This window comes from Catharus ustulatus, chromosome Z (assembly GCF_009819885.2).
Source record: "Catharus ustulatus isolate bCatUst1 chromosome Z, bCatUst1.pri.v2, whole genome shotgun sequence".
NCBI classification, from domain to species: domain Eukaryota; kingdom Metazoa; phylum Chordata; class Aves; order Passeriformes; family Turdidae; genus Catharus; species Catharus ustulatus.
The window spans coordinates 4,582,748-4,726,926 of NC_046262.2; the positions used below are offsets into that span (position 1 = coordinate 4,582,748).

The 144,179-nt window shown below is 39.8% G+C and overlaps 1 protein-coding gene across 1 annotated transcript; it reads right to left on the reverse strand.

Annotated features, from left to right (window-relative positions):
• Nucleotides 1–37,020: 37,020 nt before the first annotated feature.
• PIK3C3 (phosphatidylinositol 3-kinase catalytic subunit type 3) lies at nucleotides 37,021–103,455 on the reverse strand. The gene is made up of 25 exons (XM_033085534.2): nucleotides 103,330–103,455; nucleotides 101,161–101,349; nucleotides 100,621–100,764; nucleotides 98,233–98,362; nucleotides 94,276–94,362; nucleotides 92,191–92,286; nucleotides 85,395–85,466; nucleotides 84,207–84,311; nucleotides 83,657–83,749; nucleotides 83,286–83,471; nucleotides 81,881–82,035; nucleotides 80,569–80,656; nucleotides 79,286–79,353; nucleotides 76,137–76,242; nucleotides 75,177–75,293; nucleotides 73,529–73,660; nucleotides 71,354–71,482; nucleotides 70,966–71,035; nucleotides 70,306–70,370; nucleotides 68,028–68,112; nucleotides 66,868–66,942; nucleotides 58,875–59,043; nucleotides 53,484–53,574; nucleotides 41,661–41,786; nucleotides 37,021–37,744 (listed from the first exon to the last, which is right to left on the reverse strand). Exons 1-25 carry the CDS (start codon nucleotides 103,395–103,397, stop codon nucleotides 37,730–37,732), a joined length of 2,661 nt encoding a protein of 886 aa, XP_032941425.1. The 5' UTR covers nucleotides 103,398–103,455; the 3' UTR covers nucleotides 37,021–37,729.
• Nucleotides 103,456–144,179: the final 40,724 nt, after the last annotated feature.

Genomic DNA, 144,179 nt, shown 5'->3' on the forward strand with positions numbered 1-144,179 from the left:
TGGGCTCTGTGCCAAGGTTTCTGAGCCCCCTGCCAGGGGCTCAATCCATCCAGGACAGCCAGAGGGATATCCTGGGTTCTGATTTATTTGGAATTTATTTGGAATAAAGCATTGGATTATCCCAGGAAGAAGAGCCTCCTTGGTCTTTTACTTTGTCCATGCTAAATCCTACCCATCTCTGACTTACAGCTAGCCAAGGCAAGTCAGAGTGTGCGGGAGGTTCATCCCTCTTCCATGTATAATCCCTTGCCTCATTTGACTGATCTGGATAATCGTATGAAGCTCCCTAGAACAATTAAGTAACGAGAAAATTGAAAAATGCATGAAAATACGAGTCCATACACTAAAGGAAATCCCGGGAGTAGCGAAGGCACCTTATGAGAAATACCAGACAGATGCCTAATAATCCTCTGGACTGGGACCCAAATGAGGAAGAAGAGAGGAGTATGAGGGAATATAGAACATTAATTGTAATGAGGATAAAGGAGGCAGACCCCAGGGCAAATAATGTCAAATTGGCATTTGATAGCTGTGGTTAGCCAGAAAAGACCGATCGGAAGACATCGCGTTGTACGAGGAAATAAAGCCCCACACTCTCCATGACGTCAGCCAATCATATGGCTTAAGGAAGTTACGTGAGCATTCCGCAGTTACTTAAGCCGGTGCTCAGTGGCAAATGAACACATTTCACCATCCACCCCGTGGGTGTCAGTGTGTGATTTCGCCCATCAGGCCTGTAAGGTTTTAGCTGATGTGTCCCATCCTAGGAACTGGGTCGCTACGCCTCCATCCGTAAGGCAACAAAGTGGTGCTGAAACCCGGGATCGCCCCCCCAGTGTATGGGCGAGGGAAGGTCGCCTCTCGACGTTCGGGCAAGGGAAGGTCATCTCCTGTTCCTCGGGTGAGGGAACGTCATCCACTGCCCCAAGGGCGTAGGCGGATAGCCCCCCGACGCACAAGCGTAGGCGGATAGCCCCTTGATACACGGGCGTGGCGATCGGGTGACGGGGTTCACGCCGGTTCAGGAGGGATGGTCGAAGCGGCAGGACCGACTTCGGCGGGGAGGACGCTCCCAGAGCCGTCAAGATGGAGGCGCTCGGCGAGGTACTAAGGGAACTATATAATCAATGGGGGATAAATATTAAAAGAAAAGATTTTGAGTGTGCGATTACAAGGTTAATGGAGTTGAGTGCAATAGATCATCCTGTGGACGTGCTGCACTCGGGATGCTGGGATAGATGCCTCAAAGCACTCGCGAAAGACGTAATACTTTCAGGATCAGGCAAATGTTTGAAAAGCTAAGGAAAGGTTATGCAGGCTCTGCAAAGGGCTTTATTAGAACAGGAGACTTGGAAAGCAGCTCAAAACTGTTTGAAGATTACACCAAAAGTAGGGGTGGCCGCTGCCACCCAGACCGCATTTGGCGATCGCACGGGGTCGAACCGCTCACAGCCCCAGTCCCCTATCTCAACCCCTAATCTAACCACTGATCGGTCGCCAGACAGCGAGAAAGTTTGTGAGCCTCAGGGCACTCTTAACAAGGCGGGCCCTGAAGAAGATTTAAAAAAGCCACCGCCCTATGCGCCACAAAATGGCGCTGACCAAGAGGGAGAGGGGTGGGACAAGGAGTCCGTTCCTGCCGCAGGCATGCGCAGTCGCGAACACCAGGGGGAGGGCGCGGCCAGCAAGAGGGAGGAGACCCCAAGGTCCAATCAGGGACCTCGTCCCAAAACATTCCCCTTGAAGGAGGAGAACTCCCCCAAAGAGGGGCGGAGAAGGGGAGAGGGAGAGAGAAGGCGGAGCTCGAGCAAAAGCCGCCGCTGGCCGGAAGCTCCTTACCATGCCACTTCCTCTGATTCGGACAGTGAGTACGGATGGGCTGGGCAGATACCGCGGAATCAGTGGTGGGAAAAACAAAAGAATAGGGAACGATACTTATCCAATACAGAGTCCGATTCCGATTCAGATAAGAATTGCGTGCCAGCCGCTCATATTAAACTTACCGGCTCGTTTACACCGCGCGTGAGCAAAAGGGGCCCACCAGAACCCATGCCACTGACAAACTGGGAAAAGGTCCAGGCAGCACTCGCCGATCTACCCGAAACAGCAGTGCAAATTTTCCCGGTTAGGAGAGTGGACAACAATTTATCGGTCTATTCCCCACTGAACCCTAAGGACGTGCAGGCTGTTGTCAAAGCCATTGCCGAGAAAGGTATCAATTCCGCCATGGTTTCCACTCTAATTGATGGCCTTTTCGGCAATGATAACATGCTCCCTTTTGATATTAAGCAAATGTGCCGCAAGATTTTTGACAGGGCAGGAATGATTGTATTTAAACAAGAGTGGCAGGACAATCTAGAAAAAATGCTTGCCCGAGTTAGCGGAGACCAACACCCACTGCGTCACTCCAGCCTGCCACGGTTGATGGGCCACAACCCACAAATGATTAGCCCCCAGGCACAAGCCCAAGGCCTGCGAGCCTCCGAAATCGCTGCCGCAACCCACACGGCCAGAGAAGCCATCCGCACCGCCTGCAGAATCGTAGCCAAGCCGGCCCCGTGGACTACCATCAGGCAAAGTGAGAGCGAACGCTTCACCGAGTTCATAGATCATCTCCAAGCAGCCATGGATGCCTCTGACCTGCCATCAGAAGCGAAGGGACAGTCCTAGAAGGATGCCTCCGGCAACAATGTAACCAGTCCACCAAGAGCTCTTACGCTCAGTGCCACTCGGTGCTAGTTTCGCGGCAATGATCAAACATGTTGCAAGAGAAGAGAACTTAGCCTCAGTCCAAGCCGCTGTCGGCGCCGCTCTGGCTCCGCTTCCAGCTGCGGTTAAAGCCGCCGTAGCTGAGGCCATGGCTGTCTGGAATTATCCCGGCCAAAGCCAACCACCGCCTACAGGTCCCTCACGTTTAAAACCAAGAGGACCTTGCTGGGCCTGCGGTAGAAAGGACCACATCGCCTGGGAGTGCTGAAGCCAGAGACAGGGAAATGGGTGGGGGAGGGGGCAGGCGGGCTGCAAGCAGCCTCCGCCCAGTTGGAATACTCAGCGGCCCAGCTATGTCAGCCCTACGTGGAGTGGGCAACTCCCAAACCAGTTGCCCCCCCGAGAAGCCACCAACTTCATGGCCCAGCACTTGCCCTCGCAGCAAGCATTCCCCCAACCAACGGTCCAACCAGAGCCCACCACGTTCATCCCCCTGAAAGACAGCTTGGAGAACGGAATCCCTGGGTGGCCCTGGCAGTGCAATGCAATGAACCACCAATAGTCTGGGGAACTTGTCGAGAATACAAATATAGCTCCAACAGATTTGCCTGGAGAAGCCCTGCAGACCGCTCTTGACATAGTAACATCGCCATCAAGGTACTTTTCCTAATTGACACCGCCTCAGATGTCACAGCCATCCCGCAGTCGCTTTGGCCCCCATGTTGGAGGTTGAAAGATGCCTCCGCTGTGAGTGGAGTAGGAGGAGCCTCCACCGCAAAAAAGAGGGCAGAACTGATATCAATCATCGTACACGATGGAGCAGATGCAGAAGTCCGAGTTTATGTGTATGTCCTTCCGGATGACCCGCTTGTTCGACCTCTGCTCGGGTGATACGCTCTAGCACAATTGAACGTCAGGGTGATAAATTTACCCTGAGGGCCACTGCTGCGTACCCACCAATCCCGATTCAACTGACCTGGAGGTCATCAGATCCTGTATACGTTGAGCAGTGGCCCATATCCGAGCCTCAAATGTCCATCCTCCTCCAACTGGTCCAACGAGAGCTAGAAAAGGGACACATCGCACCATCCATCTCCCCATGGAACACTCCTGTGTTTGTTATACCCAAGCGCAGCGGTGAAGGCTTTCGCTTGCTCCACGACTTGCGAGCAGTTAATAAGAAAATCCAGCCAATGGGTCCCGTACAGACAAGACTACCCAGCAACTCCTTTATCCCAGCAAATCAACCCTATGCGGTAATTGACATTAAAGACTGCTTCTTTTCGATACCCTGGCACAAACAAGATAAAGAACGGTTCACTTTCTCCATCGTGTTCCCCAACGGACAACAACCCAACCTCCGGTTCCAGTGGAAAGTCCTTCCCCAAGGAATGGTAAATTCTCCCACCATTTGCCAGGTGGTGGTGAGTCGAGCCTTAGCACCAATTCGATCAGCGAACCCCCAAGCCACCGTCATCCAATACATGGACGACATTTTAATAGTGGCTCCTCTACCAGCCAAGAGGACAGCCTTGTGACAGCAGTTTCTGAAGCTCTGAAAACCAACAGCTTCGAAATAGCAGAAGCGAAGATAAAAAGAGGCCCGTCAGTCACATTCTTGGGCGTGAAGGTCAACGGCTCCTACGTATCGCCTCCGGCAATCAAAATTCATCGCAACATCAAGACACTACACGATGCACAGCAAGTGGTAGGATCGCTATTGTGGCTGCGTAACATCGTCCTTGTTCCACCCGAAAGTATGTCCCCACTGTATGACCTCCTTAAAGGCAAACACCCATGGGAACAAAAAAACCATCTCAGACGAAGCCGCTTGCTCGTTCGACTACATCGAAAGGCAGTTGTCCACTGCAGTTCTCTCTAGGTAGAACCCACGCCTGCCACTGGATCTATATGTGCATTTCACAAAAGAAGGGGGAGTCGGAGTACTAGCACAAGGACCTCCTGATTCAGCCAGACCAGTGCCGTGGGTAGTCCTTGGAAGACTATCGCGAGCCTTTACCCCAGGAGTGGAATGCCTTGGAAACCTAATTATGAAGGGCAGAAAACTCGCCCTGAGCCGTATGGGTTTCAAACCGGCAAAAATATACTTACCCTTTTGGAAGCAGATCTCGTCATCGTCTGTGGCAGTCTCAGAGTACCTTGCCCTGGCTCTGTTTGGTTTTGCGGGAGAACTTTGTCACGCTGCGAAGCCCCCATGGACTCAACTGCTAACCACAGTGAACATCGATCTCCCACCAAAGGTCAGAAATCGACCCTTGCCAGGCCCAACCACATTCACCGATGCGTCCTTGACAACTTCCACTGCAGCCGTCATATGGCAGGAGCAAGATCAATGGCAGTGCTTCACAAAGAGGGACAAATCCTTATCAGTTCAACTACTAGAAGCCTCAGCAGTAGTGCTGGCATGCAACTTGTTTCCAACCGAACATCTTAACATGGTCACAGATTCCATGTTCGTCGCAAAGCTCTGCCAAGCAATGTCCAACTCAGGCGTCTCCAGCTCACCAGCTGCTATAGTGATCGAAGAGGCACTCTACTCCCGTCAAGGCACCGTGTCGGTGGTGCATGTCAACAGCCACGATCCAGTTAAAGGGTTCTATCAGATAGGTAATGATAAGGCTGACGCAGCAGCGAAAGGCATCTGGACTCTGCAAGAAGCATGTCAACTACATGAATCGCTTCATGTAGGGGCGAAGGCGCTCATCAAACAACGCAACATCCCTATATCGGACGCCAAGCACATAGTAGCCACCTGTCCTCACTGCCAAAAGTTACCTTTATGGTCAAGCGGCGTCAATCCCAGAGGCCTAAAGGCCTCAAGAGATCTGGCAGACGGATTTCACCTTATGTCAACTGCTAAAGCCTAGAGCATGGCTTGTCGTAACAGTCGACACCTTTAGCAGCATGATCGTTGCAAGGCAACCCACTAAAGCCAACTCCAAAGCCACCATTCAGCATTGGCTGACAGTTATGGCCTGGCTCAGGATCCCAAAGCAAATAAAAACAGACAGTGGGATGAACTTAATTTCCAAACCGGTCCAAGAATTCGTCACCAAATGGGGCATCACTTTGAAGCAAGGCATCACCTATAACAGTACAGGGCAAGCTATAGTTGAAAGGGCCAATCAAACTCTAAAGTCCAAAATAGAGAGTTTAGCCAGAGCAGAAGGGTTTGCCAATGCTATTCCCCCACCTGAGCAGCCACGCCTATTGGCGACCGCCCTGCTTGCGCTAAACCAGTTGCCCAGAGGAGACCAAAACCGAGCCCCTTCCCAAAAACACTGGGCTGTAGAAGCCACCAAAGAGGGACCACCGGTAACCATCAGGAACGAGCTAGGCAAATGGGAAACAGGCTGGAAACTGGTCCTAACATGTAGGGGGTACCCGGCAGTTAAAAAGGATGATATCATTAAGTGGTGCCCTCTGAAATCCATAAAACCCGCGCTGCCCAATAAAACTGATGAAACCTCTGAGTTTAACAGGCTTACCGCTGTGATCCATCTCCTCAGCTTCGCATTCCATCTTTGTGCCTCAGTGTTTTGCTGTTACTAAGCCTGCTTTCTGCCAGCCAAGCGAAGGTGGGTACCCATCCCTACCAGCCTTACATTTGGATGTTTCACAATTTCCTCACGGGTGGAATCATAGGACGCTCCAAGACCAATGCCCCCAGTTGGACAATACGCGTATGTGACATCTTTTCCGATGACCGAAGCAACACCGTTAGTGGTCTGTACCCGATCGGGCAAGGAACATATTGGTGCCCTAGCGTTAAGCCAGGAAAAAGTCACTGTACTTATCCAGGCTACTGGTTCTGCGGGTACTGGGGTTGCGAAACTATTTTGACCAGCAACCGATGGAAGCCACCTAAAAAAGATGACTTCCTAGAAGTCACCCACTGGGCAAGTGGCTGCGTGCCAACCAAATTCGATTACGGCCTCCGATGTGGAAATTGCACTCGCCTTACAGTCACCATTTTACAGCCCCAACACCCGAGCTGGACCTTAGGCAGAACAGGGTCGGTGTTTGAGTATCTAGGCTCGTCCTATACCAACCTAGCCACAGTCATACAAATTATCAGAGCCCCTCTGCCAGTAAAGCACACAATCATAGCACCCAATAAGGCCATAGCTCTAAGAACAAAAGTGGCAGCCACCACAGTAACATCTAACCCCATAGCAACCATTCCCACACCTAACAATAACTTACCACCATTTAACGTGACACCTGAAGCTCCTCCTCATGATTTATTTACTCGAGTGCTACAAGCTGCATTTGTGTCTCTAAAGACCTCACGTCCAAACCTTACCAAGTGCTGTTGGCTCTGCTACGACGCCAAACCGCTTTTTTATGAAGGTGTAGGTCTTACCACCCAATTCTGCTATTCAAAAGAAAGCAGTCCCAAATAATGCAGATGGGACACACGTCATAAAGGGATCACCTTAGAAATGGTGTCCAGTCAAGGAACTTGCATAGGTAATCCGCAGTTAATAAGCCAAAGCAAACAACTCTGTAACACCACAATCACCATCAACAAACAATATTTATGGGCTATTCCAACAGTCTCAGGCATATGGGCTTGTCATACCACGGGCATCACCCCCTGTGTTTCTATTAGCCATTTTGACACAACTAACGATTTCTGTGTCCAAGTTATTATCGTTCCCAGAATTCTGTACCACTCCGATGACGAGGTGTTCCTCAGCTTCCGAGAACAACCCTACCGGCAGAAGCGAGAAGTAATAACCTCCATCAGCCTCGCAGTGCTCCTGAGCCTAGGGGCAATGGGTACAGCGACGGGTGTTTCGGCGCTAGTGTCACAAAAGCAAAACCTGATGCAGTTGCAAAGGGCCATAGATGAAGATCTGCTCAAAATCACAGAGAACATCCAAAGGCTAGAAGAGTCCCTGTTTTCCCTATCAGAAATGGTGATGCAGAACAGGCGAGGCCTAGATCTTTTGCTAATGCAGCAAGGAGGCCTGTGCATTGCTTTAAACGAGGAATGCTGCACTTATGTAAGCCACTCAGGAGTAATCAGAAAATCGATGGCGGAACGTACAAGACAGGCTCCAGCGTTGCAGCCATGAACTCCAACAACAAAATTGGTTTGATTCCCTTTTTAGCCAACATCCCTGGATTTCCACCCTTATATCCACCCTAACAGGACCAGTTGTAGTTGTTATACTTGTGTTTGTGTTCGGTCCCTGCCTTCTTAACAAAATAGTCCAGTTCATTAAATTCTGTTTAAGCAGAATTGACGTTATGATTTTAGAACAAAGGCAGTTAGCCTGAAAGAATTCCAGCCATTTGCTTATCTTGTTAACTTAGTAAGTTGCATAACCGAGTTGTAGCTGTATTTAAACGTTTAAAAGGCTCAGTGCGTTATTACTAACATGTTTTACAAGTTGCCACTAACAAGAATTTAGCACAGCCACGAAGGCTTGACCATTCATGGAGAGGGGGGAAATGTGGTTAGCCAGAAAAGACTGATCGGAAGACATCGCGTTGTACGAGGAGATAGGGCCCCACCCTCTCCATGATGTCAGCCAATCATATGGCTTAAGGAAGTTACGTGAGCATTCCGCAGTTACTTAAGCCGGTGCTCACCGGTAAATAAATGCATTTTACCATCCACCCCATGGGTGTCAGTGTGTGATTTCGCCCATCAGGCCTGTAAGGTTTAGCTGACGTGTCCCGTCCTAGGAACTGGGTTGCTACGCCTCCATCCATGAGGCAACAGATAGCCAACAGGAAAAGGAAGAATCACCCAGTGCCTGGCTTGAGAGATTAAAAAGAAATTTCCAGCTCTCCTCAAGTGTAGATCCACAAAGTCTGGAAGGACAAGTTTTGGTAAAAATAAAATTCGTAACAAAGACCTGGGTTGATATCAGAAGAAAATTAGAAAAATTGATGATTGGCAGGATAAGGGGTTAAACGAGTTGTTGAGGAAAGCACAGAAAGTATATTTTAGATGAGAGGAGAAGACCAGGGCGAAAGCAAAAATTATGGTAGCTGTAGCCAGAGAAAGTGCAGGGTTTGGAAATGATAAATTGCTGAAAAAAATACACAAGCCAAACATCTCATCAATGTGGACAAAGTCCCCCTCACATTTGATATGCCGCTGACTCGAACTGTCGACAGAACCGGAACACCCACAGTACCAGTTCGCACCACAGGGAACAAAAAGGCATCATTTACTATAGTTCTTGGTGTTTCGTCAAATCGGCAGAAATTACCCACAATGGTAATTTTTAAAAGAAAAACGTTTCCTAAAGACAAATTTCCAGATGGACTATTTGTTGCAGTGAATCCAAAAGGCTGGATGGATGAACAGGTCATGAGAACTTGGCCAATGGAAATTTATGCTCCTAGAACGGATGGATTCTTTCATCCGTTGCTGGGACTGCTGATTTTCAATTCCATGCGTGCCCACAAAACTGAAAGCATGAAAGCCATGATGAAAAAGATTAACTCGGAGCTTGCTGTCATACCGGGTTGGTTTGACCCAAGAAATGCAACCTCTGGACATAAGCGTTATTCATTCCTTCAAGGCTAAACTGCGACTTCTGTGGGAAAACTGAATGGTGGAAGGAGAACACACCTTCACAAAGACTGAAAGGCAATGCCAGGCAAGTTATGCTACTCTGTGTCTGTGGATACTGGATGCCTGGCATAAAGTATCCCCCACAACTATCATCCGAGGGTTCGCGAGGGCCGACATCATTCCTGGACTGACCAGCGACGGCATCAAGAGTGTTGAAGCTGATAACTCTGAGGATAAAGCTGTTTAAAAAGAAAGCCATTTAAAAATAAAGCCATTAAAAATAAAGCTGTTTAAAAGTTTCATAGAAGTGAATGGTTTTTCGCTGTATTTTTTTAGTGTTTAGATTCTTTTAGTCTGTGTTTAAAGGCTACTCCGATAAGTTGCAAAGGTTTGGAAATTCAGCACGTGCCCGTAAACCCGTGCATTGGGGGTTGGGGGAGTTTTTTACTCTTTCCCTCGGTAGAGAAATTTTTTCACATTATCAAGAAACATGGCCAGATGACTCGTGTCCACGGTTGTTTTGCTGGACACGTTGGTATTGGCAAGGTTGTTGCTGGCTGTGGTGTTGCTGTTGCTGCTGCGGGCAGGAAGCGGTGGAGCAGGAGGGTGGGCGGTGCCATGCCCACTCTGCGGTGTGCACCGGCAGAGCTGGGTGTGCAGAGCTCAGCGGAGGGTCAACAGCCCGTGGCACATGGCTCTCCCCGCTCCCCTCTCCAGCGTCACAGGCGAGGGTGCAGTGTGGCTGACGTGCAGGCAATGCAGCACACTAGTGCTGGCAGTAAGGCTTGTGGTGCAGAACTTCCAAGACCAGACCACTGCTCCCAGCTCCCACTTCACCATTTGGCTTGGAGCTAGTTGGGTTGCCAAGAGCGGCCTACGGCGGCCCTGGCCTGGGCGGCACGGCAGCAGGGTGGTCGTGGGTTCTCCGTGGTGGCATCTGTTCAGCACTGCTGTGCCTGTGGAAGATAGCAGTACTCACTGCCTGTGTCTCATGGTGCCATGGCAAACGAGGCATTTGCTCCCTGAGATGCAATCTTCTCTGGTTTTGCCAAGTTCCCCAAGCTGTCCAACTGCAGCGACCTTACAAATGGGGCTTTTTTTCCCTTTGATTGTAAGTAACTGGTGCAGCTGTAATTAACGAGTTGGGAGCTGCACTTCCAACTTCCCCACCCTTACTTCTGGGACCGGGCCCGTGGAAACTGAGGGGGTGGCTTGGGAACCAAAAGACAAGGTGTCCCTAACAAGAGGGGAGGGACCTGACTTGGAAAGGGGCAAAAAGGGAGGCTCTGTGCCTGCAGCCATGCGGTCAGCACCATCTTGTGCAGCAGGAGCAAAGAAGGGAAAATTTGGAGAAGAAAACTTTTCCTGTGACTAGAGAGGGGGTGTAGGGACACGAAGAAGAGAACACAAAGGGGATGGTTTTGGCTGTGATTCGGCATTTCCTGAACATTCATCAGAAAACTGAACACCTACAGCAATCAAAATAAACAAGCACTAAAATTCCATCACTAGAAAGTCTTCATTCTGCAACTTTCTCACAGCCTCATTGAAAAAATCTTTGTTTAGAAAGGAGTCCTATGAAACATCAAGACAATGTTCAGACAACCTGTTGTAATAAGTTGATGTTTGGGCATGGAGTTTTAAGTTATTGACTAATATACTGAATTTATGTATAAATTGTTATATAATTGTTATGTGCTGTGGATGTGTGGCCACTGCGGGGGTTGATGAGGGTTCAGATGGTGGAGTGAGGGGAACTTTCTGGAGTTTGAACTGTGGTTGGAGGATGAGGTGGCCTATGGGATCAGAGTATTCTGGAATGATTGGTCAAGACTGCACCCCAATATGGGCCCAACCAGCAGCCAGAAAAAGGACCAATCAAAACTAGGATTTAGAAATGCACTAAGCAGGAAAGACCAGAGACTTTAAAACCCCCAAGTGCCCTCCTGGTTCTTCTCCTTCTATGGAACTTGGGATCTGGAGAAGCACCCTGTGCAGAGCACGGTTATTTGTCTGTCTGGGTTGTCAAATGGGGCCCAGGCTTATCCTGGGTTCCCACCTTTGGGTGTTTTTAATAAAACAAAGTGGACTTTCTCAGAAAGTCTGGACCTTGTTCCCTACTTCAGTTTATGGGGGCTTGTCTGGGAGATCCACACCCCGAGGTGGTCCCTGAGTAGGACAAGACCGGGAAGATGTGTCCAGCCTATTTTTTTTGGCTGCCTGGACTTGGACTATAGTCTTGAGACTGCAGAAGGGACTGCTGGATATGCCCGAGACCACTGGAAGTGCAGCAACCCAGACAGAGAGGAGCGGGGCTCACACCACACAGGTAGGCAGTGTAAGTGGGGTTAGAGTGCAAGAGGGTGCGGGACCCCTAGGGACTCCTGTAAGTGGGAGATGGGGAGTACTGCCCTTTCATCACCCTTACCTGATTAGGCTTCCATCCTCTAAATGGGGGGCAACGAAAACTACCTTTATGGGCTTCGGGCTGGGAACCTTTTTCTCGTGAGAAGATCCCTGGAGTAGTGAGGTTAGTACCTTACAGTTTGGCGAGCCTGGTAGGAAGGCCACTGGCTGTAAGAGGGCCCTCTCAGTGTCTAGATTGAGGGGGAGGTTTCGGCTGTTTTCACGGGCTCTGGGCTGGGAACCATTTTCTTGCAAGAAGGTCCCTGCGGTAGTGAGGTTAGTACCTTACAGCTTGGTGGCCCTCAGAGCAAAGATTATGACTTTTTAGTAGACACCGGAGCAGACAGAACAAGTGTCAAAGAAATACCGTAAGGGTGTAAATTGAGCAATTGTAAATGTAAAATAAAAGATGCTGAAGTAACTATTTGAAGTAACTATTATAGAAACTATTATAGAAAGGGTGCAAGCAAAAGGGAACTTTAGAGAAGGGTATGCAGACCTGTTGTACATGCCAGGGCTAGGTAGCACTTACAAGTGCAATTGAATATAGGTGTGGTGCCAGAAGGAGGGAGTATAGTGGCTAAAACAATGATGGTAAAAGAGGAAGATGAAAAACTTACAGATCGAGAGTGTGAGCAGAAGAAGGAGGCCATGGATTGTTGAACAGTCCTCCATAAAAATGAAACCTGATATACTACCAACAAGGGTCAGACAAAAACCCTATTTCTGCAGAGGGAAAACAAAGGTTAACACCAGTAATTAAAAGTTTAACTGAAGATAGAATTTTAGAACCATTTATGTCTCCACACAACAACCCAATATTGCCAATTAAAAAAAACAGATGGTATGTATAGACTAGTACAGGACTTGAGAGGAGTAAATAAATAAACAATCACTTGTTATCTGGTGGTTGCTTGTGGGAGTCATCACCAAAGAACATCTAATCCTCGTTGCTGACAGGCATCAATTTAAGTTGTGGTGATACCAAAGAAGAAAGTTCCAAGGGGTTATGGGATCGCCCATGTTAATGCCTTATGAATATTCTTGACCCTCCTTTCCCAGTTCTCATTATCACTCCCAGTTTCCAGAATGTTCCCCATTCCTTGTTTCCCCATTGCTCCCTACCTTCCCTAACCCCACCTCTGGACCACTTTCTCCTCTACCCATTGGACCCTGATCTTGACTCCACCTCCTTTGCTGCTTCCCCCTTTTATATACCCTAGACCTCCCTACATCTTGGTCCTTGGCCATATAGATCTGTGTTTGGATTTTTAGGCCTCATTTTTCACTGTTATTAAAGCTCTTTATGTTACTACTCGTGGCCATTGCACCTGCTCTACATTTATTTTTGCCACTCCTACCCAGGTAACAAAACCCCGAACCCTAAAAAGCATTGTCGGGGACCACCCTCAGCCCCCCTCAGTTGCCAACCCATATAATCTGGTGAGCAAAGCATCATCAAAGCATATATAGTTCAGTGTCATTGATTTGAAGGATGCTTTTTGGTCCTGCTACTACACTTGCAGGACGCACCCAGGCAACGAGTCCAATGTGTCTTTCTAAGGACCCTCATGAGAACCTCCAGCTTTGTCATACTGGAAACTGGACTGCAACAAAGCTGAACTCCTCCTCCTCTGCGTTGACCAGCGGGAGCAGTGGCAGTGTACACAACCCCTTGGGTTCCCCACTCAGAGCTCACTTTAAAAGGAGCTGGTCTCCTGGCCCATTTATTGCAGAGCAACTGCAGCTTCCCAGAGTCAGGGCACCACTGAGTGCAATGGTTGGTTACTATGGGTGAGTGCACCGGCAGGCTGGTTGAGCCGTAGCATTCATATTATTCTCTTATAGTTTAGAGAATCACATGTTTAGGGAGTAAGTTATGGGACAGGTATCTTGAAAAACTTAGAAACTAGACATTAAGAATATAACCTTTAAAGATACCTACCCTAGTAGAAGGATTATAAATTGACAGAATCTAGTTATATAATACACAGAACCAGCAAAATACGCATATCGAAATGTTTAAGTGAAATTTATATACATTAGAAAATATTTAAGAGCTAGCCAAAAGAAACTCATCCATCATAAATTTTGACAATAAATTCCATACAGACCAGAATGAAGGGACTACAGGTCAGGTAAGGGGACAAGTCATAGTAAGGGGACAGAGGAAAAGAGTTTAGAGTGAGGTAGACGATCCTTACTTCATCCCTTGAAGCCCTTCAACTCAATTTGAAGCCCACTGACCCAAAACTTGGGGGATATTGCACAGCCATAACGGGTATGCAGCTAATTTCAGTACTAAGCAGGGAGTAATAAATATGTATAGGCATTTTAGAACATGCATGATTTTTTTGAACTAAGGACAAAAAATTGCAGAAGGGCGCACATGCCTTTGGGAGAGATTCCCGCATGTTTGCCCAGCACTGAAATAAACATATCCTTTTGACTAAATCAGCTGAAAGGTGTTTTCCTTGCCTTTCGTTAATCACTGGTGTGGTGGGCAGCCAGGAAACACAGTGTCGGTGCAAGCGGCTTCAGATGCGTGCAGGCTGGCGGCGGCCGTGCTCGGGAAGCACGGCAGGGACAAACAGGCTGGGCTCGGCTGTGCTCCGGGCTGGACACGGGAATCACGGCAGGGACAAACAGGCTGTGCCGAGAATCACGACAGGAGTGGCCGGGTTGCTGCAGCAGTGCCCCCTCAGTCGGGCATGCAAGAGAGCGGTTGTCAGGATGACAAGCTGTTGTGCTATTTGGTGGGCACGGTGAAGCCGGGAAGCAGGACCACAGGGAGGAAAAGTGGGAGTGCGGGCAGAAAGGCCGGCAGGATCCTACTGGCGAACGCCCGCTCCCTCCAGAACCGCCCGTCGTGTTGTGGTTGGCTGGTTTTATGGCTGTGTGGGTTAAAACCCCTCCCAGACCCCCCCTGGCAGGCACTTTCGGCAAGCGTTTTTCTCCACAGTGTGACCCTGGAGGCTTTCTCTGCCTTGACTGCCGACAGAACTCTTCCTGGGGACAGGGCTGCAAGCCCATGTACAGTCCCTGTAAGAATACAACACATGTTGAAGCATAAATGAAAATCAGATTGGTTCCTCTCACGCTGGAACAGGCTTCCAAAGAGAATAGACACAGCACCAAGCCTGACGGAGTTCAAGAAGTATTTGGGTAATGCACTCAGGCACGTGGTGGAATGCTTGGGCTGGTCTGTGCAGCTTCAGAACCTGGACTCAAAAATCATGGTATAATTCCCTCTAAGGCAAAATACAGAATACTCCATATTCCACCACACCTAACATTTCAAATATACCCCAACTCAGCCAAGCACCTTCTGAATTTTCACTCCTGAATAACAACACACACAGTATTTGTAACAAGCTGTCTAAGACACATACTCATCCAGATATACTTCTGCTTGCCCAGAGATTACCTTCAAGCCCTAGGAAACTTTTGTCTAGCTCAGGGAGAGAATTCCTCCCAGAAGCCTTTGAGGCTGTTATGCTAAGTAGTCCCAGTTCTCTGCCCCGATTGGTTATTACTTGCTGCATTGTTTTGCATATTCCTAATCCCGGTTTGTGATTGGACCTTTACCCTCAGGCTCTCCCCCACACCTTGTATGTTGTGTCTACCCCATTTCTTGGTCTTTGGAGTTCAACACTGTATTGCATACTGTTTGTTTTGTTTTCAATTGAAGTGTTTCTTTTCCAGGCAACTCCAGCATTCCTGCTCCTTCCTTTTCACCACCCTCACTGTGCAGTCAGGGAACCTTAAAGGTTTGTCACAGCCACCCTCACTGTGACAACTATCAGGTAGAAGAATGGAAATTGTCACTTCAGGAGATTAAAAAAAACCCAACCAAAACATTGGTCCCAGAATTGGACTTTGCATGGATGCACGTGCCCACTGATTTCAGACACTTCTATGGGTTCTGTGCTGCATTTGCTCAGTCATTGGATTCTCCCAGATGTGAATCCAGGCTGTGTAATACTGAGGGTCCAAAACTCATTTGGATGATGGGGTACAAATCTCTAAATTTGAATGAGCCTGTGTCCAATCTCCACTTCCTTCTCAGAAACAGGATTTAAACTTTTAATACTGTCACACAAATTCCAGGGCTTCAGCACCCTGGGAGTGCTAGATGACACTGCAGTCTGTCACTGTTTGTATTGAGATGTATGTTTTTAAAGGCCAGGGAGCTTTTGAGATATTAATACAGCTGCAACCAATTTCACATCCCAAGGTCTGGGACTTCCCTTCACATATTCAGTAAAACACAGAGCACATGGAAACCTAAAACACCTACCAGCAGAGATTCATAGATCTCGAAGGGGAATTGATCATAGCTCTCTGCAGGCATGACCTTCTGTTTAACACAGGCCATAGGATTTCACCTATTGTGGTGGAGGGAATTATTCTTTCTTTATCCCTAACTGAACACTAGCACGCCCAATAACTTGCTGGTGGCCGAACTATAGCTTATCATTAAGTAAGACACCCAGTCTTGGTATAAATGTCCCATTGTGAATTTACCACCTTCTTGGCCAAGCTTACAAAGTGCTTAAACACCTTGACTGAATTAATTCTTTTCCATTTGAATTTATTTGACCTAACTTTCCTGCTATCCAATTTTATTATGCTTTAGTGCATTGAACTGAATACTCCTTAATATCATTTCCCTGGTTAAGATTGTTAAACAAACTATCACACATCAGACACTAGGGACCAAAATGGGCACTTTCACTGTAAAAAATCTGCTGTATCAACAGCCTGAAGTACTTCAATGGTTCTGCTCCATGGCAGGATAAATTAAACTGGGACTGCCACAGAGTTACCCTGTCCCACTTGCACCACCCCTGGTGTTCCTGAGCTCGCTGAGTAAATCAGTTCAGTGAGTTCAGCCATAAGAAATCCAATACTATAAAAGTGATGGATCATGATTTTGTTGGCTTGCTGCCTGAACTCTGCAGCCACAGGCCTTCCCCAGTGCTGGGACAGGGAAAGGCAGCTCTGACAGACAGAAATAGGATGTGAGGAATTCGAAGTTTTGGGGAACTACAGTAACTTTGCACCATCTTTGCAGAATGGTCACAAAACACATAGTAGCCAGGACCTTAAAGCTGATCTCAGGATCTGAAAATGCAATCCTGAACTTAATATACGGATTCCAAGAAAGCAAATCAAACCAAACCAACCCACACCTCCTTGCTCCAGCTAGCAGTTCCTGAATTAATCTTTACTGTTGGTCAGGGCATTCACCACCATGTATGGACTTCTGGTAACAAAAGAGCATGGGAGACAATTTATAGAGGTTAAAACCAAGATGGATGATCAATCCCAGAATGCATCTCTCAGACACTATATCCTGAATAAACACCAAGAAGTGTCTGAAGTGAACTAATGCAAGGCAGATTAATGAACTGACCTGAATAAAGGCAATCCATTTTTCATATTCTTCTAAAATATTATCTTTTCCCCCTTTCTAAATAAGCAACTGGAATGCTAAATCAGTTAAGTGCATCAATTTGATAAAAACTATGCAAATCTTTAAATATATAAAGGCACCATCTATAACATTGACAGTTCAGATAAAGGGTTTAGTTTTAGTTGAAAATAAAAGTTCCCAGTATGGAATGTAAATGCAAAGATTTGTTTTATTTATTTTTTTTAAAGTACTTTGTATTTTGTTCTCTGACAGTTACAAATTGCATGGGTAATTTATTGAAGTTTTCTTTTGCCACAAACACAGTCCTCCCTTCATGAAAAGGTTTGCTAATATTGTAGGAGGCTGGGTAGAAATGCAGAACTTGAGGGACAGGGGGAAGGAAGATAATAAACACAGAGAAATGACACAGATTAAAGTAAAACAAATAGCAGGCAGCAGTTCAAATTACAAAACGCTGGGGGTATTAAAAAGAAATCTATCATATGTGGCAGGAAAACGCATGCACTATACGGCATTCCTGTGCTTCCTTCCTAGCTTGGGGGTCACTAACGTCTTTCTTTCCCTTTGAAAGAGAATTGGCCATTACTGATGTGCCCAAACCCTTGCCTATCAAGAAAGGAAAGAGCACTGCACCCCTTTCCCTTTCCCTTTCCCTTTCCCTTCCCTTTTTCTTTTCTTCCCGTTTCCCCAGAGCCTACAGTGATGTTGAACAAAGCAAAACCACAAAAACTATGCAGTAAATAAGGTTTTGCTGTTTGTCTTAACCCAAATAATTTCACAGACCTTGTTTAAACTGCAGCTGTATCAACAGGGCTGAAGGTATGGCAAGGAACTTTATGTGCTGCAGAAAAAAAAAATGTAGGATATAATTACTCCCAGGGGAACCATTCAGACAAATGGTTTGCTGTGCCCATTCTGCCTGGGGAGAACAGATTTTAGGACAGATTCAGCTCAAGGAGATTGCATGGCAGTTAGGACCTTGCTCAGTGCCAAAGTGTTGTGTGGTGGGGTTTTATTTCCCTGAGTTAATGTACATAAATGGTCCTTTAAGACTGGAGTCTCTAATCTGATTTTGATGTTGCAGAATCTAAATGAGTATAAGAAAAAATTATACAAGCAATGCAGAAAACTGAAGAGTCACCTGAAGAGCCCAAGACAAGGTGCTGTGAAAATTATTGTGAATTAGATAAATGTTCAATTTACTACTGGAAACACTTTTGTGCCTCTCCCAACTACAAAATAGAAGGCAGACTAGAAATCCTAACCCCTTAAGTGCAGTCCTGTATAAAACAGCATAAAACTCACCTTTACAGGATCTTCTGTAAACTAAAAATATGGAGCCCAGAGCACTTCAGATGTCTGCAATCAAGCCAGCACTCTGATGAATGAGAAGCTGAATGTATTTCTTGATATTTAGGTATCAGAAATCACGTAGAAGGTCCAATTTATAAAAGACAGTGCCACCATATCTTCTACAGAACCTTTTTTCTTTTTTTTGCCCCAAGAAACCACTGTTTCTTGAAAACTTCATCTCCTTGCCTTTTGGGTATATTTTGTTATGAATTTTCTCCTTTAAAAAACATAAAGAACCATACAAAACCCAGTGCAATGAGGTCTAAACCACTTCATTAGCCTTTTCTAGGGCATTACAGAATAGATATTACTTAGAAACACAGAATCATTAAGGTTGGAAAGATCTCTAAGACTATCAAATCCAGCCATTAACCCACCACTGTCAGGTTCACCATGAAAACACTTCCCCAGATGCCACATCTAAACAATTTTTGAACATTTTCCAAGACACTGATTCCACCACTGCACCAGGACACCTTGTTCCAGTGCCTGACCACTGACCAAGTTGTTTTCCCTAATATACAATTTAAACCTTCCTTGTCTCAGCTTCATTTCTTTAGGGTTGACTCTCTGCTTCTAAGGTAAGACTAGGATTCAACACACGTTTCCATCAGTCTGCCAGAAAAAAGCTGAACATCAGAAAGGTGGCTTTATAAACTATCAGTCTTTATCTCACAGCCTACGGTTCTGAAAGTCAGTAATGCAGACAGATGGTGGCAAAACAAGCCAAACTCCATGGGAAACTCAGAACTGACACTGTTTTCACATCATTGTTAAGTTACATCAGAAAACAGAAGCAGTACAACAGCTTAATATGTGCAAAGCATTTGCTCAGTCTGCACAACAGCTCAAAGATTATTGTGAGTAACTCCAGAAACCAAACAAACTCTCCAGGCAGATGTTGCAACACTCTACAGCAATAGGAGCCTGACGCAGCAAAGCTTTTGGGTGGCTAAACTTATTTGATTAGAAGGAGATCCTACCCCTGGGTGGATGCAGCTCATTTTAAGATGAGACATCAGAGGTGGGAAGGGCCGTTGTTTTGTCCAGGTCTCCACATCCTCCAATGCAGGACAGGTCTATTCTCCAGCAGCAGCTCAGAGCAGCTGTCAGACTGCCTCCAGAATAGAGGGAATGTTAAATGGGCATGAAATGAGGGCTGTAGACACCTGCCTCTATCAGAAAAGCAGGACCTATATCCTGTCTGCTCAAGGAAGGTTTCAGATCAGTGCTGGGTCTGTAGTTGGACTTGATGATTTTAGAGGTGTTTTCCAACCTCAGTGATTCAACAATGGGGGTATTGTGGAGCACACACATCCCTGGAGCTCCCCAGTCCGTTCCTCCCCTCCGAGGCTGCACGCTGGGCTCTGATGGAAGGAAGCAAATGCAGCAGCTGAGCACCTGCTGAAGCAGCACCATCAGCAGCAGCAGCAGGAGTATCAGAGAGCCTGGGCAAGGAACAGCCCTCCCTACACATCACCAGGGGGTTTCCATCCTGGGGTTTCCATCCATCAGGGGGTTTCCATCAAATCCCACTGAGTGCCCTCAAAGCCCTGCACTGAGCCACGTGCTGTGCATTGATCTTCAGCACTACCCCCACTCCCTGCTGTACCAAACCCCTTAATTTAATTATTCTTTTTCTTTGTCTTGCCTCCCTCCCAAGCCTGCCTCCCCTGTCAAAGCCTCGTCCTGCCTCGGGTCTCTGATCCAATTTGTTCCTGAAGCGCACCTGGGTCCCGTGTGCCACGCTGCCACATCCTGCTCAATTGCCTCAATTAGCTCCCACTGTACACCTGGGTACAGCATTAACGTGGCATCTGTGCAGCTCAGGGAATGTCTGCTCCCTTATGGGGCTTTCCCATCACTTACAGGAGAGAAAGATTACTGTCCCTTAAGTCTATCACTGCCTTAGCCAGAGGGATCATCCTCTGCCTCCTTGTCTTACCTACAGCCACTCAAACTTGTCTGCAGATGTTGAAACCTGGGAAAAATGGGTTCTCTGCGAGGGAGGTGAAATCACAGACCATCGAGGCTGTAGAAAGAGTAATTTATTGGAAAGCTTGAAGCCCAAATCACAAAGCTACACAAGGCTGCTGTAACTGCTGTGCCTTGACTGAACTGAGCTCCTCAGGCTGCAGAGGAGGAGTTGAAAACCTTCATCAGGCTTATACTGCCCCAGCTACTTGTAATAAAATGTAAACAAGGATTATCTTGCAGGGGATAGGCCCAGACTTTATAATGACTATTTTCCATTTGATCCTATGAAAGTGCTGCCCAAATTTGCCCCATGGTCTTCAATGGGAGCCTGAAAGACAGTGGGAAAGGCATATTCAGAAGGTGAAACTGCAAAGTAGCAATAAAGTGTCTAAAAAAGTAGTTTGATCAATAGAGGTGATGAGAAGTGAGGGCTAGTGGTTTCTAACAAAGGTGATGATTTTGCTCCTGGATCCAAGGTGATAAAAGAGCATTTTTCAATAAAGTGCCATGTTAGGTTCAGAGATTTTTCAATCTTTTTTTTTTTCAAATATAAAATCCAAGTCCTAATATCCCTTATTCTGAGGATTGGTAGAGGAGAAATTAGCTAGCATAATTTTATTTGACAGTCATCAAAGCTAAGGAGAACATTTTCTGTGCTGGAAGGTTTATGTTATCACTTTTCATCCATCTGAGCTTCCTCACAGTATTACTGCTGAAGCTGCCAGCTGGTTTCAACTATCTCTGGTGGACTGAGGAGGTCACAAAGAGATTTTATGGATGCATGTTTCATGGAAATGAATCTTGAATCAAGAAAAGAGACCATATTAATTTCTTTGCTGATTAAAACAGCTGCAGAGTAGAACAAGAATAAAAATAGAAATACCAGAAATTTTTGTAATGCCCCTGGCTTTAGGAGACAAAAACCCAAAACTGAAACAAGAAATACTGTCACCATTTGAAAAATCAGCTGGGTGACCACCCTATAGCAGAACAGTCTCTTCCACTCTTCAAACTTCCAATGTTCAAAGAACCATTTGTTCCAATGCAGTATTTTGGGTGTCCAAGAGATGTCCCCTTGGATTTGATCCGTACCTAGAAGAAAGCAAAGCCAACACTGTTTTTCTTCTCCTTTGGTAACTGATTTGGATTTTGCTTCCCTTCACATGTGCACATCTCCTAGAAGACAGCTTCAGTTCACCTAATTGAAACTCCACAGCAATCTGCAGTAACTTTTCTGGTGTGCCTGAGGCAAATAAAAAACCTTTATGACTGTTAATGGCTATTAAACCCCTTGTTTCCAAGAGTTTTAATTCATTTCATTAAATGTTTCTTTGTCAGTTATTTATCCCACTAGATTATTTGACTATTAAAAAACTAGACATCAAAATGAATGAGTACCAAACTTCCAAACCACCCTCAGCTCACAACAAAATTTTCCAAAAGCGTTTCAACCCGTCACAGAAAGCCCTTAGAAGGCAGTGGGATCATGGAGTCAGAACTAGACTTATTCTGGAAGCTCATCTGTCTTTCCAAAATACAGAGATATTCCCCAAGGTTTGGGAAATATCTATAGTCTCTGTTTCCTTCCACAGTACTGTTCAGCAGTTATGTACATTCCTCAACATGTTTAACTTTTTTCACTCATATCACAGATTTTGGGAGCTCTAAGCAGTGCATAGAAATTAATTTATCTTCATTTAAGCATTAACAAGGCATATCTTCCTTTGAACTGGAAGTATTTTAACTACATTCATCATGTGTCTCAATTAAACTTTTTTCATCCAATTTCTTCATTCAGGAGAGCTCTGTACTTTTTGCTGCATTTCATGTTAATTAGAATGCTTTTACTGCACACAATCTCACAGTGTAACACAGAGGCAAGAATGAGCTGGGGGACAATAGAAAGAAAAGGCTGTCCTAAAGTGCTAGAGACAATCTCCTGTGGAAACCCACTGTGAGAAAGATCTGAAAGAGATATTCTGAGCCACAGCACAGGTGTCCTCTCCTCATCCTTTAGGAAGAAACAAAATTATAGAAGCCCTTTTTCTAAGGAGCCTGTGCTGAGCCAGTAAATCATTCCCCACGGAAGCAGCTCATCATTTTTCATGTCTCTCAGACCGTGTGATCTGCAGGCAGTAATTCTCTTTTGACTGGGGCCTTTTTTTACATACTGAGAGACCACAACACATGATTAAAGTGGAATCCCAAAATGAGCTCTACTGCCTTCAGGGGAAAACTATTTCTTCCAGAGCAGCCTCTCATGTCCTGCTGTGTCACCCTGGGCAGATATAATTTCCATATACTATAGTTAATTTCAGCTAATCAAACAGCTCCACCAGTTGAAAACATTATGCTGAAAACAAGCCTTGACAAAATATACATGAAAAATATATATCTGTAGTTTTGACTTCTTTTGGGAAAGGGAGAAAACCTCAATACCCTCAGTTTTATTTGTCAGCAATGACAGGGTTTGCTTTCACAGTGGGTCCCTCTGTGGAAAAGTGATAAAAGAGAACAAAATCACTGTGTGCTGACTTTTAGAAAAGTCTGTCCAAATCATCTGAGAGGCAACTGACTCACTGAAGTGTAGGCTTGTCTTGACTACTGTGGACTACAAGTGGTTTTATAAAGCTCTTTGTGTTCATAAATGCTATCTATAACCTCTTTTCTGCAAGGTGCAATGTGAGCTCACACACAGTGAATAATTAACAGCCAATGGGTTAATAATAGTGGATATAGAAGCAGTTTCCAAGAGGGATTTTTTCCTCCTTTTCTCACTTGACTTTTCACCATAGTATTTAAATAGTCAGAGACAGGAGGGATTATATCCTAGAGGTAATTAATATGAATCAGTCATCAAAACTAGCTGCTTTTATGAGCTCTAATGAATGAGGAGTCCCACTCCTGGGAGGATTATGCCACACAGAGAAGTTCTGGCCGTGTCCTTGCTCTAGTCCCTGGAGTATGGTGGGACTTTCATCATTGCAGAGATTTCTGAGGGAAATCACAGCCCATGGAAAAAGCAGTACTCAGGGAAATGATGTCAGCCTGGAGCCCAGGAAGGACACAGCCCTTGGCTCTCCTTCTTCTGGAGAATTTTCATCAGTAGCTGACAACTGTTGTAACGTGGCTGGTGAAACTCTGCGTGGTGTCTGGTTCTCCTGAAGGGCATTTTCTTTTGTATTTCTTCAGAGCAAACCCATCAGGCTGGGGCTGCCACAAACTGAGAGGCTCACCGGCTCTCAGAGCCCTGATTTAAGTGCTGGTGGTGTTTAAACCGAGCCAAACAGGCATAATATCATGGTCAACCTGAGGCACAAACCTTAAGGTCAAAGAGAGTGACTGAGAGATTTGTCAAAGTGATCTGACTCGGTGGAGTCAGCACCACAGACTCTCAAATTCTACTTAAAAGCTGTTTTTAACACTCAGGTTCCTCCTTTTAATTTTTTCTTCTTTAACTACGATCTCAGTGTTTAAATAAAGGCAATTTTTATCCCGCTTGCAGCACAGTTACACGTTTCTTTTGTGTAAAATGCTTTAAATGTTCTTTAATTATCATCACACACAATTGAAGAGTATTATCAAAGCAATCAAACTGCAGACAAAGGGACTTAGAACAGTTACAGCTGTGTTCAGCTCTTCAGATGAAGCTCACAACAGCTTCAAGACACAGCAGGCAGCAGGATCAGGTGCTGGCCACAGAAGTCAGAACTCACTCAGGGCAAATGGGGGGGAAAAAGAAAGTAAAGAAAGAAAACAAAACCAAACCCCCCAAACCTAAAGTTGGAATATTCTAAACAAATTTAGTGGAAGAAAGAGAGAAAACAATCCATGGGATTCTTGCTACCCAAACAAAACCAACAGCCTTCCTGGGTTACTAACCTGGAGTTGGAATAACAAAATCTCATTGATCTGGTCCACAATCACTGCTCCACAGGCAGTGCTTTAAAAACAAGATGTATTTCATCAGAGGCTCCCACTGACATCGGTTCAAAGGCAGCTTCAGCTGCTCTCATCTTCAAGAGAAAACTTGCTTGCCCAGACTTCAGTTAATCTCCACACTAATTTCTCAACATTTTCAACCTTGTTCAGAATCTTTGCACAAAATCCTGTCACATCCACTTACTCTTCTCTGTTTGAGCACACAGGTCTTCAGCCAAAAAGGAAGTATGAAAAATCATAGCCAAAAAGGAAGTATGAAAAATCATACCCAGACTTTTTCTTCCCTGCACTGCAAGGCAGTGGTGTAGCTGCTTATTAACTTGTTTATTTGACATAATCAAAGTTAAAGATAACCCAGGGTTCAATCTCCTCAATTTTAGTCTATTACAGTCTTCTGGCTTATGCAACTCAAATTCTTCCCTATTTTGCCTAAAAATTAATTATGATAAAAAATTTTTTCAGCATATGCTTCAGATTTTCTTAAAACTCTGAGATTTGCTTTTTGAAACAGGAAAATCTTCCTTCTCCTAAAGACACAGACTTTCTAATTCCATTTGACATCAAGTAATTTAAGTAATTTTATTTAAATTTTATCTATACTTTAGAAGTAGACCAAGCCTCTGAAAAGCATATTAAATATTCACTTATGCTTGAATAGTTTTCAGTATGGAATTTATATGTATTAAATATCAATTTTTTAAAAAGCCTTGGCATTCATCAAAAGCAGATATGAGAATGGAACTTTCTTGCTGAAAAAAACCTGACCTCTATGAAAATAATTTATTTCTCTTGTTAAGGCATATTTTCTTCTTCTAAGACAAACACTGATTTATCCTTTTTTTTTTTTTTTTGTCAGAGCATTTGCAGTGAAAATGGATTACAAAATGCACATGCATTGTACATCTAAACACAGACCAGCTATGCAAGGTCATGTCACGTCCTCAATTGTGACAAGTAACAAAAGTCAAAACAAGAGTGAGACTATGTTGGTATGAATATATGAATATTTTTCTATTTATTCTTTCAGTTTCCAATGACTTGTAGATTCAGAAAGCCCATGAATTGTGGCTAATACTGTATTTAACTGACCTTGATGAATGTTTCTTCCGTGCATTTATCTAATTGCTATTTAGCATCCACAAACACTATGATAAAGAACTCCATAGTTCAATTATGCACTGTGTAAAAAGCTCTTTTATTTGTTTCCAACCTTTGTCTTGTTAATTTCCTTTTGATACCATCTGTTCACTAAGGAAAATGCAGTAATTTCTTCTTTACTGATTTTTTTTTCCCCTTACAACTCAGGGTTTTCATAATAGCTTGTGATAAAAGGACCCTCTTGAGGCCACCTGGTCCAACTCTTTTGCTCAAACAGGGCCACTTGGAGCAGATGTCCAGTTGGGTTTTGTGCACATCCACTGATGGAGATTTCAACACTTCTCTGGGCAGCCTGTACCCAAATTTGACCACCTCCACACCTCTTCTGACCCTCCTCTCCATTCCTTCTCCATGGCTGTTTGTACACGTGGATAAGATACCCCTGTGCCTTCTCTAGCTGAGCAGCCCCAGCTCTCTCAGCCTCTCCTTACAGCAAAGTCCCTTCCTCAGCAAGTTTTTGTCTTTCTTGCAGTGGGTAGCCCAGAGATGGAGATGAACAAAAGTTTTAAAGAACTCTTTCACATCCTTCTTCATTCATCTCCTTCCTAGACTGAAGCTTCTTGGTCCACCTATTGGTTCTGTGTTAGGAGGCATTTTCCTCCCTTCCTTATTCTTTTTACTCATCTTCCTATTCTCTAGGCCCAGTCCATTTTGGATTCCATTTTGGAATGGGCCAGCCATAGCTTTTTTGGCATTCAGTGAGTGGATGCACCTGCAGCAGTATGAGGATGTTTTCTGTACATTCTCTAATTCTAACAAATCCGAATGTTCAAATGCTTTTTGACTCCTACTGAGCATGAAAAGATTTTTCCTTAAAATATTCTGGGTATTAGAACTCTGAAATCTCTTACTTGAATAAGCATTTTAACAGTTGGAGCTGCATCATGCCAGCTTTTCCTTATGGTGATGTGGTGCTCCGCTGAGCAGACTTCAAAACTTACAGAGTGCTTATAAGAAAGATGGGGACAGACTTTTTATTAGACCTCTAGCAATAGGAAAAGAGATAGTGCTTTTAGGCTAAAAGAAAGTCAATTTAGACTAGAAATTTTTTACAATGAGGGTGGTGAGGCCCTGGCACAGCTCAACCAGAGCAGCTGTGGCTGCCCCATCCTGGGAGTGTCCCAGGCCAGGCTGGGTGGGGCTCTGAGCAACCTGATCTGGGGAAGGTGTCCCTGCAGGGTGTGTGGAACTGAAAGGTCTGTAAACATGCATTTAAACCCAAATTATTCTATCATTCCATCGTTTTGTTACAGATCAGCCTCGTATAACTGTTGTTTTCAATCCAGCACATGGCTTTATCATGTGGAGTCAGTCACAGGAAGGCATTGCTCCTTTAACAATAACCTTTTTCAGGCTTAGCTTTTGGATGTCAATTTCCAGCTCTATCCTGTGTAATGCTAAGGTTTCTGAATATATTACCTGTTTTGTTCTCCACCAGAAGTCATTTGGCGCAGTGTAGAAATCTGACTAAATTTTTTTACTGTGTGCTTACTCTGTTTGGTTTAAAACCAATAGTTTACAGCTCTTCTCACTGTGAATTAGAAACCAAAACCTTAATTTCTGTTTCTGGTATTTTCAGGATGATCAAAATTAAACATTTTCTTCACAGGCTTTTATGCAGATATCCAGTGTCCCTTCTGATTTTACAGTTAATTTAACTATCAGGACCTAGCTATGTTATTTACAAATGTCATTTGGGCTTGGATTGATAGTTTCTTCCATAACTATTTATATTACAGGAATGCTCATTGATTCCAGACTTTTGGTAATAATCACTATGCAAATGTAATGATTTGATCCTTGCTCAGAAGGGCTTGCAGATTTAAAAGGTCAAGAGAAGACAACACAGATGGATGCAGCAGATGAAATAAGAACCACCTGGATGCCTGATACCTGATGCCAGATATACAGGATTTAAAGGAGACTGGCAAAACTCTTCATACATGTGAAATGGAAAACAGCTGGCATGATATCCATGGAGCACTGGGATGAAGTCTGTCCTTTCTTCTGCCAGCAGGAATTCTGTAATTATTTCAAATTCAAGTAAACATCATTTCTTCAATTATACAAATGAATATTAACAAGAAAAAAAAAATCTCTTTCTTATCCTCAGTCATGCTGGATTTTTTAGAATTAAACAAAATATGAAGGGAATAATAAATAAAATCCTCAAAAGACATTTGAAAACTGCAGTATGAGTAGAAATTTATGTTTAATTTCACATAATTAATGCAAATCTCTACCTTAGAAAAGCTAATAATTTATGCCTCGTCTGGCATCTTTCCACAGCCAGGAACTGAACACATTTGCTATTTTAAGTTTTACAAAACACCTGAAAACAGGTAAATAAGAGAGATCAGAGAAAGCACATCTGAAGCCTAGCTAAGTGGCAACTGGATGCTGTGGGAAGATTCAGAGCCCAAGCTGGGCATAAGAGAACAGCCACTTGATTTCCTGGAGCCATGTAATTATCTCCTCTGTGATTTAAGCTTGGTTGATGTGCCCAGTTATGTGAAATACACTTGACTCTCCTCCAGCTTCTGAGAAGATGGCATTTCTAGAACGTGGTGCAACATTATCCATTAATAAATTTAGGGAAAAGCAGTCTGTCTGCTTGGGACACCACCATCTCCTGTGGTTCTGGGGGAGACTGCTCATTATGGCTATCACAGAATCACAGAATGGTTTGGGTTGCAAGAAGCCTTAAAGACCATCTCTTTTCAACCCCCTGCCATGGACAGGGATATCCTTCACTAGCCCAGGTTGCTCCGAGCTCCATCCATGGGCATTTGAGCAGAGGAAAAGCATCACAGTGCTCAGTAATGGGGGTTATTTTCCTAATACTTCATTGTATGTGAAGGTCTCAATTTCTGGTGAAAATGGGCCCATGGAAACAAAGATCTTTCAGGCTCAAGGAAACAAAGGTAATAATCTGGATGAAAATATGATAGGATTAACCCTTTTCCTGAACATTCCTGTACCTATGACTCCTCTTAGAAAGCGTATGACTATAGAGTCAAAATAAATAAAGCCTAAACATGAGCTGGATGAACACCTAATCCACACCTCACAGTGAATTCCACTGCTCAAAGTTTGCATGTCCATGACTGTGACCTCCTCTTAGAGATGGAGATGACCCGTGCCTTGAACCTCTCTGCTGACAACTAGGAGAACTTGACTCTCTTAAAACTGTCCAAACCTCCCATGGCTGGGACATCCAGTTAGGAATACCCTCTGTTTGGCTCTAGCAAGGAACGTGCCAGTACTGGAAAGCAGAACTGTCACGTTAGAAATACCTGCATTAAGTTCCCAGAATGGCCACAGAAATCTACCCAGCAGTGTCAGTGAAATTTAGTAATTTCAGAATCAGCTTGTACTAAAGCAAGCACATGGGCCTTGATCCAGTTTGGCTGAAGTGAAGCACAGTGCCATTTGAAATGGCCTGAGGTAGCCAAGACTGCCGTGGCAGAGTGACAAAGACAACATGGAGAACATGGGTAATGCATGCTCCTGTAGAGCAATACCTAGAGTACAGGAGAAATAGTGGTTTAATTGAGGACCTACCTTGGACAAATCTCCTTTAGAATTCCTAATCTGTGATCCAAATAAAAAGCAAAGGCTGGTGATCTTTACCTGCTTGTCTGGCAAGGCAAATGGGAAGAAGAGATTCTTGAGCAGCTATTCAAGGGCAGGGAAGAACTGAACAGCTACTGAAACATACAGGATCAGAACATAAACACAGCTGGCAGCTTTAATCCAGTATAATTAAAATAGGGGTATTTGCCCCAAATCTGTGTCAATGTGGCAGCAACTGCAATGGCCCAATTCCTCCTTCATGCTCCTGCATTACAGTATTTTGTGAAAACAGATTTCAAGCATTAATCAGTGACTGCATCTTCAGAGAGAGTTTGCTCCAAGACTTACACTGCAGTCACAAAACTCAGGACAGCTGGTAACCTGACCACCACAGCTGTGCCTGCCTTTGCCCCAGTACCGAGACCAGGGCTGAAAAATGGCAATGGCTACAACAGAACCCAGTATGAGCAACAAAACAAGAATCTTTATTACTGAACAGAAGGCTCAACACTAAAACTATCGAGGAACATTAGTAGGTACATGACCAGGGATATAAACATGGACAACCAAATGATGAAATAGTGGAAAAGCATATGCTAAGCAAGTTTTTGGTATGCACACATAATAGAGATGTAAGATTGAGCTGTAGGCATCCGATTTATGCTCATTTCCAAGTTTTAAATGAGCTGTTCTTGCTCATGTACACATCTGAAACTATAAACAAGAAAATAATCCTTGGGACTCGTAATTCCTGTTGTTCTTGTACAGCCCCTTTTGTGTTCCATGTGGTGATAAACTAGAAAAAAAGTCATACAGCTTTTAGCTGTCCTTCTGGCTGTATCTCTTCATTGAATTAAATAACTTATCTGTTATGATATATTAAATCAGGTACACACTAAGCTGGACGACATGGATGCAGGAAACATGGACACTGATAAAAAGGCCTGACAATGTGTATTATGGCTATTGATTGCTTGAACTGAAAAACTGCTGTATTTCAATTCAGCTTTATTTGTGCATGTACAAAATTGTAGGATTAATTAATTATTGAGAGCACCAAAATATATTAATTTTCCCTATTTTTCTAGAGCTTTCTAAGACAGAAGGGTGGAGAGAACTGCCGGAACACTGTTTTGATAGGAACAGGGGGTTCCAGCAAATACATTTCTTCAGGCATCTTTGAGCTGGAATGGAACAAACAAAAGCCAGTGAACCAAGTCTGAACACAAAGCACAATCAAATCACACTGCTATTTGGCAAGTTATAATGGCACTTCCTAGCTCCATCTCAGATTAAAGCCCCAAGCTGTGGTACTTTTTGTGTGACACAAGTTAAAATTGGGTTCTGCACCACTGAGTTTACAGAGCTGGGAGGGAAATGGAAATTCAAGAAGGGGAAGATCTTCAGGGCCAATGGACAACATGCCATGATTGTAGCACAGAGTCTCTCAGTTTTCATTTCAAAAGTAGCATTTGTCAAATTAGAAGCAGAACAGGAGCTGAGACTTGTCATCTCCTCGTTTGCAGAGTAAGATGCCACATAGCACCTTGTTACTGCAACTTGGAAAAGATAAGTATAGTATGGCCCAATATCCTTCAAAACAGACCACCTACAGGTTTTACTAAATTCTGTGGATTAAAACATCTCTGAACTGCATAACCACATTTTTCCCATATTCAGGATTTCAACAAGTACAGGTCTTACAAGTTTCCATAGTCAGGTCTGTGCCATGTAGTTTGCTTTTAAGACAACATAATTCACTGTCTCAAGGTTTGCAGCTGTGCTTTTCCATGGAAAAGTAGAACCTGACCAGAGACCTCAGCAGAATCATTCATTTAAAGAAACAGCTTCCTGCCATACCAGATAAAATGTCATCTCTGAGGTTGGTGAATGACTCAGACAATGACCACTGCACCAACATCTCCCCTTCACTGCCCCAGGGTCAGAAAATTCAGCATCTCAGTCTGTCACTGCAGGATCGGGGAAATGATCTACATAGGAATGGCTCCCAGCAGAGACAGACAAAGGGAGAAAAAATCCAAGTTTATGCTGAAATGGGACCTGCTTACTTCAGGGAATAGACACTACTACTAGACCAGCTGTGCTTTCATCAGAAATCTCTCACTTGTATATCATTTAATGAAAATAGAGCATTAGAAAAATGACAGGACAGCTGAATGCACTGAGCAAGTACAACTGACACCGCAGATAAGGGGAAAAAAAAAAACCCACCAGTATATATTGGAAAAGAAAAAAGGTTCTGTCTCTGCCATGAGGACACAGGATGAGTTGCTACACCATCAGGTAGGCAAGAGATTCACAGCCATGTCTCTATACATGCCCCCAGACAGGGAACCATCTGAGCTTCAAAGGGAAGAACTTTGTGGATGGTTTGTTAAAAGCAGAAATTCCACCTAATTACTTCTCAGCTAGAAAACTGTTCACATATTTCTGTGCAAGAAAATAAACTTACTTAAAAAAATTTTTTTTGGCAACCTGAGGTTTTCGGACTGTAATCAGTGAGAGATGTTAAATTAAGTGAGAGAGGAAAAAACCTCTTTGGTTACAATTACCTGTATATTCTAAAGTCCAGTGAAAGAAGACACACTGAAAAAAGGACTGTATCTACGAAGTAGAGACAAAGCAGTTTGTTTGTCTTTTTGGGATGTGTATCTCTATGATTTATCTATTACATAATCCAATAAAGATCTAAACACAGAGCAAGACAAGGAAAGTGGAATTATCTGTCACTGTGAGGACTACAGACTGGACCAGAGTGAATTGCCTGACCATGGAAGAAAGGATTCCAGAGCTACCCAGAGTGCCCACACTGGTTCAGCCACATCTTCACATCACTTTTCCTACACTGCAGGGTATGAACACTGACCCTTGTAAACTGCCACCTTCTGATCCCTCACCACTGATGAAGAGGACACTTCTATCAAGGAAAGGAATTACAAACGCTTCTGTTAAATTTTGCACAGCTTCTAATTGCAGACTTGTTTTATTTGGAATTTAAGTACGTCCTTGGGGTATAGCTTAATTCCCTTTGGAAAGGACTGTCCTACATACAGCTGAAGTGATTAATGCCTGCGTGTCCATGGGCTGGGAATTCTTCTTCCCCAAGCAGTGTTCTTGCTGTTTCAGGTTTGAACCCTGTCAGGTGAAACACTTCACTGTTAATACTCAGGAAGATACTGGGATTGGGCATTTTTTTCTCCAAAATGAAATTTCTTTCCCCCTTGCAGGGTCCAATCTAAATGATGGAAGGACAGGAGGGCACCAATATCACACTTTGAGTAGCCTCACTATTACAAAGAATCATCACATCAGCTGAAGAGGTTACAAAAATCTATTTTAACACAATCCACCTGCAATCTGTTTCCAATGACTCCCTTAAGACTCCTTAAATGTAGGCGCTTCAGATCCTTCATAATAACCACAGTATTTTACCATCTGCTGATGATACCAGGTCTTGTGACTAAAACCTCTCCTGACTACAAAAGGCAGGCCATTTAGACTACCTCTCTTTCTGCTATCCCCTGTCTGCAAAGGGGTGTTAAGATTCCCATTCACTGTTCCTTCTTCCTTTTTCCTAAGTCATTATTCCTGTAAAGCCTTGCAAAAGCACTTTTTATTTTAAATTACACACAAGAACAACAAAACCAGGTTTCTAAGAACAGGGATGTTTCTTGCCAAAAGCATAGAGGCCTTTTGTGTTAAAAGCACAGGGGACATCCACATCATTCTCATTCCCCTACCCTGCTTTCCCCAGAAAGACTACTTTGGCAATTATTGCTTCTTTACCCCCAAAGAAAAGCCTGTGGCACTTTCTGCTTCTGATGCACTGGCAGTTGGAAAAAAAAAAAAAACAAACCAAACTAATGACAGTCTACAGTAGGGAATTATTTCATTTGCTTCTCCCACCTCAATCCCAAAGAACCACTACGGATTCTGTAAGGGGGAAAAAAAATAAATCTATATGAGACCAAGATAAATGCTGAAAGGCAAATTAAGCACCCACAAGGTAGTTTTATTGTACTTTTTATCTCTAGTTATATAAAACTGCTGGTCAGAATAAGTCCGTTGCAAAATTACTGTTTTATTTCTTTCACTGTGTAATGCTTCCTGGCCAGACTTAACAGGGTGGCTTTTGACAAGTTACTCTGTGTTCCTGGTTTCCTACCCACTCTGCACCATGCTCCCATAAATGTGATGGAGGTGACTGCCTCACTCCACGCAAGCTGTGAGTGTGTGTGTGTCTACTCCCTCCTTATGCACTCACACAAATACAAGTGCAGGGTAAAACTCCTGTCTGACATTCCTGTGGGGACCTTCACCTGACTGGGGTTCTACCTTTGAGTGTCTCGGTCTGAAAGACAGGTGTCTGCTAGAGAAGGCAGGACTTTTTTTTGGATTGCAGAATGTAAATCTTCTTATTTTGAATTATTATAGTTTTGAAATTAATGGGTTTTTAGTAAAAAATATGAAATAGGAATATCAGTTCTGTACTAGTATGAATAACAAAGTGAACAAAACCAACAACAACTATGGAATTAGTAACAAACAGAAGCAGGGACCCTGTGGCAGCCTTCTGAGATGGGAAAGGATGGAGGAGAGGCTTTGCTTCACAAACCCTGGGGCTGCCGGTCCCGATGCCCCTGCAGGACTCTGAGGAGCACCAAGCTGGAATGGCAGGAACGAGCAGAAATCCCGGGCTGGTGGAGGAGATGGATCAGAGAACCCCATGGCAGTGACTGAACTGCGGGAAGTGCCGGCAGGGCAGGGGGTGCAGGGCTGCAGAGCAGAGAAACCCAGAGTGGGGCTGGAGGAGCGGTGGGGCAGGGACAGGGACAGGGACAGGGACAGGGACAGCCTGGCTCCGGGCAGGGCAGGGATGGGGCCTCAGCGTGCCTGGGAACATGGGCAGCAGAGCCTCACCCCACCAGAGAGGAGAGGAGAAGGGGAAGGAGAAAGGAGAAAACGTCAGAAGAAAAAGAAGCCGAAGACTAAGAAGAAGCAGCAGCAGAGGGCTGGGATACAGCAAATTATTTTTTTCAAGCAAAACCAGCTCTGAGCATCCTTTTTGTGAAGCTGCAGAGCGAGAGGTAGCAGCTGCTCCCTGCCTTCTTTTTGCCTGGGTTTAGCCAACCCTTTGTTTTTTCAAGTACCCATGAGTATCAGCAGTCAGCATTTTCCAGCAACTCATGGGAAAAATTCTATAGGTAAGAAGGAACACAAGAAAAGAAACTTAACCCCCAACAGTGAAATACACAAAGGTTTCACCTTTAAGAATTGTATACTCCTAAAGACAGAATTTTATGTAGTTATTCAAGGGATTCAGAATTTATTAAAGACAAAATACACATAATACACTCATGGTATTATACAGTGGTATCACGCCATGGCAGATAACCTATTACATGTATTAACTCCAGTATGTCAAAGTTTTTGATAACATACCAAAAAAACCCCAAAAACCCTTCATTTAAAACAAAGTAACTTACTTCTCCTCAGCAACTCAGCTTGTTTGGTTTTTCTTCTTTTCAACTGTCTTACTTTAAATTAATGATGCCACATGAAGTGCTAACAGCCATCAGATTTTACAGGACAAAGTCAGAACTTTGTAAAAGATTATTAAAAACAAAATAAACCTATTGATGTTTTTCAATTTTCAACAATACTTGGTGTTTAGAAGATAAGGCCTAAAGCACAAACCTACTTACATTTAGTATGTTGTAGCAGCCTCAGTGCTGTCCTGTGCTTCGTTCTACAAGGGTTCCTAAGAGCTAAGAACAGAACATACACATCAGCATAAAAAAAAGCCACTAGCTGGAAGAGACATATCCACTTTGTCAGTCTCACTGTTGTACAAAATTCTCTAGAAAATACACTGAAAATATATGCAGAGTCACTCAACATTCAGAAACATAGACAAACATGCTGGTTGGACTATTTCCCACTGATTCAGCCAAGTTTTTCTGCTTTTGTGCCTGATTTTCTCCATTTAAAAAGTGGACAGTGAACTACACTGAAGTCTGGCTCTTCCTAAGCCTTACCTACTGTCAACATGTTCTACTTTGATTCACATGGTAACATTTATAACTTAAGAATGCTATTTTAATAGGCTGTTGCATACTCCAGCATATGAAAGGATTAATTCTAAAACACAAGACATGGTTAACAACTATGCATTAATTTTTAATGTATTTATAAAGGTTAATATTTAACAGTTTATAAACATCTCTGCAAAGCAGAATATGTTGTAGGAGTTGTAGGATGGATTTGATGATGTCTTTTGGGTTTTAATAAGGAGACAACCGTGGCCTGTCTGGTCAACTGGTACACAGTAGGTCATGCCCATATCCTTCATAATTAGATTTGAGCAGGAGGAACAGGAAGTTTCCTTCAAAAGAAATAGATCAAAAATCCTACAGTATACAGTTGAAAGGGCTGGGGGGTCAGAACTCAAGTCAAAGTGTGGCTGCTTCATAAAGATCAGAAATTGTCTGAGCACATAGGATGCACATTCAAAACATAAAGAATGAAAAATACTTTTTTTTTTTTTTCAGAATTCTCTATGTACATCTGAGAAATCCAGGCTCTCAGAATTACACCTGGAAGATACCACAAAGCAATGTATGTAGAATAAGTTAATGTGAAACAGAGGCAGTAGAGGAATATGTAAGTCTGACAGGAAAAAAACAACCATACCACAAGAAAATGATAATTGCTACAGTAATTTCACGATTATAAGGCGCACCTCCGGGAGTCAGCGAATTTCACAATTTTGTACATTATATAAGGCACACTTTTTTTTTGCAGCGAGGAGCTGCGCCGTGCGCAACAAAGTGACGAATTACTGGCAGGTGCTCAATTTGCAAACATTTTTCACAGACCGGTGTAGCCTTTAAACGCAGTCCTCCCAATGCCGCGGGCCCCGGCACTCCCGCCCACCCCCAGCACCGGCTGGCACGGCTCACGGCTCCCACCGCGCGTTCACGCCGCGTCCCGGCATCTCCCCAGCGGCTGCAGTGGGTCATGGTGCCCCCGCTTTCCCCCGCTTCTCCCTGACCGGCAGCCACGCTGCTTCTCCCTGCTTCTCCCCAGCTGCTGGCTGTGCCGCATCTCCCTGGTCAGCGGCCGGAGCACGTCCCGGCGTCCCCCTGCCTGGCAGCTGCAGCTCCCGTGGTTCCTGGCTCCCCCTGCGCAGCTGCAGCTCCTGCGGGTCCCAGTTCGGCTCGCAGCTCGCACTTCTGGGTTGGCAAATTTCCAAACTTTGTCCATATATAAGGCGCATCTGGACTACAAGGCGCACTTCCAGGTTCGGACCAAAATTTTAGTCAAAAGGGTGCGCCTTATAGTCGTGATATTATTGTACTTCTCCAAAGAAGAGCGAGCTAAAGATAAGAGAGGTATTACTGTGGCTCCTCAGCGGCGCTGTGTGTTCCCAGACAACATGAGCACTAAGCAGCTAGGGTAACAGTTCTTAAGTCACACATACAGGAGAAAAAAGGGACAAAAGCACAAAGCAAAATTGACTCACAAATACCAGTCAGATTCACATTCAATTCAGTTCCCTCTTACCTTTATAATTGAGAAGGACTTCTTCCAGACTTAAGATGCTATTTTAAAAAATATAGGAGTATTTTAGAGCATCCATTGAAGAGAGCCACACATTTATGAAGAGCTAATTACATTATTGATCATACAAACCAGATTCATTATGAACTCAACATGTGGCACAGAAGTAATTTCAGGAGTGGCCTTATTCCAGCATCAAGTAAACTGAGAAGTGAAAATCCTTGCAAAAAAATAGCAGTTACAAGCATAATCCTCTAGTGTGCCGTGTCTTAGCAGGTAAGATTAAAAAAGACCAAACAGAACACCTCAAGACTGCAACAACAAAGGTTTTTATTAGAGTGAAGAATATATAATCACTGTACAAAAAACATTTAAAGCGTGAAATACTGAACTGCTCTTTGTGCATTCCCATTGCTGAACCTGTTAGTGATCATTTAATTGGCTGCCTACAGCTGGGGTAACTTATCAACACTTTAAAAACACTTTGTAAGCAGACAAGAAATGATTGTCCATTCTAAATGATAACATTGCCCAAGGCAGGAAATAAAGGATCATGTGAATTACATTTAAAACTTACTCTAGGAACAAAGTGGATGGGGAGGGATGAGAGGGGATTGCCGTAGTTTTGTGAGGGGTTTTTCTGCACTAAGAAACTGTGGCCTCCCCTGCTTTAGCTTTGTATTTACTTATGTTTTTAAATAAGAAAATATATTAACACATACAAGGATTCATCATTAAATCCAACCTCTTCCAGTTATCTTTGGCTTGAGAGGAAGTTGCTTACTTCAACCTTTGAGGCTCCCAAGATGGTACAAACGATCATATTCCTTTAAAAAATGGTTGGTTTTAAACCTTTAATGAACAGACACTCAAAAAGCTTCTCCACCTTCTGAGTTCTCAGTTCTTCACGCTATTAAATCTGCAGCTTTTGCCTTCCAAAACTGTTTGGTAAAGTCCACAAGGGCTTGAGGAAGTCTCTGTTTTGAGCATTTTCTTGTTTCCACCATGAGCAGGCAAAAAGCTTATTTTCTCCAATACTAAAAGAAAAGAAAAAAACCACAAAGCACAGAGATTATTCAATCTGTTTACTCTCAAAGAACAAATGCTATGTACAAATTGAACTCTGTGTTTAAAAACATGGTAAAATGCCTAAGGCTAGATGATTTGCACAACTTTTTACGGGAAAAAGCAGCATGGAAGCCAATTCTATATGCCCCTTGACAAATTATTCCATCCAATACACACACAGTCCTGCTGGCGGACACGCTCTATCTTATTTTGGCATCCAGTAGGAAGAAAAACAGAAGTCCTGTGCTGAGGTGGCTGCATTCTGTGATGCAGAAGCACTGGGGCTACAGCCTGGATATATTCTAAATCCATGCAACTTCGCAGCTGACACTGAGTTTGCTCCTAAACAGATATCAGCCAAGCATTAATAAACTCCCAAAACTGTACAGTTACACTTTAGGTGAGACACCCCGCATCCCACAAGCTTTCACTTTTCTAATCACTGCTTACCATTTCAGCCCTGATCGCAACTGACTTGATTTGTAAATTTACAAGGGAAATAAAATGTGAAACTAGACACTTCAACTGTAGATTGTTTCCCTCCTCTGCAGAAATAAATAACACTGCTAAAATGAAAATTACTCTCCAGGGAGAAATGGCTATCCAGTCTTCATTAGTATCAACTAAAATTAGTATGCACCTTTTCCTCCTCTTGAGAGCTATTGCACAACACCATTAGCTTATTCTAAATGCTGAATTTATTTACTTTTGAGACAACTTTTTTTTTTATAACCATTAAGGAGACAGGCAATGCACAAAAAGGTCTGTGAAATATCTGATAAAATAACCGATTAGAGACACATTAGAAACTAAACTAAAGACGTCATAATACAGCTGTAAACTGAACACAATTTAGAATATTGTTATAAAAGAACAATACCGAGCTGATTCCAAAACACCCAGAGTACTTTATCCAAGAGCTTTACTTACTGCAGACTGACATATAGAATACTGAAATGCCATGGTTACTATAATAACCAACCTTGTTAAAAAGCTCTTAAGTGCTGCAGTAGACTGCACAGATTCCTCGCAGGCCTATTTTAGGGGTAGCAAAAGAATAAATATCTACTGATAAACAAAAAATGTGTTGAACAGCATTTTAAATGAAATATTGTGTGGCATTAGGACACATCTGTTGTTTACACTTGTGTCATAACACCTGTGTAATGCTGGGGTTTTTTTTTTTCAGACAACTTATAATACTATGAAGAACAAGGCCTGGCAATTCAATGCAGAATTATAGAAGAACAAATTGAAAGATTCAATTGGCCACTGAGTAAGATGACCCCTTTATGGCAAATTTATGACCCATTAATTGTTCATTTGTTTAACGATTTGCAGACTCCATGAAGACTACAGCAGCAAATTCTTAAGACTGCCTCAGACAAAAACATAGTAATTTTGACTGATGAAGTAATAAATAACACCAAAAAGCATCCTATTTCACCCATAATATAGAGAAAAGAGATTAATTACATTTACTTTTCTTTTTTTTTTAATACATTAATAGAGCACAGATTCTTAAGACTTGTCAACTGCTGATTAATCTGTGTCTATTCTTTTTGCATCCTCCTCACACTTAAAATCCAGTATCTTTGCAGGAAAAAACCTGCAAGCCTAAATTTTTTTGAGTATGAGTAAAGGCAGTAACTGGAACTCCAAAACTAACATCACATGGAGTCATGAGATGCTTTTAGCACTTACAAATCAAGATACTTTTTTTCATTTTAGGCACCAGATGCCCAAAGCAGAAAGGAAAGCTGGAAGCACACAGGTTGCACATTCTGCACCATGAAGATTGCACAGAGCCTCAGGAAAACATCTCCATGCTGAAATTCAGCATGGGCCAGCTGAAGAGGTAAAAACCCCAAAACAAGATAACTGTACCAGGCCCACATTAGTGGCTGTCACATCTACTTATTTGGTATCCAAAGTGTACTATACTATTGGGCTTGCACATTAACTCGCAAAAATATGAATGGAAGATGCAGGAAGATTCCAGTGCCTGCTGGAATGTGTATCAGTTTTTTGCTTAGAACACCATTCCTGGGAGCCAGAATCACAGAATGGTTTGGGTGGAAGGGACCTTAAAGATCAACAAATCCCAACCCTTCTGCCACAGGCAGGGACATCCTCCACTAGACAGCAGGCTCAGAGCCTCATCCCACAGAAAACTAGAGTAACATTGTTTAAATATTCTGAATAAATCTCTCCTGTGTTTTTAAAAGCAGGGTTAATAGCTGAAGAAAGATCAAGCAAAAGCAAGCCTGAATGGAAAAAGAAAAGGCCACCTGAATCAAACCTGTAAACTCTGACTTACTAATACACTTTCACAAATGCAGTAACAATTATCAGGGAGAGTGTGGCAGTCACCTAAGGCCAGTGAAATAAAAATACATGTCTTTAAAAAGGTGACTGTCAGTATGTGATGAAAGGAAAGGTCTGCACACATACTGGACAAATTTAAAACTTCAATCTTGAATATTTCTAATAGCTTTTTTTTTTTAATTTGAACCCTAAGGCAGATGCCAGGCATTTTTCACTTTGTCTTATGAGATTACCATCCTCTATCCGAAGTTCAAAGTAATCCATCGTGAATGACAACAAATTTTGCATCATTTCCATAAATTATATTTCCTTTTTTCACATCTCATAAAATATCACCTGTGTATTAAATACATACGTAGATGGAAATGACATTATTTCTTCTTGTCCTGCACTACAGTGCAATTCTTCAAAATAAAAACCAAGTTTAAAGAGAAGAACAGATGCATTTTAGCAAAATGGATAGCCATAACAATAGTTCTTCTCAGTTCACATCAGAATTTGACCAGCCTTTTGAAGAAAGAATCAATTAAAAACCAGGATAATGACTGGCTTTGCAGAGCAGCTTAATTTTTCCTCTTAATTCCATTTCTTGTCATGGTCTAATACTTAAGGTAAACAGTGTAATATCTTAAATCCCCAATAAACACAAACCAAATGTCAGATGGTTTTAAGGAAGAAAAAATAAAATTTGAAATTCAAAGCAGAAATGCTTTTGTGAAAATAGTTTTATTTAATATGGGAATCAAGTATTTTATTGTCTTACTGTGTATTACAGTAAGAGAGCACTGAGTAAGATTAGGTTACACATTTCATTCTTCATACAGTGTATATTGTAGTAAAAAAAAAATAACAGAGGCAATAATCTATTGCCAACCAAGATTATCAGCAAGCAGAGTGCTCTAAGATCTTCCTGAAGCCTCCTCTTCTCCAGTCTGAACAATCCCAGCTCTCTCAGACTGTTTCCCTAAGCAGAGGTGCTCCAGCCCTCTTGATAACTTTTGTAGCCCTCTGGACTGGCTCCAGCAGGTCCCTGTCCCTCCTGAGCTGGGACCCCAGCTCTGGGTGCAGTGCTCCAGGTGGGTCTCAGCAGAGCAGAGCAGAGCAGAGCGGAGCGGAGCAGAGCAGAGCAGAGCAGAGCAGAGCAGAGGGGCGGAATCCCCTCCCTGCCCTGCTGCCAACAGGGCTCTGGATGCAGCCCAGGACACATTTGGCTCTCTGGGCTGTGAGTGCCATGGCTGGGGCATGTCCAGCCTCTCACCCACAGCACAAGTCCTTGTCAGCATGGCTGCTCTTGGTCTGTTCATTCTCCAGCCTGGATGAGCATAAGAAGTTGCCCTGTCCCAGAACACCAGATTGCTAAGGCGCTTCAAAAAAATTTACAGGACCTCTCAACAAACTTGTTCTCCGTCCTTATAACTACAACTCAGTTTCATCACTGAATGATGATGAATGAACTAAAACATCACACAGTGAAGTTATGCCTTCAACCTACCACTCACAACCTCTCACCTTACTCAGCTATCACAGATACCAAAAACTGAGAAGAAAATACCTCACCTGTGCAAACTTGTGTATCTGCTCCACGACAGCTGCAAAGAGGGCATGGACACTTTCATCAATTAGACTCTGCATATAATGGACAGCTTCTTCATCAGACAGGTCCAAACGAAACTTGTCCTGCACCTGGAAGGGAAGTGGAAATGGCTAAAATTAGTTAGTTAAAAACATGCATTATTCTGTCAACACATACAGAAGCAGACACAGTAATTTTGGCTATACAGTGGAAATCTCTCTCTTACTTCTAAGCTACAGCAGATTTTTGGAAATGTACAGTGTTATTTAAAACACCTATTTCAAATCCTTTAATAAAAACCAGTGTTTAAATAAGCTAGAAACAGTCCCCTAATTCAAACTGGTAAAGCTCAAGGTCAAAAAGTCAAGAGAAGCACTTAGAAATGCAAGTTTAAGCATGACTGAAATGCTATGAGAAAAAGAGATAACATTCAACATTCACTAGAGAATGAAATGCCACTTGAGAAAAAACACAGAACTTTGCATATTAAATACAACTTTGGAATAGTCTGGATGAGTCTAATAATTTTAGAAAGGACATAACACTTTGTTACTCTAAGCATATTTTCAGGTAACGTTTGTCTTTCAGAAGCAGTAAGGCAGTTAAGCAAAGAACACAGAATGGGAGGAAAGTGTGAGCAAATCAACTCCATCAAACCTGACCTTTGTATGGTGAGTGAGAATTTCATTAACTTTGATTGTATCCACTGTCCATGAACAGTTGGTTGGAGACACTGCTACCCCTTATGTGTTTTTTTTTCTTTTGACAGCAACATTGTAGCAGTAACACATTCTGCTTAGTACTTGCAGCTTGTACATGAGTTAAAAGCTGAATGCACAGTAATTAAGAATACAATACCTGTATTTTCCTATTTCCATCTTGGCAATGCCAAGAACATTTATGAAGAGGCAGGAGATGCCTTTCTGTGACTTCCAACTAAGTCCAAGAAAATTGGTAAATTTCCCAACATACTGGAGCCCAGCCCTAACTCCACTGAACCTGGTTTTATGCTTTTCCCCCCTTGAAATCTCTTGTGGTAAGCCTAGATCCTAGCACTGCCTAAGCAATACTATGGCCATCATTTAAAGCACTAGTTACCTTACGAACCAGTGCTGGTAACAGTATGTAAATTGCCCAGCAAATTCACATTAGTTGTAGAAGATTTATTGCTGAGATGTAGTCACATGCTTTATTCTCATAAAGACAAATATCAAACAATTCAAACTCTTGTGGAGACCATCATATTCAAGTATTTCAGCCTCCTGTATAATGAACTAGGTAAAATAGTATCAATCTCTTTTACGCTATCTGTATGCAAAGTCAGAATGTTTCACATCCTAGGTAAATTGTTTCAATGATTAATTGCCCTGTTTAACAACTGTGACTTATTTGCTATCTGAATTTGTCCAATTTCCATCTCAAACACTTGAGCTCATTAAAACCTTTTATATTACTGAGCTGTCAATCAGAAATCTCTCTCATGTAGGCAAATACCAAATGATTTGTTTCTTAATCTTCTTGTGGCTGTGACTGTAAAAGTCAAGTCTTTCCTGAACATTTTCCATAAATGCACTATCTTTTAGTCATTGACAAAAATGTGAGCCAAGTTATTTCAACAATTTTCATAATAAAATTTATGAAATTTCATAATTTGTGAGGTGATACTACCTTCATGTCCTATTTTGTATGCTTTCTACACACCAAGGATACCACATACTCAACCACTCTCTTTAGGACAGCAAAAATGCTCCAGGATTTCACTTGAGTGTTAACTCATTTACTAGTTAAGTATAAATAACTCTGTGTTCCTTTCAAAGGCAACATATTCCAAAATAGTGCCCTTCAGCACTGTAATCAAAAGACTAAGTTAGCCAGCACAGTATAGAAAAATTATAGAATTATGGAATCCATTAGGTTGAAAAACCATAAACTTTCTCCATTCAAAATAACCATTATAATTGTGCTGTTGATATGTTGGAAGTAAGCATAAAATGAGTTTTTCCTCAACTTCCTCTCAGACGTTTGATCAATATGAAAGAATGGAATAAGCAGAAAAGTTCAAACTTGCATTGAAGTATGTTATCATTGAGAGATTCAGCAGACTACTCCAAGAAGTTCTTGTAATGAAGAACTTTCATCTTCGTAACAAACAGGATGAGAAGGAAGTTTATTAACTCCCACATCAGAAGTTTTAGACAGTAATGACGCACATGGTAGAATCCAAAGGAATTTAATGGACTACTCACATGCTTGCAATTATGCAAAAGCTTAAATACATCCTCAAATTACAGAGATTTCTTTAATATCTATTTTAGTGCTCACAGAAAAGGTAATGTTAATGAGAATTCAGCAAAATCACCAACTCCAGTTTCAAAAAAAAAAAAAAAAAAAAAAGAAAAAAACCAAAAACACTGTACCACTCTTTTACACAACTTTAGTAATCAAACACTTTAGCAATCTTCTAATTTGTCACAGAAGAATTTTCAGTTAGTTATATTAACATGCAGGTTCATTCTAGGGAATGAATGACTAATTAAACCCACTTCCCACAAAACAAACTGGGCACACTGATATATATGCAAAGAAATTCACCCATGGTTAGATCTTGCAATCAGTTTGCAATTAACAGAAGGATCAAATGATGCCCAGTATTAGATGTTTGCATGAAAGCTTTTCAGCCCTGCGTTAAAACTGATTGCTGAAATGTAGATGAGAAGAAAAAAGGCAAAATTACAAATTACCTCTTGAGCTGCAACAGCAGCAAGATTAATACACACTGATTTATAGTTCCTGTAGCAAAGCAACTGTAATTCTTATTTGAAATCTCCCGAGTTCCAGTGTGGGATGAGTTCTAAAAGCTGACAGTTTCTCAAAGATGACGTCAACAGAAGAGATTTTTGCATGGTGTTAAAAATAGAGGTGAATTTGGGGGGTAAAATTCTGATGGGATAAACAATTATTACACACTTATGAATGATGACCACCATGAAGGCATCAAAAAGACATTACACCTAAAGACTTAGTCAGAGCTCCCGTTTTGATGGTTAATAGTTCAGGATTTGTGAAAAAATAAGCTTCACTGATCTAGCTGAACTCTTGCTTTGTTTCCAGAGAAGGAAACATTTAAGCTCTGTTCAATATACAAATACTCTTTTGAAATATTAAATTTCAACAGCAGAACTTGAATGTTCCAAGGATGAAGAGGTTTAGTAAGAATAGTCTGTCAGATACTGACATTCAACTTGAAACTAAAGTCATCCACTTCCTATCCCCCTGAACAGAGACTAGTTTAGTATCAAAGTGTACATACAACAAGAGGATTGAAGAGTTGTATGAAACTGTTTGACTAGAAATTTTACTATACTTCAGTTAAATTTGAAGCACTCCGTAAGGCAGTTCTGTCAGTTACCCTGATACTACTTCTATTTTTCAAAAGACAAAAATTAAAAGGGGAAAAGAACATCACGGACAGTTTAGAAGAAAATATTTGGGAGTGAGGGTGAGGTGACAAGCATGTCAGTGTAATTTACTTGTGGCTTAACTGTTGATGATGAAAAAAGGTGATCATCACTTGCAGCAGAATCACACAGAAGATGGGAAGTTAGCAAGGTAACAAGTCAAAGAAGGGGAGAAATATTTTACAGGAGCAAAAAGGAAGAAATACCACTTAATGATTATAATACACCATGATTATCTCAAAAATCCAACTCAGAGGGGAAGAGCTCAACATCTACCAGAATAACAGGCAATGTTAACTGATGGTATACTCAGACTCCATTCTTTTCCTTGAGGTGTCTTCAAAGAGAACTAAAATGAGTAATGTTTGGAAAATGGCATCAAAGATGTTCTGAGAGGCTGATTTCACAGAAAACTCACAGTAAGCCCCACAGAGCTGTGTAAAGTAGAAAAAAAATGATGACAAAAGAAGAGATGAAATATTCAAGAAAACACTAATCATGTTATGAAGAATGGTAGCTGAAGATGTGAGAAAATGAATCTCCAAGTTCAAACTTCTGTCTTTAGCTATTTTGTATTTTTGGAAGTGTGACAGGCCTAGGATTGAGAAATCACATGAAAATACAGCTGAGAGTAGTACTACAGTGGGCAAGTGCACTTCCCTGCAGTTACAAGATTTTCACTTGGGCCTTTTGTTCCCGAAGCACAAGACTGCCCTCTCCCTTTCACCAAAGAGCAGATTTGTATGGACTTTTTTGAACTCAAATCAGACCTACTGTACAATATGGACCACAGCTATCATATTAAACTCTGGAATTTTTCATTAGCAAGATCTTTTCACTTGTAAAATGTTACCTGAAATTGATTAGGTACTTAATGCTCAACTTTGGAAATTCTGTGGAAGCTTTAAGGATCTTCAGGGCAGTCCCCAAATCCCATATTTCATGGACACTTGTAGCTCTGTTTTTTACAACTACTGATGGTAGTAATGCATTTTAAGATGATACAGAAGATGTACATATGAAAACTCTTTGTTAATCCTGTTTAGTTTTCAGACAAATTGCTCTTCAGACATTTCTGAAGACTGGTGGGTGCTTTAGTATTTATTCTCCCAGCAACATTGAGCAGCACTGCTTATGTTTTATACAATTTTATCACACTAGTATGGGATTGCTCATAGCAACTTCAGCTGCTTTAAAGACAAACTTCATTGTTCTTTTCCAGTGGCTCACAATATCATGGATATAAGCATTACTAAAATGAGGCAAAGATCAATTAACAGCAAAAAAAAAAAAAAAAAACAGTATTTGTTAATGATTATTTTTACTGCTTTGCCATGTATTTATTACAGCAGTTAGCATCCAATATTCATGGGGCAGAAATTGGCATTAAATGCTTGGCTTAATCCTTATCACATTTCATCTTTTTCAGTAAACACTTTCCTGCTATCCCTGTTACTTGCAGTCCAAACAACTCACACCACAAACTATTCAGATGCTGTATTTGCGTGAACAACTTTATTTGAGAGACTATTCTGACAATGGTCTTTGTTTCCAAGAGTTCAAACAAAGTGTGGTTTCTAAACAAGCCCTTTAAGGGCCTCTCATGTTTATTTATTTGTTTATTTATTTATTTATTTTTAGTAGTAAGACAACAAAGATGTAAGTGAACATCTCAAATTGAACTTCTGTGAGAATTGGGGGTTTAGTTACTATGGTACTCAAAGATGACACTGTTCCAGCTCAGAGTTTCATCACAGTGGCCAAAAACTTACAATCAACTAGAGACTGATATAAAGCAACAGGAGTGCAAGAGTGTTCTCACATTTGGTTCATATTTTGGTGTTTACTCCAACTTCTGAATTTTTTTTCAATATTTTGAAATTAATTAATATGCATGAAAAATCAACAGCCTAGAAACAAAAAGCTGGGTGCGCAGCTGCAGCATCATTACCCAAATGGACAGAGAGATGAACGTCTGCTGAAGCAAAATAAGCTTGCTTGGCGATGTGACACTTTTACAAAGCATAAGCCTCCCTGGAGCAGCAAGAAAATACTACTGAAACCAACAGACTCTAACCAAGCAAAAATGATTTTACTTCTCTGTTAATTTCCTGGTGGCATTAATAAAGCTCAGGAAAACTTCCTAGCACCACCTTTTAACAAATACTGCTATTCTTGGTCATATGAAAAGGGACAGATATCCACTGCCTAAAAAGACTTATCAAGCTCCAACTTAGAAAGTCCTTTCCATTTCACTAACTTGGGAACTCAACACCCTATTATCCATTGGCTGACTGGGGAGCACATGGGAGGGGGAAAGCAGTGAGAGGTTTCACTACAAGACAGATTAAAAAAACCTGGAAAAACTAGCTCAGGTTTAGCAACAAGGTAGCTCAGCAGCTTTCTGTACCTCCAGTCATATCTCTGCTTCAGCTTTTATACCTGTAGAATAAAAATAATTTTAATTTGACATATTTAATGTTAAAAGAAAGAAAAATGTGTCTGCTTTCTCTTTTTGCTAGTTTCCAAACAATTAGACTGATCCTTTTCTTATCATGAGGGGGTGAGCCCTGTCAGTGCTCAAACACCCTTGGAAATACAGAGTGTGCCCTCAGTATTACAGCCCACACACAGATCACTTTACTGTCTCCTGGACAGTCTGTTTGTATCCTTTTTTGTGTCTGTCCAATGGTGGTGCCAAAAATGAATGAGGCTACTTTCACAAACAGTAGTTAAGCTCCTGCTTATGGGAGCCAGGTATTTGTGCTGTCTGTGCTCACAATAACCTCGCCTACAATGCAGCATCTTTGCAGCACCTTCTTTAATCAATGGACATCTGAAACAGAGCTCAGTCAATTAGGACACTGTCCTTTAATGCCTGCTGAGTCCTTTGTCTGCCAATGAATCACCGGTCCCTGATGATTTCTCATTTAAAGGTCAAATCTGCTATGAAGGACAGATAGAAACCATCTGGCTTTCCTGTAGAAAAATAAAAAGCTTTTTTTGTTAGGAGGTGACAATGCTGAATCCATCAGCTACATTAGAAGAGTGATAGTGCACTTCTTCCTTACGCAAAACTGGCTACATAATTGACTCCAGATTTCAGTCATTACTACTTAGAATTTATAGTACTGGCTAATTTTACAAAGCCCAACAATTAGCAATTAGCACTGCAGCTGTGCTGGAAATGGAAAAGCAAGGAGCAATGGTAGGAAAAAAAAGTGAGTGTAGTGATAGCTTCATTGTATTATCAGTTATGCATTGACAAGTCAATGTAACGATTTCAGCCCAGTCTTTTTCCTGAAATCTGAGAAATGGAAAAGCATATGTGAAGGGTGCAAAATTTAAAGGCAATTATCTCAGAGGCCAGAGAAAGGGAGAAAAACTGAGGAGAATCCTCTGCTACTTTTCAATTTAATTCCATTTTCTGACATTTTTGAGCCAGGTTTTCAGAAAAGTCTAAATCAAAGAGTGGAAGTAGGAGATGGTGTCATGAACCGTGAGATGAAGCACACTATACTGATAGATTTCTTTATAAATAGTATGGAGAGGACAAAAGGAGATGGAAGGATCAAAAAGACACCTGATTTTAAGCTCTGCAGTTACTTTGTCTTGGTCAAAAACTGACAAGCTTTTTGCTATAAAACTAAACATCATGAATCTGAAATGGTTTCTCCAGGTCTGAGGATGGAAACAATTTTGTGCAGCTGGTAATCCCTGTTTTCCAGGTTTCCTATGGGGAAAGTAGTGATCAAAACTGGAGCGAGGGAAGTGAGTCAGTACAACAAGCTTTTCTGTCAACTGGAAACTACCAGCCTATTTTTTCCATAAATATTGGGTAAACTCACTGAGTGATATTGTGCATACCCACTGCAAGCAGACAGCTAGTTCAGAAACCAGTTTTTCATACACTCTTCAAGAAAAGTTGTGAAACTTCACACAGAGCTTTGTTTGCTTTCAGGTCAATGCTGACTCACTTAATTTCAGTCCAATTTTAGCTGTGAGAATGCATGGTTAAGGTCAGCACTGATTTAATTTCTGAAAACAAATGCTATGCAAAGCAAGTAAGAAGGTACTGCCAAATTCTGATGTGCTCTACATCTGTATCTTCAGGTAAAGCCACATGGAGCTTCTTTTCTTTTCATGCTAGCAGGAAAAAAATATTCCCATTACCATCTTTCTTCGGTCAGTTTGTGTAGTTTGCTCTCTTTTGAACAAGAAGATTGTGAAACTTCTTTCAGGGAGTGCTTCTTTCAGAGCACTAAGATGTGCTTAGACCATCCTGTGCCAAAAACCATGTCAAAGAAGTGCAATCTATACTTATTTTACAGAACGTTGTACATGACATAAGCTACTCTTCCAATTTTGCCTTCACTTGACCTGTGTTTCTCCCAAGAAATTTCACAACTTTTGGACAAAACAACACTAGGACAATATACCTTCTGTTAGATTTTAAGCTTGATTATACAGCTACATTCTGTCAGTGAGCTCCCTGGGATATTTCACTCTTTATTAGATGGCAGAGGATAATTTGGAAAAAAGCCTCCAAAGCAGTCTGTCTTTGTTCCTCAGGTCAGTAGTTACAGTCTTTAATAATATTTTCCACACTGAGATTTTTCTAAAAGCTCTAACTTAACAAATCAGTACTAAATTCTTAAAAAATAATCACAACTCAAATCATCCAAGTTTAGAAAAGGGGAACACAAAAATTATTTCTGAATGCAGTTTTTACACCTTACGGAAACCAGCAGGCAGACACTTCCTGCAAAGCACCTTCCCGCCCACTAGTGGCACAGGATGTCCCTTTGTGGGATTAGACTGGGAGTTCAGCTACTGCCTAACATTGGAATGCTCTCCCTTTGAGAAAGTAAAATTGTTGCCATTAAAGGAAAGTGGGTTTTTTTTAGCAACAACCTTTAGAATATTTCATGCCTACTTCATAACAGCAGCATAGTTACATCTAGTAAAAAGTTCAAGTATTAAAGATCTTTATGCCAAGCAAATTGTTTGACAAAACAATTCCAGTGTAATATTTCAAAGGCGTTAAGATACAAAATATAGATACTATATACACTACTGCAGCAAGCATTCCTTTGTTTTACAAAAAAGGAAATTACTCTCCTTGCAGTTTAATCATCAAACTAGTACTCTGAATAATCTCCAAATTGAGATCAAGGTAACCTATCTGTAAGCCCAGAGCCTGATTGGCTCCAAGCCCCTAATGCAAAAGAAGGGCTCTACAGAAAAGTGAGCATGAGTGCTGTCACTGCAGCACCAATGAGGAAAACGCTGGCTATGAACTTCACCTCTACTCTTCACCAGGACACCTTCTTAGATACAGAAACATTTGTAAATCTCCACCTTTGTCTTCTGTGAAAGTGATACCCTGTTTGAAATGGCTATTGACTTGTCTCACATATCAAAGGTAATTTAATTTTGCAGGTCAGTCCAAAATGGATCTTTACCTAATTTGAGTGTGTTGAAATATATATGGATTTTTTGTTAAAGCTTTAAGGAAAAAAAATAAAAATCAATTGAGATGCTGAAAGCATTTATTCAATTTTTCTACAAGAAGGTACAGTATTATCTCATTAAATGACTGAACCAACTTACCACTCACCCCAAGAGAGGCAAGGGATCTTGTTCCTTTTTTTTATTAGTTCTAACAAAGCTTATAACTGATTTCAGATGGGCTAACGGGTATTTAATACCCCAAATAAGTTTTCCAGCACTTTATTTAAAAAAAAATCCCAAACAACAACGACCTATCCACTGTTATAAAAAAGGTTAAGACGATTCTGATCCTAGCCCATTTAAAGCTATTTTCTGGCTTATCTTTTTAAAGTAAAATAGAAAAACTAAGAGAAAACAATTACTTTTACAGGAGTTTTGAACACTGTCATAAGTGTCCAGCAGATCATAATATCAACAACTGCTTTATGGAAGGCACATCTGCTTACCCACTCTTTAGAGATCCCAGCATGATGTATTACTTTTGCACAAATTTAAGGAGTATAATTAAAGGATAACTTTGAATTAAAAAGACCAAACTGCCAACAGGGCTCAGACACAGCTGAGCTGTCAGGGAAAAAAAAAAAAAAATATATATATAAGATAACAAAAAACTTGAAAGAGCTGAAAAATTTGACTATCTTTCTCCCAATACCTTACTGTGTGAGTTTTGTTTTTTAAAGGAACAACTACACTCTAAATTAACTTAAAAGAATACTTCTCAGCTGTAGAAAATACTTTCTGGTTTTCAATTCTGTACCTTGATTTGTTAAGTCAATAAAATTATATTTTAAATTTACAGACAGTAAAACAGTTTTAAAATTGTGTTTGAAGTACTCAACTGTTGCTATATTAAAACCATCCTTTACAAGTATTTTACAGAAGTCAACATCCTATTATCATTAATTATTGAAAACACATACCCTTGGACAGCATTTCTAGAGAGTTTTCCACCATAAAATGCAATGCCAAGATAATAATAAGAAACAAGGATATTGCATATTAATTAGCAGCAAGTATCAGAGGACTCTTGGTAAAAAATATCAGAGCTCAAAAGAACACATTCAAGGCAAGGATGAACAACACTGTCACATAAGTGACCTGGCCTGGTGGAAATGGCCCATGGCAGGGGGATGGAATGAGACCATCTTTAAAATCCCTTCCAGCCCAAGACATTCTGGGCCTCTGAGATCAAATGACAGAGAACCCTGGACCAGCAATGAGTAAGATTAAAATGCATCATAATTCTCAAAGTTAGTGGTACAAACATTAAAGAACCAGCACTTCTAAAGTTCAATGAAACAACTGGTTTGAGCTCCTGATGACCGTTTCAGTCAAGCACAAATCTAAAAACTTGCCCCAAATTAGCCCCTGCACTACCTGTTGATACATACTTCATATGTTACTAGGATTTATGGTGCATTTATTCACAGGCTTTTCAATCTAAAAGATCTTTCCCCCCCTTACTGTATAAGTCATTTTTCCAATGGGTAGGCAGAGCCAAATGCAAATTCTTTATAAAGATGAAATTCTTAAGATAGGAAGGACTTGCATACTGTTGGGTCTCCTTGGGTTTCCAAGGTCTCCTCCTTGGAAAGAAATTTTCTCTGCAAGTGTAGTTACTTCCAGAACTTGGCAGGTATTGAACCATTTCAGTTGCCTACTTTAGCCTTTTATCTCCCATGTTCTATGTAAGTAACCTACTCAATCTGTAGGGCATAATTAGGGACAGAGGTGAGGTTCCAAGTATTGATAAGAAGAAATAATTTGCAGTCTTTTTCTCAGGAAAACAGTTGAGTGGAAGACTGTCATCTGTACCATAAAACACAGCTTAGCTTCCTGGATATGAAACTGAACAGCAGCAAGAACTCTTTGTATTGATTTCAAACCAAGAAACATGAAATAGAAATTGCCTGGATCCTTGAAGAGAAAAGGAAAAATTTGTGCAAGTCACAATTTAGTTTTCTTTAAGGAAATTATATTAAAACATGAAACATTTATTTGAAGATTCTGACTCTCTGCAATCACAGCTTATTGAAAACAGTGAAGAACAGCCTATTTGAGAGACAATCCACCACTTGAATAAAAATAACACTGAACTAATTTCCATTGGATACACAGGCTCCACAAAGTCTTTTGGGGAATTAAAACAGATAGCCCTTCACTATAAATCAGGTTATAAAAAACCTCAACATTTGTCTAAAATGTAAGTGTAATGAAATCTAGATGGAGACGTATCCAGTATTTTTCATGTCAACTATTGCTCAAACTCCAAATGGAGAAGAATGACTTAGGCTGGTATGAAGGACACAGTTGGAATTATGGGACACAAGTCTGCCTTCACAATAAACAAAAATTTCTTGTTCATGAAGATATACCAGCCTACTGGTTTTAAATCTTCAGTAGACTGGTTTTATAACTAGATGAAGACTGGTTTTATAAAACCATCTATAACTTAAATGTTTCTAGACTAGATGGAACAATCTTTCATGATAGTCAGTGCAGTGTTGACTGCTTCACTTCTCCTAAGCCTGATAAGGTGGGAACAATAAGGTGTTTTTAACTAAAATACCCATTGGAACAGAGTGCTAGAGCAGAGTGTGGAGTGTTGCATGGATGATAAAAAGCCATTCTGTATTCATGGGCACATCTGCTAAGTGTTTTCCAAGTACACTCTCCTATCTTTAACTTCAATGATTCTAGAAATTGCTCAAAGCTTATAAAACAGGAGCAAGTATTTTTTGAGGTGAGACACAATAAGTTAACATCACAAGTGATGGAAAATTTCATAATGAGATGCCCTGGATTACTGAAAGATACTGAAAGCTTCACACTTACCTTTTTTACAGTCTTGTCGGGTTCAAGAGCAATATCTGGAATGTTGGCATCCACCATGAGGGAAAATAAATTCAAGATCAAGTTGGAATACCTAAGCAGAAGAACAGATAGGTAAAACACTTTGTAAATGCTACAAAAGACATTTTGTAAACATCTTAATTTTTAAGAACTCATCATTTTACAAAGAACTGCTAATGCTTCAGAGATTCATTTTTAATACTAATTGAAAGTATTTATGTTAAAGAACACAAGATACTGACATTAACTTTCAAAGTTTAACCTTTAAAATATCTCAAACTGCCAAAACTGAATAAAGTGCTCTAATTTTGTTGCAATTTTCTAAAATTGTCAGAACATTTACTCTGAAACACATCAAATATAAACTATGATTTCATCTATTCTAAGTTTTAATGCCATTTTCTACCTCTGGTAGGATAAAGATATGCTAGAATACTGACTCAAAGGTTATTTTTTATTAAGAAATGATAGAGCAGCATGATATATATTCAAAGAGATGAAGTCTTCATAAATACAAAAAAAATATTTTTCCAATCACTGTAAGGGCTTTTGACATAATGAGTTAAATATTTAACCAGATCCAAGTCTTCAGTTGCTCATCTAAGTTCCAGTAATAGTGGTAGCACAGTACACGTAGGAAGTACAAATGTCATCTATAACCATTGAAAGAGACAAATCAGAGAGGAGTTTTCAGTTTTAAAATGGTGTTGGAAGCACTTACGGCATTTTTTTAGAGAACACCATTTTGCCCTTGCAGAAAATTAGCTGTCAGTTTCATTATCAAAGGATAATTTTCAAGCTGTTCAACACAAACTGAAACCCCCCGTCCTCTGCAAAAATATCTAGTTTCCTTTAAGACAAAGTATGTTACTGACTTCACCATTTGAAATATTGCTTTGCTAAGAGAACCAGAAGCTTCACACATGATAGAAAATGAACTCTTAGTAGCAAAACTTATTTATTAGGAAGCTGCTGAATATATATCAGCTGACAATTGCAAGGAGTACAAAGTATTTCAACTGAACAAAAGGTCTGCTTCATAGCTGTATTTTAAAAAAGTAAGTATTGCTCAAAAAGACATCTCTCCAGAAAAACTTAATTCCAACAAAAACTCTTGACACTATTATTGTCTGGAACTAACACTAACACATTCCAATATAAGTTTTAAGACATTATAAGAAAAGCATTAAAATCAACTGGCTAGAAATCTTCAGTGCCTTGTTTACTTAGCTTCCCCAGGGGCAAGGGGCTGGAGTCAGGAAAACTACTTTTATGATAAATTAAAAGAAAAGAAGGAAATGTTAACTCAACCATTCTGTTTCAAGTCTGGCTAAGAAATCTGGCAGTCAGGTTACTCTGCTGCTAGAACAGACACTACAGATTTTAATGAATTTTTCTTCTACTTGCCTGAAACCAGCAAATTTCTTATTAAACATGCTTACATGTTAGAGGTACATGCTGTCAGGTCTCTTCCTAGGTTACTGGTACCTTCTGTCAGTAGTTACCCCTTCAAAGCGACACAGAAACCAAAGTCTCAGAGTCCCTTTTGCCCTTCAATGCATAGAGGCTAAGATTTATAAGCACTACAGGTTATTGGAGCTATTTATGTGATGGAGGCTTGTAAAAAAAAGATTTTAAAGGTCTAGGCATCATTGTTAGATGCCAGTTAAAGAGATGGTTCTGAAGTCTTCTGATTCTCGAAGAATAAGACCACCGAAGAAACTCGTTTGGGGGGGGAGGGGGGGGCAGGGGGGGAAATCAAGAAAAAATAATTTGGGGAAAGAATGGAGTGGAAAAAAGAAATAAAAATAATTGCTCACTATACTATCTGCAGATCTGTCCTCTGCCCCTCACCCTGAGATTTATATAACTCAGTAACCAACTGTAATCCTTCTTACAGTCAACATCTTTGGTAAATATGCCATGAGGTTTACAGGTGCAAAATTGACAGCTCAAACTCATCTAAGAGGAGAGATCTTGCTGAATCACTGGAGTTAGGAGCCTGACTTGTAAAAAAGCAAACACCTTTGTCAAGCAAGAGATATCATTCATAGTTGACATCTACATTACAAAGGCCTCTGGAATGGCTGACATCCATCCACAGCCAGAACAAACTCTGAGCCAGGTTTTCCCTAGTTTCAAGGAGGTTTAATGAAGTGCATAAACTGAAACCTAAATCCTTCTCACATCATTCTTTGCTTTCTTCAATCTCAGTACAAGTTAACTCACAAAACAAATGAGGACTCAGCTTCACTGAAGGTTGATTAACTTCTAGTTTGAACATGAAGTATTGTTAAAGAAATTCAACAAAATCTCTACTTCTACATAGAAGAGTTCTCATATACCAAGAAAGAAACCCACATCAGATAAAAGGTCAAATTCTCATTGCTATGCTTTCTGAGAACAGCAGCTTTTGTTTTCAAGTAGTTAATATCTCAAATACCTGCTGGAGCCTAAGCATTCCTTTATTTATTTTTTAATATTTACCAGATCCTTTGCATATAGATATCCTAAACCAATCAAATATTTAGGGTGTTGACTTTGCAATGCTCTACCAAATCTGAAGCTACAAACAACCACTAAAAGACAAGGACAGGACACTCCTTTCTTTCAGTGAAACATGGGGTCCCCCATGACTCAATTCTCATCTGAAGTGCATGAATACTCCCTAATCATTGTCATGTCACAGTTGGCTATAATAAATTACAGCATTTTTTCTTCCCAAAGTATTTCCTTGCAGTCCAAACTCAGTGAACATGGACCTAATCCCACCCAGCTTGCTTCTGCTCTTCTCTCACCATCTAATCCCAGCTTTTAGAACACTATTCAGACTGCCTAGCTACAACCTTTCCAAAGGATCAGCACTTCCCAAGGGCCACAGCTTTCCATTTGATGCTCACAGTGTTTCCATTCAGATCTGGACAACACCCTCAGTCACCAAACAGAACAGACTGGAGAAAAAACTGCTCCAGCCAGATCCACTACCTCACACACACAGAGAAAAAAATCCCATCCCAAACTACAGCTTCTGTCCCTACTCCTACTTACCTCCTACTCCTTTGCCCTACCTATGCCCACACAAACTGAACAACAAGCTTCTCACAGGACTTATTCAAGGGAAATCTTTACTTGGAAGGAACAAAACAATCAAGAACCTAACTCCTTCTGAAATTCTGAAATGCTTTGACTGGATTCTTTGCTGCCACAGATAACCCGGAGAGGTGTAGTCTCCCTCAGTGGAGATATTTCAGAACATTCTGAACATAACTGTGCCATGTGCTCTGGGATGACCCTCCTTGAGCAGAGAGTTGGGACAAATGATTCATTTTGTGATACAATGGAACCTGCTGAAGCAGGTAATAGAGCAGGTGTAGAGCAGAAAATTCTTTGTGGAAAGGAAATGCTGACATGTAGCAGGATTTAAACATCTTTAAACAGGCTCAGTGTGTACAATGAAAGCATAAAAGGCTGCTACAGCCCAAGTGAATATGCAAGTCCTGCTGACAGTCACAATTTGCCCTGCAACACGTTCAGAACGCAGCAGCTGCTCCTTCACTACAGCACTGCTGACAAACACACGACTGATTACTGCTGCTCAAAAAAGTAGAAAGCATCTCTTTATCACTACTCCCCAAGAAAATCCCCCAAACTAACTAAAGAACATACAATAATGATCATATGGCAAACTGCTTACAACCAGAAACAATGGACAAAACTATTCTTCCACTTGTAACTTTAAAATTCCCTTTTTTTTTTTTTTTTCACTATGCAATATCCATTCCACCAGGAATCCTGATTCATCAAGATACAGCACTTGAACTCTGTAGTCTCTGGGCTACTCCCCAGAGAAATAAAGAACTAAAATAAAGCACAATCTAATGGAGATGACAGTCTGGATTTTGTCTTAGCTATCAGAGGTTATGATTTCACACTATTTGGCTAGAAGATGTGTCTGTGAGTGGATTTTTGTCAGTATGCAGAACTTTTAGAACAAAGGTGTTCCACATCCAATTATTCTTTTTTAACAAATAATCTTAATTATTTTTAATTCTAGCTGCTTGAAGTAATGGTTACAGTAATAAGTATTGTTGTTGAAAGCCTTAGGGATGTTTATCAGAATCATTTGAAAATCTTTTCCTATAAATGAGCAAATATTGGCGATACTATAATTACAACAACAATTCCAGACATTAAAAATGAAACCATCTTGATTTACAGTTGAGTTGTATACCCAAATTACCACTATACTACACATTTAATGATGATCTTTGGAGCAAATCATTACATAAATTAATTCAATTAATAATCTTTCACTGACACAACAGACGCTTCCACTGAAGCAGCTAGGTTTAAACAATAAAAATAACTCAAGCACATGACAAATAAGAAATACAGCATTACAAAACGGCTTTAAACAAAGTTCAGAAGTTGGACTGTTCTCTGAAACCACAAATATTGCTTGCTGATTACATGCTGTTATTTCTTGAATGTTGAATGGCTTTTTAACCCATTAATAATGTCAGTTCCTGGACCAAGTCTTCCTCCTTTTATCAGCTGAAGAACTACATGCAGCATTTTATTTTGTATCACTGGCTGCCTTCTATATTCCAGGTACTTTTCACATAAGCTTTACCAATTTCTTACACATATTTGAAGACTTCCATTAGGTAATCTTTGATATTAAAATGAAAATCTTTCCTCTTCCTTGAAGATGTGCTGAATCAAATCCCTGGACAGACATGGAGTGCTTACCTGTGCTCTGTTCAAACAGAACAAAAATGAGCTACTTGGCTCAGAAAGTTGATGGGTAAGTAATACAGTCACTGCAGAAGAATGAAGCTGAATCCAAATTTAAAAGAAAGATCTGTTGGTTCACAGACACCAGAGTCTAAAGAGTTTTAGCTGCCACAATTCTGGGTATTTAAAGAAATTTCTAACATGCTTGATTGTCACTACAAGTTGCTAATTTTTGTCCCACAGGAGTTGAACTGAACTAAGCATATGTGCGTGTCATCTTCAAGCCAAAGAATTTGATCATCACTAATTTAAACTGGAGGAGGATAAAGCAGCAAATGAGTAATGACTTAAATTAAAATGACAGTTCCTTGATCATCAATAATCAGAGGAAAAGAAGCTTAAGGGCAAAAACATACCCAAAAAGAAATACAATTTAATATCCCACTTGAGTTATGAAATGAAGCTATTTAAGTTATTAAACAAGCATTTCATTCCTTTGTTTCACACAAATTCTTGTGTTCATATTTAAACAAGCTTTGAATTTTCAACAGAAACACTTCAGCAATTCATTCACTTGTGTCCTCTCCTGCTTTAGAGTGGCTCCAATGAGTTTTGGCATAAACCCAGTGCTGTTACCTGCGGAGGTGGAGAAAGGCTGTGTAGCACTGCTTACGGAACTCCTGGTACTGCTCACTCTGGGTGCCTCCCATGCCTTCCACCATCTCCTTGTTCAGCTTCATCGGCGGAGGAAGGGGCTTGGGGTCCCGGCCCAAAATATAACCAAAGTCAATGTGAAACAGTTTTCCTGTAGAAGAAGGAAAGGCAAACACAGCACATAATGGTTTTGCAACATTTTCTTGGTGCAAAACTTAGAAAAACAGAATTATTAAGAAGATAGTAAGCAGTTTCCAGGAAGTCTTCTGTAAAGTTTATAACACTGTATTTTTTATCTTCAGCTGTTAACTGGAAATGATGGCTTTAAAGAAGTAAAGCTGACAAGATCAGTTTTCCTGCTTTTTTTTTTTTTTTTAATTATTTTTAAACATGTGAAGTATCTTCATAAAGACTGAACCAATACTGAAACTGGTCAGTTTTTTTAAAAATTATTTTTAAACATGTGAAGTATCTTCATAAAGACTGAACCAATACTGAAACTGGTCAGTAGATATTAAATGCACAGTTTGAATAATAGATACTACTAACTCTTTGCACCTTCTTTATAATTTGTTAGCAAATTTAAATATTAATACTTGATGTGCATTTCTTACTTAATTGCTGTGGCATGAAATATGATAAATGTAACATACAACTAATGTAACAAAGAAAAAGTAAAACTCATAATCATTATAAACAACCTTTTAAAGCCAGTGAACACCAAAGAAGACTTAAATGATGTTTCAAAAGTCTTTTGAGTAGTTCAAGTAGGGTCAAAAATTATCAATGGTTTTGAAACGGGTTGAAGAAACATTGCTACAACCTCGAATTTGAAACTGGATTTCAAATCCACCAAAAAGTTTGTCATACCCTGCCAAACTGTCATGCTATACTAAAATGAATTGCATCACTTGAGCTGAGAAGGGAAAGGTAGTGATCAACTGACTGCATTTAGAATATTTCTGCCACATTAACTCAACAACAACTTGTATATGCCTCCTCTCTTTAAATGCACAAGACAATTGCCCTTCCTATCAAGAGCCTGTCATGCTGCTCACCAAAATGCTCACACATTAACTGGTGAGAATTCAGTGTTCCCTTCCAATATCACTGAACTATGCATTAGATGTTACTGGTGGCGAAATGAACAACTGAACTTCCCTTGGTAAACTTCAGTTTACCAGCAACTTCAAAAAAACTAAAATATTTAGATGAACTGAGGAATAAATATTTTACAAAGACAAAAAAAAGTTATGTTAATAGAAATAAAAGTAAAGCAATTCATAATTCTTAGATAGCCTTTTTTTTCTTCTTTTTTAGGAATAATCTCGACTCAGTTAAATACTAAAAAGCTAAAAAAAAAAAGTCTTTGAATGTGTTCTGCAATGTATTTTCAGTTTGGAATGTGTACTTTAAGCAATGACTTGAGCCATAACACAACTACATTACAAAAAGATAGTGAGATTGCAGATATGCATACAGATACAAGACAGAAGATCTTTTAAACAGGAAGGAAGAAAATTATTAGCATGATTGTTATCTAGACACAGACAACACAGAAGATAGAGTCTTGTTTCAGAATTATGAAACTGATCAGCATTACAGACAGGGGTGCATTTGCTATGGGTATTTTAACCTGCAGCATGTATATTCATTTTAAGATTTCATAAGGCTAGGTTCTTGGTGCTCTTAGAAAAAAAATGAAGTAGTCATAGTTTTCAGTTAATCACCCATCTTTGACTGTTTCATTGAATAATAATGTATCAATTGAAAAGGTTTTTGGAGACCTGTCATAAGGATTCTTCTTCAATCCAAGAAAAAAATTCCATGACAGTCCAATTTCAAAGAGAGATCACAAGGATCTTGAACAAGAGGCAAAATATTTGCTGACTGATAAATGCTACAACCATTACAATTTGCATAACTAATTGTACTATAAAAAAAGCCTTCTTTCAATACATTATTTCTGGGCTAGCACAGGAGATTCTTTTAGATCTCAATTTTGTACACCAGATTTTTGAAATAACCACATACAGAACTCTTCCATCATTAAGCCAGAAAACATATTTAACGAAGTTTTGAGGACCTTCTTTCTGTTCACTTATTCAAACCAGTCACCTTGAAGAGTCAAGAGACAACATTTTGAATAAAACAGTAACTCTGGTAGCAGTAAATACTGTTTTTCAGTTTGCTCTGGAGATAAGGAATGAAAGATGATAATTAATAATTTACATTGGTAACAAGGAGGTCTAAAACATTCAAAAATATTTCAATAATTGAGCGATAGACACCTGGAAAGTGAGATGAGTCCATCCTGCATTAACATTATATGCTTCCTAGCTGTACTTCAAGATTCAGCTGGACTTTAGGCTGACTTAAAATATACGCACAAGCTCACATTAAAATAAATATTTTTAAAACCTTTAAAACCTGTTTACTAAACATAGATTTGGATACTTTTAATTCAGCTTCTGAAAGATTAAACCAGCACATCATGCTACAGAACATGAACAAAAGGATGTCCTTTAGCGCCTGCACAAAGTTGCTACACCGGGAGCAGCCCGAGGGAGCACTCAAGGTCTAGATTTCTACAGTAGATTTCTACTCGTATTACCCTCCAGGACTTAACAACTGAACACGTGAGGAACAAGCCTGCTTTGGACAAATTAAATTGTCTACATATATTTAATACTGAAAATAGGTGACATTTATATTCTTATTTATGTAAACAAATAATAAATTTATTAAGTTAATAAACTCAATGATTTCCAGTCTTTTAATACTAAGATAAAAAGGCTGTAAGTATTCTCAAGAGATCATCCCAAGTGCCATTTGTATCAGGGTGTTAAACTGAATATTCCACTTTCATTATATTAATGAATGCGACAATTTTCACACAGCATAACTCCAACTGCAAGAACAAAGGGACCTCTGGAGGACATCTGGGCCAATTCCTGTTTGAGCACAGACACCCAGAGCCAGGTGCTTAGCCAGGGCCACATCTAGACAGTTTCTGAATATCCCCAGGGATGGTCTCTCTACAACCTGTTTCAGTCACTTCCCTGTAACAATTCATACTCATATAATGACATTTATATACAGTAATCACTTACCTCCCACTAATCCAGCCTTCATATAAACTTTGTGCAACACTACTTTTTCTAAAGGCTTTGAACTACCATGTTTTACATAGCAATTACATGTCCTTCCTTCCATATGCTGTGTAAGTCATAACACACACACACACACTTCTATCTCTTAGACCACTGCGTCTCACCATGATCCAACTTCTGATTTAAAGGGCTCCTAATCTTTAGACATGCCTGTAAATAACAGACAAAACTGGACCTCTAGTTTACTACATTTGCCAAATGAGCGCTAATTCATAAAGGTGAGGGTTTTTTTTGTTTGTTTCAGCCATGATTTAAACTAAAACCAAGAGTTACTTAAGACAACAGATGAAACAGGTGAATCCCATTTTTAAACCAATGCACTAGAAACCACCCTGCTCTACCCATTTATTTTACCGTAGAAAAAGCAAGACACAAGGCATTTACTGACCGAAATAACACAAGAAGTTTCCAGGAGTAAGCAGTATGCATATATAAAACCACTGAATTCAAAATCTGAAAGCGGATAGTGTTGTGTATTTTTGAGTTTTTAAAAAAATTATTATTTTTCAATTATTTTGTTCTATGAGTTTGACTCCTTTTTTCCACTCAACACTTGTTTTTCACATGGAATAAAGAGGGCAGGCCACTGGAGACTTCAAGGATATGGCATGGCATCAGAGATTTCAAAGTCCATCTGACTTTCCTCCAGCCTTGAAGCTGATCTTTGATTAAGTGAAGCATTGACCTGTAGAGAATAAAAATTGATACCTGGTGCTTGCAATAGCCAGTAATACCTGGCTGCAGCTGGAGAGGGTAGTCTGTCCATCACTTTCACTGCTAATACTTAGATTTTAATACAGGAGGAAGTTTGTACAGAGCAGCACAGAAATTGTTTCATTTTACTAGGAAAAAACACTGGAAACCAGACAGAACTCTGAAAACCTTAAAAAAATGCAGAGGGCAGAGCAAATTAGATGTAATTACTGAAATAAAGTAAGTCTGATGGCAATTGTCTCTTACAGTAAAAAAGCAAATTATTTCAAACTACTTTGTTCACATTGTTGGGGAAGAACAAAAAACCAACCAATCAAAACAGCCTAAAATTTCATTATTTCTTCGTAGCCCTCAAGCAACACTATTATTTTAACTTGGCCCATACAAAAAAATGTACAATTTAGTGATTATTTTAACTGAACTCCTATTCTACATTTGAAGCAACAGGATAAAACCTCCTCTAATGAATATGACTGGATGGATGGGGTGTTTTTCCTGGCTTTCCCATCAAATTTTGAGGTTACTGTCAAAATTTCTCTTTTGCTAACAGACCATTGCCATGATGAAAGATCGGAATGCTTAATTTACTGTAATCATTTTCATCAGCAGCATCTTGCAACTTCTCCGAGACTACACACCAATGAAAGTAATGTGAATTTTTAAGAACTTATTCAGGATACAAGTTTTAAAGTCAGTATGAAGCAACAGTTGGAGGTGAAATTTAACATTGTCACCCATTTAACTGGTAAGAGCCCAGCTTGTTTTAAGTATTATAACTCACTCCCTCCCCTAAGCTGTCCATTCTCAAAATACATTATATTCAGGCATACTGTGAGAATAAAATAGGTCTAATACTTATAACTAGATGACAAAATACCTAGAAGAGAAAATATTTTAGCAGATCAAAAGCTAAATTATTATGTTCTTTTTGCAGTAAGTACCACAGAAAATTAAATTCCAGAGAGAAATCTAAAGGACTAAAATATGCCTTAGTTTTTTGGGTTTTTTTTAAATAAGGATGTCCCTCTATCAAGACCAGTAACATTAAAAAATACATTTTAAAATTGTATTTTACATACTGTTGTATTTTGTAAATGTATTTAACTATGTACTTCTCTAAGTACTGATACAGAGTGAATGTTTGAATCCTGCAGGTGTTCAATTTCTACCATCTCAGACCTACTCTGGGATAGATCTTTTTGACTGAAAAACACAAGAATTACAAACACACAGTGTCATTTAATATATGAATCTGTTCAGGTGTTTGCTGTCTTTCCTGACAACCTTTTCTGACCAAGACTGAAGAATAAATGTGGTGTCAGCTGGTGACCACAGTTCTACATCTAGGAATTAAACAAGAAGACAGCCCAGTTCCTTCATCTATTTACACGTGATGCAAAAGTAAATGTGATTTTCAAGTTCTGAGCATCCAGTCTTTGACCCGCTCTTAGATATTAATAACATAATTTTATCCACATAGCAATTTTCCCTCCTGCTACAGAGCAATTTCAATGTATGGGTCAGGTCAGAGCCACTGTACTTTGGGCACTCATACTGGGAGCTTGCATTTTCATGCAGGTGACCAGAGGTTACTGAAAGATAGGCTGGCCTTCACAAGGGTGAGAGTAAGTTGGTCAGACACATACATAAGCAGTGCTACCAAAAAAGTAATTTGAATGTCTAGGATATCCTACAGTATCTACACCTAGTGTGGACATTTGTGAAACCTCTGCGTGTCTATAAAGCAAGTTGAAATTACTAAGATACTTCTAATGGGACAGGAGACTTCACTTGTCTATGAAAGCTGAAATACCTTCTAACTCTCCTTATGACTCTACTGACTGCCTCGCAAATATGAAGACATCTGTATCTGGATATTTTATTAGTACCTAGATCAAATCAGAGTGTAAGAACTGCAGAACAAAGTGTTCTCAGGGGAAGGCATGGCATAATTGCAATATACTAGCCTAGTTCATATTCCATGGAAGTTAACTTGAGCGTGTTACACCTCGTATATCACAATCCAGCTTCACAACCACCCAGATCTTCCTTCCAAGGCAACAAAAGGAGTGTTAGCTGCTAAATCAGATGCCAGTTTCAATATATAAATCAGTCTATAATCCTAAAAGGAGGCACTGATGTTGCCTAAACCTGGGTATACAGCTGAAAAAGTGTCTTGTTATCTACAAATCCCAGTAATATTTAGAAACAAGATGTTAAAACGGAGCAATTGAAAATGCATTTTGTCTCCATGAGAAGCAAAAAGTTCAAAGTCTTCAGAGAAAATAAATATCCCCTCATGCAGCAGTATTGAGTATATAACGGGACTTTTGGGTTATCAGCCAAGATACATTTATGAATCTGATGCAAGTCTTTTTGTAATTTTAAACATTACTGACAGATAAGGATGTTTTGACTGAAGGTTCCCCTCATCCCCTTCAAAACACACTTCTACAGCTGTCCTTGAAGTATAATGATACAGCACTTAAAAACCTGAACATCCAGATGTCTTGTTCAAGACTACTGCTGCAAAAAAGCAACTCTATTTTTAGAACTATAGGCATGAAAGAGTCATGAAAGACAACAGCAATTATTTCATTAGATAACTGACATCTCATGCAAAAAGCACTTCTAATGTGTAGAAAACAATGTTTTTATAGACTTCTGTATCTCGTGCTTAATAATTAAATTATACAGTATCTATTATAAGCATAGACATCTGTATGGTGCAAGATGATGCACCAATTCTATTGGAAGGAGTCTTACAGATGTGGCTACTTTCACCAAACTGAAAAGTTGAGCCAAAAAAAAGGTAGTGATATAGAAGAAGTATGTGAACCACAGCTGGTACCCAGCATTCTTTACCCTACTGAAACCTTCAATTCATTAAATATATATCATCAAGAAAGGACGCACATAGAATCATATGATTTTGAAGGCAGTACTTGGAGCATGCATTGTTCAAGAGAATGAAATCAGCCTTTTCCAACTTAAGGGATTCCCAGCAGCAAAAAAGAAGGTCTTGGTAGCAATTCTTTGATGTACTTGGAAATGTGGAACGTAAGGATTTCTCTTGCCAGCTCAAAAAAGCTCTCAGTTTGTGGCAGACCGTGGGTTTTCAGACTTGCAATGTACAATGGATGTGCACTGCCCTCTGCTGTACTCACTAGATTCTTCCAGTTAAACCACTGTGCTGTACTTCTTAACACAGACAGGTAAGATGCACCTTACCCCAGACCAAAACACTGAACTATCACTACTCTCTGCATGCAAGCAGAGCCTGCTATGGGAGGATTTATATCCACCACCACAGATAAATGAGAGACCTCTCAAGACAGATCTTTAAATGACTGTATATTTTCAAACAGATAAGGTAAAACACATTTGCTTTAGTTGCTTGTCCATGAGCTTAGAGCAAGACCTTTTACCCTAATCAAGGCCAATTGTCAATTTTCTGCTCTTTCAGGTAGACCACAATGGTTAAATACAGTATATGCTTCAGCCTTACCTGCAACTAACAAGCTTTCCACGTGGAAGGGTCTCTTTTTCCAAATAACATTTTTTATTTAAAATGTTTCTCATTCAATAAACATTTCACTTCATAATAAACACTTAACCATAACTCTTAATTCTCCACCACTATGTAATGAAGGTATTCAAGCAATGAGAACTCCTAGGGAAGCTGTAGTTTGAAAGTAAGCAAGCAAGTAAAAATTAGCAAAAACGAAATTCAAAAAGACATTCCTCTATAAGAAATGTTATTTGTCAAAACTTTGTGAAGCTCATGCAGCTACACAAACTCATTTTCAATGACAACTGAAATTCCCTCTATCCCAAAGCAGTGATTATAATAGTTGAAAGTAGTTTTATTTTCAAATCTTTCATTTCATCTAGTTAAGAAATCATCTTCTTATTACACACTGGAGCAAATATTACCTAAATGAGACAATATAACTTACACTGTAAAATATAATCTAGTCTGCAATACTCAGTGGGTTACATTCACAAGGAAAATGCAACAAAAAAGTACCAACACATAAGAAATTAAAAAACTGTTGCTATAAAATTATACTGCTAAAAAGAATTACCTGTTTTTGTTAGCAACAGATTATCCAGATGTCTATCTCCAACTCCAAGGATGTAAGTAATCACACAATAACCAGCTGTAACAAGTAAATTGTAAACATCAGTACTTTTCCTAGAGAGCAACAAGTTCCACACAATTAACAACAGCATATTGCATTATCTTAGTGCTAGTTCACTAGCAATAAATATACCACAGAGACTTGGGGCAGGAGTGATGCTGGTGAAAAAAAAATCAAGATTATCAGCACTATGAAGTACATCTGAAGTACTAAAACTCTGGAACTTATTTACTACTGTCCAGATTTTAATTTCTCACTATACAATTACATGCCTAACATTAAAAGACTAAATTAGTTCAATATTGGGATAAAAATACTTTAAAAGAAGCTGAAATATTTTGAGTAAAGTGAACGTATACATTTTGAAGTGAAGCTACTTTAAGGCCACACTAAACAAGTATTAGGCATTGATATAAGCCTAGATATCCATGTCTGCAGCATTCACAAGATCATCAGTGATAAAGAGCAAACTGTTTTAATTGCTGCTTTCACCCACTAACTAGAAGAATTTGAAGCACTAAACAAGTTGAAGCAAGACTGCACCATCAGAAGGGGAAGGGCAAAGGAGAAGAGAGTGTGGAGTCACACCTGAATACTCTTTTAGTTTTTTTTCTTCTTTTGTTAGAATGAAGGGATTTTTTAATTTTATGGACAGCAAATGTGATATTTTAACATGGTCATCAGTTTACTGAATGTGAACTACACTACCACTTTTTCTTTTCATACAAACACAGCCACGGTCCCCAAAATGCCTTATGTTTTCAAAACCAATTACAATTTTGGTACAGATGATTTATCATTATATAAATGCTTTACATATCCCTGCATTATGAAGACCCCAACTCCCAATACAGAGAGGACAGAGACAAATTATTACTGGAAAGCAAAGTGTATTTAACTCACATTCTCCTTTAAGAACCACCAAGAGCAGACTTGTGTGTGACATGCCAGGCTTAAAATGACTCTTTTCACTGCATTTCTGACAGCAAGTACATGCTCGGTGCCCTGTTTGCAGCCACCTAAACTGAAATACCTTAATACCTCATACACCACACCCTGCAGACTTCCCCTAAGAAGTTGCCAGCCGTTAGACTGTAACTCACCACAGCTCTTAACATATGTGTCCATCACCTCTGCGCTGATTCCATGAGGGCCAGTCTCACTAGGGGCATGTTTTCTGAAGAAGTTCTGGAGAGAATGCCATAAAGATATTTAGTTATTCCACATGATACGAAACTGGGTCTTTAGGAAAAAAAAAATTAAATCAAGACCACACATGGTCATTATTACAATCTGTTAAACTAACAACCACCTCAAAAACACCTTGTAAGATCTAATTTAATATCCCTTTATTTATATTTTGTCTCAATCAACATAATCTTATACTCAACATGCAAACTGAAAAGCAGTTTCCTTTATTAAATGTTTCAGAAAATTAACAGTGCACTCAAAAGTCAGTAATTAGTAACTATGAGTGACAATACTTCAAATGTTTAGGTCATACCAACAAAAACTAAAACAGGATTAACAGTCCTGCTTTATTTCGTAACTACATATGGAAAGCATGCTCTTACAGAGTTTATTATCTTTATACGTCTCCTTTCCTCGGGGAAACCAACTGCTGCTATTGAGTTTAAAAAGAAAATAAGCCTAAGTCATCAAATGGAAAATTCTAATTTCCTGTAAAGTGTGGACAGGGCTAAACAACCCTCTCAGCAGCCAGAAGAAAACTCCTAGTCCTCTTGAGTAAGAGAAAATTCAGTTATATCCAAGCCTAAGCAAAGTTTCCTCCACTAAGCACAATCTAAGGAAGCACTGTGTGCGGCAGTCCTCTGGATGGCATGTAAGCTACTAAAATCATAATGAAAAACTAAGACCCTTATGTAAATGAACTTCTAGAACATGCAATTTTAAGGCTGTTGAAAGAAGGTAAGTAACCCTGAAACACCTAAACACCTTTTCTGCAGATCTGCATTTCACCAGCCAGCACTGGTTTACTGGCTTTGAATCTTTTCAGCAGTTAATGGAAAAGTCCTCATCTTTACTAGAACAACTGTGAAGTCCAAAATGAACATTTCCAAAAAGATTAAACCAAACTTCTACAACACCTAAAAGTGTTCAATTACTTTTCATTTCCTGAGCCTACGATGCCCAGCTACTTTATCCTGCTTCAGCACAGGAAAACTCACTCTTTTGGTACACTGTCTATTTAGTTCAATAATTTTTCACAGGAATAATTTCTCCTTATGTCTGCATAAAAACTGAAACAATAGGGCACCTATTTCCATTCATAATATGATGTTGTAAGTAATTGAAAAATAACAGTTTCACAGGCATTTCTAAACATATTATTTTATAAAATCATGTAATGGACTAAAATTATGAATAGCACACTTCCAAGATTTCAAAGAAAGAAAGCACTTTATAATCTGTAAAGTTATGACTGTGCAGATGTACCTTATCATAACCTCTATGGAATGCTAAAAAAACCCCAATTTATGTAACTTGATGCTGGTCACTGATTAGTGACAAACATTTTTTATATTTGTTTAACTACCTGATAAACTTATTCGTCAAGCAAATTATTATGAAAAACGATAAACAACTTAAATCTTTGTATTTTTAACATATGTAGTTTATAGGAGCTGAGAGCTAGATTGACAGGACTCACAGTTACTGATCTACAAAAAATGCAAACTTCAGTATCATCCACAAAAAAAGGAAAAAAACTACCCAAATCCAAATAAATATGCTCTATTTTCATTAAAAAACCTATTAGCTACTCACCTCACATAGCAATTTGGTATGTTTTAATCCAGCTATATTTATCTCAACCAGCTGAGCTCTGCGACCTAGCTTGTGTGCCGTGCTTGAAACCAGTATGAGTTTTGTGTGCCACTATTTAGTTGTGTGTCCCCCAGTCAAATCCATGAGAATTAAGAAAATCTGCTAACAAAACCAAGTTAAAGCACCTGCACATCCACTATTGAGGGGAAACAGGTTTCAGAAATTATATGAACAAATTATTTAGTTGTTTCATTAAAAAAAGAAAAGAACTAATCAAAATGTACTTTGACAAGCTCAAATGAACGAAAGACTCTCTGAACAAAACATGCAGCAAACTTGGGATTTCAATATAATAACTAAACTCCACTGTAACTTATTTAAATAGCATTACTTTTAAAACATGAGCTACTACAGTGGTCATTGATGTATACCTTTTTAAACACCTGCTGTAATAACCTCAAATGTTTCCAGATGTAATTTGTCTTCTAACAGATCAAAAAATCAGCTGAGAGACTAAGAGATTTTGCACAAGATGTAAGCCTTCAGCTTATACTGTTTGATCAGAAGACAATTTAGAGCTCTCCCATCACGTACCTGTATAGTTTCCTCAGTAGCAAGAACTTCTGCAACTGGTACTGATGGAATAAACTGCATGAAGCCTATGAAGAACACAGACAAAAGATAAAATCTCCAACATATGGAACTTTCAAGCTACTCTGTAATACATGTTTATGAATGGACAGAACTAATACACAGTCATGCTACTGCTTCTCATAGGAAAACCACTTTTTTTGTCCCATTTTCTAATCTCCTGCCTTCAATACTTTGAAAACAACTTGTCATTATCTCCAAGTTGACTTGCAAAAGGTGTGTTTTTACAGGTTTTCAAGATGAAAGAAAGTATGTTGATGGCTTCCTGAATATTTATCCAGAATGAATCTAAAAGTAGCCAAGTCTGATTTTTTGTTTTTCTTCTCCATTTCATGCAAAGATCTCTAAACATGAGTCTTAAGTTATTTATTCATAATCACACTGCAAGCCAGACCAAAGATTGGCAATGGCTTATTACCACACACTGCTGAATCCAGACCAGCCTTCTTTCATGAAGATATTTGAGTCACCTATGGAACAGTGTGGTGACTCAGATTGTTTACTTCCATGGTTTACACTCTAACAAGACTTTCTTACACACTAAAACTACAGGGAGCAGATTCTTCTCCATGCTGTATTTTAAGGAAAAAAACGTATTCATACCATGTTTTGTACTAGTTGCCAGCACTTTATAGGGTGTCAGCTTCAAATCCAGATTCTCTTTTCTTAACAGCTGGGAAAAACAATACACAAAAGCAAAGATGAATGCAACACCAAGGCAAATTCTACTACTATAAGTGTGTGTATTGGACATTGATCTTCACTGAAACTGATAATGAGTGAAAGCCTGTTAGGCAATTCCTTTTTTTTTTTTCTTAATCTACACAGGGTAATTGCATGTCTATATAGAAAAGAAAAAAGGCCACCTAGAGATCTGAGAACTCTGGAATTATTAGCAATATAAGATGCATTAACAGTGCTTAACAGTCTTGCTTTTGACATGGAAAATCAAGAAAACAAAGAGACAAGGATGTAGATTAATAATTCTCACCTTATCCATGAGTGAAATAATCTGAAGAATAAGCTGATCTTGACGTAGATCATCACCATGTTTAAAAATCACAGGATATTTGCCTCCATCTTCTGTCTTGAAGAATAACTGAGCAGGCATTAAGGCACTCTGGAAAAGGAAATACTCCACTAAGCTGGTTCAAAGCAGTGCTCATATTAACACAGTGCTACAATAGAGCTCAGAAATACAATCTTTGCATTGCATTTGCATTGCCTCAACAGTTTAAAGTGTACCACTTCCAATCACCAACAGAGCAACTGTATTTTAAAAAGAAAAATGCCACAATGCTTTCCTTCCTTTTTTATCAAGGATACATTCTATGTCCCTGCACACCACAGCACCAGAAGAGGAAAAAACTACTCTATTTTTTTCTGTGTGCATGTAATTCCAATCAAAATGGGGGCACAATACAAAAGGTCACAACAAAACAAATTTAAACCAATCAGATCAAAAAGCGACACAATTACAGGATAAGCAACAAAGAATTCCTAGGGGCAAGTCATCTTAAACAATTAATTGCTTCCTTTAACCTATTTAGCAAAAGCAAAAATACCTTTTTACATTATTGTTTGACAAAGCCGATTTAATTGTTTGCAATTTCTCTAAGTAAAATGGATCAAAGGGGATCAATTACCTACGTGAATGATATAACCTATTGCAACTGACCAAGCACTTCCCTCCACAGCAAACCAACCAAAAATAAGCGAGGTACAGAATTTAATCTTGAGCACTTTGATTAGATTTTCAAATTAATATCACAAAATTATTAAGTTCCACAAGTAAAGGTAAAATCATTCTTTACATAGTCTTACAAAAGCTAACGTGATGTCCAAGGGCACTAAAAATTAGTAATTCTTCCCTTTTTAAGTCTGTTTGTTTTTTATCTCATAGCCCAGAACGAGATATTAAATGGAAATATGTAAGCTATCAGAATTAGGAGAAGCAAAAAAATCTGATTTTGAAAAAAGTTACATCTCACATTTTTGGTTCTATATTTTTTGCATAGCCACAGAAGACCAAAATAAAAAAGTCTGCCTTGAGTTTGTCCTGAGGAACTTCAGCTATTACTATTGATAGGAAGCATTTAGCTGCTGTTCCAGCAATCTTTTTACCACAGTCTTTCCCCGACTCTTAAAACATACTCACACAAAATGATGGTTTGAGTAAAAGTTTGCTTTCCTGAGAAAATCTTTTCAATGTTGCCTCCAACCACAGGTGCAAGAGCATGCAACTGCAGAAACCTATGCTTCAAAGGAACTAACTTGATATAGGAAGAAGCAAGCTAAAACTGGTAGAAAACTATGCAAAAAGTATTCATCTCTGATTTTAAGAAAAATCAAATTACAACACAGTCAACAAGAAGTCTGATGAAACTACTGTGTATAATAAATCTAGGACCTGTTAGAGATGACAGATTTAACACTGGCTGTCACAGCAGCCTGCATGAATTTTTTAACTGGCAGACAAAGGCCTCCAGGACATAGGCCAGACTTGTACAGCAAATTTTTCTCATCCTAAAATTAGGTTGCAGTCACCCATAGGGATTGAATGCAAATTTATAAAATGGTCCAACACCACTGAGCACGGTAATAACTTAACATTGCAAGCATTAACTTACATTTCAAGCAGTAAAATAAACAAAATAAGCCCTTTCAACAGTACATTGGCTGTTTTATGGTCATAAGCAGTTGCTACAGTTTGGTTTAAGGAATTAACAACCATAGGCATATAGGATATGATGTCAGGCTGACTGCAACTGCATGAAATGGAACACAACAGTGCTTTCCATTCTCTATGAACTTAACCTTTATTAAGCAATGGAATAGACCCAGAGATCTAAATGAGACACACCACACCTGCCTTCATTTGCAAAATTCTGATCTTAAAGTGGTATTCCTGTTGAACACAGGAAAAAAAATCTGGCAAATTCTGAACTTCATAATTCTGTATCATTATTATAAAAGCTGCTTAAAGTTTAAAAATTTAAATTACAAAACAAAAGAAAATAAGGAGTTGTTTAACCACTTTAAGAGCATGATACAGTCACATTTTGCCTTGACTACATCTGTCCCTTTAAATCTTTCAACTGATGTTTCTAAGCTTAGGACTCACAAGACTTGTTTGTATTTCAGCTGTTCAGAAGCTCTCATTTACCTTGAAGAGTGTGGCTTTTTCAGGGATTATTCCTTTAATTTTCACCTGAGGTTCCAGAGGAAGTGGAATAAGTTCCATATCTGCTAAATTCATCTTTTCATTATCAGCTAAGAGTGCCTGAAGCCTCTCATTCTAAAAGAATGAAAATTTGTTTAAGAAAAAAACTTCATAAACATAAAACACATACTTATATAGATATATATAAGTCCATAAACAAAGGATGCATTACTAACAAATACTAAATGTATTCAATTCTTTATCCATACAAAGAATCAGGGTTTCACTCATTGTATCCAGGAAAATAAAATCTCTATCTGCAGTAATGTGAATAAAAAAGGAAGTATTTCATCTAGCGTTAGCATAGTCAAGCAATTTTCTAAGTTCTAGATATAACAGTCTTTCAAAAAACTAATTTTTAAATTGCCCACACAAAGCACAGGATGATTTGTTTTCTATACCAAAATTAAATGTTAGTTATGTTTCAGAAATTGATTCAAATCCAAGCCAGAAACTTTACATCCCTCAATGCCACCAAGAAATTCCCTACCACCAAGGAACGAAATGGCCAATAGTTTACACTGATCTGATTTCCAGACTAGGTCAGCATCCCTACATCTGTAGTTATAACAAACACAAAATTCATAAATTTTTTGAATTTACACTTGGTGTCCTACATAGTAAAAGTCGAACACATTGAAGTCTCTAGCCTTTTCCCTAGCTGAATATAACAGACACAGACACCAAGGAGGCCCACAACTGTGAGTAGTTCTAGCAGTTAATTGCTGCTAGCTAGCTTGCAATCTAAAAGCAAAAGCAAAGTGTTTCTTAGTTTTATAGAAATTTCCTAAAAGAATATACAACTGAACACTATCAATGCACAAGCAGGAAACAGAATCTTGCAAACTGAAAAATTCTCCTCTTCTTTTAGCCTTTGTTACTGATACACAGAACAAGTTGCCTCACTTTTTGTTCATATGGGCTTCATTTTTCCACATAAATATACCCTGTACATTTAAAGAAATCATCCATGTTTAAAAAATACTGGTATGGGTCAAAGGAAAAGGTTATCCACAAATAAAAATCACGCTGAGATTTCCACTTTCTTTCCCATATCCTGTCAGGTGCACTTAAAATATTTCAGCTAAGAAGGACAAAGCTTCTTAAAACTTGTAACAGAAAGCCTTTCCCTGAAGACCCAACAGAAAGCAAAGTTCTGGTAAACACGTAACTTAGAGAAGAACAGTTTTGCTGCTCTTGGAACAAATGAAACCTTGCTGCTAACTGATTTTCATTGTCTATCCTGGCATATCACTCACACAGAACAACCTGATACTCTCCTGTGTCCCCGCCAAAATTTTCAGTTATATAATCAATTATTTAATTATTTTCATATCTTTCTTTGGACAAACCACCCCACGAGTGTTCTCTTGAGGGGCTCTTCATTTTTTTCTATCTACAAACTTTGAACACCCTTTGGAACTTTGAACTATCAAAACCTTTCCAAAGTTTGTTCACAGTTAACCAAAATTATTACAGAAGGATGGACATCTGTTATAGATCTCAGTGCTAAGGAACTTAAATTAAAAGTTAACATTCCTACCCATCATCAAATTTAAGCCACAGACAGGTTTTCCAACCCTTTAGTTACCTTTTTCTTACGATTCCCACTTTCACGTTGCACTGCCTTCATCACATGAACCAACCGATCTACAAATGTCTGCTGGGCTGCCAGAAGCGAGCGCATAACTCTGACAGACTTATCACCCTAAGAGAATGAAAATAAACAGAATTAATTCCTTGTTCTATAATTATTTTGTCTAGAAATTGTTTCTTTGGTTTTAGACCTTTGGGCTTTTAAGAGGTTAAGTGAATAATGATCAATTACCCGTCAATTCAAAAGGTATTTTCTGTAAAACACAATCACAGTCACTGTAGCTGGCAATCAATTATCTGACCTAACAGTGCACTTCAATTTGCTTCAACAATTTCAGTGGTGAACAGCCATGCATGACAAACCAATTCACACAGCCAAAGTAAGCTACAGAGGACAGCTGTAAAATATTCTCATGAAGCACAAGAGTCAGATTCAAGAAACTCCCCCTAAAACTGGAAATAATATTAAGTGTGAGATACGTGAAAATGCAGAAAAATGCATATCTGATATACAGTAAAACTTCCAATTTACAGAAGTATTTTTGTCTGTTTTAGACTTTTTTCCCCGCAGCTCCAGCACCCTCTGCTGCCTACAAACAGAACAGCAAGTGCTGTTTCTGAGTTCCAGATCTCTCTCTCCACTTGCGCTTCAAGGACAAGAGTTTACAATAAATCAATCAATCAATCAATCACATTGATTACACAAGGCTTTTAGAAGGTTTTATACCCAGTGTAAGCCAGAGTATTTTAGAATCAGTATGTTACTAGCAGGAACAAACAAAAAAAGAGAAGAAAGTGTTCTTTTCCCTTTTGCAAGTTTCCGTCAGCTTATTACAAATTCGAAATTCTAGCAGAAGTGAAAGCTTTTGTAAAATTTTAATGCATGTGACACCTGCACCCTTTTGAGGAAGGACTATCCCAAACCATTGCAGACTTCCTTTCACAGAGGCATTACCTTCAGCAAAGCCTGACTGAATCTTCTCATCACGTTTAAGTACATTTCATGAGTCTTTGGGTCCCTCTGCTGAGTATCTTGGTCTTCACACTCCACTATTACGTACCTGCAGCATAAAAACAACCCAAGTTATGCCATACTCTTGGAGCTACATGACTGGAGTGAAACACAGCAGCCCTGTATTACAGACAAGGAACTAAAAATGAAGATGATCTTCGAGCTCTTTACCTCAATCAACAGCTGAACTCTTAAAACTGCATACTTCCCAATTCCATTTGGATCAGGAGAATCTATCAAAGTGTCTGTGGTGTTTCATTTACTCTGAAGTGTCATCACTCAAAAAGGACACACCTGAAGTTCAAATCATATGAACTCTCTGGCCAAGAAGTACAAGTGCACATGTTTTCCACTGTGATACCACCTGCTAGCTGATTTAATTACTGCAAACTTGCTATTCAAGAGCGCCTGCAATACAAGGGGAATCTCACCCTACCTGCTCCCTATTTTACCATTAGAAATGGTAGAACAAAAGGCATTGGTCCTAAAGCAGCTCAGCAGAATCTACATGTTAGAGTTTCCATTCCTAATTATGAATCAGATACAAAACTTAACAGCACAATCTGGAACACCTAAACTGAAAATCTATTTTGATTTTAAGCAGTTGCTTGGAATGCTTTTGTCTAAATTCCTCCTTGCAGCACTGACAAGCAAAAAGTAGCTGTTTATAGAAAGCTACATAATGTATCTTCTGTCTGTTGGTCAATGTATCTCCTAGTACTACCCAGCAAAAACATGCAATAAACAGATAATAAATTAAAACACATAATAAAGACTATTAAAAAAAGGAAGAAATTAGCATCTCATTGAACTTTCAAACACTGCATTTGGATTCAAAAGTGACTAATGCAAGACAGTCTCTTGGACATTACAGTCAGCAAAAACTACAACTTCCTTATGTACTTGTGCAGAATCTCTTTGTGACAGAATAACTGTGAGACAAGACTAGAGGTCTGTCATTGGCAGCTGATCAGATTTGAGCAGTCCTACATCCACTACATCCACTGTATCTTACATACACTATATCTTACATCCACTATAATAAGACACATATAACTTATTCCATGTGTACAACCCCAATGAAATCTGTAACTAAAGATTCCTTCTAGGTCCTTGCTGATGCAGCGTTATAGATTGTTCTCTCACAAATGTGTGTATAAAATTAGGTCCAAAGTCTGTGCACCTAAACTTGAAGGAAAAGGGGAAGTAATGAATTGAAACATGCAATTTTCATCTTCATTTGTTAAAAAGCCCTGAACAGTTTCTCAAAGCTATCTTGAAACAATGAGTAAGAGTAATGCTTCATGCTTGGGCAGGTGGATCGAGTGTCCAAAGAGGAGACAGAAAAAACACAGCACTGTCTTCTGAGCCACTGTTAAAGCACAGGATAGCTTTACAGTGACAAGTGACTGAGCAGAAGGTTCCATTTTCAAGGGGTTATTGTACTTTTTCCATTGATTATTTTAGCTGCATGCTGTGTCTGGATAGTTGAAACATACAATTGATCAGCAGCCATGAGGATTTATGGCTAAGTCAGCTCAAACAGTGGCTGCAACATTTGTATTTTGTCACTGAGAAATTGAGATGTCTGGAAAGAAAACAAAGAATAGATTGACTAAGGTTTTTGGCTTGGTGGACTTTTCTTATTTCTTTTGTTGATTTTTTTTTTAAGTCACAAGTCAAAAACTTCAGAGTTATGGACGTTTGAACTTTCTGTAGAATGTCTGAGATGCTGGAAATGTAAGAGAACGGTTTCTATCAACGTGATAGAAATAAGCTAAGCTACCAACACTTATCTTAATGAAAAATATTTTATTAGGTCAAGCACTTGGTTTCTACTCACACCAATTCAGCCTGCAATTATTTTAATCATTTATGTTTAATAGTAATTCTTAATGAAGCTGAACATTATCTTTGGTCACTGCAACAGAAGTAACTACTGCTTGCAAATGTACTTAAGTCATTCAGTTAAGTATCTTAAAATTCAACCTACTAAAAATAATTACACCATAAAGTTATAAATGGAATCTCTCTGCATAGTTTATAGGTTTCTTGTAAGAATTTTATAAAAAGAGTTTGCTATGTTTACATCATGTGATCACACTTAGCTCCCAATTTGCAACAAACCTGTGGTTATTGCTCTTAGCACACTAAAATATGATCATATGCATTACCACTTTTCATTATTGATGCAGTTGCAAAGATTACAAATGAGAATCTTGACTTCGCCATGTAAAACACACCAATGTCTTGCTTTTAAAATACATGTGTATATACATGTAAATAGCTGTGAGTGTTGTACAAATGCAGATGTTTGTACACTAATAAAAACACAGACACACACTTTCACACTGTACAGTGCTACTCATCTCAACTTACTTCAAATGAGAAAATTCCTACCTGCAAATGCTCGTTCAGAAGGCTTGCAGATTACTACCTTAGGCATCTAATTTTACTCTTAAACCACTGAGTTATAATAAGATCCTAAGCTAAGCAATCCTACCTCTCTACAGTATACAGATGAACTAATATTTACAACTAACGCTGCTCCTTAAGATTGCACACATCGGCAATGAGATTTTGTTTGTGCTCATAACCATAAATGGAATAAAACTAAAATTAGGTTACAAGGGGAAAATAAAAAGCTTCATGAATCTTCTTAATATACACCTTTGATTAGTATTTAGGTGCATAACTTCAATATTCCAGCCAACACTGTCAAACATTATAAACACAAAAATGACAACCAAGACAGCAAAGCAGAGCAAAGGTGAACTTAATCTCCTCCCCATAAATAACTTGAATGACAACTTTTAACATAGTTAGGCTCCTCTCTGTGACGCCGTACCTAATGTCCCAGACATCACCCTCTTTTGTCCAACAATAAAGCACATTTCTGCATTTTATAAGCCTCTGTTTATAAATTACTATGTCTAATGCATATTGTTTGAAATCTATTACTTTACCCTGAGAAAAACTGAGATTCTCAAGCTCTCAAGACAGGTCATCTTTTGATGAGCATCCTTCTGGGCATTATAGTTTTGTTTTCAATTACATGTTGATACAGTAAAAATAAACAATTTCTAACATACCAGTACAAGTAGTTTGCCAGCGTGGAATTTTTGCATGCCCGTGATATCAAGAAGGTGCAAAGGTCTTGCTGGAAGGGATTTAAGAAGATCAAAAAACAAATTAAGTTATAAAGAAATCTAAGCATCCGAGAGAGGGACAAAGTTAAGGAAAAACACCAAGTAAATATAAGAATTATGAGAGATATATTTCCTTCTAAAATCTGAATCCAATCCAATCTAATACTTAAACACACATTATTTTAAATATTCCTTTAAATCCAGCAGCACCACTAAAAGGAAAAGGTCTGCTACCCCAGTAACGTATTCACCAACATTTAAAAAGCATATGATGCTCTCCAAAAAGACACCTTTAACGTAATTTCTATTTATAATATGTTACTCTTTCCTCCTATGCAATTACATCTTGCTGTAAATGACTTAACATTTAATCCCCAAAGAGATTTACCACTGTTTTGTATCCAGAGCATCTAACCATCTTGAAGATGCTCTATGTTTCAAGAAAACAAATTTGTATAGGATACAGAACATTTAGCTGCTTCTTTCAGGTTTAATAGTCCAGGCAGTAAGAAATCTGTGTATCTTTACTGATATGCTCAATTTGAGGCTTATTTTCTATGCAATATTAAGACTCAAATAGGACAATTTGCAACAGGGAATGGATCTTTAGTTCAAAGACCAATCAATCCGCATATCAGATTAAAATCAGATTCCTTGAAAATGTCTTTACCTTCTATCTTTCCCTTCCTCCAGTCCCATTCCTATTACTAGTCTACTTATGGCATAAACTGAATATAGTCCTTGGCAGAAGTAAATCAACACAGTGTCTCACTTACGTTCAAAAAAGATGACATGCCAAAGAATATGGCTACAGAAAGAACAGATTGCAGAGACTGAAATATTTGGGTAACTGTCTTCTATTAAAAGACTGTTTTAGAACACTTTGAATACATGCAGTTGTCATTGTCTAATCAGCTTGTGATAGCCTTTGCTATGACAAAATAATTTTATCCTTTACAGAAGAGTACTTTAATTTCATGAAGAATTCAATTTCCGGTCCCTCCGTTTTGGATACTGGGATCAGGTACATGAATAGATGCCCTGTAAAATAATTCAGTTTGGCTATTGCTATTTTCTTAGCATTTGCTTTAAATCTGTATTCTTTGAGAACTTTAAACATTCAGTAAGATACACCCAAAGGATCCAAATATTCACAAACAAAAGTAAGTAACAGTACCAGGTCACTAGAAAAGTACAATAAATACAAAGCAGATAGTGTGACTTACATCAAGGTTTTCATTTTCTGCAAGCTCTTTTGTCTTAGAAGTAAGAGGTGGAGAGGAAACAGGTGGAATAGGACTCATAATCTGGGAACTACACAAAGGAAAACACATAATTGGCATGATTCAAATTTCCTGCTTAGGGGTCAGGGAGCATGCACGGAAATCACAATGAATTTCATTTCCACAGCATAATAAATCCAGAAAACTGGAAGAGAAGTATCTTTGAAAGCAGCATCCCTGAAACTGTGTTTCAGAACAAACTGCATGAACAGCAACTTTGACAGCTGCAGTTCCTGAAAACAGCAAAAATCTGTGTCTGGAGAGCTATACAGTTTATGCCTGTGAAGGACATTCACTTAAACAAACTTTGCATTTTATTACATCTTCCATACAAAATAAGCAGACATAGATAGAATTCAACAAATCTGCATTTTCAGGAGCTTTCTCAAACGTTCGAAGATGAAACTGGTAATACACGACACCTGCAAGTACTAGTCTTTGGAATGCAGTTACACATAACAGAGCAGACAAATGCTTATTTGCAAGGCAAAGTTTTCAGATGGTAAATTTACCTGAAAGGAAGTAATTAAATAGCTCTCCTAAGTATCACTGCAGACTCAAAATATACCACCCTTCCCATCACACCCACTTTTACAGTTTTGCAGAAGTATCAATGAAAATCTGTAGAATTGTAACACAAAAAATACACCCTCGTGTTACAAGCTTAAGACTGAAAATCCTGAAAATCTGTTACAAATATTCACAGAAGACTTTGGTTACAAAGTTTGTTTGCACTACACTTAACACTTTATTAGCTACCTCAGTCTTTTTTTAGGATTCCTGCAAGTATAAGAAATATGCTTTCAGAAGTCTCCCCCCACACCTTCTTTTGCAGAAGGCAGGATGACATTTCTTTCCTCTTGAAATTGATTGGACTTTTAGATCCACATTCTCTGACGAAACTGGGAAGTGAGACCTCGTATCATTTCAGTGAAAACATCTTAACTTTTGAAAATACAGAAGGAAGCAATGGCAGTGGTTTTCTTGCTCTACAGAAGTTTTCTTCCTTTCGTGTAGTAAGATCAAAGGCCGCAACTTCAACACTGTTTGCTCTGTAAACTGTGAAATCTTGAAACACATTTCATATAAATGCTCACAATTTGCTGGGCTTGCTTTTATTCTTGGGGTTTCTTTTAATGTTCAGATTATAAAATAGCATGTTGAATATGCAAAGCTCCCCTAAAAAGAAGCAACAATTTGATGCCTTAGAATGTTAAATGTTTCTGCATTTCTGCTTGAAGTCTAAGCATCTTACCTGTCTATTTCTGCAGCATTAGCTCCAGATGTTGTCATCGTTTCTGACATGGAACCTTGACTGTCTCTCTTGCTAGGCTCCAGGCCATTCTTTATGTCATCAAAGTTTTCATATTTCAATGCCTGGACTAACTGCAGGAGGTACATTAGCAAATCCTTATGGAGGAAAAAAAAAATCCAAGTGAAATAAGAGTGTCAGCCAAAGCAAACTAGAACTCTTCCTGTTTACAAAATTCTAATTTACAGATAAACTTAGTCAGGATTTAGTGACCTCTAACAACACAGAAACTGAGGTCTCCCTAAACAAGCAATACACCATAGCAACACTGGTGTTGCATGCAGTTTGACTCCCAAAAAATACTGAACTATCATTCTATTATTTTTGGATGTGTTCATTTAGTGAAGATTCAAGTGCAATTACTACTTTAAAATTCTCTTTAGTAAAGCTGCCCTAATTGCTTCCAGCATCCACAGAATAAAGCTTTCAATTTGTGTTTCATAAGAAGAAAATTGAAAATTCAAGCATAAAATCTGGACTGTGGTATCAAGAATGGATGTGGACTATCTCTTATGGACTAATTTTTTTATCCTTTGTATAGCTGACGATCTAAGAGAAAAAACACATATCTAATCTGTTTTAGATTGAAGAACAGAATTTTAACCACTTGCTGTTTTGACTTGTTGACTTTACTGTTCAACTTTTTCTGTTTAGTTACCTTCCAGTACTTTGTAAAAGGTACATTTTTAATGTCAAAGTAGTATGACCTAGGCTATTGAAGTAGGCTTGAAAAAATACGATGTATTTATGTTCCTTATTTTAAACTCAACTGACTGCCAAAGATTCAAGAGTTATGGTAATATATTCAAATATGGGTTTGCTTTCTTTTTTGACTGTCAAAATAAAACATATAAATCACTGGTATTTAACATATTAGATTATATTAAGTGGGCTCTACTCATACTCACAGTTCATCACATTTTAATCAGTATACAATTAGAAAGACCTCATTTCCACAGACAATCTTTTACTCATTGAGTATGATGATACACTGCTTCAATTTACTAGATGAATCTGCTGAAAATCCTTCCATTCTCTAAGTTCAGAGCACTTCTGCAGGCTAACACTCAAAATTTATCACTGTTTTTTGGTGAGAGCATACCACAGTTTTACTTTATTTAACCAAACTAGCTACTACTGGAAGTTCATGCTAAGCCAATTATCAGTGTGGGACAATAATGTAAAGACTGCTCTCCTTACAATGAATAGCAACACAGTGAATTATCTTTTGTTTTCCTTTACCAATATCCACTAAAAAGTTGTAAAGAATAAACATTTCAAGGACTCAATAAGACTAAAATTCCTGAGACCAGCTGACTTTTCCATGTAGCCACAGACCAGTGAATACCTCATCATCAGCCTGCTGAAGTCTGGCAACAGCATAGCGCCGCACCGTTGGGTTGGTGAAGTGAGATGACAAAAGTTCCAGAGAGTCTTCCACATCCATGGGTTTCCATTTGCCCAGCAGCTCCAGTGCTTGCTTTGCCTCTTGTGGCAGATCCCAGTTGACACACTTCAGGAACTTTGTAAGGGCCTAAATAGGAGATTGGACAACTCATCAGTAAAATGCTAGCTAAAAGAAATTATTTCAAAATTAATGTTTCACACAAAGGTAGAACTAGATTCAGATTATATTTACATAAGCACAGACCTGGAAAAATTTACTGATATAAGTGACAAGGTCCCTTCCAGCCCAAACTGTTCAATGACTCAACTTACCTTCTCTTGATGAGTAAGGTAATATCTGAATTTCCACACCAAATCCTGTTCCTCATACGTTAGTTGCTTTGTTGGTGGATAACTCACTATGATCTATTTGATACACAGTCAGAAAGTGAGTTTAAAAATGTGCACAGGCATAATCAACAAGTTAACAAAGTATACTGTGAGAAAGCACAACACTGACATCACAAAAACAGCTAGGGAAAAAAAAAAGCTTTTCAACAACACAAAGCTATGCTTCCCAGATATATGGTTGATTGAATTGACAGTGCAGGCAAACACAGTTGCTTTAAGTGCACCATTCACACCTACATGACATGCATAAAGTACACATTCTTAACCTTCCTAAATGGTTTAAAAAAAAAACCACAATGAACAAGCACCCTGTGCTCCTTTCTGAGTTGGGCCCTTCGAACTAAGCGCCCTGAAACATTTCATTCGTGATTTTCTACGAACTGAAATTAACTGTATTTTCCTTAAACTGTTACCATATATTATTACCAACTAACTAATAAAATTGAACTTAGCTATCATATGACTGACTTACATTAAGCTGGTCTCGTGTAGTTGCATTAGGCTTCAGGTCATGATCAGAAGGTCCACTTCTTAAACTTCGAGCAAGTTTGTGATGTTTGCTTTCTACTAAGTTTTCCTAAATGCAGAGGGTAAGTCAGTATTTATAAATACTAAATTTCAGAGAAAATTACTATTGAAACAAAACCATCCAGCGAAGACTCACCAGTCTCAAGAAAAATGCATGGCAATAAAAATTCAAATCTGAAAGTACAGCATCTTCTGGTTTTGTTTGTTTATTTACAAAAAAAACCCTCCTTTAATGATACGTGGAAGGTTGTTGGGAGTTTTGAGGATCTGTTTCAGTTTATTACTTAACATTAACAAACCCCACCTTGCCTTTCAGTGAATTGCTGCAAAATGTAAGCGTTTCAGTCAACACATCCGTGATTGACAGCACTCAAACTAGACACTTTATAAACATTCTCTTTAGAATGATGTTTGTAGCATAAAGCTTTGTATGCAAGAAAAAACATCTCAAAACTTGTCCCACTGTTAATACCATGTTAGCAACAGTAGGAGCCACAATAGGAGCCACAGTGCCAACAAGTTTTCAGCAGCCAAGGCAGTTTCCAGCATTGTCAGACTTGCTATTGCAGTGTTAGATTACACGGTGCTCAAACAGTGTTGCCAGTACAAGCCCACTTACATTAAGGTTCCCAAAGCTGCCAATACCAGTCCCACTGAATTGGCATCCACAATAATGGAAATCTTTTCTAGAACTGTACTTAGGCACTGTCTACATGAAAGACAACATACAAGAGAGTGTAGGGAGAAAATATTTTAACAGAGGAAGTGACCAAGAGTTACTGCACCAGTCTCTAAATTCTACACTCCTATTCTTCAGTTCCCTCTTATCTTCCCACCCTCTGACCTCTTTTGCCAACAATCCCCCTTCTCTGCTTTCTTACATCTCAGAAGCAAGCACATTAGAAATGGAAAGGAGAAGGTGAACATAAGCATTAAATCCAACGTTGTATTTTAATCTAGCAGCAGCAGAAATAGGGAAAAAAAAATCAAACCCAATGATATTTCTCAACTGGCTAAATATAGCTTTCCACTGGAATTTTAAAATATTTAAAATGGCAAGCTTCCATCTACATTTATGAAAAGTTCAACAGTAACTCTGTAATACAGATGGCATTACAGGGAGCATGCTTACCATAGACATCTGGGGATCTGGAATCTTAACAATTTCAGGACTTGTTAAAATTGGAGAAGACTCATCACCATCCTGAATGACAAAAAGTTGAAGGCATATTAAACATCTCAAGCTTTAGGGAGAAAATACATCATATTCATGCAGTGTGAACTCTACTACAGTGGAAGAATGATTCAACTGCTGACAGTATTAAAGGGAAAAAATAATAAACAGATTATTTTTCTTGTTTGTCTTTTTCCCAGATGACAAACGATGTGGCAAGACAGATGGAAGCTAGCCAGAGGAGACACAGCTTGACAGCTCACAACTGTGCTGGCACACAGGTGAGTGGAGAAATTTGCCACCACTGTCACATGTCTTCTGGCATGAAGAGAAACAGAAACAGGCTCTGTATTTCCACCACACCCAACCTTCTAGAAAAAAACCACCATGTTGCAGAAAATATCTCCTAGAAGTTCAAAACAGACAAATGTGGCAAGATATATGTAACTTTATCTTTCAGAGGTTCTACATACTTAAAGAGTCTAATGTGTGCTGCCTAAATAAGGAAGGGAGAAGTTGAGATTCCTATTTGAACCAGACACAAAGAAAACAAAATTAAAAGCCTGCCACCACATTACAGAAGTAGCAACTCTGTCTTCCAGACACACAGCAATGTGGTTTTGTGATTCGTAACCTCCAGAGGGAAACTAAGCATTAATAAAAGATATGAAAGGACATTTCAATTAAAATACAGAATAAAACAGTCAAACTCAGAACAAAACAAGCTCAGCATAACATGTGCTCTGCTATAATTATACTTAGTCTGTTTCCATTTATTTTGCTGTAAATTTGTGATAAAAAAATTGAGACAAAAAAAAAATTTTTGACATACCAACATTTCCCCCAGTAACTAAGTTTTGAGGTAATTTGCTCAGGTTTCTTTCTGCCCTGCCCTCTTTTTTTCCTACTTTTCCAATCACATATGCCCTTTGGGATAGCTTTACTTTTATACTTTTCAGAGGTAACTTTCAAAGGGGGAGAATAATTTTTAAGGAACAAGATACAAGTTAAAATTGCCATTAACCTCCAAAGAGAAACATTTTTTTTTCCCCTACTATATAAATTTTGTGTTGCTGGTTACAGTAAAAGATCTGTTATTATTAAAATGCTTCTTCAGAAAGACACCTTGAATCACATTTACTAGAGTCCTATGCCTTTCTGAAGTAATAATTTTGACAAAAGTCAAAGTAAAAGCAGTAAGAACACATATATCCTTCCTATTTAAGGGAAATAAACACAGTCTGCCTGTGGCTGGTGATGGTCCCAGAACATGAGCAGGTTGCTTTTCCCATTAGTCTTAAAAAAAACCAAACATCCATGCAAACACTGAAGAGGCAAAGATGACATTTGCTTACAGTATCTCTGCTCTAAAAGCATACTGCCTAAATAATGAACTTAGCTCTGACCTCACTGCACAGAAATAATAGTATCAAAGTACTTCTACTTCCATAATAACAGAACGTGCTGTATCATTAACAGTAGAGTGAACTGGGCTGGAGTCACAGTGACAGATCAGCATTCACATTGTACTAAGCCTCTGCCATCTCACCAGGAAGAATGCTCAGACCATGTCACAGTAGTTTCATGAATTCAAATTACATAAAAAACAATGGAATTGTTGCAGGTAGGTGGAATCCTTTTTTACATAAACACATCTGATGACAGACCAATTTCTATCTACCAATACTTTATCTTCCAATTCTAAACTATAAGGCTGCAATCTGACTTTGCCTTTATAAAAACAAGATTCCAATGTCCCAGGGACATGACTCCACTCTGTTTAGAACCTTCACATGCAAACCCTGTATGAAAAACTTGACACAGATGGGGATTCAGTAGCAACAAGCTACTAACTTGCTACTAACAAGCATTCAAACTTTTCACAGTATCCAGGTCCCATGAGGATTCTCTAGGGATAAGCAGTAGTAACACCCATTGCTGTATCCTTCCCTCAGTGGGAAAAAAATGTAAATCACATAAATTACAGTAATTTCACGATTATAAGCCGCACCATTTTGACTAAAATTTTGGTCCGAACCCAAAGTGCGGCTTATAATCAGGTGCGGCTTATATATGGACAAAGAACGAAAAGTTGCTGTTTTAGTTTGGAGGACAGGTGTCTGCTGAGAAAGGCAGGAGTTTCTCTTTGAAATGGAGAATGTAAACCCCCTCTCTCCAAATTATTAGAATTTTGAAATCAAGGGGCTCTCAGGTAAAAATATGGGAATTAGGAATAACAGTTCTTTTCTAAGGAAATTAAAATAGAAATACAGTACTACAAAGAAACAAACTCCAAACCCTGACAAAGTCAGAGTACAACCTGACACCGTCAGGCAGGGTGTTGGTAGCAGTCCCATTAAATGGTGATTGCAGTCCTCTTGCAGTGACAGATGTGGCTCAGTTGGAGCAGTGCTCCTATAGAAGGTGCAGTTTCCCTCTGGAGGTCCAGTGGTGATGTGGAGAAATCCGGTTTTCCTCTGGAGTCCAGTGGAGAAAGGGGCTCCCTTAGTGTCCCAAAACCTCTGTTTTTATCTTGGTAAGAAATGTTGGGCTCTTCCCCCTGGCTGGAGTAACTTTCAATGGGATGCAGTAATTTTATCAGTCACGCAGTGGGACTCAATGGCCATGAGCAGAAAATGACTCCCTGGAGGAAGGATGGGTTGTGAAAAGATAAAGAACAATGCCCTGCCTGGTTTCAGTGGATGGCCCATTAGCAGATTATCTGCCACTGAGATAAGTATCACTGTCCCCACCCTCAACAGATGGTGATAGAACAGATACCTTTGATCACACTCTGTATTGTAACATGCGGCTTATAATCAGGTGCGGCTTATATATGGACAAAAAACCAAAAAGTTGCTGAAACCCAGAAGTGCGGCTTATAATCAGTGCGGCTTATAATCGTGAAATTACTGTAACTGAAAAAGGAAATGTTTCAGAGCAATAAAAGCAGAGCACTTACCCCACAATTAGAAGTCTGTGACAGACATTAAAAATTCAAAACTCACTAGGATGAGAATGACAAAAGCACTACTGTCAAAGCTTGTTAATTTACAAAACTTAAAAAAAAGAGCAAAACCTTCCAGTGTGTCATGTCAAAATGTTTATAAATGAAAGCTAAGGAGATTTTTTTTTTTTTTTTCTCCAAGACTCATGTTAAACAAATTGTTTGTACACTTATTGCTGGCAACTCTTTCTGGAACCTTTCAAAAGAATCATGATAATGACTGTTTATTTTAAACTTTTTGAATGCAGTCAGATCATGCTGCAGAGTGAAGCTGACAAGTTCTAGCTATTCAGTTCAAGCACCAGGAAAACCATTCCCAGTGTTTCACTGCAAGCCAGAACAAAGCCTTAACCTCAACCAAAACTTGCCACAAAATCAAGTTTTTCCAAGCATTTGTGGGACAAGTTATGGTGTCAGGAACAAACATGTTGAAACAGACTATTTAATGAAATACTCAAAAAGGCACAATGATATTAGCTGTCCTGTGAGGGATGCCAGCTGTTCAACTACCCCTCCGTAATTCTCCATTATACCTTGAGAACAACATGTGCAGCAACACAACCCTGACCATACAAACTTACTAAACCAAACCAGTGTCTAAATTAGCACTTGAATTTGGCCAAGTGCATCCTTTTGAAGAGTCTTTCCTAATCATGCCCATGTAGACAGCTTTAGCTCACGTCATGGAAATCTCAGAAATCCCTGACATCTTCTAACTGCCAGCAGTGGGATGTGATGAAAGACAGACCAGAGCACAAGAACACGATGCAAACACTGGGCCTTTAGCAGCCTCTTCCCTCAGTGAATCTGCTCCTCTTGGCTGCAACACTTCCTAGCACAGCCAGAACCTGAGACAACCTGCTACTTTGCGACGGGGAAACAAAAGCAACATCAATACTAAACAGCACTAACCTGCTTTAAACTCCTGTGTTACAGAGCTCTGCAGACACTTCACTACAATAAGGTCAGTGTGTGTGACTTTATATAAACATTAGAAAAATTTGCAGAATTTTCCAAACCAGCAACATTCCTCTGTACTTGCCCGAAAATCAGTTTCAGAGCATAAATAAACAAGGACATTCTATTTATCTTATTCTTTAACCAAAACACCATTTAAAGTAACACCAATGCAAACCAACATCTCCCCAACCAAAAAAAGACAGACAACAGTGGTGCAGACGCTACTTCTTCCTTTAAATCAATGAAAAGATCTCTGATAATCAGATTTATATATCTTTTTTAATAAATTGGATGCAGCAGTGCAACCATTTACCCAAAGACATGTTTCACTTGAAACCTCCACAATAATACATTAGTGATAAATGATGGTGTTATTTGTACTTGGTAAGTCAGAATTTCTGCCTAAATGGAGAATCAAAAGTGATGCTGTCATTACTAGCAGACCCTATCCCTCACGTCTTAAATGCTGTATTTAAATGAAGTTAACACAGAACATGGGAAGAGACACTGCCACCTCACTTCATTGTAATTGAATGTCGAGTCAAAGAACCTCAAATCCTATCAGTCGCTGTTTAACAGGCTAGTTCTTCCTGAACACTTGAAAACAAATACATCAACAAAACTGTGACAAGTAATCTCCACTTCGACTATCGGTCACGGGCAGGTGACAACAGAACCTTCTTTCATTATGCTCGGTGCACTGGACTAGCGATGCCCGATACACACACTGCAGACTGTAATTGGAAGCATGACAAAACTGAGAAAACAGGCACTAATTTATGTACCATTTCCTACTGCTGTCAGAAAAGGGTCAAGAACTTGTTGGAAAGCTGCTTTGTAACAAATCCCTCAAACTGCAGTTAGTCATAGCTCTAACATGTACTATTACAGATTAAATTACTTTATTTCCACAAAAGCAGGCAGTTCATAGTTATTCTGTTCCATGCACTTTTAATATGCTTCAGAAACATCTGTTAAAAGACACATGCACAGAGTCTGAATCTTCTTTCCTGTATCGTGTACATCTATAAAACCGCAACGACAAAAAAAAAGAGAAGTCATGTGTATATCAGGAATAATTCATCTATACTGGCAGGTTACTAGAGGTAAGGGAGAGAAGTTATTTTTAGGAATGCCGTGTTCATTTATGAAAAGAGCCAGGAGGACACAAAGCCACATGCTCGTATGTTTGCACCTGTGAAAGGTATAGCATGTTCTCATGTAAAGAGCTAGCTGTAAGTAAAAAGTTTCAGTATTTTGATCATATTCTGTTTGCTCTCCAGACAAGTATTACCTTTATTTCCACAGAAGTAAATATTTTGTTCATGAGGAAATCTGATACACTGTAGGTTTCAATGTGATTTGTAACACAAGATAGTTTGGCAACAGCACAGTCCTCTGCCATTGCTGGTTCTAGGGTAAGTGCACAGAAGCACTGCAAAAAACACTATTCTAAAGGCAAAAAGAATCAAAATGTGTGGAGAGGTCCCCTTGTCAACTACAGTCCCCAAAAAGAAATGCTTATCAGGTAGTCTAGACAGTTGTTTAAGACACACTTTCACCCATACTACCAAAATTCACCAAGAAACTAAAGTAAAACAAAGTCACAAAAACAAATCAGATCAACTGTCTCCCCTCACAAAATAGCTCCAACCAAAGAGTGCCCTGAGAAAAGACCCTGAAAGCCAAAAAACATCAAGACTTAACTTTCAGTGTATCAAACAGATGAAGCAGATTCTGAGTTGTCTTTATTTATTTCTTTTTAATCCTGCTTTTTATTTATTACTGTATTTTTCACTGCCTTCTTTCAAGAATTCTAGGTTAGATTGCAGCTCTTATGGTCTTTAGGTCTGGTAATAGTCACATACACAGAAATACTTGAAATTCTCATTTTCCATTATGTTAAGATTTTGTGTACTGAATAAAGTTTTTTTTTAAATTCACAGAATAAATGCTTCTTAAAGTTAGTGCCTTTGGTCTCCAGAACACTTCAGTTTCTTTTTCTAACTTCTTTCTCTTTCCAATGAAACTGCATTATTCAGTAACTTTCTGACTTCTTATGAATCTAAACATGATGAAAAGTCTAAGAAACATTTTTTTTTTGAAACCAGATTATAGATACTGCTTTTTCCACCTCAGTGGCTCTTTCCACAATATACAGGACCTTAAGAGTGATAATATGTTCCAATACCACATTGATGTCTGTTAAGTTCACTGTTAACCCTTCATCCCATGAAATCATAACTTGAGAAAAATACTGAAGGCATTGCTTTGCAGACCTGTTTAACAAAGAGCAAGATGCAAGACATTCCAATCCAGAAGTCTTTTACTTAATTACTCCACAGCATTTTCAGTATGAAAAAACTTCTACATTCGTTCATTTTACAGAAAATGTTCAACAGCAGAGCTACTGTGCAAAGTTTTAATAACTCATATTTTATAAAGTTACCACTCAACACATGTACACTTCCTCCAGATCTAAGCCATAATTTTACATACAGCTACTTGGAAAGTACTGCTGGATGACTAAAGGAACTATAAATCAGAAAGTTTTTAATCATTCACACTTGTTAAATTCTGTAATCTTGAACTCTATTACAGAAATGACTGACATCTGCAATCTTGGTGCATCTATACTATTTGATTTGTATGTACATAAACAGTTGCCACTGACAGCTGTCTGCTGCTCTACTGCAGCAGAATATTTCATCTCAGCAGAAAAACCCATTCATTTCAGGTGCATATGCTGCTTTTTAAAGACAACCATAAAGCCTGCAGGGCACATACCTTTTCGTAGTAAACTATTCCATATTCTTTATCATCGCACTTGACGCAACGGAATTCAATCATCAGGTACATAAAATTGGAGCTTCGTTTTTCCCTCTGAGGAAAGAGCCACCACAGATGTGTATCATTTATTGCAGGGCATCAATCTTCAGCATTCTCAGTACAGCAATTACCCTACTTCCTTTGTGCTGTAACTGATTAATTAGGTTATCAGCTGTTGTAGCAATTATTTAGTTAATCATTTCATAGAACTACTTGAGACCATATCATATCTCCTTCCTGATATTCTTTCTACCTTACATTCCCACTTCATGATACACCTTCACACTTAACAGATGAAAACCTGTTTACATCAGCAGCTTCCAGCTGTGGGCTACAGGTATAAAAAATGCAATGTAGAATAATCAGACGGCCACTGGATGGTTAGTGTTTGTTTTTTGCTTCCTAAATCATTACTTATAATTATGCACACCAAGAAAAAAACAGATGCTATAGAAAAAAAAAATCATCTTTTTAAACCAACACCATAAAAGAGACAAAATAAACTTGGACTACAAGATTAGATTGGCAGCTTATTAATCTTCAGAGGAAGACTTGCTCATGAATGCATTTTTAAATGCTTTACCTAGAAAAAATGCTTGGAACTTTAAAATTTGTGTGGGAAACAAGAAAGAAGTTTAACAATGAGTAATTTCAGTTCATTTAATGTATTCGTAATGGCTTCACTTTTTACCACAGACAAAGTGGTTCTCTGTTTAAAGCACAGGTCTAGAAACTTTTATTTCACTGTATTTTTATTGTCAATGAAGAGGAAAAATGAAAGGAAAAAAATAATAAAAACGATGATAGGCTAATTTCTAAAAAGCATCAAAATATTTATAGAGGCTTATAAAAACACATATTTTAGTTAAAAAAAGAACCTGACTTTCAAAGCTTGAGTTACCAGTAACACAACAAAAATCTCAGGGCATAGGAAAAAAACAGAGTTCTCTGGTGCAAGATGAGTATAACAATTTAAACAGTTTGAGCTGATTTTGATCGATGACGGTTATAATCTCATTTAGGAATTAAACTACCAGATTATTTTCTTTTTTAAAAAAATCATTCAAAACTACAAATGTCTTTTCTCAGCACCCAAAGCAAAAAAAATAAAGCTGAACAGATCCGAAGCCAAGGTACAGGTTAAATGTCAAAAAAGCTTCCCATCACAACCTAAAATCCTAGAGCTCAGTTAGTCATGCTTAACAGTTGCTGTCCAAACTGCTCCAAACTATTAATAAAGCCTGTCTTCCACGATCAAGTTCACATGAAGCTGAATACAGCTACGACAGCTGAATACAGCTGTGTTCCATGGTGGATGAAATGCTGGACATAACCTGGCCATGCCCAAAACTACCTCTGGGCTGAGCAGCTCCTCAGCAGGGTGGGCAGTAGGTCACGGGGGGGACTCTGCCCCTCTGCACTCTGAGACCCCACCTGCAGAGCTGCATCCACCTCTGGGACTTCAACATGAAAAAGATGGCCTGATGGAGGGAGTCTAGAAGGCCACTAAGATGCCCCAAGGGCTGGAGCATCTCTGCTCTGGAAACAGGCCGGGAGAATTGTGATTGTTCAGCCTGGAGAAGAGGAGGCTCCAGGGCCTTTAGAGGCCCTTCCATTGCCTAAAGAGGGCCTGCAGAAAAGCTGGAGACAAGGGCATGGAGTAAGAGGATTTTACTGTGAGGGCTGAGGCATTGGCACAGGTGGTCCAGACAGACGGTAGAAACCTCATCCCCAAAAGCATTCAAAGTCAGCCTGGACAGGGCCCAGAGCATCCTGATCCAACTGAACATGTCCCTGCTCATTGCAGAGGGGTTGGACTAAATGGCCTTTAAAAATACCTTTCAAACCAATCTGTTCTGTGATTCTCACTATTGTTAAAGCAAAATCAACTTTAAGTTTCCAAAGAATTACTTTTTCCTTTATCATATGCACTAGCAGTTGAAGAAAAAAAAAACAAAACAAGCAGTTAAGAGTTAAGTCTCCAAAACAACTGAAGCACAATAAAACCCCCCAAAATTCCAAACCTGATGTACAATGACTTACCTCATTGATCATTTCTATTTCTCTAAAGGTGAGTCTGTCTAGCCAATCCACTTTCACCATGTGACCTTGCCGATGAGATTTGGTGAGCTGCACAAAAAAACCACAACGATAAGATTTAAATTGCTCCAAGCAAGAAAAAGAGCACCAAAGTTGTAACAGAGATACTAATATGAAATCAGAGGAAAAAAATAAAGGAACTGAAAAAAACATCATTTTATACATAGTAACACAGTACACACCCTGTGAACAGCCAAACCATGCCATAAAAAAGTCTACTATCTAAAATACCAATCCCAGCAAAGATCATAATAATTACGCAAGCACACCACCTCTGCATTTTTAACACAGCAAAAACAGGAACTTATTTCTTAACTAAAGTCATCTAAGAAAGACACGCCATTTTTATATTACTATGTTTCATATAGTAAAACTCACCAAGCCAAACAAAAATAAAGTATTTAAAAAACTAACCATACTGAATAATTGTGCCTGTGTCTGCCTTACTTAAACAGGACTGGGACTATAACTGGGTCAGCAGAAGATCTTAGAGAAAGTCATAGACAGCTTGCTCTCTCTTATAGTCATTTGATAAGTAGCTCCAGTATTATTCCTATGTTTACAAATTGCTGTAGCAATAGCAACAAAGTTGTTTAAAGGACTCATTAAGAATAGAAGATGAGAGTATACTACTTGCAGTTTCAGATACATGAACACAATTGTTTATGAAACATCCAGCAGTAGACCCCACAAATATGAAGATTGCCTTTTCAGCTGCTAAGAAATGACAAGTATTCTTCAAAAAAATCAGTAATTATTGCAGAATAGTAACACATGCAGAAGGACTAGAAGACATGAAGTTCCTTCACTTCCCAAAGAAATTACTAAATGTCTAGAAAATGGCTAGCAAAGAGAACACCTCAAAGTTATTCTTATTAGGGGAAAGGTTACAACCATTATTTCATTAATTTTGTTCTGCAGTCAGCCTGCCCACCCATGAGCATGTGAACAGGCCATACACTGACACCAACTGTCACTTCTTGCCCAGCTAGGGGACAAGAGACCTGGGATGGCAGGAATGAAGGTACTGAAGGCAGGGGAACGCAACAGCAGCCTGCTGCTTCCACACAGAACTGGAGATGGTATTAGTACAAAAAAAACAGCACAGAAGATTTAAGACTTGGGATACAAGGGGAGATATCAGTTGCACAGTCTGTCAGATATGTGCACTAGACTTTCCAGAGCTTAACACTACAGGTATATTAAAAATAAAAGTGGCTATGAAGATAGAGAAGTGAAGAGTTTGCACCAATTGTACCCTTTCATTATTCTCTCTCAAATCCTCTTTAAACTGATGTCTTAACAGTATGGGCACAAGTATGTTGGGCTAAAGTCTGTCTAATCAAAGCCTTGAGGAAAAATACTCAGTCGCAAATTCTTAGCTCATTTTCTTGTTCACTGCACTAGAGAATAAAGAAAATAAAAGTTATTTGGTTTATTTCAGAAGAAAATTATTAATATTTTAAACCTTCAAACCTACCTTATAGAGGAAAAAAGTTGCAATACAGTAATTAATTAGGTCTGTATACAAGACCTGAAAGATCTGTGAGCATACAGATACACATGAAGAACTGTTGTCTTGAATTAATAAGTTTAAAATAAGAGAGAAGCTAGTATATCCCTTTCAGGGAAAGAAGCATTCATCATCTGCTACTAAGTAAGATGCATCCCTTTAGATAGTATCTCAACATTATTATTATTATTATTATTATCTAATTTCATTCAGCCAGCAGAAGATGTGAGGGAAACAAATGGATCAAAAATAACTTAAAAGTACTTTAAGTAGAATAAATTAACACACCACTCATGGGAGAAACATCTTAATGTCATTCACGTTTGAGCATAGTAAAATATCTCACACTCTTCCCATTAATATTCCTTAGTACACAAAAAATCTGCATTCACAATGCCTCCAGAATGCAAAGTCATGTTTTTTTCATCACTAGCAGTTTTACTAGCAACATTCATGTGTTTTGTGAGAGCACAACCATATGGCACTTCAATATGAAAGAGGACACTTGCCACAGCATCAATTATTTAAGGTAGAAGGATGCAACTCCTTGACCACCTAGTCACTGGTTTTGCACAAGTTCCATTCAACAACAAAAAACACATACAGACATAAACTCAGAAGCATGTCAAGAAAAGAACTGTCTTTCAGATGGAGGAAAGCTCCTTCACAAGCTCCTTTCCAAAGTTACCTGTGATCTGGAGGACTCTAGTTTGGGCTCTGGTACCAGATACCAATCAACAGCACAACATGGGAAAAGTATTTTCAATAAATAAACCAAGAACAACAAAGTCCACACAAACTCGCCATGTATGTACCTAAATCCTAGTCCTTTTACTTGTATTTAGATATACCTTCACACAGAGTAGCATCAGGAGGCATTCAGAAACTGGTGAATAAGTCACAGAACAACTGAAGCTGATTGTGTCTGAACAATGGCTATTCAGGAGAGACACATCACAAGAACCTCCTCTGCTGTGTAAACAGCTGTGCAAATGAAAGCTCCCATAGACATGCTACCCAGAAACCCTACTGATTTCCCTAGCATGATGGCAAAATGGTTTTATAAAAAGGACCACAAGAAAATACCAGTGAAAACACTCCTCCTTCAGAAATTAGCATCTCCCAAAACAGCTTTCAGAAGACAAAAATGGGGGTGGTGATGATATTAGCTTTCTATTAGACATTAACTACAGCTCTCAAATGGGATATGAAAGAATTCCCTCCTATTCCTCAGAGGCCTTGGGCATCATCTTCCAAATGCCAAAATAACAAGCTCAGACGGAATGAGCTATTTTAAGACTGTAGTTCTCTATTTCTGCTTTTTGAGCTACAGAAAGTGAATGGTAACGTTCGTGTAACATTAAAGGGATGAACATGAAAGGGATGGCCTACACTCTCAAAGCCCTTCTCAGAAACCCACTGCATCCATCATACAACCATGTGATGAACTGGAAATAAGACTTGATATTTAGTGTCTCTCAACAGAGATTCCTTATGCCAGAGGGCATTTACTCTACTATGATCAAGAAATGGTCACCACTGGCTTTAATGAGCTTTCCATTATAAATTCAGTGCAAAATGCACTAATAAAACAGAGACCCTTAAATGAAAGTTAGTTTATCACTGTCATAAATCTATAGATGAGAAAATGGTTCTATCTTTCATTGGGAGTCCCACAAAATTCTGCAAAAAACCCGGGAGACCAAGATTAAAGAGAAGGCTCACTGAGTTAGTGGACTGAGCAGTTTGGAAAGCTTGGGGTAAAAGCTTCCCTGAATAATCAGAGATCAGCTAGTAAAACAGTCCAGTAATTAACACACTCCGATAAATTCCAGTAGTTTTGATGGCAAGAGCATACTCTGCCATCAAAAGCTTGGAGGTGAAAATATTAATATCCATGAGCTTAAAAGAATTAAACTTGGGTTAATTTTTGCAGTTCTATTCCAAGTTCTTTCTTGAATATTAGAGTAGAGGTATGTCACACACCTCTGAACACTGTCCCAGTAAGCTTCAAAGCTAATGGATGGTTTCTGAAAGAAACCTGACTGTCCTCACAAGTCACTGTTAGGAAATGATTTTATTAAATCTGATGGAATATTTGCTTTAAGTATCCTCAAGGCATGCTCACATTTTCATTTTTTAAAAAGAATTTAGATCTTAAGTTGTTCCAGCAGAATGCTGTGTGTACTATGAAGTTTTAAAAAAAATACTTCAGAAGCAGTTAAATATGATCTTCTTTACTCCTTTGTATAAATCCTGTGAAACGCCAAAATAACCAAAGGAAGAGAGCTCTTGTGAGAAAACAGCACAAAAAGTTCTCTTCATTTCTCTCCAGTGAAGTGCATGCTTGTGACATACATTGTAAAGGTTGCTTGCTATTCCATTACCTTTGCCAAGCGGCTCATTTGATCTTCAGAGATGGTACTGCTGGTTCTCCCAGGAGTTTTGGTGGGCTCAGAGCCATCAGCTTCTACATTGGGCCAAACTTTCAAATCATGCATTCCTTGCCGAAACATACTGCAGGGAAAAATGCAGAATCACTTCAGTAAATTCAAAATAATACAACTGTCAGAAATCAAAGTTCAGCAGCAGTTGCAAGAACATGAAGTGGCTTCCTTTACCAAAACTTCAAACTTGCACAATTGAACTCTACTGCAAAAGTGTCTTGCACCTTGCATTCTCTAAAGCCTTTATTTTACTGGCACATGAAGTTCAGATGAAAATTGTGAAGTCAGAGATAACATATTCGTCAAGTGGAAGAGAAATGGGTCATTCCCAAAGTCAGTGGGGTGCTACAAACACAAACTGAGGAGAAAGTTTGACCTTCATAGTTTTATTATTTGTAGTGAAGAAGAAAGTATTCCTCCTGACTTGCAAATTGCAACAGTAACCCTAGGTCTGTCAGTATTAAAAAAAAAAAAAAATCAACAAACTACCTAAGTTGCACTTGAAGGTCAACAGACATAATGCAGCCTTCTGAGCTGCCAAATTAAAAAAACAAAAACAAAAAACTCACATCAACTAAAACTTGCCACAACTCTCCACACACCACTTTCTCCATCAATGCTTGAAATTGAATTGGTAATTGAAAGCAAGCAGTGAACAGGACTTTGTAGGGTAACTGACCACATCTTTTCTCTGCAAAACCCTGCTTACCTTGCATATTTGTGCTGACCCACCCATAAAAGATGCTCCAAGAAATCAAGTGCATTACCTTTGCCAGTAAGAGCTGACAACTTAACTCAACTTAACAACTTAAGGTAAATACAACTAACAGGAACATTTTAAAAAGTGAGCCATTAAAAATGAGAAATAACAATTAGAAAGACCATCTGATCTTGAATTTACACATCACTTAGTGGAATACTACTACAAGGGTTTTCATTTAAAAACTATAAATCTCAAAATTTTTTTGTTGCTTTCTCTCCCTCTACTTCATACAAGTTCCACATGCTGGAAATAAGACTTATAAATGAAATTTATTTTTATCTTTTTCTAGGTTCTGTGCTTTAATGCTTTAACAGGTACCAGCAGTCTTTGGGGCACAGTCCAATTGATCAGGTTAAATTTTTGCCTTAAGACAATTATAATTCTCTTTCGTTAAAGCAGTATATCCTCAATGAGAGGGATACAACCTCTCTCTACAGTCACTCTCTGCATTCAAGCATCTTTAGAGCAGCTTTTCTAATGATAATCTAAACTTTTCCTGCACTTCAGTCTAACCTTATTGCGTCTCATCCACTGGCAAGACAAAACAAGCTATTTCTCCCCATTTTCCAGTAGTATGTACATACTAGAAAAATGTTCCTATATCCTTTTTTTTTCCCAGCATGACTAGGCATAGCACTTCCTCCATCACACCTATTTGCTAGACATTCAATGATACAGATTCCCAGTGGTCAGAAATTTGACTGAAGTTGTTTGGAAAGAAAAGAACACACCCCAGCTGAGTAGAAAAGGGAAGGATAAAATAAGGCAAGGAAAAAGGCACAGCAGTGTCTCTGATACACATACTTGTAAACTGTTTATGCAGTTAATGTTCACACATTTTACAAGAGCACCATGATGCTCAGCCACACAAAATTTAAGACTCACTCTAAACTACAGGTCTGTTCCTGTTTTCCTGGGCAGCTGCTCCCTACTCTGTACGTGATAACAATCAATTGCAAAAACGTACCTGTGCTTCATAATCTTCCTTAGACTACAAACTGTTTTTTCAGTCTCCTTTGCACTTAGGAAAGACCATTTCAAGGTACTGTTCACCTTCCAGCACACTTGCAATTCTTCCCACTGTAGTCTTACCATCCACAAATTCACTGAATACACCCTCTATCGGATCACAGCATATTAACTTTGAAGAGTGCTGATTTACTGAGTAACATTTTACTCCCTAGAAAAAAACAGTGCATTCACAGCCTAACTGCAAGCAAATTAAATAATGTTTAAAAGTAATCAGTATACTGGTATCCATACATTACAAGGGTGTAGATGTGAAGTTATGTCAGCACTTGCTATCTTAAAATCCAGATCTGTAGATTGTAAAACAAAACTAAAAGAAAGGTGTTATACAGAAGACTTCTTTTATACAACACTGATGTACGTGTGAAATTACACCCAGAGTAAGTGCAGCAAAACACCTATGTATCTGATTTTTCAAACATGTAGCAGTTAATCTAGTTTAGAATATATTTTAAAACTTATCTCTCATAACCCATGCTATGTTACTATTCACAGGTGAGCTTCAGATGTGCACCAGAGAAGAAAAAGCAGTATACCCATATTTTCCGAAGAGCGAGACCGTTGTTCCTCCAACAGGAACGGCTTTACCAGGTCCATACACATCCCAGATGGTCAGAGCCACCTGAGCATTTCGAGGCAAGTCTGGATACTTCACAGGCAGTTTCAGCCACTCATTCCAGCTGCAGAGAAAAACTGTTTATTAGTCATAAAGCTTTATTATTCAAGGTACTGTCTATTAGTTTACACAACCCAGATTCTCCTCAGAATAAAAATTTCTTAGGGCAGATGGACCATTTTCTTGAGGGCTTTAACCATTCAAACACTGAAAATCGTTCCAGGCCCCAGAAGTTACTTATGTAGCAAGACATGCCCAAGCACACAAGTAGCAATTTTATCACTTACCCTTAACACAAAAAGGATGGTTTTGTGCTGGCTGGATAACACTACCCATAGGGACACTTGAAGAAACATAAGCCATTTGTAGAAGACAACAGAAAACAAATCTTTCTGACAGAAATAAATACTTGATGCCCCACTAACCATGAGGAATATGAAATAAAAGGCAAGCCACTTACTTCCATCTAGTGCTAAAAGCCTTGTAGGAAGTTCTAACTGGAAGAGCAAGAGGCTTCCCCTCTGCAAACACCTGACAAGTTACATACAAGTCAGAGCAAGTCTCTTGGTAAAGTCCTGAGAACTTCAGCATGGGATCTTCTAAGAGAGCTTTGTAGCTTTTCTGTTCTCTTTTCCCTTCCAAACTTCCTCTGTGGGGGAGAGGAAAAGGAGAAAACATAAGTAAACCAAAATTTATTTTATCCATAGTAGAAATCCTATTGCATTTCTGTAGCTTACATTTAGGTTACCCAGTACTGAAGCAATTCTCACTTTGCATTATTGCTTGTACTGAAATCCCAACACCAGAGAGGAACTCAGGATGTGAAATGCTGAGCAAACACAGAATGTATTGCTGCACTGATTTAGGTGGGGGTATGGGGAAGAGCAGGGAAGGGCAAGAATCACTTGTTTGTCTTTTAAATGCAGGTAACTTCTTCTAGTACAACCTGTGGATTCTTAACAGACCTTAAGTGGGGCAACAATAAATGAAAAGACATATGCTGCTATTATTAAAAAAGACAAAACAAACAACAGATTACATGAGTTCCAAATACTATTTGGAAAAATAAACCCCAAAACTATGTTAATTTTTAAGATCTATGAAACATATGACTGGTTTTGGAAGTCAATAATCTCTCAAATCCACAACAAAATAAAAGTTCACTTAAGCACTGTTCAAATAAAATTTGGTTAAAGCCTTCCAGCACTTTGCGCAGTGTTACGGTTAAGAGGAATTGATGGAATACCATAATGAAAACACTCATGCACATTAGATACCTGTCTGTGGATGCACAAATTAAAACAAAAACAAAACAAAACTTTAAAAAAAACAAAAAATTAAATTTAAAAAGTAAAAAAAAAGGGATTGAGGTGGTGGTGGTGATGGGAAAACACATAAGATTGATCTTCCACCAAACAAAAACCAATTTGTTTCCACAAAAGCATTTCAGAGCAGATGTGTAAGTTACTTGCAGGGAACTGGTACTGCACATTCTAAGGATACATTTCTATGTGCTAGAACAGACAAAAATGCTAGTTTTAATTTTGTTTAGTGGAATGAACTATCAAAGAGATCACATGAATCTGACTCCTGGTGGCACAGAACAGTGTGGGCTGGCAGGGACCTTAAAGATCATCCATCACTGTCATGAGTGGGGCCACCTTCCACTACCATCACCTGCTCAGAAATTAAGCAACTCTTAATAAGCTTCTCCAACCTAGTCTGCTAGAAAAGCGGAACATACTTTAATATGTTGGGTACACAACATTTGTGAACCAGCCACATCCCTCTTTTGCAAAACTTTTCACTGCTGTGATGAAGGAAAGTAACTTTAAAAAGGAACCAAAAATTACATCACTGTGTGGTAACTCCCGTTTCAACAAAAGTGCTTCCACATGCTCAGGTAGGAATATATCTACATGCTGAAGCACCTGGACCCTCCTACAGTAAAATACCCCACTAAGAGCACAGTGCCTTCACAGGAGCATGGAAACAAGGAGTGTCACCAGTTTATCTCCTACCCTTAACACTCAGGAGTGAGCTGTTATACTACTTACAAAAGCATGTAGTGACAGGGTAGGGGGAAATGGCTTCAGACAAAGCAGCTTTAGATTGATTAGAAAAAAAATCGTTACTGTGAGGCTGGCGATGCACTGGCACAGGTTGCTCAGAGAAGCTGTGGCTGTCCCACTCCTGGGAGCATTAAAGGCCAGGCTGGACGGGGCTGGGACCAACCTGGCATAGTGGAAGCTGTCCAGGGCAAGGGGTCTAACAGGGCAGGCTTTAAAGGTCCCTTGTAATGCAAATCAATCTGTGATTCTGTGACAGGTGAGGGGATATACGGGAGCCAGCACTGACAATCGCTGCCTTGGAGCACCTGAGGACACGGCACATCCGACAGGCGCTCGCAGCACAGCTCCAGCCCGGCCCCTCGCCCGCCCCGTCCCGTCGCCGCCCGGCGGGCCGGGGCGCTGACAGGGACGCGGCCCCCGGAGCTGAGCCAGCACCGCCCGTCCCCGGGCACCGCCGGGCTGCGGCACCAGCGCACCCGGCCGAGGGGCGGGCGGCCCGCTACCCCCCCAGGGCGGCAGCGACCGCTTCCCACCGAGCCCCGACGCCGCTCACTCACATCTTCAGCTGCACGTTGATGTCCAGGTCGCAGCTGTACACATAATAAAGCCTCTCGGTCTCGCCCATGGCCGCCGCTGGTGCTCCCCGCCCGCCCCCTCAGCGCCCGCGGGCAGCGGCGCCGGCCTCCCCGGGCGGGCTCTGAGCATGCGCGGCCGCCGCCATCTTGAGTAAGGGAGGAAGGAGCGGTGCCGGCCCTTGACCAAAATGGCCGCCGGACCGCAGGCCCCCCTCCCCCCCCCCCCCCCCCCCCCCCCGGTGCTGTGGGTGCGGGCGCGCACCATGGCGGCGGCGGCGCGCTGCGGAGGGTGGTACCTGGTGCGTGCGGGATGGCCCCGCGCCACTGAGGGCGGACAGAACTGGAGTCTGGCAACAGCCTCACAGAATATCCTGAGTTTGAAGGGACCCACAGTGATCATCGAGTCCACATCCTGGTCCTGTACAGGATACCCCAACTACATGGTAGGAACCATATGTCTGAGAGAATTGCCTAAGGGCTTCTTAAACTCAGACGGGCTTGGTATTGTGACTACATCACTGAGCAGCCTGCTCCGGTTCCCAGCCGTCCTCTGGGAGAAAGACCTTTTCCTGAAATCCAGCCTAAACCTCACCTGGCTCAGCTTCGTGCCCCTCCTCTTCCCCTCATGAGAATCTCGAAGACCACAATGAGGTGACCCCTCAGTCTTTTCCAGGCCTAACAAACCAAATATGCTCTGCTATTGCTCTTAAGGCTTCACCTCCAGACCTTTCACCATCCTCGTGGCCTCCTTTGGATGCTCATGGATTAGTTTGGCTTGGAAGGGAACTTAAAGCTCCTTTATTTCCAGCCTCCTGCCATGGGCCTATACACCTTCCTCTAGACCAAGGTTCCCCCCAGAGCTCAGAGCTCCATCCAACTACACCATTATTTATACACAGAAGTTCAGAGTTAATAACTTTTCCAGCAAAACTCCTCCATTATGATTCAATAACTTGTTTCCATAGAAGTTAAATAATCTCAGCTCAAGGAAAGGGTCTTCACCAGGGCAGGAGTCACACAATGATTCTTCATCTGGCACAGGCGGCCAGAAACTACCCCCAACTAAAATATTTTAAATTAACATGTGATTAAAAAAGAAATAGTGTCTTGAGAATTAATGCAGATTGTGATCACCTTTAAGAGACAAAAATACAGGTACTACACGCACACAGTCATTATTATCCTGTATTTATACCCTCTATGTAGGCAAAGCAGCCAGCACTGACAAACAGAAGTTTTGTGTTTTATGATCCACCACAACTGCTGAACTTCTCAGGACTGCTGAACAAAAGTATAAAAAGTGCTATTTTGCTCTAGCTCACTGTACTTAGAACATTGTTGATGCTGAGGAAGTATCCAAGCAGGTAATCTCTCACAGCACAGCTCAGACTGAAAAAAATAAGATAATTGTCACCTGGAAACAGTGTTTATTTTTCCATTTTCACAGCAGGACAGGGTTAACAGGTCCATGTGGAAGGATATCTCAGCTACTCCTCCTCTGCAAGTCAGCAGGTATGAAGGAGGAAGCCAAAGCAGGGGAGCAGTGCTTCTTTTAAAAGAGGAAGGACTTTTTCACCTCAGCACCTTTTTCTCTCCAGGTGCTGTGACCAGAAGGTCTTTCCTTCCTTTTTTTCCAAAGCAAATAGGAAACTAGAGAAGTACCTACAGTAGTAACCCAGAACCTACATCACTAAAATGAAGTCTTTGCTTTCCACCACTACCATGCTGGCATGTATCATGAGTGCAAAACATGACTTAAGTATCATTAAATTAACAAATTCCTCTGCACAGTAAAGGTGATCTTTTATCCATCTTTTCTGTCTTCATTCTCCATTTTCTGGTTGCATTTACATTTGCAGCAGTCCTGGAAGCTGTCGTTTGTTTCTTGCCTGCCTCATAATTTTTGATGACTTCTGTTTGTTTGTTACTTTGGTCCCGTCCCTGTTTTTTTGTAAAATATCTGCTTTCCATAATAGGAATAAACAAACATATTTTTTCTCCTTGGGTGTAAAGAAAAAGTAAAACATAAACCTGCAGAAATTAAAAGAAAATAAATCTCACTGTTTTAAAGCTAAGCAGTGTATGTCTCTGTGCACTAACAGTAAGTACATTCATGTGTGTGTACCTGTTTTGGTATGATTTTTTGGTCAGGAAAAATTAGATTATTTCTCAATTAATTAAATTAGTGGTATCAGTTTGATAATATTGCAGTCTATTGCACCACTTACAGGCATTTTTAGGTAATTATTGAAGCTTTGTTTAAAAAACAAAACAAAAAAAGCTAAGGGAAAAAATTACAGAAGGCGTCTGAAAAAGGCATTTAAAAAGTTTTTGAAATGGTTTATCTCTCAACTTTTTCAGATTCCAAAGGCTCTAACTAGATAAGTAAATTAGGTGAAGCAAATGAAGAGAAAAATGTTTAGGTGATTTTGACAATGAAATTAAAGAAAGACGCTATTTCAATCAGAAATGTCACTTTATACAACTTCCTCATGTTAATAACCTTTCATTTCTAGGTTCTCAGATACTGCCACAGAGGCAGATAAGAAGAGTATTTTTCACCTTGAAGGGTCCTGAGGCACTTGGAAGAGGCAGTGATGAACATCCAGGGCTATTCCTTGTGTTCTGACACAGTTCTGGCTGGAGGTGATTGGTGTCTGTATTGCCACACACCTACAGCCAGTAAAGCTGAATAGGGCCTTTCCCTATGGAGCAGATGCACAGCTAGGACATTTTCCTGTTTTACTCTCTGCTGCCACATCTGTGTGTCCTTCAGGGCACAGACGTTTGTGGCAATATCTAAATTGTGAAAGCAACCACCATGGGCTGTTGCCCCTGAGTCAAGTAGGTTATATGACTCATGGCTACCCTCTCATGATCTGGCTCCTGCAGGGTCGTCCATCCATACCCCTACTGGTCCATCTCTTCTCTCTTCTAAGCTTCAGTGACCGCTCCTGTGGCCAAAAGATATGATTATTTATGTGTGTGTTTTCCAGCTCAAAGTGCCTGATGTAGTAGCAGACTGTGCTGGCTCAGGTTTCCCAGAGAAGTTTTGGTTGCCCTATCCCTGGAAATGTTCAAGGCCAGGTTGGATGGAGCATGAAACAACATGGTGTAGTGAAAGGTGTTCCTGCCCATTGCAGAAAAGGAGGAGGTTGGAACTAGAGGATCCTTAAGATCCCCTCCAGTCCAAACCATTCTGTGGCTCTATGATCATATGATTTTAGGGTTGTTTTACTGCCTGCAGGAAGGTTTTTATAGTGTGACATCTGGGGCACATCATGAGAGCACTTTGTGGTGGTCACATATGTCTGGTTTTGGCCTCTTGAAGCAGGACAGGATTACTCCAAGTGTTTGCATTTCAAACGAGGCATGTTTGTTCTCCTGTTGCTGATCTGTGGCACACCCATAAACAAACTCCTGGCAACTCTGCTTGGATTTCTTCCTAAGGAGACTAATAGATATACGCCTCAGGAGAGCCCAGGAGTGAACTAGTGTGCAACTACATATACACTGATAGCAGGAACGTGTTGTAGACTCAAACCAGAGTGTCAAGATTACTGATTGATGACCTTCATTGTGCCAACAGAAGAAGGGGCATCTGTACCTTCTAGGCTTGGAGTAAAGCTGAGAGTGACATGAGAGACTGTAGGACTTGCTGGTGGCCAGTCCCTCCTGCTTATGGCCCACGATCCCATTTCAGGGAGTTCCACGTCCAAACAGTGCCACGGAAATCACTCTCCTGCTCCACCACAGCCCTGCCTGACCCAGACACGGACTCCACTGAGCCAGTTCCACTCTTAGACTGATGTCCCATCCCCACAGAGGTGCCTGATGCCTTGGTCTGGACCTGCCCTGGCAGCACTGCAAGTTTTTCACCGCCCCTGGATTTCTGCCAAAGAACAGCTCAAAAACATGTTCTTGTAGTGCTCTAATGTTTACCTAAATATTTGATCTTGAAACACCTATTTAACTCAGCACATGTAAGTGTTTAAAATTTCTTTGGAATAAAAGTACACCGAGATAAATCTATTTTTTCCTTATGAAGACAATAAGTAACTGGCTAGCTACACCTAGGTTTAGTTATTTGCTGATATTATGCTAGTCTTGTAATTGGAAACCATATAGCAAGCATGAGATTGACACTTCATTGCTCTGCTCATGCATTAGAATCTCCCCTACTCCTCTTCTGTTTTTCAATCTGGTAGTTTGTCAGCTCCCAGAAGTCTGATGAGGTGAAGCACTGAGAAAACAGTGGGAGCAATAGAGAGGTCTGCTGCTGACACAATTCTCTTTGGAGGGAATGGAGCTATTTTTCTTATTTTAAAGCAGAAGTGTCACTTGCAGTTCACATTCAACTGATAGCCACAGAGAAATATGTAACCTCTCAATCCCACCAAGAAATATGTGCCATCTTCCAGAGGACAACACTGATTCCTCATACACCATCTATTTTCTGCTGGTGGGACTACCACAATAGGGAAGAGGACTGATCAGATGTCTAGCCATATCCCACATTGCTTGTAAAGACTTTCAGCAAAGTTGTTGAAAGTAGCTGTATTTTCAGACTAGTTTTATCTTTCCTGAATGTTGACATCTGTCCACTAAAAACTGGACGGAGACAACTAGGAACTATACATAACCCTTAGTGCGTCTGTCAGACGATAATGACTTTTGCTCACTAATGAACTGGAACAAAACTGACTTGGCAACTGCCTTTTTCCCTCTAGTAATATCCTGAGAAAGACTTTACATACTGGATGTACAGCAGAGAGAGAGCTTCCGCTCTTCAAATACCGCAGTGGTGGTCAGGTTTTCAGAGCCACAGTGGAGGGGTGGTTAGCACATGGTTATTGTATTTCCTTTAAAAATGGATAAGAATGGAGTTTTGGAAAAGAGCCCTTCCCTTCCCTTCCCTTCCCTTCCCTTCCCTTCCCTTCCCTTCCCTTCCCTTCCCTTCCCTTCCCTTCCCTTCCCTTCCCTTCCCTTCCCTTCCCTTCCCTTCCCTTCCCTTCCCTTCCCTTCCCTTCCCTTCCCTTCCCTTCCCTTCCCTTCCCTTCCCTTCCCTTCCCTTCCCTTCCCTTCCCTTCCCTTCCCTTCCCTTCCCTTCCCTTCCCTTCCCGTCCCTTCCCTTCCCTTCCCTTCCCTTCCCTTCCCTTCCCTTCCCTCCCCTTCCCTCCCCTCCCCCTTCCCCTCCCCTCCCCTCCCCATCTGACCCCAATCCAGATTAGTGCATTTTTGGTAATTTTAGGAGCCCAATCTTCACAGTCTTTCTTGCTCCCTGGGACATTTGTCATAAGTCAGCCAGCCTTGCCCTCAGTTGCCATTGATAGAATTTAAAAATCATAGAATCATTCAGGTTGAAAAAGACCTTTGAAATCATCAAGTCCAACCATTCACCCAGCACTGCCAAACTTTCTCCTAACCTATGTCCCCATGTACCACAACTCCATGTCTTTTAAAATCCCTCCGCAAAATGATGAAATGATAAAATGATGCAGAAGACATGCACTTGAGTTACACTTACAGCTTGAGTTCTCCAGGGAACAGGTAGACATGAATAAGAGTATTATTAAATGAATTCTTGATAATAGTGAAATATTTGTTCTAATCCATTAAAACAAGGTATGATTTTACATTTTTGTGCTCAATACCCTCAGGTTTCATCACATCAGCTGAATATGAAGCACTGGACTTATTTAAACTTTTAATTTCCATTGAAATGACAAAGCTCTGGACTTCTCTTTTGTTATAGAATAAGGCTCTGAAATAGCTCTTTGGAGGAGTTCCTGAATTCATTCATCTCTATATAACTTGAACTCAATAAAGTTGTGCTAGAGAAGAGTTTGGCCCATTAACTTTAGTTTTCTAATGCTGTTTAGTCAATAAGCCATATAATTCCCAAAACAAAGAAGGGGAATGAATAATAATAATAATAATAATAATAATAATAATAATAATAATAATAATAGGAAGCATGAAATGTCACCACAGCCAATTCAGAAGAGGGAAAAAAAAAAGAAAAAAAAAAAGCTAAACCCAAACCAGAATACTGAGTCCAGTCATCACCTAGAGAAAATTGGTGTAATTTAAGTTCAGTGAAATCAAGTAAATTGTATTCAATTTCCTCAGATCAAGTCCTATGATGTAGGTACATAATTTTAGTTTTTTCAGTTCTTTCTCCCCTGCCTGCATCGTAAAATCTGTTTTGTAAAAAAACCCCCAGTCTGCTAGATTTTGCAAGTTCAGTAGTCTGTTAACTGAGTAAGTAAAGATATAATGAAAGCAGTAAGTGCTGAAACATCACACATGCAGCACATATCTCCAGCCAGTCCAATTTTATGCCTAAGGAGACTGGCTGAGTTCCTGCTGCGATTCAAATCTTATGTCAAATTTATAAACTTGTTTTCTCCATTCTCCTTTCCTATCCCTGTGCCCCATCAATCAGAGCTTATACCTGCACAAAAGGCTGATCCATCATTAAGGAGGCAGGTTGCAGCCAAATGTAAATTTGCACTTTAAAAAAAAAATAAAAAAAAGGAGGAATAATACTAATGCTGCAGGGCAGGGTCACCCTCTGACCCTAGGCAATCTGCCTCTCAATCTGCAGAACGCAGGCTAAAATAATGTGTCCGTCGAACAAGCAGTAAACTTTTCTGCTTCTGCCTTTTTGAAGATCCTTGGAGTTGCTGCGTCTGCTGGCTGACACTCTGTCTGACTTTTAAAATATGAAAATCTCCTCCATATGCATTGAGCTCAGTTTTCTACTTAGCATTTCAAGAGCCCTAAGGACCTTCAGGGAAAAAAAAAAAAACAACCATATTCTGAATTTTCAATTTTGATGACAATTTGCTTTCCCTACAGGATGTGCAGAAACACCTTGAAAAACTTGTCAGCTGCTAAAGGAAATGTTCTTTACAATGGGAATGAAGACACATCACTTTCAACTAACTTAGGGAAAACAAGTTTGACTCTGCACCCCATGTGTCCCCAAAGTAGCTGAACATCTCTTTTAGATTGTTCTAAATAAGAAGCAATAATAATAACAACTTTTAAAAAATAACAAACATAGAACTCACAAACACAGGTTTTGACCATACAGTAAAGAAAAATTAAGTATTTCCGTCCATCCATCCATCCATCCAGTTACAGAAGATTCCTATTTTCAAAGTATCCAAATCCTAATAAAGATTCAGGCCATAAACAAAATATCATTATTTTCTTTAAAATTAAATTGTTAGGTTGGGATACGTAACTTTCCCCACTTTGGGGTAGTCTCATCTTGGATTAGAGTCAAGGGAAGGAGAAGTAATATTCAAGATCAGTACAGTCACGCTCACCTTCAGGAATTGTGTGAGGTCAGGATGTTGCACCATTTGCAGTCCTGTTTTTTGTCAGAGAGCTTGTAAAGGGAGCCCAGATGACCTACGTGTATTAAACCCTGCATTTATAAGCTAATATTAAATGGGGTGAATCTCCTCCTTCAGCTGAGATTTATGTTTTTTCTGTGTAACCTCTACATCACTAAAGGGCATACTTGAAGTGTTAATTCTCCAAGCACCAGACAATGTACAAATTTTTCAGGGTGTGTTGGATTTTGTGTCTTCTGTACCACAGAGGAAAGCTGGTCAGGAGCTGGGAGTAGGAAGCTCAATGTTTTCTTCTCCAACCAACATTAAGGACAATACCATAAGTGACCCTAAAGTGTTCAGGTACAGGTTATGGGGGGCCCTGCTCAAAAAACCCAAGGTTACAGAATTCACTGGGTTTCATTAGTCTGGATTCTCAGTATTCAGCCTTCATTAGTGATCTCCAGCCAGATGAACCATGAACTGAGCTAGGAACAGGGATGATAAATCTTTATTTCAAGGCTTATCTTTATACTCCTAGTTTTAAACACTGGACTGATGACAATTGGGTTTTTTGTTTGTTGGTTTGTTGGTTGGTTTGTTTGTTTGTTTGACATTACAGTATTTCCATGTTTTACATCGGCTAGACGAAGGGTATGAATTCTAACATAATTTAACATTTCTGCTGCTAATCCTGGTTTAGCTGTGACACAGACAAATCTGGTATTAAGCAAAGAAGTTGTTGCATAAACACAGCAAATGCTGCCTCTCTTCCTTTTAGCGGACTGAGAAATTCACACCAGAGCAGTCAGTTAGAATATGCAATTTATACTGCTGACTATTTAAATGTTTTAAAATGGGAGTGTTCATTACAAATGCCTTCTCTAACATTTTATTCAGGGTGAGATGCAAATAAAGCAGTGACTGATAAAGGGAGACATGAAAATGAATATGTATGTTTGCATAAGCTGTATTTCTTTGCTGCTGTGGAACAAATTCTGCTCTTGGTCCCATTTAAGCATCCACTGCTAATTTCAGTGTGGTTATGAGCGTGCAGCCGAGGCCAGGATAAATCCTTCTGTCCATCTACTGAGTGACCAAACCATATTTATTATGGATCCCATTTCTATGTGGAAGTGAAACAGGGCTTGATCTCAAGGGCGGGCTCTGCAGCATTGCCTCTGCTGCCCCGTGACATGATATGGGTATAAGCCTCACTCCAGTGGGTGCTCATGTTGGCTGCAAAGGGAAAAAAGCCCCACATGTCTCTGCAAAATCCAGGGAAGCAGTCAGACACCAGCAATTAGAAGTCTGTTATTTGTTTTAAAAGTGTTTAATAATAAATAGTAGTGCTAAGCTCAAAAAAGCAAGTTGAAAATTCATAATCAATTTTGTCATTCCTTTTCTTTCTTATTGGTAGGAAAAAATTACTCACTTTTCTCCCACCCTCAGATAAGACTAGGCTTTTGCACTCTATTAACCCCAGGGACTAAAAGATAGACTGTTTTCTAACAGGTGAATTAATGCTAGATAGCATTACCACAAATGCCAAGTCATTAAACATGTAATTGGATTTTTTTTTTTTTTTGCTATCTTAACTTTTCTACGTTATAAAGGATCTTTACAAATTAATGACAGAATATGAAGCTGCCCTGAGAGCTATTTGCCCATTAAAAACAGGCATGAAAAACTCCTATCCCCATCACATGGAGAACTATCCCACCAATTTCCAATTACTTCTGCCACTGACAGTTCACTGGACTGTTAAGTTATATTCTGCACCATGCTGCTTAATGTGGTTAAGTCAGGCAGGTATTTTCTACTTTTCTTTCTTCTTTCTTCCTTTTATTTCTATTTTTTTCCCCTGGTTGTGAAGCAATTAAGCTATGTCAGTAATGAAAAAGCAGAATTTTAGTACTGTAAAGGCACAGTTAATTTAAAGATGGATCCCTAGAAATCACTGAATAAATTGTCCTAGCACCCTGCTCCAAAAATATTTCTCTAAGTTTACTCAGGACTGCCAATAAAAGCCTGTCCTATGTCATTCACAGATATATGGAGGTAAGAAACTTTAGTAAAAAGCTAAAGAACTCACTTTTATATTAGATAATGACAATGATAATATTAGTGTTAATGGTAATAAGGAAAAGGATTCACTGTGTCTTTCTTTTCCTTCCATTTTCTGAGAACCTTCAATTGAAAATGCAGTAAAATATTGAAAAATACCGCTTATGTGAAGAGTGGGAAACAAAAAAACCCTAAAGCTTTTGACGCTCTTTGATGTGAAAACCTAAGTGATGGTTGTGTTAGCTTTACTATTAGATGACCTAGTCTTAAAGCAGAGATGTTCATGTTATCACTGGGAATTGAATATAGCAGTGAAGCACCCTGTGTCCATGGATACCCCCTGCGAGTTAGAGCTACTGGGGCAGTTGTGTTCTGTGTGTTGTGTGTGGTTTCACTTCTCACAAACCTCACCTTGAGATGCTTGTGATGTACCCACGAGGAATCTGCTCTTTGTAGGTTACTGATTAAGCAACACCCAATTCCGAAAATTGTTATGTGCAATTTCTATTATTTAAGTGAGATTTAAGGGAATATTTATTAAATAAAAAATAATCCATCTCAGCATGGCCAAGGGTGAGATAGCCAAAATGTAAATGGACTTAATAAAAACATTGTGTCAGATGCGCACTTTCCTTCAGGTTGCTAGTAGGATTCCTTTTGAACCAGTTCTGTGGTATCATTCATGAGCTTAGGAGGAATTGGAACTTACCATTTCTGACTTTAAAACAGTAATCAGTTACTATTGAGGAAGGGGAAAAACCTATGCTTCATAGAAGTTGTGTGATGTCTGTGAATCATTTCAGTGATGAAACTACAGGAAAAGCAAGTACAAAAGAAATCTAACAGGAACTTACAGGCACTACTGCCTTCAAAAAGACAACCCAAAATGGAGTGGCTACAGGGAAGGACTATTAAAATTAACAGGGGAATATGGAACCTATTTTGTGTGGAGATTTTAAGAGAGACTGGACTTTAAAATAAAAAGGGCAGGAGAAAGGCATGGTAGTAATATTATTACTGTATAATTATCTTTCCTCATAGGAACAAATGGTATTCCAGTTAAAGAAAAAACAATGAAAAATGCAGATAGGTGCAGATAAGTTGCATATCTGGGTGCAATTGTCCTCTGGACAGAGAATGCTGGAAACACCCACTTGCCACTTTGAAACATGCTATTTGAACATCACTGTGTATTTACAGTATCTCCTTTATCACATAGACTCCATATATATTTTTCAGTGCATCATAATAGATTTTTTAAAATAAGTCTGAACTCCAGCAGGTCTCTCAAGCAGATTAGTGCTGAGATATTGCTGGATAACAGGGTGTTTGTACTGGAAACAGCAACTCATTCCACACTGGCCAGATTTACAGGATACTTAATTTGCCAGACTTTTTCTTTCTCCATCTTCAAGTCTCTCACTGAAGTCTGGTTTGATTTCTCAAAATTTATCTTGGCTCTCTGATTTGGAGAGTATAGTTTGGCCCAGCCAATGAAACAGAAGAAAATAACTGATGCTTTAAGATGGTAAAATGCATTTTTGCCTCTTGCTGCTTTTCATTTCCTTGTATGCTTTTCTTACTCTTTTGGCTTCAGAGATCTCCAGGCAGTCATCTGAGTTCATGTATTCCTTCATTTTTTAACCTTGTGCTTATTTGCATTAGTGTGATTGCAAGGTGGAATGCATTACTAAACCAATGGAAGATGACTTAGCACCCCTTTTCAGGATGTTTACCCAGGCTAGTAATTTCAGAGAGTTACTGTCTTAAATGCCCATGCTTGGTTCAAGCACTCCATTGCTACTCTACAGAGCCATATACAAACAATATAATTTAATAATGAGTGGAAAACCTCATCCTACAATCTGTATATTAATAGTTGAAATTTACTCTTGAGCAGACAACTGGTGTCTGGGCCAGCTCACACCTGGTGTCACTTCAGGGCTTGTGTGAAATTCAGGGAGGCCACAGGCTTTGTGCTGGGTTTTTGAGCAAGGCTATTTTCACCCTGCAGTGAGCAAGTGCAGTCATATGTTTCAATAAGGGACTTATCCGTTAGCATGTGAAAATGTTACTGCTAATTTTACACCTTGAAAACAAATCAGGGTTTCACAGTTCAAAAGCAGAAACCAACCAGCTATAAACCGTCAGATTGACTGTGATCTCAGAATTGAATAGGTCTATTTGTTCTAACAAACAGTTAGGCCATTAAATTGCAAAGCCTTTCAGTGTTTGTCCAGGTAAATAAGGACACATCCAAACTGATTATCTGTTGTTTGGAGGTAATGATACGTAATAAACTATTCACTCTGGATAACGTAACAGAAATGTGCAATAGCCCACAGATGTGCCATATCTTCCCCTGTAAGAGCAGGATCTTTCCACTAGCTGCAGTCCAGGTCTCCAAATTCCACCTCCTGCCCTCCCCAACCCTGTGGGCAAGGTACATTTGCCTGATGAAACAATTCTTCTTGCTCCTATAATCCTACGTGATGCCCCTGGTTCTGGTGGGGATTCCTCAGAAATATGCATGCAGGTACATCTGCAACTCACAGAAAAATACTTCAGGGACATTAAGTTTGATCCTGTTCTTTCCGGTGTCATTATACTCATTTGAAAAAAGAATATCTGTCATCACACGTGTCAGATCTACTGGCTGCCCAGGAATAAATCTTGTGCTCATGTCAAAATGTCTCCAGCAGAACTTCTAGGATGAAAATTCACAGCTCAACATTAGGCAGCAATTTATGATGTATGATACAAGCAGCATGAGCAGTATTCTATCAGGAAAAGGGGGAATCTCTAAATTTTGTCAAATGGAAAACAGTTAAACGGTGCTTTTCTCAGGAAGGAACTTAACTGACTTTTCAAACTGTCATATAAGCATTCTTCCCATGCACACATTCTTGGTAGCTCCAGTTAAACTATGGCTGTATGCAAATATTGCTGGAAATCTATATGGTGGGGGAGAGGGCATAAGCAGCTGGGACTGAGAACCAGTGACAGAAACATTTTCCATCAGCAGCAGGACCTTCTTTATGGGATCCTGCTCCATCACTTGTGACAAACACCAAATTGAATGTTTGTGGGGACAAACTCAGAGAGGGTAATAACCCGTGCTGAGGCAGTGTGAAAATGATAAATGTTTTATTGTCTTTCTTTTTCTCACATCACTTGCCAGTTAGACTTACAAGGTGAAATTAGTAACCTTCTGTGGTGGAGTTTGTCTTGCCAAATTTTAGCTTACTGAAGTATTGAGTGGGACATTGTCTGTAAATAAAACACTTGAATTTAGACACCTAGAGATGTTTATGCCCAGGTTTGTGTTTAGGCTGTCCTTACAGCACTGCCTGTGGCTCCTGGGGAGCTGTTGGAGCAGTCTTGGAGCCTGGAGCAGCGTGATACCCTCACTCCACGAGCTGCACTGACTGATGGCTCTCACAGCACGCCAGCAGGTGAGGACTCAGCTCATCCTTCCTGAGTTCAGGCCCTTTGAGCTGCTGTGGTACCCTCCTGCCCTGACCTGCCAGTCAGGCAGAGGAGAGTCTCCTGAAGGCTCTGTCTTGAGGAGCTTGACCACCACTGGAGGTCAGTGGCAAGGAACCTGACCTGTATTGATGGCTAACCTTTGTAATCAGGGAGAAGACAGGTGTCTTAAACATTTTCATTTAATCTGTCGTAAATGTCTATTTTAGAATGAGATAAAATCTAATTTCTCCCAAACCATTGTTTAAAGGGGCTGTATGTGATTACTCAACTGACATTTGGAGCCTTGTGCTGGAAGACAATCACAGATTTGGTGGAAAAGAGGAGGTCACCTCTCCCTGTTTACGGTGTAACTTTGCTGATACCAGGACAGTAACACAATGGGTACATTTAACCAATGTCCACTGACATAGAAAGCAAGATAACTAATCAAACAAGTGAACCAGGCTTATCTCTCAGTGATCATGTAACAGATGGCAGGCAATATGGAAAGGAGAACACACAAAGAGAGATATTAATATAAGATAGGCAGATAGATGGAGCAGTACTTTCAAAAATAATAAATCGCTCAAATTGAAGGCCAATTCTCAAATGCATATTCAGAGACGTGTTGAACTCTTAAGGGAAAAATCGTTAAAAAAAGAAAAGGTAATGCAGGATCATGTGTTGACATTTATTTTCTCTCTGTAAAAGAAAAAAAACACGTTTACATTTTTCTTGAGCCCTCTTTTCTCTGAAGTTGCTAAATATTGCAGTGGAACAGAGATGATGTAAAGGAAAAAGACATGAAGATTTTCTTTCAAAAAAGGAAAAGAATAAATATGAGTGTTTATTTTTATTTCATTTCAGAAAATGATAAGGCTAGTTAATCTCTTAAAAGGTGTCGAAATCTGAATCCAAAAACCTTCTAACAACAGACATGCAAATATGTGTGTAACCACTAGATGGTACTTAAAGCACAGGATTGGAAGGAGTTGCTCTGCTGTGAGATGTTTAGTGAGGGTGTCTGTGTCAGAGGCTTAGCAAAGTCGAGGTTGGTTTTATTTTTTCCATATCCAGGAGGAAGCGGGAGGGGGGGTGGGGGGTGGGGGCAAGAAAACCCAAAACTAAATCTCTTCAGTGCCTTTTTTTGACTTTAAAAAGAAAAATGGACGTGGCAAAAGTGTTTCTGATTAGATTGGTACAAAAAGATGATGCATTCTTTCTGGATGAATCAGGAGATATGAGGTTCTGTCACTCTTTAGATATAGACCTGAAATACTAAGCTTAAATTTATAGCCTCTTGAATGAGCCACAGGACTCTGTTTACTCATAGACTAGAATTGGGTGCAGTTCCAGCAGTTCTTCTGTGTGATCAGTTACTTTATCACCTTGATCAGTTCAGAAGATACAATAACTCTCTTTTTTAATACATCCTACTACAGTAGATCCTTTATCAACCTGCTTTGGATTTAATCACACTTCTGGGTCAGGAATCCTCTCCCCATCTGTCTCTTTCACATACATGCAAACACATGCCTGCACAGCCATAAATGCCTGCATGTTATCATTTGGGGGTTTTTTGCAATTTTTACATTTTCTGGGGGAAAGCTGGAAGAAATAGGGAGCAGGTCTAAAGAAGCGACAGCTCAATTGCAGCAGCTCTCATTTCCCCATTCTAGTTTCTAGAAACAACAGTCTATTTCCAAAAGTGACTGGGAGAGGAATTTCCATCTTTAAGAATGAGATTGCAGGGACTACCCAGAAATTTAAAAGTGTACTTGGCTGCAGATTTTGGACTTTCAGTCTGACTTTTTAGCATGAACTTAAGTCTATTGTTGTATTTGTGCTGGATAACCTCTCCAATTTGGTCCCAGGCTCAGTAGTTTAATCTGGTGCTTTGGTTTTGCCTCATTCCCCACATAATTTTTTTACAGCAAAGAGTAGCATGAGAGAGGTCAGTGAGATTTTCCAGGAAATTGTGAATAACAAATGTCTCCTCTGTGGTTCTTCCCGATGAACACCCTGCTATGCAACAGGGAGCGTTTCTTCCTGACCTCTTCTGCCTATAAGCTGTCCCTGGAGGTTTGTGGATCAATACTGTTGCTCAATGTACATGAAAAGGTTAGGCTGATTCTTAGTCTCTAAAAAAAAATGCCACTAGGTATTTTCTAAAAGTATCTAAAATGATTTGTCTCTGAGGTATTCTGTGTCATTGAGCTCTAAACCCTCCAAATATTTGTTTGGTATCTCTTATTATCCAACAACAAAAAGAAAAAACATACCAAACAAACAAAAAAGCCCCAACAACAAAAGCAAACCCAAACATTCCTGTGATATCTTTATACAAACAACCGTGAATGACATTAAGGTTGGAAATGTGCATCTAAAAACATTATAAAGTGTTCAATGATCCAGAGAGTTAGTAGGGAATGACTTTGTTACCTAGGTCTAACTTTTCCTTAGGAAAGGTCAGTCTCTGTCTGCTGCTTCATATTTCTTTGCTTTTCTATGGCAAGCTTCATCACAGAAAAACCAACAGCTTTGGGCCTGATCTAAAGCTCCTTGAGTACAGGACAAGTTCTCCCAGAGGACAAAGTCCATTCATTAGTTTCAAGGCAGCCACTGTGAGCAGGAACATTTTTCACAAAAAAGAAGTTTCAGGAATAACTCTGGCATTGATCTCATCACTGAGATTTGCTCTTGCATAATAGCTTTGCAAAAAAAAGGTTTGGCTTTGGTAATGAGACCATATGCAAAACTTTTACATGTGAGCTTTACTCTATAGTTCCTGATTTTGACCAGCTATTGTTTGAGAATTACTTATTTTCTAGGATGAAGGCTGTTCAGAAGTAAATTTCTGGTTAGTTTTTATTTTGTTCTGTAGTGTTTTATAAAGATACACCCCAGTATCTTCAGAAGTCACACTCTGGTTGAATCTGTTGGCCAGTTGTGCCCTATAGTATCAAGAGGGTCAAGGAGCTGAACCTGGCACAAGCATGCCTAAGAACATTTTCCTCTTTCTTGCAGCTGGCAATATCTGGTTTTTTAGTTGTAACTTGCCTCCAAGTCCCTGAAATTCCTTTCAAATATTTGTTCCAAAGCTACACTGCTCTGAGCTCAGCCATGGAAGTATTTGCCATTTCTTTTTCTGAGAGAAAATACTATCTGTTCCTGTCTGCCTGCTGCTCCATCTGTCTGCCTGATCTGCTGCTTCATAATCTGGAAGAGAATACCTTTTGGGTTATTTCATATGTATTTTGTAACCACTACAGAGCTTTGCTTGAAGGGACCAAACTCGTCCGTGATGGTGAAACTTCACTGACTTCAGATAGTTGTGCAAGGTGAATCAGATCTTCCCTTGGGACCACTCCAGATAGAAAATGTGTAGATATGTGTATGAACAGGCAGAGGTGGGGAGAGGAATCAGAAGTAAGGTTTTGCAGAGATTGTTCCGGGACAATAGTAAATCATACACTCAGTGCTGCACTGTACAGAATGCGCTAAAGAAGAGCAAGAAAAATGAAGGAATATGCAATTCTGCCCACTTCAGCAGTTAGGCTTTTGTTAGAATACTCTTAAGCAATTACAAAGCTGCCAGGACTGTGTTTAATTAAATATGTAAGTATCAGTACAAAAATAAAACCCAGCAACACTTACATCATGCCTACAAGATGTTATTGTTCTGTTTATTTTTTCAGATGGGCATTTTTTCAGGAATAAACTTGCCAAGTGTTGTGAGAAAGAGAAGGAATGAGAGAGAGAAGGATGTTGAGGGAAGTAGTGAAAAGAAATATGGATGCTACAGGAAAAATGGCAGTGCTTATATTTCAAAGAGGCAAACAAAGTACAGTGCATCTGTGACAAGGAAGTATGACTTGAGTTTCCTACTTAAGGCTTCATTGAAATTGCCCAGTACTTGAGAGAAAACAGATGACAGAGTAATTAGAGATGGTGCATATAATTTATCAGTCACAGTCTTGAACTTCCTGTAGCTGATTGGAATGAGTACATGAATTCTTACTGGTAGACCATATATGTGGGGGGCAGTGGGGGGAAAAGGAGGAACATAGGTAAGCACAAATAATAACTTTAATTGCCAAGAATCATAGAATGGTTTGGGTAGAAAGGACCTCAGAGGGTATCTAATCCCAATTTCCTGCTGTAAGCAGGGATGCTACCCCCTAGATCAGGATTCAATGAAACCTGAATCTTTAACTCCCAAGTAAAGTTGCCTGCAGATGTTCATGTGAGGGGAGACAGTAATCCAGCACCTTTGGCTCTGCTGCTGTTTCTGGGAGGTTTTGCACACCCAGGAAGGTATGAGGCTGCTTTTGCTCCCAGTAGAACAGGGGTTCAGCTGTCTACAATGTCCTGAGCACACTAAGACTTTACCTACAGAGCAGGCAGGTTCCAGAAGGGCTGTGTCCTCACAGGGTCTTACAGGCTGCTAGTCCCTAGTGGAAAAGCTGACACGAAATTTGATCCTGAGTTTCTTTTTTCTCAAGATTAGTAAAATAAGTAAAAGATTTGCATATAATCCATATTTTAAACTTCAACTAGGGTGGGGTTGGAGAATTCAGGGACAAAGTGGTACAGTATATAGTTTATATAATCTAGGTTAAATTGTGTCAGAAATACAGATGCAGTCACCCTTTTTCTGAACACCAGAATTTCCAAAATATTGGTGTGCTAGATGAGGCAGCCAAGGCATGCTTCCTTCCCAGCTACCAATATTATGCAAAGTATTTTGACTCTATTGGCAAAACAATTTATAATTGCACTCAAATCTATCACGTCCTTTCCAGAAATCATAACTGTGCCATTGCTGTGGGTGTTTTCTTTTGCCCAAAAAGAGGATCAATTCTGCACTGCAACTCACTACTCACAGCCTTGAGAGATGTACCTGCAGGTGCTACGGTCTGTGATGACTCCCAGGCACAGGAGTTAGGTTCAGAGACAGATGTGTTTTGGGCTAAATGTCCTGGTTTGAGTGTTATTTCAAAAGAAGATGATGTCCACAAACTCATATGGTCTGCTTCTGAGGCTCTCCTGTAATTTTACATGAGCTTCATTTGTCCCCATTGCCTATAAGAGTGTTTACCAGCAAAGAAAAGTGGTATTCTTGCACAAGAGAAAAATGTCCACATTGTTACTTGAGCATGAGCCTATTCAGTCTTCAGGATGGGGAAAGAAAGAGAGATTAAGATGAGGTAACAGTTGGATTTGTATTTCACTCCCTGAAAGCTGTGGCTATAGCTTTCAGAGAGGCTAAAGGAATTAAGTATGTATTTCTTTTTCAAGTGAAAAGCCCCCATCTCTGGCATAAGCCTAGAAAGTAAACATTTTGCCTTCTGTGTTTTAGCCTCAGAACCAATCATGTTTTGAGTTTATCCAGGTTCCTTTGTTACCTGAACTATCCCATATCATTTATTATGCTAGTAGCAGACTCATATGTTAATTTACAAAGAGAAACAACTGGGGACATCCATAAGCTCCCACACAGAAACACTGATGAGGAAGCAGCTTGGCATTGGGTGCACTTTCTGTATTTTCCTCAGACTGTCTCAGGTGGAGGCTGCAGAATGGAAATGCTCCAGTGATAAACACTTGTGAATGGTGGCAAAAGACATTTGCACCATTTCTGGTGCAAATCCAGAAACTTGCCCTGCAGATCCAGGGAGAGGATTAGTTCCCTTCACCATGCTCTTCTCATACCTCCACCCACCCCCAATCTTGAGGAGCTATATCCGAACCCTCCATCTGAACCAAAAAGCTTTATCTGTCCCTTAGTGAAACATCTTTTATTTGCCAACTTGTTTTTCCCACAGACTCCTGCTCCCTTTTGTGTTTGCGCTAATGTTCGAATGTCTACACCGCGTAGCCGATGATTATTTGTGAGACAGAGTGAGTTAATGCAGATTTGCAAGCTGTTCCCATTTGTTAAATGTCAGAAAAACACATGCAAGTCACTGGCTTTAGCACTTAGCTGCCAGCTGGCTCTTCTGAAAGGAGGGGACAAATGACAGTCTATCAAACAGCATGCTTTCAAAGAAAGAGGAGACCTGTTCCAGAACTGCAGCTTCAGAGGCTCTTTTTAACAACATAAGCAAAACTAGGAGCCAACCTCATTTTTTCCCCCTGGCTGTAATGAACACTTAGCTTAGCGACAGCATTCCCCCACCCCCAGTAAAAACGAACTAGAATTACAAAGCCTATGAGGAAAAAAGTGTGATTTCCATCCCCCCACCCCCCTTAACTTAAAGTTTTATTTTTAGTTATTTATTTATTTACTTTTGGCTCAAAAGTAAGACCAAAAATGACAAAAGGGAAAGGAGTGGGGCTCTGAGATCAGTCACAAATCTCAGAAGATTGCAGGAAACTGTGCCAAATGGAAGTGTTTATCCATGGGTAAGTGCCCAGTGTAGATTAACATATTTTAATTATGGTCTCCGGGTTTGCTGCGCTCCCTGAAGAATACATGGTTTAGGCCTCGCTGGTGAGCCAAAGTTGTTGGGGGGAGGGAGGGATTATTTTTGGTTGTGCATGCTGATGGGGTGCTGTGGCTGGAGTGCCGAGACATGCCTTTCTCCCGGAGCAGATGCCGCAGGATGGCGACGGCGCTGGTTTCTTTGTGCCACCCGACATGCTCCGACCCTGACCCGGAGGCCAGCGCTCCTCCGCTGCGGCTGCCAGCGCAGGGGCCAGGGCACAGCTCTGCTTCCCGGGGTGATGTCCGCCGGGACCTCCAACATCACCCGCTCATTAGGATGTCTCTGAACAGCTGTCATGTGGTGCTGACTTTTTGTCACGGTTGACAGCGGTGAGATTAAAGCAGGTAGCCGCAGGCTGAAAAACTCTCTGTTTTGTTACGAAGCCCTGAGTCATCTAACGCCCTGTTATAAATATTAGGTGTCAGATTTGGATTCACAGAGTCACTTGTAGCCTTGGGTAGATCCCATTACACAAATGGTCCAATTTATTACAGCAGGACTATTTGTATACAAGATTGCCATCATTGTCAAGATGTCAAAATCTGGCCTGGTATGTTTAATGCTTCATAATTAACAAGCTGCATCATGTTAGTGAAAATCTTCCAATTATAGAATAAGATTTTGGAATGAGTGGTCACTTCCCAGAGTCTTCTTTGTATTAAACTCAGGGACAATTAGGACAAGGCTTTGGGAAGAGTGTGGTGCCAGGAAAGGTCCATCTTTTCTTCCCTATTCTTATTTTAAAATGAATATCCAATTTCCTTCTTACAGGAGAAAAGGAGAGACAGATCCATGAAGAGGGTAATTCATGCTGCATAGCTTGCAGAAGAAGGAGTCCCTTCTACTTACCTCTGTCAGTGGAAGGATCCCAGGTTCAGTGCTACCTGATGGAATGGGAAACACTAGGTGAGATGAATCCTCATCCAATTGCAAACAGTGCCCGCAAAGCCCATTGCTCTGTTGCTCATAAATTCATTTCTGGAACACTCTCAAACAAGAAACTTGGTGCCAAAGATGCTATCAAATTGTCATCTAAACCACATAAGATGTTTAATCCTTGGGAATAATAAATCTCTTGGTCTCTATGCTTTTACCCTGGAAACATACCCTGAGCACCCCTAAATTTGAACAGTGGGTTGGCTAACTCCTGCCTAAATCCCAGTGAGATCCAGGAATTAGGTGAAGTTAAGGCTCTGAATCTGTTAGGTATAGCTTGAACCATCCCTGATGTCTTCAAGTTCAGCACAAGGCCTTACTTTACTCAAGGCCCCTTTCATAGATAAAAAAGGTCTAGCTATTTAAACGAAAAAGTGAGATATCCCAGGTTCCAGGCTGTCCTCATTCAGATGAATATGAAATAAGAGACTTCAATTGCTCTAAACTTCTCATTATAGTCTCAAACTCTAGGCTTTGAGACTGTCTGGGGAAAAGGGCTATAAAAGTTATTGTTCTGCAGCTGGAGGAATCTAACCCCATTTTGAATTTTGAATGCTCAGGGTCTTCAGAGCTATGTCCATAGAGATATTCAGAGATATTTAGGCACCCAACTGCTCTTTGTCTCAGTGCCTTCATCAAGAGAGATCACAGTCTGCTTGGATGTAAAGTGTAACAGAAAATGAAAGCACCAAGCAATATCAGCCTGTGGAGAGAGTGAGAAGACAGTTGTTAATCTGAAAATTTCCTCTACATTATATTCTTATTATCTTTCCTTTTGCACCATAAACTGTTCCCTGCAATTGTGCTTGGGATCATTCAGCTGAAAAGAAAAGCTCCCCTGTCCATCTGCCTGGCAGGACTGTCCAAAGGTACCTCCTTTTCTCCTTCCTTTCCTCAGATCTGGCTGGCAGAGCTTATCAAACAGAGCATTACGATATAGTAGCCTCTCCAAGCCTCCAAAGTCTGACTCTGAATACTGAGATCACCAAATTTGTTGCATATGCACAACTGCATTTCTAGAGGCTTGAAAATATTGCTAGGGAGACACCAAATTCAGCAGCCTGGGAGAGGTGAGACTGCTACAGACCCGCACCAGAGGTCTCATGAGTACAGAGACAGAATGTGTATCTTCTGCAGGCACACAGGCACACAAACATCTATGTACTGATACAGAAATTCATCCAGATCCACACTGCTCAAAGACACTCTACACACACACAGTGAGCACCCACAGCCCATCCTGTCCCATCTCTGGCTGGTCAGGGTGAAAGTCTGTGTAAAGTATTCATACATGGATAAAATGTGAATCCAACAGTGGCTGGGCTCAGACACTCAGTCTGACCAGTAGCTACCTGTGAGTCCCAATCTCCCTCATGTTGCTGGCACCTGAAAATAGGAGGCTGCAGCCCAGGCTGGTACAGATACCTTGCACACACCATCACAGACACACACCCACACACAGGATCCAGACAAGAGAACTAGCCAGTCTACACGTAGCTGACTGGTTTATCCCCTTTTCCTTCAGTTTCCCTGTATTTGGCTGCCCCAAACCACTTTGATCTTCTCTTTCCCACGTTTTTAGTTTTCTTACTTCTCCCAGATATTCCATGACTTCCATCCTATTCCTAAGCACTATTCTAGTGCACCTCATAATGTGCCCCTGGGTGCTGACCTCTCTCTGTCCCTGAGATGCTCCAGAGGGCAGCTCCTGTGACTCACCAGGGTGGGGTGATGCTTCTTATGGCCACCATGGCAGGGGCTCATTTCTTCCCTGAAGTTATTTGGGTGCCCCTCCTTCACCATTATTATGCTCTGGGCTTCTCTGTGTGTGTGGAGATGAGCCTTTTATTTCACAGCCTGACAAATACTTGCTTTCTGACAGAATTTTCTTGTTGCCTGAGTAGATCCTTCTTTATCTCTGAGGCATATAAGCTCTGTCATACTTGTTACATGAAGAGCATTGGGGTGAGTAAGCCCTTTCCCTTCATTTCCTTGAAGAATGTCAGGCTGAGACTTAAGCAGTAAATGCTGGTAACAGCTGCATGTGGTTCATGTAAGCAAGTAGCAAGACAAGACCAGTCTACTAAGTAAGTAGGGTGTGTCTGGGGAGACTGTGAGAATCTGGTCATCAGCTCATGGTCTTCTGACCGTGTGAAAGTCAGCATCCCCACTGGGCAAAAAGGGTTGTTATTAGTGCTAGATTTTTCTTGGGGCATCACTGTCTATAAGCAATAGCAGGAAAATACTTCAAGAGTTAAGGGTGTCAGATATGCACAGACATTTCATTTTTAAGTGCACACAAGACACAGATTTTCAAGGATGCTTAGATTAAAGATCTTCCTCATGTTCAGGTGAAACTTCCCATGCATCAGTTTGTGCCCATTGTTCCTTGTCCTATTGCTAAGCACCACTGAGCAAAGCCTGGTCCATCCTCTGACACCTCCCTCCAGACACTGAAATACATTGGTGATGTCCCCTTTCAGGTGTCTCTCATAAACTAGATTTTTAGACTTGGTAAGAGACACAATAAATACAGCAGAATACTTGAAAGCAGGCAAATCTGAAAGCAAAATTCTTATTTACCATTCATCCTGAGCCCTCTTTTGTCAGCATGGCAGGTACACTTTGAGACAGGATGGTGGCAAAGTACCTTTTAAGGCTGAAGAAATTATTTTCTCATTTTGTTGCTTTCTGTGCTAGTTGAGGGAGGTTGTCTTGGGCATTTGTGTTTGATACAGCCTGGAGTGCTGTACACTGAGCCAGCTCTGAATGAGGAGGCTGCAGGACCTCAGTTTACCAGCACCAAGCTGGTATGACCAGTCTGCTTCTGAAGCCAGAACTAGCCTCTCCTCAGGTGGTGATGCTGCACTGCAGACATTGGAGTATTTTGAAGCCAATCTAAATCTGTATCTCACAGTGTTTTTTTATGCAGAGCAGGTTTATGTTTAGGACCTGATACGCAGCCCACAAAAATGGGATTTTGACTGTGCTTCGGCAAACTCCAGTTCACTAAATTCTCCCCACCTCACTTCCCTTCCTTGAAACAGAGATAGCTTTTCTCCACACAGTGCCCATCTTGCTCAACACAGTAGATCCCTAATCATTCAGAGAGGAAGAGAAGACAGGGGAAGGAAGGGCAGATGGTATCGTCGTAATGCAAATAATAAATAATCAGATTAATCCCTGCATCATGACAAGAGTTTCATTAGGTTCAGAACTAGGGAAAAACACTGCTGTGTTCCCCGGGAGCAAGTCAGAGGGGAACGTGATAAAAAGTGCTTCCAAGCTTGTTTTTTTTCTTTTTTTTAATTTCTGTCTTTTTTTTTTCCCCCCTTAATTTGTCTTATACTGGAGATAGCGCAATTGGAAGAGCAAAGACAGAAAATTAGTGTTTGAAGTAAGCTTCTGTGTTTAAGAGCATCTCATGAGCAGGGTGACCAAATGCTCACATTGTAGGGGTCTTGTTGTCTTGATCTGCATCCATATGTCACTTTATCAGAGAGGCATGATCATAAACTAAAGCAGGCAGACCTGAAATGTCAGTGCTCAGGTAGGAGGAAAACCCTCTTTTCCCTGACTTTTTCAGCAGAAATGTTGAGCTCTTCGCACTGCTATTGCTGCTTCTTGGTTGGACTGTTTCTATTTCCGCAGTGTCCTCATGCCTGTCATTGCCTGGACCTGGTTCAGTAAACACATTAGCCACATCTGAGAGTACAAATATTTCTTCAGAGGCTTAAATGTCTATTTGAACATGTGATTGCGGTAACTGCATGTGCAGTGGGAGCCAGCCCAGTATACACCATCAGTACTGATATGTCCAAATTTAGGGAGATCCCACAGAGGAGGAACTACACTGGTGTGAGATGACAGGGAACACAGGCTGGCTGCATCAATGGGTCTGCCAGAAGTGGTCCTGCAAGTCACATCAGAGGTGGGGTGGGGTTGCCAGGCACTGGAAACCCGCCATGTGGAGAATTGCACATCATATCCAGCATTGGCTGTGCTTCTGAGCATGGCTTTCCATCTGCTTGCTCCTAACCACACGTCTCTTGCCGTGTTGATGTAGCAGTGGCACTGGGATACCATGCAGCAAAAGGTGGCATTTATTGCCATACTGCAACTCAAAAAGTGAGTGTGGAGATTGCCCATTGGCAAACACGATATAAGAGGAAACTCATCTGCACTTTCCCCAAAAAACAGTTCCTTCTTTTGCAATGCTGAAGTAGGGGGTTTCTTCTAGTGCAACAGCAGCTAGTCAATACATACTTTCACAAACAGCATGAACTGAGCAAAGTGAGTGTTTAATATCTGAAGAATGATTTATAAGGTGCTTTACAGAAAAGTTTTCAACAAGTCTGAATTCTCTATTAAAAGCTGCTTGCTTCATTACAGAGTTACCAAAATAGGCAAAGAAAATATTCCCTGCTTATCCCAAGACTCCTTAACTCCTGACAATTTTAATAAATCAAGGAACATTTGTAAGTACTAAATGTTAAATGTGTATTCACAGTTAATTTTTAATCAACTAACAACGGTGATGTGTTAATTGAATGCCATTAAGAAACCATAACTTGATGCATTAGCTATTTTCCTATGCAGAGGAACTTTTCCCAAGGCTTTCAGTTGTTGCCCAGGCTGCTTTTGAGAAAAAGTATTTTAAATATGTTTAGACTTGGACTGTTCAAACCCTAAAACTGAGCCAAGTTCACAGGGTTAACTGAGGTTTGTAGTTCTATGAACCTGAGCCAAATTTCAAACAAGCCTGTGCTAAGTTTCAAGTTATCTTGTGCCTTAAGGTATGACTTGCAACCTGCAGAGTGATCATGTAGGCTCAGCATGTAGACTTCTGACTTCAATATGAATTGCTTAATTTTGGGGATGTCAAACAAAAGATCAAATACAGCAGGGTGACATACAGCCATCTCTGAGACGTGTGAAACTTAAACTTGCTGGATTTGCATCCAGCTTATCCGCTGGCTCCTTGTTGGTGTGAACTAAGTAGAGCTATGGCTCTTTCAATTCAAACTGAGAATTTGCACTTATGCCTTGATCACTCATCTCCTGGATGTAGTGCAACTTGGTGAAGAAGATCCTTCTGTTCCTGCTGGCTTGAGGGATGGACTATTTGTGTTGTCGGCTTCACTTTTTTTTTTTTTTTTTTTTTTTTTTTTGTGAAAGCAAACTGGATTTGTTTAACCAGTCTAATTAGGAACTCTTTGCTAACCTGGCTGGATCTGAATGTCAATAGGCACTGTTCACATAAGCAGCTGGGAGAAAAAAAAGTCTCATGGGCTAACATTGGGCAGAGCAAATGAGACTAAGCTGAACCTATGCCTTTGGCCAGCTATGGCACAGATAAAAAAGAAGGTGCTGATGTCCCCACATTCCTCTCTGTACATAGTCATTGCATGGATGTTTTACATATTTCTGAAATAAGTCTGATCAAGAATGCAAGGAGGAAAGGGGGAGGAGAACTGTGACACAAAAACAGCTAAGTTATAAATATCTCTATTTTTAGATACTCAGATGAAATTTGCTATGGGGGTTTTTAGTGATGGTAATCAAGAGAAGAATGGAGGGCATCAGTAAAGATGATTGAAACCTATCCAACAAAAATAATCTACTGCAGTTGGCTCATTTTCTTTCTGATGTTGTGCTCAATAGAATGAATTTAAACTGTTTATTTTACAATTAACATGCAATGTGCATTTCTGAAGTAATTTATGAGAAACAATTTTCTTTTTATGTGGGCCTGCAGCAGACAGAGAGCAGAGCTTCAGTTCACAACGTCAAGGTGAAGCTCCAGGGAGGGAGAAGGTGCTTTCTTATATATGAATTTTGCCACTTCCCATAAAAGTTGTGTGCCCTTTCATGTGTCTTGGCCTCAATAACCTCAGGGTGCCAGGAGGGAAAGCTGAAGCAAGAGGATGAGGGATGTCAGGCTCAGGGGCACCTGCTCCTTGCAGTATTGCAGAGAGCATTGTCTGGTTCATGAAAGTCAGAGTACAGTCAAGGCAGACATTTGCTATTAGGTTAGAAACAAGCTGAAGCAGAAATGTTGGAAACAGTCTGTCCCATGAGAGGCCAGAGCCATAGATTGCTGAGTTCTTGAGACATTTGTGTTCTGTATAACCAGGTCCCTTCTGTGGTGCCCCAGCTGCCACATGCAGTGTGTATCACTGGCCGAGAGAGAGGTAACCCTGTCCTTTCTCACAGTCTCACCTGTAAAAACCCTTTCTGCATGCTGCATTAATAACTATTATCCATCCCCATTCTCCAAAGATCTGTCAGCAGCATGGATGAGCTGATGATCTTGGCATTATCCTGAGATTTCAGAGTGTAAGATTTGGTTCCTTGCTTTGTTATATATTTCCTCTGTGGCCATGTGTAAGTTACCTCCTAAGGGAAATATGCTGGGTTGTAAAAGGATCTTGAATCTTGAAGATAAAGTCTTAACAAGAGTCAGTGGCTGGAAGCCAGGCAAATTCAAATGGGGAAAAAAGGTGCACATTTATAGTGGGAAGGGAATTAACTCTCAGAACAAACTACAGAGATGAGGGAAATTCTCCTGCTTTTGATGTCTTCAGTCCAACATTGAAAAGTAAACGTAGCCAAGTACAGATTAAGTTTAAGCGAAAGCATTGTCTGGGTTTAGTGCAGTTGTAATTGTTTGGCAGTAAGTAGCTGATGATATCCAATTGGTTAGACTAGGTGAGCTAATCCTCTTTTTCCAGGCTTTACACTTCTTGAGCTGATAGCACAGAAGAATTTTTGAGGACTGTGTCCTGTTCTCAACTCAACATTTAAATAAAGTGAATTTTTCTCTATAGGAAATATTTGCTATGGAATCCATCTCACCTCACTTAAGTTGACTAAAAGTAAGCTGGTCAGCAAGTGGTTATCAAGGTTTTGCTGAAGTTGGTGACAAGTCCTGGCATGCTCATGAGTGTTTCATCTGCCAGTAATTGAGACCAGATGGGTCCTCTGGTCATGCTCTGTCCATCAATTAAAAAAGAGCCTAGATTTACTTGGACCTGACTTAAAATGGAAGTAGTTGGATGAGATGAATTCTAGGATGTATACCCCTAGCTCAGATGTTTAACAGCTGTACTGTTGCCTTCACTCTTCTTGTCTCATAACATGCCTTCTTCTATTTATCACTGTTGCAAGACATTCCTACGTTTCATACCCACTCCAAAACCACTTGTACTTTACCAAAATCAAGACCAACCCTGGGCATTAATTGCCCTCTGAACATGTTTGCCTCTTTCTATTATCTGTGATGGAGCTTGGGTGTCTTAAATAATTTTCTGTCCCAAGTGATAGGCGCAGTCTTGTAAGAAATTGAAAAAAACACACCCCACTGTGTTTCATCCTTGCTGTGCTTGAATATTAAGGCATAATTTTTCAAGGAAATCTGAGATTCACCCAGAGAGGAAACACGCTTATACATTTATAAAAAGAAGAGCAAGAGGAGCACCCCATGTGACTTCACTTATCAAAAAGTCACAATATAACTGTTGAGGTCAGTCACATTGGGCTGACACCTCTAGAATTGATATCACCAGTTCCAGATTCCTATCCCAAGATGAGGCCATCCACTGAATAAACCGGGCTTAATTCCCTGTCTTCAAACACCTTTCTACTGATGTGGTCCTGATAAGGGGAAACATTGTTTTATTTGGACGATCAAGGAATTTGGAACTAGGCACCAAATTCACCTTCAGTTTCTTAAGTCAGTCTGCTAGGTGAGAAGTAATCCTATATTGCCTGCCCCTCCAGAGTGAATTCAACCCAAAAAAGAACAGTCACCTTCTCAAAGATCTTAATCTCCTTCTCTCTTTCAATTATAGAAGAATACAAGGGTGACCAAGACCTAACTTGCAACAAATAACTAAATAGGTAAAATTAGTGAGGGTGAATCTTTACCAAAAAACCTTAAGACACAAACCAACTGAAATTTTCAGAAGTCTGTATCTTGTTTGATGACACTGGTGGAAAGGTATATTTTGATGTTGGCTCAAATGCCTCCATGAAAAGATATTTATATATTCATCTCTAGATACTTATGTGTTTGTTTATTTATATGAGTATTTATATATGAATACAGATAATCATATAAATCAGACAATCCTCTAAATAGGTACTGTCATAGAAGAGCAGTATTGCAAAAATAATTAACTAGGGATTTGGGGTAAGTTTTATGGGTTGGCACCTTAGGTCCCAATCCTGCATACACTTTTTGTGTATTAATAGCATTACAGTGCAATTCATGGTAGCAATTATTTAATTTACTTATTCTATATCACACTAGACCCCATCATGTTAGCTAAGGTACATATATATAAAATATTAAGTTAAAAGTCATATAGAGCAAGATAATAAAAAAATACTGCTAGAGGAACTCCTCTTTTGGTGTGGAAATTTCCTGTAGCATTTTGTTGTGATCAGGCATTTTTGTTGTATTTATTGGCTGGAAATTATTTTGCTATCTGAGGTAGCACATGATAATCCAGAGTATCTGCTGACAGAAACATTTAAATGTTGTCTGTTTTTGAACTTCTGTGATGTTTTCAATTTCAGAATTTTAATTGATGTTCTTTCCTCCAGGGAATTATCTCTGCACAGCTTCAGCCTTAAGTTCACAGACTGCCCCTAGGACTGGACATGTTTCTCCACCCATGTGACCTGTGTGAGAAACAAAGCGAATTTCCAAACCAGTTCTCTCATATCATCTACCACATCCCTTTGACTCCTCCTCCTATATGGTCTATAACATAAAATTCTTTCTTGCAGTTTCTTTTCCCCCAGCATCTGTCTACTCCTCAGCATCAGATCCTTTCTCTTTGTTAAGCATGCTTTCATAGCAGCTACATGTGCTTAAAGCTCATACAGCAACTTGGACAGAGTAGTCTGCTTTGATTTCCTCACTCATCAGGAAGAGACATCTGGATGTACAATGGGAGAAAAAAAACCAAGCAACCAACTTTTTGGAACACCAATGAAATATGTGATTTTAGCATTTAGCATTTCATCCCCAAACTAGCTATTCTTGTCCCAGGTACAATCTTCACTGACTCTATCATGCCTGTGTTGCTGAACACCCAAACCACAATGCATTTGGAGAGGGAGGTATTTATTTTCCATCCCCAAAAGGAGCAGTGGAAGTGCAGCTTGCTGGATGCCAGAAGGGAGCTGGGAGCATTTGAGCCCAAGATTCAGGAGTGTATCTGTCTCCATGTACTGGGTAGGATATAATTTGATCTGTACGGTCAATTCACTGTAACAGAGCGTGGATTGCAATTTTTTCCACCTACAAAAGCAAGATTTAATACTGCTAGGTCCTGGCATGCCTGAGCATTTCGAAACACGTGTTAAAGGTCCATAAGAGTTAAGCAGATGCCCACCTAACAGTGTGGGTATTTTCCACACAGCTCAAGGTCTTTCATTTGTGGAATGGTACAGGTATGCTGATGGCAAACTTTGATTATCCCTAATCCTCTTTTGTCTGCAGGGGAATAAATCAGAAGGAACGTGAAGCACACAGTAAAGGAAATTTTTTTTTTTTTTTTTTTTTTTAATCTGAGGAACATTGTGCTGTATATTCCTTAGCCAGCAAAGTCAGGGATAAGCAGATTTTACCTTGGTTTGCATCTTCACCCGGAAAGCTGTGGATAAATTGCCAGGTCTCACTGCCCCTGATGGGAAGAAGGAAAAATGTCTCTTCGTGGTATTAGATTTTCTAATACTGCTTGTCTAACAAAAGTTATTTTGTCCTGGCTTTGTGCCAGTGAAATGAAGCTTGTGTTCATTATGGACTCTTTTCCTATGTCCCTTATTCTTCAGCAATGATATTAACAGATACAAAATACTGTGGTTTGGATTTAGAAATAACCTTCTGTTTTCATCCACCTTTCATGCTTGAAAGGAAATTTGTAAATTGTCAAGTTGACTTAATTTTTCCTGTGGACTTGCACCTATTTGCTGTAATAAGAATTTCCCCCTTGGGTTTCACTCATCTCCAGAGTGTGGCAGGAAAAAGGGATTAGGATTGTATTTGTCTTCTTTCTGAAGCCAATACCCTTTCAGCAAGCCTGCTATTAGTTCTGGCTGCCAAAACAGCATCTTAATGCCTTACCTGAGAGTCAAGTATTTTATATTAAGTTAACTTTTGCCTCTGCTGACTTTCACTATTCTATTTACTTTGGAATCCTCATTCCTTATGGAGCTTACTATTGTTTTATGTGCACTCAAACCTGTATTATGCTCTTTGGTTCCTCCTGTTAAACTGGCACAGAGATGGGGAAGGAGTCTTGGGGCTTCTTCTTTCTCCAGTAATGGCCCATTTAAATGAGTTTATCTCCTGGTTTGGAGAGGCTCTTAACCCTTTGGCACCAAGAGATGGGCTTTCTTGACACTAAGTGCTCTGCAAATGCATTTTCTCAGATCTGTGGACCACTGGTACCTGGGGGGATTTAGACAGCACTTAGCAGACCTATTTATTTGCAATACAAAATAATGTTTTGTTTACAGCATCCTCCTCACACGGCATTAATCATGAGGCACCTCATTCCTTCTCTAAATTCTCAACCATCCAGGAAGGTGTTTTTATCACTTTTTTGTTATGGTATAAAGATCTTTTATGTCTTGTGTTAGGAAGAGGGGTGTGCCTGTGTGAAGTTCTATGTGCAGATTTTTCCAAGGTACACTGCAGTTTTGGGAGGTTTTTGTAAGTTCAGGCTCACAGACAGCAACATCCAGTAACTGGATGGGCACTGTTACTTCTGGCCATCACAGGCTGTTAATGAAATGTCTGTCACAGTAATTTAGAACTTGACCACCAAAATGGAAATAATTTCTACCTGCAAACTACAGACATCTATTGTTTTACATGAAAAAAAAAAATCATCTATAAGCTATTGCCTACTTCAGCAATTACCTATTTTTGCTAAAGGCCATAAATCAAAGTTGGGAAGTCATGATTTCTTCCTTGGGAAGGCTGAGTTTTACATTCCTTCTGGCCACTCAATTGGAATATTTCTCTGGTGTGTAGCATCACTTCATCTACTGATCGAAAATGTATCAATACATTAGATAGATAGGTCCATGTATTTTAATAATTCCTGTCTATAATTTTGTCAATGGATTAAATAGAATTTTTGAAGTGTTCACAAGACATATTAGTTTCCTTTTTTGAAGGTGGATGAACTGACACAAGGAAAATTGATGTAATTTAACCTAAGGGGATACGCTTTTAGTATTATAAATGTAGGTATAATTTTATACTGTCTATGGCACAGAAATATCCACATGTGAGTATTGTGTATGTGTCTGGATGTGACACAAGTGGACTTAATGGGTCCTTGAACCACTCACTGGGTGAACCAAATTCACAAATATTTCTTTTAGGACAAGTTTGGGGTTTTTTGGGGTTTTTATTTTTTTTTTATTATTTTTTTTTTTTAGTTTTAATTTGTCTTTCAAAAACAGATTAATATTTGCTTATTTGAATTTTTTGTTGTGAAAATTTTGTTGAAAGTGTTAGTTTCTAATTTTATTTTTCTGATTTTATCTTTGCTTTCATTATGGAAAAATGGGATAGTAGGAGGTTGAAAATGGAAAGAAAGAGATATAAAGGAAGAATGGTGAAGGGAGGAAATGTCCTCTTAAAAAAGGGAAAATTTTCAGAAGGAACAAATCATTAAGGGTTAAAAGAGTTTTCATAGAATCACAAAATGGCTTGGGTTGAAATAAGGTTAAAGTTTGTCTTGTTCCAACCCCCTGCCGTGGGGGTTCCACTATCCCAGGTTGCTCCAAGCCCTATCCAACTTGGCCTTGGACACTTCCAGGAGCAGTCAAAGCTTCTCTGGGCACCCTGTGCCAGGGCCTCAGCACCCTCACAGACAGGAATTTCTTTCAATCTAAACCTATTTTCTCTCACTTCCTAATTTTGAAAAGGAGACAGTTTTGTTTAAAGCTTCTTTTTTATTTATTTATTTTTAAGACTTTTGTTTCCTTTTTCTCACTGTTGATTTCTTTTGTATTTCAAATAATTCCCCTCGTGTTACTGCCTGATGCAGTCTTGCTGCCCTGTTGAAGCTACTTGGGCTTGGATAGACAGTGACTGGTCCTTCTCATCATATCTTGTCTGCTGTGTTTTGGTGGAACTGATGCTTGCATAGCCTGGAGACTTGCAGGCAGCTCTTTGCTGAAGGTGATCTGAATTGCAGCATTCTGTACTGAACGGGAACAAAAATAGTGATAATCATTGCCCAAACCAGTAGTGTTTTTAAGAGATAGGCTGAGATACCTAACTCTGGAGATTTTTTTGTGTCCAGGTTTAGCTACTTTTTCTGAGTTTGGAAAGACCAATAGCCCCCAGTTTTGGGACTTGCTGTTTCATGCACCATCTTCAAGCAGGATCAATCCGTATGTGTCAGCATTTCTGCAACCTGACGGTAATCAGTGTACACTTTAATTTGATTAATTGGATCAGATAGTCTCTTTTTTTTTCCCTTTTTTTTTTTTTCCCCTCCCCCGTTTATGAATGACAATTTCTCTTTCTACAAGATTGAGTTTTACATTCACCTGCTCGGGAAGCATGATATCTGCTCCCTGGCATGTCATACAGCATCAGGACCGTCTACTCTCTTTCATGAGGTTATTATGACAGGTTCCTGTGTTTTTTGTGGCCTAGCTACATGAAGCATGTCACATTTGATGAATGACAAACGTGGGCTGCTATTTGTAGACTTGATTTAGATGAGAAGGAAGTTTAGCTTGGAGAGCTGTTCCCCCTGGATGTGATCTGATTCCAAGCCTTTCAGTTCAGGACAGTCAGTCTGTAGCCCTGACTGAATGATGGGTCGATATCCAATAACTCATGATCAAAAGCTGAAGTCTTCTTAATCAGCAGAGCTTGGGTTTCCTTCAGGGGATGAGAACACTGTGCAACCACTCTGACAGAGATGCTATTTCCAATTTCTTTAATCTGAGGACATTACAGGCGAAGTTAACTTGGCATGAAACATTTCTTACATTAATTGCCACAGCAAGATAAAAAATAATAGAATATACATTTTGGTGCTCAGTCAGTTAAGACCAAACCTGATTCATTTTAGGTCAAAGCTCTGCAATTAGGGTTGGTTTTCTTTAGGATGTGTGGTTTCCGCTTAATTGAACTATACTGTCTGCAAGTTAACTTTTTTCCTCCAACTATGAGCAAGAATCTTAATAATGACAAATGGATCTAATCCATCGCCTTTCATCATGGTATCGAGGTACAGAGCATGAAAATTTATGACAGTCAAAAGATTTTGCCATAAAAAACCCTGCTGTCTCCTGCCTAGTTGAGCCAGCATTGGAGATTTCTCTGTCTTCCCTCTTGGTATGAGTCAGGTGTCAGACTTGGCTTCAGCTTTCCTTTGGGGACAGCATCTGTCAAAAGTGCATGACACACAGAGTGTCTTCACATTTGGCCAAGATCTTCCTGAGCAGTTCAGACCTTATGAATATTAAATTGCAAGTTTCCCTTCTCTTTTCATGGTTTATTTATTTTACAGAAGGCATCTTCTCTTGTTTAATGATCAAGTGATTTTTCAGGCATATAATTTGCAGTATTCAGCATTATTTATAGAAATTTGTCATTTCTCTGATACTGCTTTGTTAAGTTTGTCTTGGAGAATTAGCCCATGTGCCTGCCAGTTGAGGAGAGGAGAAAAGGATTTGGCAGAACTTTTGTCCTTCTGAGTCCTGAGACCTAGAAGGAGAGGCAGCACCATGTAGCAGCAGGGTGACAAGACAAAAAGCCTTGAGGGTCTGAAAGTGGAAGACAGGCAGCACTGGCCAGAGCGAAACATGATGTGGGGTTATACTTAATGACCAGTGTCTCTGCTAAGTCTGAGAGAAGTCCCATGTCTCATCCTTAGTTAGCCAAACATTGAACTTACAATTTAAATGTCCCTGTTGACCAAAACCATTGCCTCTTTTTAACAGATGGAAAGGGACTCTGCTAATAGCCAAATTTTTGATCTCCAAGTTTCCAGGGTACATTTGCGATAAAGGCAGTTCTCCCGTGAGAAGAAGACCTCATTTTGTTTGTACCTGTAAACAGACCATGGTCTGACACTGTTGAACAGCTCATGCCAAAAGCCATCTATCTTTGCACCTTGTCCTTTACATTTCTTCCTGTTTTTAACTGTTACTCATTTTTACAGCACCTCAGGTGTGTAAGGTTTTCTGAGCTATCATGAAAGCCAAGCGGTCCCAGTCCATTAGTGACGCGTAAAAGCTGTTTGCAGTTTTATGTCTGCTAGTTTAATCGACTTTTCTGCAGACTACCACATGGTGTTCTTTCCATTATATCACACTGAGGTATAGCAAGAGAGCATTCAGTGTCAATAGGATCAAAGCACAATGAGCAAGAACCATTTGAAAACTGAAGAGCTGCTGTATGAAAAGCATTTCCCTTTTAAGCTAGTTTTAAGGGGCTTAAGACCCTTTCCTGCCTCTTGTTAAAGGTGGGTCCAAGTGGGCAGTCTCTCACAAAAATCAGAAAAACTCCCATAGAACAACATGTGTTATATTAGAAAGAAACCCTTGACTTGCTTAATAGCAGAAAGATGGTACTGGATTACTAAAAGAGATGTGTTATATCTAAAACCCACAGTAGAAAATTGGGCCACTGATGTCATTGTCTTGAATCAGAGCACCTCTCTGGCTGAGAAGAGAGGGCACACCAAGGAGATTTTAAGAGGGGAGAGGAGGATGACACAGCCTAATGACTGCAGCACAAGATTGTAGATCTTTTTGTTGTGTTTTGCTTAGAGAAAGCTGAAGTAAATATTTTCAGTAACAAGCATTAACTCCTCAAACTTGGAGACAAAATATGTGAGAAGTCCCAGAGTTCATATATGGATTCCTAGAAGGACCTAAGTCTACCTGCTAAATAAGGGAAATAACACCCTAATCCATATGGAAATTTAGGAAATATTTAACAATATCAAGAAGGCAGTCTTCCAGCATTTTAGATACTCCTCTGCAAACATCAGCTCAATTCTTAGCAGCAGCTGAAATGGTTAATAGCATGTTAGCAATGAAGAGGAAAGGAAGTGGTCACTGAATGGAAAAATCCTGTGCTTGCAGGATAATAGATCTCCGTGATATGGACAGGAGGGAAAATTGTAGGCTACAAGTCTAAAATGCTGTATGCTGTTATGCTGTTTTGCTTAATGCACTTAATGGAGAGTACACCCCACCATTCTAGTTCAGCAGACGGTCTTGGGAGTAAAGATTTGCCTGATCAAACTCAGTTCACTGACAGCCTTGGACATAAAGACTGCCTAGTGATATCAGCATAGTAATAAAAAAACCCAAACAAACAAGAGAGGGATCATTTGGGTCAAGCCTTGCATAACTGAATTAACAGAATGGGAGTCAGCTGTGGAAAATGTCAGATGAATATTTTGCATTTTAGCACTGCTAAAACAGCAGAGTGGGCTTTCAAAAGAGAAATATCAAGAAATATGCCTTGATATAGAGATGATGAAGATTTTTCCTATCATGTAGGTAGATGCTAGGAGCTCTGAGTCTGCTTCTCAATCTGTTATGACAGTTTGCATCACTGTTGCTCCATTTACTCCAGATTTACGCTTCACTTAGGCTAGACAAGCATGAGGATTCCCAAAGTCCTATCTGTGTTACTAAATGTTCTCAGCATTTCAGCATTCACCCATGTGTGTCTGGTGCATATCCTGTGGTTCTGAAGGCTGAGATGCTTTAGTGTTGTTTCCCATTCAGCCAATTCATTATTTATCTGTCCCTAGAGGAGGATTTGTGGAAACGACATTGGAGAACTATCAGCTCTTACGTCGTCTTGTTTGCATCCTCTTGGCAAAGTGAGTTCCAGATCAAGCAAAGCACATGCTCCAACCTGAATTCATATTCCAGATAGTCATATTTACAGAGAACAAAAACTACTCACTTCTGACTTTTATATGCACTTGGAGAGTTGGAAGGAGAGAAAGATTTTTGTTTAAGAGCATGGTAGAAAACTGTGATTTAGCCTTCCCTAGAAAATCATCAGATGACATATATTTCCTATGAACATTACTGCAGAAAGGGTAAAGAAATGTGGTTTTCCTTCTCATGACTCGTTTTGTTTTGCATCTCATTCTGACTTCTGAGAGTCCAGATGAAACCTCAAGAATTTTAAAAATACACAAATGGTTTAAAAAACAGGTAGGAGAGTCTCATGTGGTGATAGGCACTGAAACAGAAAGGCCAAATTAACAAGTCCTTTTCACTTTATGGGAAGAGCACTTAGCAGAAGAGGAGAGCTTTTTGATCTATGTTTCATTCTCCCCTTGACCTCTCCTATAACTTTGGCCATGTGCCTCTGTGGACATTTCCTTAGTCATCTTTTGTCTCACTTGCCTGTTCAACACTTCAGGGATGCTCTGACTCATGTCTTGTTCAACTCTTACCACAATGGCTGTGCTGGAGTTTGGGGAACTAATGTCTCACATCCCTCAACCTCAAACTCCCTAAATATCCTCACCACATCTATCGAACTAAAAACTGGTGAAAAAAGTAAAGTAAAAGACATTTTGTGTAAGCTGCAATTTAGGCATTTTTCATGAATATACTTGGTAACAGAAGTGAACAAAGACTTCCTTCATAATGGTTAAGAAGCAAAGAAAAAAATTGGAAATTTCTTCCTAAGTACTGTCTGAAATTTCTTAATTTTTCAGGTATCTAAGAAATGCCTTTTTAATTTATGTATTTCTGTGTTAATATATAGCAGCTGTAATTTCCTAAGAATCTAGATATAGTAATAAAAAGAGAAAAAGCAGCAAAGTTGAAAGATTAAGCAATACAGCAATATAGCAAGACCTCCCTGTGGCTGTGGCTGTTCCAGAATGGAGCTGAGCGATTTTCAAATGGAGAAAATATTACTCTGGTGACAGCCGTGGAGACATTTTAGAGAAGACTTTATCTGGAAAATAAGCTAACTATTGGTGGAAAACACCTCTTCCATGTGTGGAGGTGATGCCTAGTGATCTGGGGGCAGAAGATACAGGTTATTTGTATTCTGTTTCGGTTCTGATGACCCCAGGTAAGCAGTTGGGCCTCTCAAGGCCTGTTTTTCTAGGAAATTTTGTAAAAAATACTATTAATAAAGCAAAAGCAGGAGTCAGAATGTCACACATTCTGTAAACACACAGGGAAAAGACTGACACAGCTCTGACATCTGGCATCTCAGTATCTGAAGAAATGGATGTCTGATAGCAGCAGTGTGAAACAGGGTGGGATTCAGCTCTGCACTCAGACTGCAGTACCCACTTTTGGGTGGGTTGAATAGTGCTCCATATGCTGCTGACTGAATTCCTGCTGAATGTAATAAAAGCTCAGGCTGCCAAACTCAGCTCTAGGCTTCCCCAGATAGACAAGAGTGAAAGCCTGGATCTTTCCCAGGTCACAGTCATTCTTCAGTGACTAGAGGGAGGTTAGATCTGATCTGTGATCCAGAACTCAGCTAAATGGCAATTGCTAAGAGCTACCCAGGCGGAAATGAGGTGCAGCATCCTGCCAGCCCTGGCTTTGCCTCTCAGCCCTCTTCACTTAGGATGTCCCCCTTGGACTGGAGTTGAAGTGACTCCCTGCTTCCAGTTTGTAGAAAGCTCTCCTAAGAGACAATCGTGCTCCTTTCCAGGTGATGGGAGATCCCAAACTCTATCAGTTAGTTCCTGGCTACAGAGAAGGTGGTGATGTGCACTTTTGATTTCTGTAGTACAACTTTTCCTCCCAATGAATTAACTGAATGTCAATACTAACAACAGTCAGTCGGTTGGTGTTAGGAGCCTGATCTATCCAGCATTGTTGTCAGCATGTTATATATAATGCAATCTGTCTTGGCTCAGAACAATCAATATATTGCTCCTGAATTTGCTTAAAACTGATGGAGTTGAACCAGTCATAGCAAGAGTGGAAAACATTTGTGAAACTTACCCTTAAGGTGCACAAATGTTAGGATACCCTCCCCACTCTTTTTCTTCATGGAAAGCAGTGAAGATAATGGCTGGATTCCTTTCTCACAGGTGTTTAATGAGGTTAATGGCTCCCTTATAACAGTTAGAGATCCTTGAACGGAAAATGTTACTGCAGACCTAGGCATTGCATTATTATTCTTCCTTATCCTTTTTGAAAGGGGAACATACCCTTCAGAGTGTTCTGTTTTGCAACTGCATTGTTATGGTTGTTGGTGTATAAAATTGGTGCTCGGTGTGTATAATTTATAGCCTCTAAAAATGATAAATAGCCTGAGAAAGAGGAGGGATCTCTGTGTTCAAGTACTAGAAGTTTCAAGATGAAAGGATATTTTTGGGAAATGGTTTTTAACTTCCCACAAACTATAATTTTACCTGCTTCTTAGCAGTGCTGTTTCTGCTTGCAGTTGTGGAATTTTTGGAAGTGTCCTAGCTCTGATCTTCCTGGTGGACTCTGTTCAGGCCTGCTGCAGTCAGTGGGAATGGACAATCTTGAACATTTTCCAGAAAAAAACTTAAAATCTTTATAGATTCAGATTCCATAGGCATTTGTGGTATCACCATGATCTTTTTTTAGGCTAGAAATTAGTATATTTAGCCTGAAAAACATGATAAAATTTGTATCGTTTAGAGGAATATGTCTGCAGAACTTATCTCCAGTTAGAGGCAACTGAACTCAACAAGGTTTGTAATAGTGCTTAGTACATTTATATGTGGGACTAAATTATAAACTTTCCTGAGAAAAACCCCAAGAAATTGGACTTGACTCTTTTCAGGCTAGACTTCTGATCTGATTCATCTATAATTGGTCACTGGCCGTTTCATTTATGTTTAATGGGCTGACTGTGTTATGTTGTGCTTATTAAAAACTAGAACTGCCCAAGTGATTATTAACAAATTAATATACTTTGTGATTGTTTGAGAAAGTTTCAAAAATATATTAAGTCATGAATTAGATTAGCTTTACTATGTATTCTAGGAGGTAGTCCAGATTAAAGAGGAAGGAAGGTAAGGCAGGGCAAGGCAAAACAAAGCAAAGAATTAACTAGAAACTGTCATCAGTAGCAAATAAACGTGTGATGGGTTTTGTTTCTTTTATTTTGGAAATGCCTTCAAATTCCTATGTGCTTTCACTGCTATTACTGTAACTAAAACATTATCTTAAGATTTTAGATTTCATTGATATTGATCACATAGAATGCTGAGCATGTCTGTGATGTTAATGGAAGCTGAGACTATTCAGCAGCTCACAAGTTCAGGCCCAAAATGGTTGCATTTGGTTATATAAAATGCATCAACCTCCTAACCTCATTTTACAAAAGTTTCACATTGTTACAGAATCAGCTTAAATGATTCTATCCTAATGGAGCTCTTGAGTAGTGGTTACCAGAAGCTCTTTCACAGGTCAGCAAAACACTTCTATGTTGATGGCTCCTGCTGACAGAGACTAGCAAGAAACGAGTCTTCATGGAAGATGAAATGCATATTTCATTGGAGGAACTACAAGTGTTGCTTTGTATTTCAACTCGCTCAGACCTCTACTGCAACATTTAACCTCATGATAACTCTGTTTTTTCCCCCTATAAAACCGGGAAGTATTCACACAAAAAGAGAATTTTTTTTTTGTCATGAAAGTGGAGTGAATATATTAATCCAAAAGAAATCCAGTTTAGAAAACTTCTAAACTTTCTAACATCATTCTTTACAGAACTCAGACAATGCTGATTATAAGAAAAGATGTATAAGGGCAGCTTCATCTGCTTGTCAGCTGCAATTGGTATACACAGATTTCTGAATTATCCTGTTAGACCTTCTATGCCAAAATTATGTATAAAACAAACCACCAACCTCAAAACCTGATTTTTTGGTGAAAAGCTATGCTTTATATAAACTACGGCTTTTGCAGCATCCTGACAGGTTTATACGGCCAAGGAGGAGAATGAGCAGCTGTCCCTGGTCTGTGAAGTCCCTGGGTAGAAGGGGGAAGGGGATTGCATTATGTTCCTCTTCCAGGAGACATATAAGTGCTGTTGGAGGTGAGGGCAAGTTTCTCCACGAGATTTTACAGGTCCGCAACGACTTTCCATCTCACAGACACCTCAGGGCATAAACAGCTTCCAGCACCCTTCCAAAATGACAAACTCTATTCAAAGGCTATGGAAACTAATTTGTTACCTCAGCCTTTGACAGTGTCCAAAGGAGTCTGGGCTCCATTTACAGTGGAATAGAGAAATTCAGCCTTGCAGGCAGCAATTTAAATACACTAAACTCATACAATGCCAAATGAAAGCAAAGGTGGGTAATGGATCATCAAGATTTACTCAAGTGATCAGGAGCAAAACCCAGCCCCCAGGTTGCAGAACAATGTTATGAACTCTAGACAGAGGTACCCCAGGGAAAAAGATCCTGTAGTCAGCTCCACAGAAGCATTTAGGTGCCAAATGTCATTTGGAGCCCACAGAAGTCAATACTCA

Coding starts and splice junctions, on each gene's coding strand:
- PIK3C3 (XM_033085534.2), bottom strand. CDS start 103,397: ATGGGCGAGACCGAGAGGCTTTATTATGTGTACAGCTGCGACCTGGAC. Junction 85,467..92,190: donor GAATAGTTTACTACGAAAAG/GTATGTGCCCTG, acceptor TTTGTCATTCAG/GATGGTGATGAGTCTTCTCC. Junction 71,483..73,528: donor AAAAAGCCACACTCTTCAAG/GTAAATGAGAGC, acceptor TTCCTTTTCCAG/AGTGCCTTAATGCCTGCTCA.